General features: G+C 37.2%; 7 protein-coding genes and 5 pseudogenes across 7 annotated transcripts; 8 read left to right on the top strand and 4 right to left on the bottom strand.

Moving 5' to 3' along the window:
- The first annotated feature begins 14746 nt into the window (after nucleotides 1-14746).
- Nucleotides 14747-15674, top strand: LOC122104661 (annotated as a pseudogene).
- A 14320-nt stretch (nucleotides 15675-29994) lies between these two features.
- LOC122105054 (olfactory receptor 5B2-like) lies at nucleotides 29995-30917 on the bottom strand. Its single transcript, XM_042676152.1, is given in 2 exon segments — nucleotides 29995-30497; nucleotides 30500-30917. Coding segments are annotated over 2 exon segments (918 nt in total). The 5' UTR covers nucleotides 30915-30917.
- An 11217-nt stretch (nucleotides 30918-42134) lies between these two features.
- Nucleotides 42135-43100, bottom strand: LOC122104815 (olfactory receptor 5B3-like). Its single transcript, XM_042675739.1, has one exon. It carries the CDS (start codon nucleotides 43098-43100, stop codon nucleotides 42135-42137), a length of 966 nt encoding a protein of 321 aa, XP_042531673.1.
- Nucleotides 43101-49740: 6640 nt separating this feature from the next.
- LOC122104814 (olfactory receptor 5B12-like) lies at nucleotides 49741-50685 on the bottom strand. The gene has a single exon (XM_042675737.1). The coding sequence runs from the start codon at nucleotides 50683-50685 to the stop codon at nucleotides 49741-49743; it is 945 nt and encodes a 314-aa protein (XP_042531671.1).
- A 9633-nt stretch (nucleotides 50686-60318) lies between these two features.
- Nucleotides 60319-61264, top strand: LOC122104813 (annotated as a pseudogene).
- Nucleotides 61265-61774: 510 nt separating this feature from the next.
- Nucleotides 61775-73370, bottom strand: LOC122104960 (olfactory receptor 5B12-like). The gene is made up of 3 exons (XM_042676014.1): nucleotides 73359-73370; nucleotides 70853-71773; nucleotides 61775-61804 (listed from the first exon to the last, which is right to left on the bottom strand). Exons 1-3 carry the CDS (start codon nucleotides 73368-73370, stop codon nucleotides 61775-61777), a joined length of 963 nt encoding a protein of 320 aa, XP_042531948.1.
- A 10366-nt stretch (nucleotides 73371-83736) lies between these two features.
- Nucleotides 83737-84698, top strand: LOC122104812 (annotated as a pseudogene).
- A 7454-nt stretch (nucleotides 84699-92152) lies between these two features.
- LOC122105017 (olfactory receptor 5B3-like) lies at nucleotides 92153-93190 on the top strand. Its single transcript, XM_042676106.1, has one exon. It carries the CDS (start codon nucleotides 92198-92200, stop codon nucleotides 93119-93121), a length of 924 nt encoding a protein of 307 aa, XP_042532040.1. The 5' UTR covers nucleotides 92153-92197; the 3' UTR covers nucleotides 93122-93190.
- A 4670-nt stretch (nucleotides 93191-97860) lies between these two features.
- On the top strand, nucleotides 97861-98788 carry LOC122104811 (annotated as a pseudogene).
- Nucleotides 98789-99039: 251 nt separating this feature from the next.
- On the top strand, nucleotides 99040-114909 carry LOC122104810 (olfactory receptor 5B2-like). The gene is made up of 2 exons (XM_042675736.1): nucleotides 99040-99174; nucleotides 113908-114909. The coding sequence occupies exons 1-2, from the start codon at nucleotides 99040-99042 to the stop codon at nucleotides 114907-114909; spliced, it is 1137 nt and encodes a 378-aa protein (XP_042531670.1).
- A 9571-nt stretch (nucleotides 114910-124480) lies between these two features.
- Nucleotides 124481-125407, top strand: LOC122105040 (olfactory receptor 5B3-like). The gene has a single exon (XM_042676135.1). The coding sequence runs from the start codon at nucleotides 124484-124486 to the stop codon at nucleotides 125405-125407; it is 924 nt and encodes a 307-aa protein (XP_042532069.1). The 5' UTR covers nucleotides 124481-124483.
- An 8022-nt stretch (nucleotides 125408-133429) lies between these two features.
- LOC122105108 lies at nucleotides 133430-134358 on the top strand (annotated as a pseudogene).
- Nucleotides 134359-141063: the final 6705 nt, after the last annotated feature.

The following is a 141063-nucleotide window of genomic DNA, read 5'->3' as shown; positions in this document are numbered from 1 at the left end:
AGCTAGGACAAGGAAAGCTACATCTCAACAAAGATCTCTGCTTTTTTTCCTTTTAGAACATTGTAAGTAAATTTCTAGAAGAATGTTACAAACTATCCTTGAATTTGACTCCCTTATATCCTAGCTATTCATAAAAGTAAACTTCACATGGAGTCAGCCTTCTACAAGATAAGTATTGATAAGGTCTAAAACAAATTCTGATAAGGTATGAACTCTGTCTTTCTTACTGTGGCCTTAAAATAATTATAGGATGGTTTGCTTTACCAATAAAAACAAACAGAAACTGAAACACTTTTAGAACGCTACATTCTGAAATGTTACTGACAAAAATCTCTTTCACTGGGATTTTTTTCAAAAATAGGACTAAATTAGTCACCTTTATGTGGGAGAATTGAAATGGATTAAGTTGGAATAAGGGAGTTTTAAGAGTTAAAAGGAAGTAGTGACAATTGATTCTATAAAACAGGAACTCCAAATGTGTGTAAAATGTGTGGGAGGCTACAGGATTGGGGCCATCTGGCCTTCTGCCCTGTTTAGCTGACACAGATTCAGACTAAGCAGAACACACTTGCAGCTTCTAAACATCCTCTTGCCCATGCCCTGACTGTATGATGCCACATGCAGGTGGTAATATGGCAGTGCTCATGATTGCCTTGCATATGACAAAGCAAATAGGAGTTTAGCTTTGGAGAAGGAATGCTCAGGTACTCAGTATTGTTTTTTTTGTAAAGAATTAGCTGGGTTTTTTATTGTGAAAATACTGTACAGAGGGGTTGCAATTACATGGGCAAGATAATGAGTACATTGCTTATCAAGCATTGTAGCCTCCTCCTTTGTTTTCCATTCCCATCCTTCCCCTGCCCCCTCAGAATTAGCTGTTTTGAGTTTCCTTTAGGATCTAAATATTTAAGACTGTTAGAGGAAAGTCAGAGTTCACTAACACCCAATTAAGATGTGAAAACATTTTTCTCTTATGATAAAGTGTAACTGGTTTTACTTGACCAAAAGGAGATGCTATTTTAAGGACCCGTCTTTTAACAGCAAGGAAATCATTCACAAGTAAAATATTTTAAAATAGTTAAATAAAAATAGTTAAAACCCCAATAACTCAGAAGTACTAGTATTCAGACTGGCCTATTTACTCTCAAACCTGAGTAACTTCTGGATGACTGAAAAATAAAACCCACTTCTCAGATTGGGACTTTCCTACCAGTACCTATATTTGTATAGAAAAAGCACACACCCAGACACAACTCACTTCTCCAAGAGGAGTTTGGCAGGTTATTCTTTGGAATAAACATAGTACCCTTTAAGGTGATATGTTGATAATACAATAATTACATTTCATACACATTCTAGCACACATTCCTATGGCTTGAGCTAGCCTATTATGTGCTCCTGTTTATATGGACAGGCACAGGAGAAAAAGCAGTTTTCTCTAGCATTTGTAAGCACAAGACCCAAGATTCATGCTAAATGGACTAGTGTAAGTCATGTGACCACCAGTAATTCTGTTCTCCCCCCCTCCTCCCCACCCCCACATACTTCCCCTGGTACAACTAGACCATTCCTAGATTTAGAGGCAGGATTAACTGTTCTCAAAACAATGGCTTTGTGTGAGAGATGTGAATACTTAAAAGTATGTGTATTGGTAAGAAGGAGGACATAGGTAGTGAATTTTGAATTCATACATTCCCAAAGTGAAAATGCTAAAGACTCTTGAGTTTCAAGGAGGGAGAGAGGGCTGGATTCTGTTGGCCAAGCACTGCATTAACTTTACAACTACACACAGGTAGCTGGGAGGCAGGGGTTTTGTAGTAAGTAAGCAAGTAGGTATTACTAAGGTGCCTTGAAGGAATATGTTGAGAATGTTTACAGAAAAGCAGAGGAAAGCCAGGGATGATGGTGGCATGAGGAAAACATGAGATATCCTGGTCACCTCTAGGAATACAACATTAAGAAGCATCTAAAGAGCTGGTGCCAGTGGCTCATGTCTGAAATCCTAGCTACTCTGGAAGCTGAGATCTGAGGATCATGGTTTGAAGTCCTGCCTGGCAGGAAAGTCCATGAGACTCTCATCTCCAATTAACCACCAAGAAACTGGAAGTGGCACTGTGGCTTAAAGCAGTAGAGCGTTAGTCTTGAACATAAAAACTCAGGGACAGTGCCCAGGCCCTGAGTTCAAGCCCCACAAATGACAAAAACACCCCCCCCCCCAAAGAAAAAGCATCAAAAGTAGTTTCAAAACAAGAGGTCTTCCAGCTGAAATGAAGGCAAGAAAGGGTGACATATTCCTTTAGTGTTCAACGTCTTAGGCAAAGCAGGTAGTGATTGCATGCCCTAAAATATGTTCTGAAAAAGTATCTATTATCCCTGAAGACACTTGAGAGGTTGTTATTTGCTAGAAGTTATTTGCTAAAAGGAGAAATGGGATCCACAGGAGGTAAAAAAGATGAAACCTCATTTGCGACTATGTGTTTGGGCTGTGCTTGTCAAAAATGTATAATGTTTCCAGAAGGCAGCAGTGTCTCAAATCTATTCTGTATGAAATGGGAGATTATGTAGGAGGTTTCTTACCCCAAATAGATATGATAAATACACTCCGTCTAAATTGAAGTCCTATGGGACGATGTCTCTTGAGTCATTCACAGACTGTGGGTTCTAGATGATTTCTGCATACACTTACTGTCATCCTGTGGGGTAAATCCATCTTTCCTTCCTATTTTAAATATCAGTATTAACAAATGTTATATTCTAGGAATAACAATTTTGAGTGGGATAATTACCCCAGTTTCATCAGGTGACAGCTGCTGAGGGATCAACTCATATAGCTGAGAATTAACAGACCAAGAAATCAAAGATTTGACTTTCTTTAATTGTAATGCTTTTGGCTTTCGAAATACTGGGATAGGTTACATGAGCGGATAAAATCAGGGATGGGAAATAAATCGAGAGTAAATTTTTTCATCTTTCCTTGCCCTGAACTCCCATTTTGGGTGCGTGTGTTTAGAGAAGGCTGACTTTACCCTTTGTTCTTGAGATGAAAATAGTTCTGTGTCTGGCCAGTAAGATTATCTTGGTCTCCAAGGCTAGAGTGTTTGTATCAGGGGCAGACATGTAACCTTAGCAAAGCCAATTATATTGCTCCCTAGGCCCTTTGCTGGATTTATTGGTAAATATGAATACTCATTTGTTGGAATGCTAGCCAGGAGGGTAATAAAAGTTAGTGTTGCTGAGAAGCAACTTTATTATTATTTAGAGGGAACTTGCCTGACAAGGCAGCACAAAGGAAAGTAGAATGGAGTAATGGAGAGGCTGGCTTTTCTTTTATAAAGCTACCAAATTCTACACTATCAGCATCTTAACCCTAGACTAGGACATTATGTGAGCAAATAAATGTTCTCATTTAAACTGTCTTGAGTTGGGATTCTTGAACTGATTGAATAAACAGAGCAGACATCCTCTCCCTCCCCCCAGTCTCCAGTTTAGAGCATAGTGAAAGAAGGTATAATAAAAGTAAATAAATTGAATGTGGAGATTGAATACACTGCATCCCATTATGAAAGCTAGAACATTAATATAATAATCATTTCTCTATGCTCTTTACACTAGATAAGTGAAGCCGTTTCTATTTTAAGGTTAAACTAAGCTGAGGATCATATATTTAGGACACAAACTTGTCCAGTTTGCTAATAAAAATGAGTAATGTGGGTGAAAAGAAAGGGAGGAAGAGGATGCTATCATCCTCTGAGATTAAAAAAAAGTGTTGGAAATCGCATGATCAAGCTGCTTTGTCGAGTTGTTGTTCATAAAAAAACCAAATATCTAAGAGGTAGTGAATGTGACCAAAGTACATTCTATGTATATACAGAAATAGCACAATGAAATATGCTAGTAAGTAGAGAACAAATACTGACTGCTATGTCAGTGTTTTATGTTTGCAGTGAAAAAAAACAATTAAAATCTTGATATATTACTTTCAAACAAAACGGATAAGTAGTAAAACAAGAGAAATAGATTTACATGTATACTACATTTTAATCTGCTTTACCACCATAAAGAGAAATGATACAGATTGAATTAAACAACAGAAATTAATTTTCTTACCCAACTGGAGACTTAGAAGTTCCGGCTGATGGGCTGCCAAGTTTGTTTCCTGATAAGAGGTCTCTTCTTGGCTTGCAGATAGCTACCTATTAGCTATCTCCCTCACATGGTGAAGAGTGGGAAGGAGAAAAAGAATAAGAAGAGGACAGAGGGAAGAAGGAGAAATAGAGGAGGGAGAGAGAGAAAGGAGGGAAGATGAGAGAGAGATTGAGAGAGAGCGAGAGAGAGAGCAATCTGATATCTTCTGACAAATATAGCTAGATTGAAGAAGTCATGGCTTCAGTACATTTTGGGGGACATCGTACCTGTAGCCATGCCATACAGAAAGACTGATACTTAAAGAAACTTGGATTGGGGAAAAAATGACCTTTCTAGTGATTCTGAGAGGAGACCTCAGAGGCGCTCTTCAATGATTTAGATGGTGAGGGTGAAAATTTTCATTATGTTCAGCCACACTTGGTAAGTATGGCTTTCCCTCTCCAAGTGCTCTTGCATGTTTCAGATATGAGTTAAATAATCAGAGGCTCGAAAATAAAATATGGGGCATAGAGGCAGAGTTTCCTAAAATAATCTGAAAAGTTTGAGAGGAGCGTATTTTCTGAGAGGAAGAGAAATGTGGCATGGTGGGGTCTGTCCTTCGGCTCCCACCACAAGCTGCTTGGTGGGGCTGTCACGGAGGTTTCAACCCTTGGATTGACCTACAAGTGGCCTTGGGATCTAGGAGTTGTATGCAATAATCTTTTTAGAAGGTAATTTCTGGGTGGAGATTAGAAAATGAGATAGCCAAAGTGAAGCCAATTTTGTGCACATAATGGCCAGGTTATTGATATAGACGTTATGCTTTTGAAGACCTGTGGGATTTATTTTAGAATTTCAGGGCTTACAACCCACCTTTCTACTCCACTTTTTTGCCTTTTCTGATCTTCCTTGCATGCAAGTTGGATGTGCATCTACAGTCAAAGCAAGCCTTTCCTTCTCAGGTCTGGGCACTTTCAGTGAAAGGCTTGCTTGTAGTTAGAAGTGAGTGCCAGCAGACATGACATTAGCTCTGCTGACATCATCCATTGGGGTGTGTGTTATTTTAAAGAAAAAAATATTACTACATCCTTCAACTTAGTGTCCATCACAATGTACTTTATGTGGTAAGTTTTTCATTTGCAAAGCTTTATAATATTCCCAACTCTAGGAAACTTAATGCCTTTAAATCAAGAGCAGTGGATTGAGGAAGAGAGAGTGGCCAAGGAAGGATTATTTACATTTGCTTGTGAGAAAAGTGATCACACACATGAATGAATCAAGCTAAGACAAGAAGCATTGATGGCTAATTCCTTGCTTTGGAGGCTTTCTCTTAGGCTCAGTATCAACAATGCAAAGTGCCTCTGAGGAACGTGGCACCTGAGATGAATTTTCAAGGGAGAAGAAGCACTAGGGCATCAAGGCAATCCAACATTCTAGGCTATGCTGTTTTGGCATCAAACTCAGGTCCAAATGTTGGTTCTATTCTATGATTTACAAACAATGTAAACCTTGGTTAATGCCATTGATCTCTCCAAACTTCAGTTTTATAATATGCTAAACATGGGCAATAATACTTTCCATGTGGGTTTGCTATGAGGATTAGCCAAGAAAGTACATGAAGAAGGGCTTTGTAAAGTGCGAAGTACCATATGCAGAAGATATTAGCAGAATAGCTCTAGAGATATGTGAAGATGTCAATGCTGCGGCATTTCCATGGAGACTATATCGGGATTTTAGTATGGTTTTTTTTTTTTTGGTATGATTTTAGAAAATCTTTTTTAAAGACTCAAGATAAAAGCTGATGGAATTGAAAATGCTGGGAGATTAAGAGGAGAGCTTGAATTTGAGCTCATAATCTTCCCTGGCAGAAGTATATTGACAAAGTAATGCTCAAGGGTGAATGATTTACATGGTGCCGGAAATTCATCCATTTAGTTGCTTCCCCTCTATAGAAAACAGCTAATCCAGGTCAAGGAAGCAAAGTCACACAATAAAAGGTCAATGCCAAGATTTTCACTGCCTGCCGTTGGTCTCACAATAATTCGAGTTATTTCCGGGGGAAACCTTAGTAACCATGATTACTTCAAAATATTCTGCTAAAAAGATATAATCATCTCATTGGCCTTCTGACCACCAGGTAGATTGTATTATTCTGCCAAATCTCAGACTCGTCCACAAGCAAAGTGTGGTCTTGGTGTGTGGCTCATTGGAGACCACATTTGAGTTGCAGTTGAAAAGTGGGAGGGACTTTATTCTGTAGGTCTTGACTTCAGGTGTGTGGTTCTGTCTCAGGCCCACCATTACTTAGTTCTGTTACAACTACTTAGGTTTAAACCATTCGTTCGGAAGTGGCACTGTGGCTCAAGTGGTAGAGCCTTCGCTTTGAGCTGATAGCACCCAGGCCCAGAGTTCAAGCCCCACGACCAACCAAAAAAAAAAAAAAAAGTATACCATTTGTTCATTCACTCAGGAAATATGAAGATATTTCTGGCGATCTTTTATGAAATAAAGGAGTTGGATTGTAACTCACAGGGCCGAGAAGTGGTTTATTGGAGGTGATGGGAAAGAGATTTCCAAGATGGAGATACTGGAGACTTTAGAATTCTGAAAGCATGCATGCCAATGGTAGGTGGAGAAAAATGATATAAGCAGGATCTTCTGTGTACCGAGTACTATAGTGTGGACCCTTTGAGGAGGGCTATGGGTAGAAAGTAGAACATTTAGTGGTTATAAAGAGAAATGAAACAGCTGGAAAGATTATTTGGGGTTAGATTGCTCTGTGTAGTAGGTTAGAGTAACTATATAGTGTTTTGTCGGCATCGTCAATGATTTGAACACTGTGGACTGAACTGACAACGGTGAGCTGAGGTTCCAAGCATCTTGTTTACTTACAAAATACAATTCAAAGACAACATGTTTAAGATGTTGAAGATGGCAACTACCATGCATTAGGTCCAAGCTGGGACCTTCCTGACTATAGGCTCCCAAGTGAGGGCATTGATTTGTCCGTCTGTGCAGCTGGGCCTGGTGTGTCCTTTCATATTGCTTCAATGCTGTGAAGTGGAAGTAGTTGAGACTAGGACACAATAGACAGAGGAGACAGACCACTCTTGGTCATTTTTTGTGGTAGAAGAAAGGATACTGATATAGCATAAAGGTAAATTAGGGTGGGAGAAAGTTTTGAGAGCTCAAAGGAGAAACTATGAGTTACCTAAGCATGTTTTTGGACAAAGACAATAAGAATGAGTAAGGGAGGGTGGGACTGTTCCAATAACATACTGAAAAGTAAGTAGAGGCGAAATTAGAGATAGAGATGGATCAATCTGCAGAAGGAGCCAGGGGGAATTCTGAGGAAAATGGAAGAAGATAGAGGGTTTAGGTGGTGATGGAATTAACAGTGGAAGTGGAATTAGCAGATGAAGTGGGTAACAGTGAACAGCTCCTGCCTTACTAAAGGAGATGCAAATATTTTCCAAAAGTGCAGATACTTCAGTGGGGCTAATTCTTCAATGGACACGCAGGAAATTCTGGGGAAATTGATAAACAGAAATAAAGCAGCAGTCTTAATGCTACACATTTCAGTTATAACCTTCAACCAGCTGTGTGGCTTTAAGCAGATACTTCACCTCTTTACATCTTACTTTAGTATTTGGGAAAATTAGTTATAATAATTATATAGTGCTTCATAGTCTAAGCTCTTGGCATCTATTAGTTTTTCAAATTCTCAGCACCTCAATGGGGAGGCTTAGTGACTTGCACAAACACTCGCTTCACTAGAAGTGAGCTGGGATTTGAACTCTTGTATTGGTCTCTAAGACGATCTTATCAATGGTCTCATGGACTATTGGTGCCAGGTGTGTATTAGGATCTAGGTGATCCATAAAGGCCATGAAGTTAACCACTAAGACAAACTATAGCTTCTCCATTTGTCTCTTAATTTCAAGATGACTGTACTTTATACTCCCAATTTACTGGCCAGTGCTACAAGGAAGAGAAATTCTTCTATCAGTTCCCCCCACCCTGCCACCCCTTCACCCTGGCTCTTCATGTGAAAAACTTTAAAAGACCTCAAGGTGGCAGCATTAACTCAAAGATGGATGAAGAGAAACTGGTGATGTGCTGCTACTAATAAAAAGTCAGAACAAATGATCCTTACCATTTTTAGTTTGTTTGTTTTTAATACCTCAAAGTGTGACTGTGTGGAGATGAGGAGCTGAATTGAGTTTGTGAGGTACCTCAACAATGTAGGAGCCAGAGAAGTCTAACCAGGAGCATTCACACAGGAATCAAAAGCCTTTGGGAAAGAATTAAAGGATATATTCGGTGCCACGGAGAATGGATGACTTTCAAATAGATTTAATAATTTATCTAAGTGATGCATTTAGTAAATGGAAGATTCTATGCTCTCCCTGACCAAAGTCCAGGACTATGATTCTACTTTATAGTACTAATAATCTTTAGTTGAGGCTGCTGAATATTTTACAGTATTAAACACTGAGAAAGAAATGCATTGGTTTTATAGAGCCAGGTGTCTACCCTATACTGTCTTAGTTGTTAGGTGTCAAACCTACAGATGAAGATCTTCTGTTTCTCATTTTCTTCCTACTCTTCCATCCCCTTTTCTTCTTTTTGTTTTAGCTTTCCTCTGCCTTCTTATATCTCCCTCTGTCTCACCATCTTCTTTAAATTTTCTCTTTTTCCTATTAATCAAATTAAATAATAAGAAATCTAATTCTTCAGGTTTGGACATACAAGTCAGGAGATCAGATGCTGGGAGGGGTGAAAGTACCTTTGGATTTGATTACTAGCTAATCACCAATGTGGTCACATTTTATTCATTTATAAAGAAATGTAATTCATTATTACAGAACTTTCCCATGAAAATATTTTCAAGAGAGAAAAGAAAAATGTTAGCAGATAACCTTCACTTGTGTATTAGAACATACACTTATGAGGACTTTGGAGAAACAGGACCCTTAATGAAGTTTGAGAGCATCCTTGTCTTTCTATGTTCATTACCAAAAAGTGTGGGGGAGTACAGTGTAAAAGTAGATGGACTTTGGGGATAGACAGGCTGTGTATTATAGAGCAGCCAGACATGTTGGATCTACCTCCAGTGGCTGTCCTAGAATAAGCCAAGGAAGAAGGTCTGTATGTTACATCTACACTAGCATGCTTTTCTTTTGAATTTATTTATTTTTATTATCTTTAACTAGTTGGACAAAGAGATTTCAATTCAACAGGTCAGTTTATGAATACAGTGCATCTTGATCATTCTCAGCCCCATCCATCTCTTTTCACATCTGTAGAAATGGAAAAAAGAATTTCTCATTGAGTTGAATGAAGAGTGAAATAAGTAGTCATCCTATACTTGGCAAAAGAAAGAGAAAGAGATAAACACATGGATATGACAAAGGCTAGAGGCCATCCATGTATGTGAACTCAGTAAAGTAACCTTAATGAAGTAGAATCCTTTGCCTTTCATAGCTCCAAAGGAACAATTTCTTAAACTCACTTAAAATTGAGTTGATTAGAAAACAACTTTCTCAGTGTTGTGATTCACAAAGCTCATTGGACTTTGCTGTAATCAGAGCTGGAATTAGGCAAAATGGAGATGTTGATAAAGTTCAGTGTCTACACTGTGTCATTTTTGCATTAACATTTTTATTATCTCTAAGCAGTTGTTCATTTGACAAAGCAGTTTATGAATACAATGTATCTTGCTCAATGCCAATATTCTCACCTCCCCTTTTCCTCCTTACCCATTCCCTTGCTCTTCTTAATTTTGTAGGATACACATTGGATTCTTGTCTGCATTTTCTCCCTCTTCTCCTCTTCATCTGCCCCTTTCCCCTTGACCTCACTCACCCCTTTCCTGTGCCTGCATCCTGGTGTTTTACTTTGCTGAAGTTTGCTATTGGATTTCTAAGGAATTCTGTTCTTGAGAGCTTGAATCTACCTTGGATTTACCATATTTCAGTTGATGCATTTGTATACACTTGCATACTATCAACTTATTTACTAAGTTTATAAGCTAAATCTAGTTTCCACACATACAAGGGAAAACATGGATTGTTTGTCTCTGGGCTTGATTCCCCTTAACATAATTTTTTCCAAGTCTTTCCATTTCTTTACATATGATACAATATCATTCTTTCTAGTGGGTTTTATAGAAAACCCTGTTTCCAGTATAGAACTTCCATGAGGAGTGGCTACAGCATACGTATATCCTCATCATATTCTTTTGAGAATATTTTCAGTGGAACTTTCTCACCACTAATCAGCCTTTGATTAGAAGAGCCTAGAGTCCCCTTTGCTCTAAGCGGAATCTTGAAGGCTCCTTCACAACATAGTGATTCTTTAGCTCTCTCAGGAAGTGTTGTTTTGTTTGTACCTTTTCATGTCACTGAGCACTGGATTGGGGTTGAGACTTCAGGGAACTTGACTCCCTAGGATCCTAAATCCACATGGATAACAGCCTCTCACTGATTTCACACCTCTCACCCAGTTTGGTATGACTCATTTTGGGTCTCATGTAAGCTGCAAAAGCCACTGAACTGCCTTTCTACTTTTATTACATAGCCTCAGGAAATCTTTTACTATCTGAAATCCAAGGTCCTCAGAGATCAAACAGCTCTTTCTTTTCTTCTTTAGACTTTAAAAAGTCCAGAACTTGAAGGCAGTGCTGAATTAAGATCTCATAAATCCCAAGGATATAGCTATGTTTTCCCTGACCTCTTTTCTAAAGAAACATTCTGTATACTGTGGGTAGAAATAGTGGATTTTTTCTAGGAGGAAGAGACTCAGAAGTTGGTATAAAAGACTGAATTTATTTTTGTTTTCTCCACGCATCTCTGCCACATTTCACAAGAACAGGGACAGGAAGGAGTTTCCATAGGTGATTTCTGAATGGTCTTTGTTTTGACCACACCTCCCATTGTCTGGGAAACGAATTCACATGCTTGACCTAGACTTTAATAAGGAGATAGGCAAATTAGCTTGATTTGAACATCCATGTCTAACCACACAATGGACGGATTCCTCCTTTTTGGTGTGGCGCTTCACTGCTATAATGTCTCAGTGGAAGTCCTATGTACCTTTTCTTGACAGTGGGAAATGTTCTCTTATGTCAAGAAGATGGTGTGTGATATAGTAGGAGTAATACCTCCTTTGTCAAAGAAGTTAGTCAACCAATGAACAGCCATATTTGGTTGGAGCTTTAGAGCTTGATTTAGTCATTTTACTGCATCATGTCTCAGTTTCTTTGTGTATGTGTATATGTATATATATGCATGTGTCTTTATATTATCTTTACCTGTCACCACCTATGTATATTTCTATATCTATCTATATATCTGTATTTCTCTCTCTATCATATATCTATTCAATATAACAAATATGCAAATATGATTGAAAATCTGAACCAAAAAGTTCTATAAATTCTATTCCTTATATAAATTCTAAAGCATGATTCTCAACCAGGGGACTATTACGCTTCAGGAAATATTTGGGATAATTTTTAAAGTTTGGAGATATCTATGTTTGTTACAAATTGGGGAGGACACAGGTGTTTTAGAATCTAGTAAGTAGAAGCCAGGACAACTGCTGATATTTTACAGTCCATAGTTATAATGGTTGTAGTGCCGATGTTGGAATTTTTGGCTCTGAAAAAGTAGATAGGCTTATAATTATGAAGTCATGTGACCTTGAGAGTTACGACCATAAGCTTTAATTTCCAAGTATGTAAGACCAGGACACTGCTCTTTATAGATTACAGAAGATGGTGACTGCTAAATTATAGAGTATGTGAATGTGTCAAAAGCCAAAAAAGAAAAGGAGTCAAAGAGCTGGATTAATATAATGGAAAGTACTGCTGGTGAAAGGTTAATTGAACCATTACTGGATGAAAATCTATGAACAAACAAATGAAGAATGGAAATATGAAATTCTAAGAATTCGTTCCAAGAACAAAAAGAGTCTTAGGACACATAGTAAAGAGTTAAAGCAATGTATTGTTTATAAAGATAGAAAATTGGAAATGACAGGGAGTAGGATCTGTCAGTGTCTCTGTCTCATGGAGTTTTTTGAACCTTGCTGAACCAGTTCTTGAATATCCGGCTTTGTCACATGCCATCCAGAAAGGACTAGCTGCTCTATCTCCTTCCTTCCTTTGTCCCTTTGTTCCTTCATTCCTTCCCTCCCTTTCTTCCTTTCTTTCATCCTTCCTTCCCTCCCTTCTTTCCTTCTTTCATTCCTTCCTCTTTCTTTTCTTCCTTCCTTCCTCTCTCTTTCTTCTTTCTCTCTCCGACTCTCGCTTCCTGCCTTCCTCCCTCCTTTCCTTTCTTCCTCCCTTTCTTTATTCCTTCCTCCCTTCTTTCTTCCTTTTTCCATCCATTCCCTCTTTCTTCCCAGTGATGATTTCATTTATTATAATAAGGATTTTTTTGGCCCTTTCTGTTCATGGCATTAAAACCAAACCAAACCAAAACACTAGCCCCTCATCTGATTGATGGATGTAGCGAATCTCCAAGGCTAAGGAGGCCAAGCAGAACTGAAGCACGTCTTCTCTTTCAAATAAACTCCCGTATCTCCCATTCCCTCCTCTCTTTGCACATTTCTCTCTTCCCCCTTCTGAGCCTATTTCTGTCCATTTTGGTACTAGAGCGGGGAGAAGCCACCTTAGGCTGGGTAAAAGTATTAGGAAGAGGGAATGCTGTAAAAGTAGGCCAGGAGCCTTTTTCCAGTCTTGATCGTCACAGCCAAATAAATGATTACTTCTGAACATTTTTTATCACCATAGATTTAAGTTAATATTTTGTCAGGAAATGTGAATACAGTTAGACAAAAAACTCCAATAGCTTGATTGTTGTGAACTGAAATAGCATGCAATAGTATTTTAATACTTTGCCATTCATGTTCTATTCGACTTAACAAATGTTTTGCTTATGTGTACAGGAACCATGGCAGGCTTTGCAAGCCAAGCAGGGATGAATGCAGTCACTGTCCAAAGAGAAAGCTAAGGAGCTGTGGTGTTGCCTCACTATGTGATAATTAACACTCCAGTGCTTTGAGAGTGCAAAGAAAGGGAGGGATGACTTGTAACCAGCATCAACATCAAAGGCTTATGATAGGAGGTAGAGATATCTATATGTATGAATGTATACATACATAGATATGCCTATACACACATATAATTACATTCATACTTATGTTTGTAATTATTAAATGATATTTACATATACATTTCTATTGATCACCTCTCTATCATTTATACACATGCACATTAAATACTATATTCCCTAAGCTACTGTTAGGGAGGAAACTTTCAAAGACATTGGAAATTGTCATTAAGATCTCTATCTATTCCTATCAACTAGAACAGGGTTTTAATTTTGCTTGCAACATTTACATGTTATGTGGCTTTGATCAATAGTCATTTTACGATTCTTTTTACTTTGTGATGTATCTATAGTCTCTATGAAAAGGTACCCAATATTAGATTGCAGTCAGTAAAAAAAAGTCAAGATATAAAATATACTGCCAGCTGGAAATGACATGAAAAGCAAAGGTTCTTTAAAACATTTGTATATTTTGAATAATGTGCCATTATTTATAGTGGTAAAATAGAAATTGTAAGTGACAGACTGAAATTTATCACATGTACAATTTTTCTTTGTGTAAAAGGAGGAAAATAAAAGAGTCAGCCCCTAAGTATTTAATATTAAGGGAAAATGATTTAAATGCAAGTAGAGCCTTTGGAGCCATTCCTATCATATAGTAAGCCAGTATGATTTCTAGAAATAATAACTATTTAATTATATGTGCCTAGAATGTTTTAGGAAATCTCTAGCAAGGCTACATTATTGAAGTTGAATGAAGAAGACCACAAATGAAGACTTTCTACTTTTTAATTTATATTCTTCATTTGCTTCATAAAAATTGAGTAAAGCCTTCTAAACTATGTTACACAGTATAATTTATATTATATAATGTAAATATGCATAAAAGAATTCAATCTGGGTGCTGGTGACTTATGCCTGTAATCCTAGTTACCTAGGAGGCTGAGATCTGAGGACTGCAGTTCAAAGACAGCCTGGGCAGGAAAGTCTGTGAGACTCTTATCTACAATAACCTACTCAGAAAAGGCTGGATGTGGCGCTGTGGTTCAAGTGCTAGAGTGCTATCCTTGAGTGGAAGAAGCTCAGGGACAGCACCCAGGCCCTGAGTTCAAGACCCAGGACTGGCAATAAAAAATAAGAACATTCAAACTGCATTTATGGACTTTGGATTCAGATACATTAGGGATGCATTTTGATGTTGACCTTACCAATGAGTCATCTCATTGGTATCATCTCATTGGTAATGAGATGACTCATTGGTAAGGTCCTCATTTATAAAACAGACATAGTATTATCTATCTGACAGGACCAAACGCTATAATAAGATAGGAGAGATTAGCATGTATTGTACTTGTGCATTCTCAATTTAGTGGTGCTTGTGTGTGTGTGTGTATGTGTATGTGTGTGTTTTTATCATCCAACCATCCCCTTTTGTAGTTTTATTTTGGTTTTCATTGGCTCATTTTCTTTAACCGCCAGGTGAAATTCAAGTTTTTTCTTCAATGGAGAATAGCACAGAAGTGACAGAATTCATTCTTTTGGGATTAACAGGTGACCCCAATCTCCAGTTTCCTCTTTTCCTGGCATTTTTATTTATCACTCTAGTTTGGAATGCAGGGGTGACGGTGCTCACCTATTTGGACTCCTGTCTCCACATTTCCATGTTCTTCTTCCTCAATAACCTCTCCTATGTAGATCTGGGTTACTCTTCAGCCATAGTTTCCAACATGGTGTCTGCTTTGGACTCAGGGGACAGGGTCATCTCCTATAATACATATGCAGTTCAGTCCTTCTCCTTTGAGGGTTTTGCCACTGGTGAGGCCTACCTCCTGGCCTCCATGGCCCATTACCATCATGCAGTGGTTTGTAAGCCTCTTCATTAAACCACAACCATGACAGCCGGTGTATGTACCCTTCTAACTACCGGCTTCCTCAGCGCCTCCATCCATACAGTAGTAGATACCTTCGGACTCTCCTTCTGTGGTTCAAATGAAATCAACCATTTTTTTTTTTCTGTGACACACCTCCATTCTTGGCAATTGTGTGCTCCAGTGCATGCATCAGCAAGTTGGTCATCTTCTTTGTGGTGGGATTCAATGTCTTCTTTACCCTCTTGGTTGTCCTTGTCTCTTCATATACATTGCCATTCGAAACATGGAGTCTACTGAAGGCAGGAAGAGGGCCTCCTTCACCTGAGCATCCCACTTCACCTCAGTGTCCATCTTCTATAGGACAATCATCTTCCTATTCTTATAGCCCCACTCTGACAAGTCTATGAACACAGGCGAAATAGCATCTGTGTTCTATGCTGTTGTGATGACCATGTTGAACCCCTTGATCTACAGCCTGAGGAACAAAGAAGAGGCAAGCGCTCTCTGGAAAATACTCCACAAACTGTGCCCTCCATCTTCCAGTGTAGTTAGGAAGTAGGCAGGCAAATGAAGGAGACACCTTCTCTCACATCTATTTTGTTGTCACAACTTTTGAGATCTAACAGATTTTGTTGCTTTCTTCTCAAACAAAGTAGTTATTTCTACTGTTAGGAATTGTGTGAAGCAGCACTTTGAAAGATCTAAGCCAGGAAGATGATCTTACACTTGAAGAACAGCAATCTGGGACGTTCAGACCCTCTTGCATTCATTTAGTGATGTAATTTAAGGGAGAAGGCCAAAGCCTATAACTGAATTTCCCCATTCCATTGACTATGAATTTGATGTAGAGATTATACAATATCTTCCTCTTCAATATTTGTCAACTTGAAAGCAGTGTCAGGTGTTTGCATTTCTTTGGACCATAATTTTGAAAGTTCAAGTTACTTTTTAAAATTAATGATTATTTTAATTGTACATCTTTATGGACTGTGATATGATCATTTGATTTATATATATTAAGGGAATTATGATCAGCTCAGGATAGTTAACATTTCCATTTATTGAAATACTTACATTGACATGCAACTTTCAAATACTGAGAACTAATGTTTTAATATTTTAATAAGATTGAAGAAAAGGTGTAATTTTTTTTTTTTGGTCAGTGGTGGGGCCTGAATTCTGGGCCTGGGCACTGTCCCTCAGCTATTCAGCTCAAGGCTCGCGCTCTACCACTTGAGCCACAGCACCACTTCCAGCTTTCTCTGCTTATGTGGTGCTGAGGAATCGATCCCAGGGCCTCATGCATGCAAGGCAAGCACTCTACCACTGAGCTACCTTCCCAGCCCCAGAAAAGTTGTAATTTAAAAGTTAGAACATTGCCTTTAGAGTCGGGTGCTCTAGAATTAAATATTGCCATTCTCGTCACATTCCTGTCTCACTTACTGGTTGTGGTCCTTTATATTCACTATCTCCTTCTGCTAAAGTACTGAAATGACTGTGGTAGAAAATAATAAGCTGCAGTATGTACAGAACTATGCAATGGTTCAGTGGATGAATTGCTTAAACTTTAACCTGAGCAAGTATACCCTTTCTTTAGAAAACCTGCACTCTCTTCTAAGCTTTTGGTTTCTTTTTTTATGCTTTTGGTTTCTGTCTTATATATTTGTCAAAGCTTGCAGAAACTGTGGAGAAAAAAACAAACCAATTTTCCAAGGGCCACAAAAGGAGGTACTTGTCTTCTGAATTAAAATATTGCATTTCTTAGCACCCTTAATTTTGGCAAATCTCTTATGGATACACATAAAACTCCCCAGGTCCTTTTTCACATTTATTTTTTTCAATAATTCAATTCACCTCTTGGTTCCTGTTGCATTGTGCTGTTCTGTAAAATTAAATGCTACCTGAACTAAAAAAATCTGCCTGGAGATCTACTGCTTAAGATAGCAATGGCACCATGACGCATAGTCCACCTTTGAGTCTTGTGTCAGGTACAAATGTTGTCAGCAAAATGTGTATGTGTGGGAAGGAGTGTTAATTAATTTTGATTCTCACACATTAACTGCTTGATGATATTTATAGCTATAAATAATCTAGGACACTCTATAGTTCACGATTTCAAAATCTCAAATATTTTAAGTTTTGGCTATTTGTGCGTGTCTAAATCAGGTGGTGTAGACAATCAACTTAGTTTTGAGATGATCAAACAGCATTATGCTCAAGAAAGGCTCTATCTGAGAAAAGGTAAATCACAGGATATGTTTTGGAACAAGAGATCAAAATGATGGAGATGGCATGTAGCTGTCATCACCTGGAAAAGACTTTTCAATACGAAGCTTAGACATCTCCATGCCCAGGCCAAGCCAGCAACACACACAGAACAGCCTTTAAAGGCTCAAGTTCACTGTATAATTCCTTCTCAGTGACTTATGGAAGTTACAGAGATGTTGAGTGGTTAGATTTGGAGATGAATCAAGGAAAGCAGATCTCCAGGCATGGCTTGCATTCTAGTTTTAGCCAATTAGCTTACCTTGTATAATTGATTTTTATCTGTCCTCCTGCTTCTCCCTATTTTCCCTTTGACTTCATTGCCTCTTTTTCTTCTTGTCTTCTAAACTTTGTTCTATGTTCAGTGCATGCAACAACTTTTTTTTTCCTTTTTTTTTTTTGCCAGCCCTGGGGCTTGAACTCAGATCCTGGATACTGTCCCTGAGCTTCTTTTGCTCAAGGCCATTCTACCATTTGATCCACAGCGCCACTTTTGGAATTTTCTGAGTAGTTTATTGGAGATGAGAGTCATAAGAGTCTCATGGACTTTTCTGCCCAGGCTGGCTTTGACCCATCATCCTCAAGTTTCAGTTTCCTGAGTACCTAGAGGCCCTACTAAGCTAGAACTATTATCCCAAAGCTACTAGTTATTTATGAAAAACTTTCACATCTAGAATTTAAATGTTCTAAGAGTTGTCGTATTTCCTGTACCTAAATTGAGGCAGAAACCAAGAGTTAATGGTCTAATGACTTCATAGTTCTATTTTCTGTTGAGATCACCTCAAATACGTGCCACATTTGGCTGCAAAATGGGCATACAATAATACGAGTTGGATGAGAATACTTAGTCTTCTCATTAGTTGTGACTCAGGAAGTCACTTTGGTCTCTCTATATCCAGTGTGTAGGTAAACTGAAGACAACATGAAATGAAGCATGTGAACTTGTCCATTGTAAAGTCCGTGTTTAATATGGCTGCTGAGATTCCTACTTTTCCCCTTCATTTGCACTGGCAACTCAGCTCCCTCACATTCTCCATCCCATCAAAGTCTAAACCTTCTCTTCCAGCTTGTGCCTAATTTCCTGCCCTGGAACCTCTCAGTTCTGCGGCAAGCCCATTGCAAGCTGACATTATGCAAGCAGTTGTTTATAGAAGCTACTCAGGAGGAGGCATCTTATCACCAGGAAAATGTCAGTGCTCAGAGTACACATTACTGCGGGGAGCTTTTCTCGTGCATGTGGGAAGTCTGTCATACAGTGACTGAATGCCTGTTTGGTTATTAACAATACCCGCCCCCCCCTTGTGAGAATAGTCTGGGGAATGAGACTCATGGTGAGGAAGGCCTTGTGCTCAATGCAGAGCCAAAGAGACACGGGGACATTTCCTATCTGAAAGGCCCTAAACAGAATGTGGAAACACACACTTTAGGTAACTTCATATAGCAGACTAGACCGTTCTTTGGAAAAGGATCATAATCAAATTATTTTAAGTACGAGCCACCCTCTGTGTATTAGATGATCTGATGAACTCTTATGTACAAGAAATCAAGTATTAGAATATTAGAATTAGACGATTAACGCTGGAATTGAAGAGTCATGGACTCTAGCCCCCTCCCCCCCCCCCACACACAAAAGAAAACCTTTAAAAGCTAATCTGAACGGTACCATTACTATGTCTTAGAAAGAAACAAAATTAAAAATAAGTAAAAATTATCTATACCAACCATCTCATTTCATAATGGAAAACTCCTATGCCCACATTTCAACTTGTTTAAAGCCACAGAGAAGCAAATTCTGCTTGACTGTTTTTCAGACTTTACAATCTACAAGGGGTCTTGATTTGTGAATAGACATTATTATGTTTTTACTTTCATATTTTTCTGAAGAAGATAAGGTTTTTGGATTTCAGTTTTGCAGTTGAGGAAAGCAGAGCTTTGAGAAATTAACTTCCTTCTTTCTTGGTAAAAGAGTGAAGATTTGTATCTGCATCTTTGCTCAGCCTGCCCTTTGTATCTATTTTAGCAAATTGAGTAAATTTTTATGGAGGTCTTATTTGACGCATAAATCACGTATAGACAATTCTTAGGATGAGTCTTAGCAATGTAGAAGGTGCTCCTGGGAAAAGAAAGAAGTGCAAGACTATAGGATTCAATTTCTACTTCAGTGAAGGAAATCCTCCTGCATTGATGTCAACTGGTGTACTTGGAGCTTAATGACTCACCGTTCAATAATCTTGTCAGCAGGAATTTTTCCTGTACTCCACAGAGCACAGATAGATCAGGGCACAATCAGTTCCAAAAGTTGGAGTTGGTTCTTTGAATGTGGCAGCCCACAGGAGTAGCCAAGTCCCAGTCAATGTTCACGGGCACAAACAGCAGGACCCACCGTGGTGTGGAGTCCGTGGAGACACCACTGGGAGAGACAATATTGTTTTTGCTTCTGGAGCAGCTCATAAATAGTGCAACGGAACAAGGCATATGCCAATAAGTAGCTCAAGACATTTGTGTCCATTGTCAAATAAATAGGACAGAAAATGCTAATTAGAACTTTTAAAAAATTTAATATATACTTATTATTGTAAAGATATTGTACAGAGGGGTTACAGTTTCCTGAGTAAGGTACTGAGTATATTTCCTAGCAAGCATTGTTTTTCCCTTTGTTTTTCCCCTACCATTCCTTCCCTCCCAGCTCCCCAACTCCTCCCTTCCCCCTGCCCCCTGAAGTCATAAAGTTCATTTACAACATAGTGTCTTGTACATCTCATTGATAACTGCTTTTGTTTTTGAAATTTCCTTATGATTTTGCAAACCTCTTATTATCCATTCACTAACCTCTGTTCATTTCTCCTTGAGTGATGCCAGTAGTTTCTGTTGTAAAAGATAGCTAATATCTCTAAAATGAGAGAGAGGGAGAGAGAGAGACAGAGACAGAGACAGACAGACAGATTTTTTCCAGGCATTGTATAGTGAACATGATGTCATGAAACTGGAAAAATTGTGTAAAAATGTCACATGTTCTAAGAATCGGAAAGAAACTCCTCAACAAACGAGAGGTCTATAAGCATCCCAAGTAGAAAAAAACCAGCAGAGAAGTGAATCTTGCAGAGAAAGTATTACTGCCAAATTTAACGTATTAGCAAATGAAGTAATTAAACAGGGTCTCCATTTTGTACTTTTTTTGGGGGGGGGGGCAGCGCAAACAACGGAGATAAAGATCTGGACTTACTGGTAACTATGGATGAGAGCGATGTTTGGGTTCTTTTTGTTTTACCATTGCATGTCACTGTCAAGGAAGTTGAGGCCTGGGGAACAGAAGTGTGCTCTCAAAGTGTCTCCTGTGCAGGAAGTAGCAAAGGCAGACGAACTATATTTCCCCCACCGCACACCGCTTCCTACATCACATCTGCTCTGGCTCATGGCCACAACTCATTTTGTGCTTGTGAGAACAAATGCTTCTGGGTTTTTCTGATACAGTTACCCTTCCGCCTTATAAACACCTTCCTGTTTCTTTGTTCCAATGATGGTTACTTTCTATCTGAGTGATATATGGGGCCTGGCTAATATTAGAGAGCAATTGGGCCTAACCACCAAAATGTTACTTTTCCAGTTAACGTCAGCAGTGTCTTCTCCTTAGGTGTAGCTGCCCATCACATTTTTCTTGTTTAAGTTCTAGATATTTGTTGCTGATCATGGAACTTCCTATAGCAGATGTTGGAGTGAATCACTTGGATCTTATAGCCAAGTAAACTTTGTCAGCTAAAAGAAACCATCTTCCCAGGTGACTGGTACCTCAAATTGGTCAGCCAGGGGTACACAGGCTTGCCTGCTTTTCTGAGAGCTTCTGAGGGCCATCTCAGCCCTCGATTCTCCTGTGCAGGATTGGCTGAGGTCTTTTGTGACTACATGGCAGCCGTGCATCTCTCTGTCTTGCTTGTTTTCTCTCACAGGTGCTGCTCATAAAACCCTTCCTGCTAGTGTCTCCTCAGGATCTGTTTGCCAGTGAATCTGATCTGTGAGATCTCCTATTTCACTCACTCACTCTCAATTCTATGACAATGCTTGACATCCAGTCTCAATTCTATGACAATGCTTGACATCCAGATAGGACTGTCTAGAGCTCTTGTGCTGCCAGCAATCTCCTAAATAAAACTTTTGAATCCTCAACCCTTGGTTTTCTTGAAGTAAGCAGAAAACAGTCACAGCATGGTTGTTGTGCACGACGTTTTCATTTCCTATCCCCAGCTATTTCCTAAGGCTTTCCTATGTGTGGTGAGACCCGCTACAAATGGCCATGTTTGTTCTTTCTCCCCGTTACCCTGTTGTCATTTAAGTTATGAGTCTACTTTGATGGTTGATGAAACCAAGATGCACAGATGTGAAATGACTTACTGAAGACCGAAGAGCTGGAGAAATATCACCAACTGGTAGTGAAGGAACAAATGTCGTGATTCATGGACCACTTTATAGATGGTGAGACTGATATTGAGATACACAGGCACATGTGGGAGGGCCAGCATTCCAAACCACTCTGGTTGACTTTGCAAGATTTTTTACTATCGGCTGACCTCACCACCTTGTCCTGGTTTTCAGGTGAACAAAGGCCATCCCCCGCAAAACTCTCAAATAACTTGCATTGATCTCCCCGTATCATGTGACTATAGAGAGAAGACTAAGTCTAGACCCCAGATTTTCTGAAATCTTCCATTCTACAAGATTAGCTAGCTCTCCTTTCAGCACGCCCAGAATCTGTAGGATTCCGGCTGTGTTTTCCAAACACGGTTGGTGGAACGGTATTCTCACTTAGACCACAAAACTCCTCACCACATAAAGACTGAAAATGTAGGCCACATGCCCATGTGATTGTATTTCATAACTTAGAGCTAAAAATAGCTCTCAGCTTGCTTGGCCTGTATATAACACATTAAAAGCTCGTATTGAGATGTACTGGCTTCTCAGATTATGGCTTTTTAAGCTTCTTTCTCTCACTTCTATCTCACCCAGCAGGGAGTCAGTTATGCTTGTCCACATTATTTTATTCATCACCAGAAGTGCTTTTATGTTCAAAGTTCGATTTCATGGCTTCCCACTCTTTGCGGTAGCTACAAATTTCATTTTGGAAGGCAGGAAAGGGAAGTGGTTAGGGTAGAGTCTCTAGGGCCTGGCAGTGGGTTGAGACTGTGGATATGGGTAAAGCATGAAACTTTTGTCTTAAGTACTCATTTGGGAAATGGAGACAAAAGTTGGACTTATTTTCTGGGATTGTTGTCAAGATTAAACAAAAATAATACATGACCAATAGGGGAAACAGAAAAATATGCAAGGAGTATAACTAAAGCAAAAAGCAACTACAAAAGACTCACCACCATCAAGCATAATCAGTGTGACTTGATTTACCTAGGACTTTCTGGTTTTAGCATTGGAAAGTCTCAAGTTCCAGAAAAAACCTTCAAACCATGTCCAAATTTTATTGCTTTATCTTCTCATGGAAGTTAAGTTTTGGTTCACCTCAACTATGAAAAAATTAGAATAGCTAATTATTTTATTCACAAACTATTTTCATCAATGAAGCAAACAATGTTCTGAGTTGCTCATTTGTTTGAGAAATTTCAGTTTATAATGAATATATGCTAGACAGGTTGATTGTGTTTTTTAAAGATACACACGACAAAAACATATCCAGTGAAACATTCTGGATCACCAAGAAAGACTTAAAATGGTATATATATATACACATACATGCATATATGGAGTTTCCTGACAGAACAAAATGTTTAAAATAGCTTTGAGATGTATTGCTCCCATGGATTACACATGTCTAAATTTTTTTTTTTTGGTCCAAGCCTAAACACTACAGGGAATTAAAGGAGTTGTTTAAAAAGGAGTATTTTTATAAGCAGGTAAGTTCAAAAGCTTGCTGTTAATTTCCAGTAGTACATCACTGAGTCTTTAATAGGTTAGTGGACATTTGACTCTCCAAGGGTGAGTTTTCACTACTGTTTTCATATTTCTAATTTTTAAACAGCATTGAGTCATATTTAGAACTCATGCAAAGTACTAGGGTTTTAATAGAAAGAAACAGCTAAGTGGTACTTGGCATTGAACATAGAAAGCTTTGACTTCAGGTGAAACTATGAAAACAAAATTCCTCAAAACCAGATGGAGCAACCCTGGTACTGGTGGATCACACCTGTAATTCTAGTTATTCAAGAGGCTGAGAGCTGAGCTGGGTTAAGAAGTCTAGAAAATGCTTATTTTTAAGTATCTACCAAAAAGCTGGAAGTAGAGCTGTGGCTCCTGTGGTAGAGTGGCAGCCTTGACTGAAAAAGCAAAGAGACAGTGCCTAGGCCCTGAATTCACGCTCTAGCTCCCTCCCACCCCTCCCCTCACGTATACATCCACACATCCACACATGGGTGCACGTGTGTGTGTGTGTGTGTGTGTGTGTGTGTGTGTGTGTGCTGTGTGTGTGTGTGTGTGTGTGTGTGTGTACATGGGGCAGCCAAGCTTCAGTCATAACAGTCAGATTTGTGATTCATAACCTTTTCTATGGTTCATAAACCTCCTTTCAGAATTTGACAAACAGGTGAAAGAATGGAGAATAAAATGTTTCAATTCAGTTTTGAACTGAGAAAACTGGAGAGATAACTAGTCTTAGGAATTGGATATTTTCATCTCTAAGTGAATTTTGAGCTTCTAGTAGAGATGGAAAAACATCTTTCAAGACTGAAATAATTTCTGCCACAAGAAAGAAATAGTTGTGGGCTAGCATGGGATAAGAATAGCATAGAATGCACGAAAGCCATACTTAGGCAAAGAATAGCAACCACTTTCATGTGTTTAATGCTTGTATTACATGTGTTCTGTGGCTTCCTTTTTTTATTATTCACTGGTGATGCAATCTTGGGGAAGTGACTAAAATCTCTCTTAAGTTTTTTGTTGCTTGTTTTTGTTTTTGCCAGTTGTGAGGTATGAAATCTGGGTCTGGGCTTTGTCTCTGAGCTTTTGTGCTCAAGGCTAGTGCTGTACTACTTAGAGCCCCAGCTCTGTGTCTGGCTTTTTGTGGTTATTTGGAGCTAAGAGTATCATGGATTTTTCTGCCTAGTGTGGCTTTGAACCTCAATCCTCAGATCTCAGCCTCCTAAGTAGATAGGCCTGTTATCTCTCTAAATTTTATCATTCTAATCCATAAAGCGCCAATCATAGTAGTATCTTGTTCACATGGCTTACGAAACTTATGCATGCACATTTACAGATATTCATAATATTATCAGCAGGTGAGTGATTCCATTGTCATTTTCATTTTGCTAAAGAGGTAGCTGAGGACACCATTGATCTTTAATAGATTCGTCCTATCAGCCACGTTAACCTCAGAGACACCCACAATATGTTACTGAGAAGGAAGAGCTATAATTAATCTTCAGATTTTTTTTCTTCAGAAGATATATTAAATAAAAATCATTTGTCTTCTTTGGAGTTACTTTTGTCTGTGTGACACACGTGAGTCACACATTCATCCATGTGAATCACACTCGTGTACGTGTGAGCTCTTTCATAAGTTCCATGTACATTAAACATGCCTCTATTCTGGGGAACTGAGATGATCTTAACAAGAGATTCATAATATGAATACATGCCTTTCTGATTTAGGAGGCACTCTCTCTCCAGGACCTGCTGCTGAAGTAATTCTTTACAGATTGAATGTCCCACTGATCTCTCCTTTGTCTGACTTACAAAGCAAGAGGACAGAGAGGGAGAAAGAGGAGAAGGAGAAGAGCAGACAGGGGAGAAGGGGAGAGTGGAAGGGAGAGAAGAGAGCAAGAGAGAGAGAGAGGAGAAGGATAAGAGGGTGGAGGGAAAGGAGAGGAAAAAGAAGGAGAGAGGAGAGCAAGGGAAATGGAGCAAGGGGCGGGGGAGATCATCTCTGTTCCTCCAATAGAGGCAATGTTTAATGCACATGGAACTCATGAAAGAACTCACACAGAGGTGGGTGTGATCTGATTCGCATGGATAAATGAGTGACTCACCAAGACGTAAAATATTACTCACACAGAGAAGGTATGACTTAGACAAAAGTAACTCCAAAGAAGACAAAGGATATGTATTTAATATATCTTCTGAGGAAAACTCTGAAGCTAAGTTATAGCTTTTCCTCTCACTAACGTAGTATGGGATCCTGTGAAGTCAACGTGGCTGGTAGGATGAATCTACTACAGATCAATGGTGTCCTCAGCTGCCTCTTCAGCAAAATGAAAATGACAATGGAATTACTCACCTGCTGATAATACTATGAGTATCTGCAAATGCATATGAGCTTAACTGTGAACGCAACCACTCTTATACCATTATGTCATGTGAGCTTCATAAGCCATGTGAAGAAGATATTCTTATGATTGTCACTTTATGGATTAGAATGATAGCAGGCCCAGCTACGACTGACCAAAAAACCAGACTATGATCCATATAGATCCATATGGATTTACCATTTTTGTAGAAGGTTAAATTATATTTCTCTTTTAGTATTTTTTTTTTTTTTTTGTCGCTTGTGGAGCTTGAACTCCAGGCCTGGGTGCTGTCCCTGAGCTCTTCAGCTCAAGGTTAGTGGTCTACCATTTGAACCACAGGGCCACTTCTGTTTTTTTTTTTTTCTGGTGGTGTAGTGAAGGTAAGAGTCTCATGGACTTTCTTGCCCAGGATGGCTTTGAACCACAATCCTCAGTTCTCAGCCTCCTGAGTAGCTAGGATTCTACGTGTGAGCCACCACGCCCAGCATCTTTTAGTATTTTTAATCAATCAGTCCAAGTATAAAATAGATACCTCAGTTTAAGTGGAATGGGGCAGTATTTGTCCTTCTATGACTGACATTATTTTACTTATTTTTAGGGTTCTCCAGGCTCGCTCATTCATGTTGCTGCCTATGGCAGGATGTCCTGTACTCTTTTGTAAAGGTTAAAACAATCTTTCTCACAGGTTTTAGCTTTCTCTAATCTCTTCTCTACCCAGTTTAGAAGGCAGATGCAAGACAGAGAGAAGGGGGAAGGGTAGAAAGAGAGGAACTCCTAAAAGAACGGACTCTTGAAGCCTAGGGAAGACATTGAGCATGCCTGTAATCCTAGGTTCTCATGGTTTGGTGGTCACCTGCTCTGACTCCTTATCTGTTTTTTTTCTAATCAGTGCTGCAATAAATATGAGAATGCATGTGTCTATAGTATCTGCTGATTTGCATTCTATTGGATTTATGTTCAGGAGTAGTATAGCAGGATCAAATTGAACTTCTAGTTTTAGTTTCTTGAGGAACCTCCATATGCCTTCCATAGTGATTGCACACAACTCATTTATGTTTCCATTAGTAGTGAACTGTAAATGTCTTTTTTCCCTCTGCCTCCTCACCGACATTTATTGCTTGTTTCCTTGATGATAGCCATTCTGAGTAGGGCAAATTGAAAGCTTACTGTTGTTTTCATTTGTATTTTCTTTATGGCTAAGGACACTGAATATTTCTTTAAATAGTTGCTAGACAGTTTACTGATCATTTTGGGAACTATTCAATTTATTTGCCCATTTAGCAACTTTATTTACTTATTTTTGGTATTTATTGTTGTGTGTCCTAGATAATTAATTCCTTGTCAGATGAAGGGCGTCAGATGTTGCTAAATCTGTAGATCAATTAGGGGAATTTACAAGGCTGCCTTAGCCTTTACTTCCTGATTGTGTAGAGCATTCATGCCAGCTACAGATAAAAGGTTAGGAATTCTCAGGGTATTTCCAGGGAATGAAAGAATCCTGTATGTGCACATGTGCAGGACTCAATTCCTATTATTTCTATTTATATATTAACTTCCCTATTAATTTTGATGTTTTATATTTGTTTTATTATGTATAAGACATATGCATTACAAAGTATTGGCTCATGTGATGATGGAGGTTAAGAAGTCTTATGATCTCTATCTACAAACTGTGTATTAAGAAAATCTAGTGATGTAGTTCAAAGGCCTGAGAATCAGAGAGTGGATGAAAGAGATTTTAGCATAAGTCTAAAGACAGGAGAGCCAGGAAGGCCAAGGACAGAAAGATCAATTTCCCAGCTCAAGGGTATATCAATGCTAACTCTAATAAAATTAGAGAGCTAATTCTAGAAACTTCAAAAACCAATTCAGAAAACTCATCCTTACAACATCATTGCTTTAGAAAGTTGATCAGAGGGAAAGGAGAATAGAACAAAAGAGGGAAATGGGTGAATAATTATGATCCAAGTATATTATCTGCATGTATGGAAATGCCACAATGAAACCCACTATTTTACAAAGTTAATATATGCTAAGAAAACTCTTACTTTAGAACAAGTTTTTGACTCCAAAATGTATTCCTAAGGTTGAATGTATAGACTGCTGGCCCCATAGGTCTATAATGGGTATATATATATATAACTATTTATATATATAAGACTATATATATATATATATATATGTCTATATATAAAACGTTCCCTTTTGAAGTTGTGAATATGTCTTGCAACGTATTTCTCAGCTGTCTGTGGTGATTTTGGTGTAAACAAATCTACTGTGTTTCAGCCATATGTGTAGTACTACAATTACATATAGCACACAACACTTGGCTGTGGTATTAAGTGGCTGATGCTAGCTTAGACACTGTACTATATTTTAGTGATTACGTCATAGGGCACTCCTTTGAAATATTTAAAAAGTGAACTTTAAAATAGTGCTCTAACATCATACTCCTGGGAGATCCATCTCATGTTGCTGTTTATCTTGATACTATTAAATTCCAAGTTAAGGGATTGGTTTAAACATGTAGAGTTTTATAACTATGATAACACATACACTTTTTTCCTCTGGGAAGCAACCTTATCATTTAAGCAAAATAAGAGCATCATACAGTCATACATTTCTATTCATTTGTTAATGAATATGTATTTTGACTCCAGAGAAAACATTTACCTAGCACATTATTGTATATTATTATACGCATAATATATAATATATATTATCTAGGACATGTAAAGAAACCAAACCCAGCAAAAATTTAAAAATTAAAAAAATGATAAAAATGTGGGAAAGACCTGAATACACAATTCTTAGAAGATAAAAATCCTCAGGGAAATTATAATAGTAAAATCTGCAATGAGGTATCACCTTATCACATTGTGAATGGCCATGGTCGAACAGAGATGATGGGGATGTGGAGAAACGGGAAGTTTTTGCAGAGTATTGGTGGGAATGAAGTCATTATGACCATTGTGAAGAATAATGAGGGGATTCCTCAATTACAAATAGGACTACAATGTGGTCCAATACTACCAGCCTTGGAGGTATACCCAAATTGATGAAATCAGCATGTTGAAGAAATATAGTGTATTGTAGTTCTTTTTCTAGTTCATAAATGAGACTCAATTATAGGAAAAACCTGTTGAATGACAACTGCATTATACAAACAGGTTGTACAACTACTTAATAATAAAATATAATAATATTAACAACAAAAAACACATAAAGACTGGCATAAAACACACACACACACACACACATATATAATCAAACATACATATGAAACTTCCCTCCAGAAACTGTAGGTCACTTTCATTAACTTTCCTATCATCCATTTCCATCATTGATACAATTGCCATAATACTTTTATCCATTGGAGTAGGTGACTGTAATACGTCAGACCATGTTGAATGCTTGGGATAATTGTGCATTTAATAGTAAGTACTCATTAGTATCAACTTCTACAAAACACTTGTTGTAAGTATTTTGACTCCTTCCAGTACTGGGTATTGAACCAGGGCCTTGACCTCTTGCTCAGCTTTTTCACTCCAGGCTGGTGCTCAACCACTTGAACCACACCTTCATTTCTACACTTGCTATAATGGTGTCAAATTCATAAAGCATAATAAAATAATATAAATAGGGAAATTACATTCATAAAATGATAAAATATAAGGATGTATATTAGATTCTTGACCACATTTTCATTCTCTTCATTTTCATCTACCTCTTTCCCTTTGATTTCACCCCACCCATTTCGAGTACCCACTTCCTTCATTTTACTGAAGTTTGATTTTGACTTTCTAAAGAATTACACCTTTAAGATCTCCCTCGAACCTACCATATTTCAGTGAATATATTTATATACACCTGCATGCTACCCAATGTAGTTAATTACAAGTTTATAAGCTAAAGGTAGCTTCCACATATAAGGGAAAACATGCTTCCTTCGTCTCTCTGGTCCTGACTTCATTCTTTTTAGGTCCTTCCATATCTTTACAAATAGTATCATTCTTTCTGTTGGATAAGTAAAATTCCATTGTGTGTGTGTGTGTGTGTGTGTGTGTGTGTGTGTGTGTGTGTGTGTGTGTGTGTCATATTCTTGATCCAGTAGTCCATTGAGGGCCATCTAGGCTGATTCCATACCTTGGCTGTGGTGAAGAGTGCTGCAATAATCATGGTTGTGCAAGTGGCTTTATTGTATCATGACTTTTAATCTTTTGGATTAATGACCCACAGTGGTATTGCTGGATCATAAGGTAGTTCTATGTTTAGTTTTCTGAGTCATTTCCAAGCTGCTTTTGAGAATAGTGAATAAATAAAATTTAAAAAATCCTATTTTACCTCCAACAAAATCTTTGTGAATGCATTCTTGACCTCCTTGTTCCTCAGGCTGTAGACCACAGGGTTGAGCATGGGGATGACCATAGTATAAAACACAGATGAAATTTTGTCAGTGTCCATGGAATGACTGGAGCTGGGCTGTAAGTACATGAAGATAATCGTGCCATAGAAGATGGAGACCGCAGTGAAGTGGGAGGCACAGGTGGACACAGCCTTCCGATGTCCAGCACCTGTGTGCATCTTGAAGATGGTGATAAAAATGAATATATAGGATATCCAGATAACCAGGAGAGCAAAAAAGACATTAAAGCTCACTACATAAACAAGAACTAGCTCACTAACATGTCTATCAGAGCATGAGAGAACCATGACTGCTGGGATATCACAGAAAAAGTGATGGACCACATTAGATTGACAGAAGGAGAGACTGAATGTGTCCCCAATGTGGATGGAGGCATTCAGGAAGCCACATACATAGGATCCTATGGCCAGACACACACACTAGCTCTCATGGTGGTGGTATAGTGGAGGGGCTTACACACTGCTGCGTAGCGATCGTAGGCCATGGAGGCCAACAGGTAATTTTCCACAGTAGCAAAGGCTACAAAAAAGAACATCTGAGCAGCACAGTCATTGCAGGAAATGGCTTTGTTTCCCATGAGGAGCCCAGCCATGACTGTGGGAGTGACAGCTGAAGAGTAACCGAAGTCCACCAGAGAGAGATTACTGAGGAAGAAGTACATGGGGGTGTGGAGACGCGAGTCCAAGAGGATCAGGAGGACCATCCCCAGGTTCCCAACCAGCGTGAGGCTGTAGATGATCAGGAAGGTGATAAAGAGGGGGACTTGTAGATCTGGGTCCTTCGTCAGTCCCAGCAGGATGAACTCTGTCACCTCTGTTCTGTTCTCCATCACCGTTAAGTGAAAGTCACTGGGTGCTCTGTAGCCATTAACAAAAAGAAGGAATTCCATGATAGAGAAAATGAATTGAAATGATAAAGCATAACTACAATGCACAGTCTTGCATTGAACAACAAGTTGTATTTTGATTCTGTAGTTAAAGCCTGAAAACCAGATTTGGCACTTCAATTTGGTACTTCAAAAAATACATAGAGGGCTGCGTACTTCAAAGAATATTAATGGAGCATCTTCCCAATTTCCTATAAATTTTATGATTTATAAACGGAATGTAGCAATAATAGCAAAAATAACTTGATATACTGGAGATGACTTGTGCGCATGAATCTCGCTACCTTTTCACTTTTCCTGAGCTCAGTAAAAGACCACTTTTCTTTGTCAGTCATCTGCCATAAGTGGCTGTTTACAGGCTAGGTGAGATTGGTTGGTTGTTAGGTTCATATAAGTGAAGTTGTACAACTGAGTAACGTATTTATATTGCTCAAGTTTTCTCTGGAAATCTGTTCTTCAGATCCGTAGCAACATGTAGCTCATAGCCAGTGGTTCTCAAGTTTAAGTCTAAACTAAATTTAAACAAAATGAAAATAACTAAATTTCTTTGTGGATTCAAGTGGTTTCCTAGGAATGGTGTAAATGTTTAAATAGTGTAACTTCACTAATATCTTTTTCACTATACAGTTCCATCTCATTGGAGGTAAAACAGACAAAATCAGAAAAATGAATGATCCTTTCAACTGCAAAAGCATCCTAAAGCAGTGGAAACTTTCTGAATGACATTTTAATACCCCTCAACCCCAATTGATGCTCATTACTACCAGCCAATCTGCACATATTTATTGTGATACAGAGAAAAACAAGGTTTTTAAAAAATTAGGCTGAATCAGACATATACTAGTTATTGCAAATAAGGTTAAGTTGATGTTAGGGAAATGAACCCTAAGATAAGTATTCAAATGTTTTTTTTTCTTTCATGCGATTGTTTCTAACACACTTATAAGATTATTTCTTTGTTGCTTTGTATGTCCCTTCCCCATGGTATAACCCCTGCTTTCACTGTATTTGATGTCGGTATAATTTGTGGAGGGGAAGGGCAAAAACAAATCGTTTAAACAGGGATACAGGTGGACCCATTGCAACAATGAGATGTACAAGTCGTTATGTCGAAAACGAACTTTACAGCTTTGGTGGGGGGGTGAGGGGGATTGGGTGTGGGGGAGGGGGAAGAATGGGAAGGGATGGGAAGGGGAAACAAAGGAGGAGGCTACAATGCTTGATAAGGAATGTACTCATCATTTATAAGATTATCTCTTTGTTGCTTTGTATGTCCCTCCCCCACAGTATAACCCCTGCTTTCACTATATTTGATGTCAGTATAACTTGTGGAGGAGATGGGGAAAAACCAGTTGTTTAAGGATACAGGTGGACCTGTTGCAACAATGAGAAGTACAAGTTGTCATGTCCAAAACGAGCTTTACAACGTTGGTGCGGGGAGGGGGGGGGTGCAGGGGGGGGGGAAGGAGAAGGATTGGGATTAGGGGGGGAGGGGGAGGCTGGGAAGGGATGTGAAGGGTAAACAAAGGAGGAGGCTGCAATGCTTGGTAAGAAATGTACGCATTATCCTGCCCATGTAACTGTAACTCCTCTGTACAGTATGTTCACAAATAAAATTAAATTAAATTAAAAAAAAAAAAGAAATGTACTCATTATCTTGCCCATGTAATTGTAACCCCTCTGTACAGTATTTTCACAATAAAAAAATTAGGCTGAGAAAGAGTTTTACTGTTGAATCAATGTACCACAGCTCTACTCATCATGGAGGTGGTGGGAAAACTGACACAGGAGCAATTTCAACCTGTAGATGTGATTCTGCAAACAGCACATCATGAGATGCAGGAGACACAGAGCTTGGATTCATGGGAGGGATGCTGGGAGGAATGCTTGCCATACCTACAACTACCCTCTAGGACTCCCTGATCCTACCCCGACTTCCCTGAACACCATTTCCATCTGCAATACCTTCAAAGATAGTAGTGAGGCCTGCATTGAAGAATGAGAATTAATGGCAGGGCATAGCTGAAATAGTAGAGCATATGTCCAGCAGGTGCATAGCTCTGAGACCAACCCCTCACTGCTGCCCAAATAATAAGATAATGTAAACTAGTAAATCCCAGGTCTTGAACACTGATAATGAGGTCTAGTAATTGTGTTAGTATTAGGGTGGGATAATGACTTTTATGTGAGTTTTGACGAAGTAGATGCTGACATGCAGGTCTTCAGTTACAGACGACTTTGACTTCTAAAATCTTCCCAAGTTTCCTTTCCTCTCTTCCATTTTTCTGTACTCTTTAATCTTTCTTGTTTCCTGACTCTGAGCATTGATTGCTGCTCTGAAAAATCTATGTTCCTCTTTCTCAGGATTTCTTTCTTGACTTTTCTTGTTCTTTGGACATAAATGTTATTTTTTATTAAGCAAAGTCTTCTTTGTTACTGTCATTTCATAGCCAAATCATAGAAATCAAGGCTGGAAAGCCTCTCCACCCCGTGCTTTATAGGCTATCCTTAGATTGCAGGGTTTTTAAAATTTAAATATGTTGTCACATAGTAACAGCATTTTAAATTTCTTTCTTTAGGTCTTTTGTTTGTGGGAGGGGGAGGGTTAGCTCTCACTATGTTATTCAGGCTGGTCTTGAATTCCAAGCCTGAGTGATTCCTGTGACTCTCAGCCTTTTAAGTAATTGTAGGTACATGTGTGAACCAAAACACTCTTTTACATTTCTTGGTTTGTAATGAAACCATTAGAAGAAGATGGTTAGAAAAGTAACAGCTATTACCTACTATTTTTCTATTGAACCTTTGTCTATTTAAGTTTATGAGTCTGCCATATTCAGACATTGTGTTGGCTAACTCTTAATCACTTTTAGAAAATACTACATTCTACAATCAACTATGAGGTCTTTATGAATGTGAGAGGTTATGCATATCTACTTGTGTATTTGTATGTGTATGTGTTTGTGTGAGATTGGAATGATTGTTTTTATTACTACCTGGCCATTAATACAATTGAGCATTTAGAAGTTATCTTCTAAATTTATAAAGGTTGTATGAGACAAGCTTTAACTTAAAGCCATCTTCAACCTAACTAAAAATGTATGCTTTAGCTCCATTATTGTCAACAATAAGTGCAATTATAACAATAATAATTGTAATAAGTATGAGATTGTAAGGCTAAGATGAATTTCATAGCACATTAATCCTCATCCTAGCTATTTGTAGTTTAATAAATCATCCTTTTCACTCTTCTGGGTTTTTGTGTGCTTGTTTTTCTGTGTTGGCTTGTTTGTTTACATCTAATGATAGGTAAAATCATCAATCACATAGTGTCTTGTTATTTTTTTGCTCATGTTTTTAGAGACATGGACATGATGTTTCACGATACTATCTCACCTCTCTACAGAGGAAAAGTTAACATTTGCATAAGAGACACTGAGTTTTACAGTATTGATCGAGGCCATCTCTCTCTCCTGTAAAATAACTCACAGCTAGGCACATGGACCCCACTGCTTTTGACTGCATTGTACTTCTCATTAACAACGTTTTAGGACATAGAAACTTACCAGTTTCCTGGAGGAGAAATAATAGTCAGTCCAGAGCAGTGAGTCTGAAGTCATAAAAAATTCCATATAGAATATTGCATATATACCTTTAAAGAAACTGCTCTCTCTCATGTAGTGGTCAAAAATATCCAAGTCATCTAAGGCAGCGGAAATGGAGAAACATACATTATTATAGATCAACTTTCAAACCTAGCACTATTTTTTTGTTATTTCATGGAAGAGTCCTTTGCCTCCTCCTTTTTCGCATAATAATTTTGATAAGATTATGGCTGTCATGTATTGTACAAATTGTGACTACAAATAACACATAAGAGATGTCTATAAGGCATCTTATGAACAGTTTATGAAGTCTATGAATATGCTTTTTAAAAATAAAAGTTTTGGAATTTGAACTCAGATGCTCAGGTAATTTTTTTCTTACCACACAGCCATGTCTCCAGCTGTAAATTTTTTGCTCATTATTGTAGAGGTAAACTCTCCCTTTCTGTCTGACTGCCTGGATATCATCCATCTATGTCAGGCTTCTGAGGAGCTAAGCTAACAGGCATACCCCATCCCGATCAGTCCTTTGTTGAGAAAATGGTCTCACAAACTTTCTTTTTTCCTGCCTGAGATAGCTTTGAATTGTGGTCCCAACTATCCTATCTCAGTTGCCCATGTAGTTAGAATTGCAGGCACTAGCCAGTAGTGCCTGCCTTATCAATGTAGAATTTGTTTTTCCATGTTTCCCCAGACCATAGCTGAAATCTCAAAGAAAATCCTCAGTTCAGAAGCTGGCCTGTATGTACTAAACAGCTATTGTCATTCAAATGAATAAATGATGTCCAGCAGAGTGTAAAATCCGATGAAGCCCTTCTAATGCTAGCTGGCACTGATCATGTTGGGATTTAGAAGGCAAATTTATGGATCTGGAGAGAATCAGATAGGCTTGGAGATCTCTGGAGATTTCTCCCATGAGAATATCTGCAGCCTTCATCTTGCTTTCCTAGGGAGAAGCAATTAAATAGTGTCTGGGATGGAGTTATTTATTGTTAGTGGGAACACACATCTTGCATTACTTCTTATTTCTTGTTTCCAAAATTCTCTAATTAATGCATAATTTACATACACTAGTACCTAGATTTTAATATGTATAGTTCTAATAATTTAACCAATGTGTTCTCTTGTTTTGCTACCACTATTGCCTCAAGAAATTGATCTTAACTTCTCTTAGATAAAGTTCTCTCTCCTATTGCTCATGGTATCAATACATTGATCTGCTGTTATTTTGAAATAATATTACTTTTGGTAGAGTATTCTTAATTATGTTCTAAAATATATAGTCTTTGAATCTGGCACCTATTTATGCAGTGGTTTTCCATTATGTAGACATAAGAATCATTGCATCTGAAGTTGAGAAAATTGTATTGATTTTGGTATTTTGTGGTTGTAAATAAGGCTGATTTAGTCATTTGCTCAAGGCTTTTCATATGGACCTACGTTTCCATCTCATACAAGTAAATACTTGACCAAGATATGGATCTGTCAAGTTTCCTGTGTCTTAAAAAACCTGAATAAGAAGTTGCTAGAAGTTTTCTAAATGGCAATTTCTAGTGTGAACTCCTCTTTGCAATCCACTGAAATACGGTTATATATTTATCAAAATTTACCATTTCAACTCTATGATTTCACTTTCACTTTTGTTCACTCTGTAGCAGAAGTAAATTAAGCCTTTATAATTTTTTTAAAACCAATTAATGTTACCATCCCAACTCTGGCCAGAAAATGAATTTTTCTGAGAAAAGGGAGGGATTTACTTTGGTCCTTTGCACAGTTGCCTCTTAGTCCACACTCCCAAGCAAACTTATCACACATTTTCAAAGGCACATGTAGTTGAACATTTGTCTTGTGTAGGTAGGCTCTTTAGTTCACATATAAGGAAGGGTTCATCCTTTTCAGATTTTAGTCTTTCAAGGGATACAAGTAGACCCATTACAACAATGAGATGTACAAGATGCTATGTTGAAAAATGAACTTTACACTTGGTGGGGGGTGTAGTCATGGAGATGGGAGGGCAGGGATGGTAGGGGAAAAACAAAGGAGGAGACAACAATGCTTGATAAGAAATGTACTCATTACCTTGCTCATGTAACTGTAACTCTCCTCCGTGCAGTATTCTCACAATAAAAACCATTAAAATTGCTATCTTGTTATTCTCATAGGATTTTCAAAATGATTATGGCCCTGAATATACCATTGGTCTACATAGCAAGAGCCCATAGGTCAAATATTAATATTCATTATTCATACAATTTGGTGGACTATAGCACAGGATTTAATGTCACTGGATTACGCTATTTGCTTACTGTTATGCTCAAGTCCCATTTCTACAAAAGGGACATGTGATAGTTCCTCATAATAAATGGCTTGAATTGCTATGTTGGCTGAAATGTTGTAAGGAAACTCAGTTGGGAGAAACAGAGAAGCCACCGCTTAAGAGGCCAAATTGTGAGTCTTCATTGGAGAGCCGGAGCACTGCAGGTGGACTCATGTCTCAAAGAGCAGCAGCCCCGAGTGCAGCTAGCACAATGCTTAAATAGGCCAAACCACATAAGGTGTGAGGAAGTAGACCTCACAAAAGTGTTAAATAAAAGCACACCATCTAGGCAAACAAATAAGGGGAAATCAAGGGCCAATTATCTAGGGGAAACATAGACCAAGTCTTCTTGCTTTATTCCCCACTGGTTTTATGTATGTGGAGTCAAATCATTGATGTTGGAGGCCTAGGCTGCATTTGGAGGCCTTACAAGAGGGTGACGGATCAAGGGCAATGCAGAAGTCTGACTTTCAGTGGATTTGAAGTGGCTTGTGTCTTTCATTCTGAATCAGCAGGCTTCAGCTGCAGGCGACGGAGCCAGCCAAGGATCCCCTCTTCCTTCACCCCTGAAGATAGGACCCTTGGCCCATCTTAAGTTTCCATCCCTCTTGCTATGTTTACCATTAGGATGAATGTTCTAGAAAGTGGGTCTATAAATGGGGAGGTCTTCATCAGTAGGCATCTTAGAGTGACACACGAGATCAAGCCTTTCACTCATCTCTACCTCACCTGTGTAGAGAATGTTTAGACGCATAAGTGAGAAACAAATCTACTAGAGGCTAAATAATGACTGAATCAGAACTTGAGACTTGATATCTGTAAATATTAGCTTACGTGACAATGGGATCACAGTTGTGATTAAATTCAAAATTTCAAACTTTCAGCAAAATGTTAGAGATATGTAAACAACAAGAAAGCATATGTCATTGCTAGAAAAAATGAAAAACCTAAACCTTTGCCTAATAGTTAACTATTCAAAGTCTATGGATATAAATATAACCAAAGAGAGTGAGGAACTGTTGTTAGAAATATAACTAAAAAAACCAAGGAAATTAGTACTTCCAAGGAGATAAAAACGAGCTATATAGGAAAGCTCTGTGAAATCAGAAATTTACAAGAGGGTTTTAACAACTGACAAGTAGGGAAAAGAAACAATCCATGAACTTGAAGGTAATTGCAGTAGTAATATTGCAGTAATTTTGAATGAGGAGCTCAAAAGAAAAAAAAGAACAATTATTTTTAAAACAGAGCCTCTGGGATGGGAATGTGGCTTAGTGGTAGAGTGCTTGCCTAGCATGTATGAAGTCCTGGGTTCAAGTCCTTAGTACCACATAATCAGAAAAGTCCACAAGTATTGCTGTGGCTCAAGTAGTAGAGTGCTATCTTTGAGCAAAAGCTCAGGGTCAGTGCCTAGGGCCTGAGTTCAAGGCCCAGGACTGGCAAAAACAAACCCCCCAAAACCAGAAAACAGAGCCTGTGAGACATATTGCTTGCCACCATGTATAATTACACAGGCATAATAGGAATATCTGAAGGAGCAATGAAATACTAGTAAGGGTAAGGATAATTTTTGAATGATCATGTCCAAAATGCAAATAAATTTTGAATGAGCATGTCCAATACTGCAAATTTTGTGAAAGTAACCTTATTTCCAGTAAGTTTAACAAAGTCAAGAAGGATAAAGATAAATACCTCCAAACAAGTTTTAATCAAGTTGCATACAAGGGAAGCAAAGCTTATAAAAAATAACTTATTGCAAGAAACAACCAACTTGAGACATGGTTTTATCTATCAGCCTAGGTAAATGAGAATTTGAGGTACCAGTACAGAGACTGTGGCAGACACAGCAGAAGAGCAATAGGAACAATGAAAATAGGACAAGTACAGAGACACTGAAATGTAACAGAGTAAAGTGGGAAGTCTGCACTTCTGTCTTCTGCTTTCCCAGGAGGAGGGAAAACCAAAACCTCCACCATGAGGTAAACTCGGTAGTTTTCATATCTGACTTGCAGACAGGCTAATATGGTCATGAAAGACTTTTTTTTCACTCCTCATACCTCAGAGAGCCATAGCAAGGTGCCATTTTGGAATTGAGCTACTTGTTGACCTTGAAAACAAGGAGCCTTCATGAGTTAGGGAGTCATGGGAAATCCACTCATTAGAAAGCCACAGGAAGTGGCCATGGGAAGGAAGACTGTCTGACAGGGAGCAGCTGAGAAGCTTTAGCAACTGTTAGCTTGGAAAAAGAACCGTGAGTGTACAGTGGTCTCACCCTTCAGACAAGATAGAGAAAGCAGAGAAATGACGCTATGATTGACAAGTATCTCAATACTAAAATCTCACTACTGAATACATTTTTTTTCTGAAGGTCTGGATTTAGGACTGAGCTATTTGGGGAACATTAAAAACCAGGGAAGAGCGATTACCTACGGAGTCTCTGCACACTCTGTCGCAATGGATTAAATTGGTGACAAAATCAGAGGTTGTAAATAGAATACACAGATAAAGAAAAAAATGAAGTATGGATGAAAATACAACTTTGGTAAAATTAAGCGAAAGAAGGAGGAAGACCCAGATTAATACAATTGGAGGTAAATAGGGGATAACACAATAAATGCCAATAAAATTTAGGAGATCATGGTGCAATACTTCAAAAACACCTATTCTAATAAACTGAAAAATCTAGGAGAAATGCACAAATTTCTGGACAGATATAATCTATCCAAATTGACTGGAGAAGATAGATATCAGTCACTTAACAGATCTATACTGATCAATGAAACAGAAGCAGTAATAATGGATCTCACAACAAAGAAGACCTGTGGAGTTAATGGATTCTCAGCCAAATTATATCATACATTTAAGCAAGAACTAACACCAGTTCTCCTCAAACTATGGGCTGAATATTGAATCACACACTATTATTGTGTTGTGTCTATCTGTCCAGTAGTGTTTTATGAAATCCAGTGTGTCAAGCCATAGATGTATATTTTTACAGTTGCTTTCTACCTTTGAAGGATTATTGCCATTCTTGCCATTTTCTAAAGAAAATATTTGGTTTCAAATTGGCTTTGTGAAATATAAATATAAATGTGCACTTTGCTTTGGGGTGCCATTGAATGGGCTTATTTTTTTATTCTTTCACTTTTAGCCTGTGTTTTTGACAGTGAGGTACATTTCTTAGATGCAACAAATGGTGGAGTATTTTAAAAATATTTAAATAAAACTGCAGCTCCTAGGCATGGGCAAAACTTCCTAAGTAAAGATCCAGAATCACAAGAAATCAAAGTAAGACTGAATAAATGGTATTGTATCAAACTGAAGAGTTTCTGCATGGCAGAGGACATAGTTAGCAAGATAAATATAAAGCCCTAGAATGGGAGATCTTTATCACATGTGCATCATATCTAAAATATACTTAGAGCTCAAAAAATTAAACCTCAATAAAATAATCCCCCCAAAAAACATCAACCAAATTGATAAATGGCCTGAAGACTGAAAGAGAGACTTCTCCAAAGAAGAAATAAGAATGGCCAATAGACACATGAAGCAGTGTTCATCATCTCTGGTCATGAAAGAAATGCAAATCAAAACCACATTGAGATTCCACCTCACCCCCCGTTAGACAAGCCATTATCAAGAAAACTAACAATAACAGATGATGGTGGGGATGTGGCCAAAAGGGAAGGCTATTACACTTCTGGTGGGATGCAAACTTGTCCAACCACTTCAGAAAGCATTATTTCAGAGTTAACAAATTTCACATGGCATGTATTTCTTTAAGGAGAAATATTTTTGAATTCCTGAAATCCAAAAGTAAACCATGAATATTATGGTTCATATTATTAATGTAAGTGTATCTTGTGTTTCTTCTGACAAATAATGCCATGCTTACATTGTACAGGAAACTTGGCATTTCAGTTAATTTTATAATTTTATGTGTAAATTATAATTTCTGAAATATAACCAGACATGAATCCTCTCAATATTTTCATATTCATTGCTTTATTGTGAAGTATGAAATAATACCCATTGTGCTACTAGCCACTTGATGAGACATTACTTCCCTTTAAAAGTATGAGGAAGTTTGAAATGTTCCATGGTGATGGGATATTTAGGAAATTATTTTGTCCTCAAGTGAGAGTGAAATTTGAGTGGCAATGTAGACAAAAATACTCTAGCAAATCCAGTCTGTGTCTTGTGATAGATTGAATGCTGAATGTGAAATTGATTTTATTATGCATGAATACCTATCAGAATGATTGCTTTTCAACAATTAACATGTACTTATTTTATTCATTTATTTATCAAATATATATGCAGCGTCTATGATGAAACATTTATTCCGGAATTGATGTGAGAAAACATGTAGTGTCACTACTTTTGTGGTATTCACATTCTTGTTTGGGCAGAAACAGGTAAACAAAAAAGAGATACAAACACATTGTAAGTAAAGGTTGATCAAAAAATCTATAAGAAATAACAATCACATGCAGATGGAAAAGCATTAACAAAGACTCTGTGACAGGGTCAAAGAAAAAGAAAGACCTGAATGGAGTGACAGCATTTTCCCCAGAGAAATGCAGAGGCTCAATCTCACAAGTATGGTTGGTGCTCTGAAGAAATGTCAGGAAATTAGTGAGAAAGGGTAGAAGTCTGGTGGGTGGGGTGCAGAGTTGGGTGACAACAAAGACAACTCAACAAAACAAAAAATGAATGGCCAGCATTATAACTGGAAAGCATTTGCTGAAAGGAAAATTGAATGGAGGAGGATGGGGTAAGAGAGAACAAGAGAAGGGCATATTCTGAATAAAACACAATGGATGTCCATGCACAGTACCATGGTGAAATTGTTTAGTACAATTGATTTACACTTAAATAAACAAATGGCAGCAGAGTGGAGTAGCTAAGTTGAGGGGAGGGTATCAGGGTAGAGAAGGTGAATGGATGGAAATGATGGTGAATATAATTGAAGCACGTTATACACACATATGGAAACGGAACGATGTACGTTGTTAACTTGTCTTAGGAAGAGATGAAGACAGTATTAGAGGGGATGAGGTTGAGGAGCCATATAATATTCATATATGGAAATGCCACAGTCACCCCCACCCCCTGTACAACTAATGGATACCAACTAGTAAATAACTTAACAAAACCTCTTAACTTCAGTGCAGACATCAAATATAACTCTGTATGTGGAAAATATCAAGTTACACATGAAGTAATTAACATCCTAGAAAATTAAAGCCATAATCCTAAAGATTTCTGTTGCATCCACAAAATGAATGCATTCTTGAGATTTAAAAATGCACACTTAACTTCCTTGTTCCTCAGGCTGTAGACCACAGGGTTCAGCATAGGGATGACGGTGGCGTAAAATACAGACGCAATTTTGTCTGTGTCGGAGTGAGCCACGCTGGGCTGTAAGTACATGAAGATAACAGTCCCGTAGAAAATGGAGACCGCAGTGAGGTGGGAGGCACAGGTGGACACAGCTTTCCGGTGTCCCAAGGCTGAGTCCATCTTTAGAAGGGTAATAAAAATGAACATGTAGGATATACAGATAACAAGGAGAGCAAGAAATATATTGAAGGTCACTACATAGACAAGAATGAGCTCACTAATGTATCTGTCAGAGCAAGAGAGAACCATGACGGCGGGAATTTCACAGAAAAAGTGATGGACCACATTGGACTTACAGAAAGAGAGGCTGAATGTGTCCCCAGTGTGGATGGAGGCATTCAGGAAACTAATGAGGTAAGAGCTTATGATCAGCCAAGTACACACATTCGTTGTCATGGTGGTGGTATAATGGAGGGGTTTACACACTGCTGCATAACGATCGTAGGCCATGGAGGCCAACAGGTAATTTTCCACAGTAGCAAAGCCTGAAAAGAAGAACACCTGAGCAGCACAAGCATTGTAGGAGATGACCTTGTCTCCCATGAGGAGCCCAGCCATGACCTTAGGGGTGACAGCTGAAGAGTAGCAAAAGTCCACCAGAGACAGATTACCAAGGAAGAAATACATGGGGGTGTGGAGACGAGAGTCCAAGAGAATCAGGAGGACCATCCCCAGGTTCCCAACCAACGTGATGATGTAGATCAAGAAGAAAGTTACAAAGAGTGGGATCTGCAGGTCTGGGTCACTGGTCAGCCCCAGCAGGATGAAATGTGTCACATCTGTCCTGTTCTCCATCAATATCATTGATCCAAGACTCTCCAGATGATCTGCAACCATAACACAAAAGGAATAGAACAATTACAAGATTGAACTGAAATTGTAAAATATGAGATGTATTCTCTCACAGAAGTCATAACTTGCATTTCAAGGTTTCATGGAATCAGAATAGGCTGCTTCAGAATATACTGTTGAATCTAGTCATTGAAAAGATCATCTACACAATATACATTTTTATATGTCTGTTAACTGAGATGTGGACAATTATGTAACTGGGTGACAATGATTTGCCTACCCATATCTAGCTTCTAGTTCACTTGTCCAGATGATATTTGCTGTTGCTCACCTCTTAAAAATGGTTATAGTTTCATTGCGTAATTGCCACTCTACTCAATATTCTAAGTTTGCTTGGCTGTTACCATCAGGAAAAGTGTAAGACAGAAAAACTTGAATAATTGAGTCATACTTGCATATTTATTAAATAGCAATGTCTGCCCCAAACACATGCCAATTTTCCACCCATGTTGTTCCTAAATCTCCGGGTTTAAGTTGTATTCAAGTTGAATTTAACAGAATTTATAATTACTCCTTTGATTCAAACTTGATGTTTGGAATTTCACAGTGAACTAAAGGAGTAGTTGATTCTGGGTGATGCCCTGTTGTTTAATATATATTTTCTTGTCTTTGAGGTAAAAGAAGAAGAAATGCAGAAGAGTAAAGACATTCCTCTTTCAATGACAAAACTGTCCCAAGTGAATTAATAAGCTCTGAATTGTATTTCAACTTTTCCTTACTACCACATGTTTATCATTACCACACATATACATATTTACTGAAATGGTCAAAATACTTCTTCCTTGCCATCTATATTTAAGTTTGGAAGGAATGATCCTATGGTCTTTAAATCTGATTCTTTCTCGTATTACTTAATCAGGCATCATCAGATCACAGAGACCACACTTTGAATGTTGGTTGAACTTGATGGACTGTCTTTAGTTTACAGATTTGTTTTGATGGAAATTCCCACTTTTATAATAAATTTTATTGGAACCTGTTCTCATGTAGCAACACTATTTAAATTCTTTTATTTTAACTGAAAACTTTGGAAAGATATCCCTATAAACCCAACTCACATTTCCCACCATTTTTCTCATAAGCTTTTGCAACTTCAATTCATGAGCCATTCCTATAAAGACATTTTGCTTTCTAATCTTAACACACATACACACATACACTGTTAGTATATACAGTCCTTTATAAACAATGATATTGGACTTATATGTAAATAAACTGTGTGTTGTTAGTATGTGTATGAAGTGAATATAAAGTAGACAGAATTATTATTATTTTATTATTAAGAAAACTCAGTATTTGAGAAGCTAATGTTCTAGAATTAGGTGAGTTGTGAGCAAAATTTACATTCAAGAATTAAAGACAGGGCTGGGAAGGTGGCTCAGTGGTAGAGTGCTTGCCTTGCATGCCTGAGGCCCTGGGTTCGATTCCTCAGCACCACATAAGCAAAAAAAAAAGCCGGAAGTGGCGCTGTGGCTCAAGTGGTAGAGCTCTAGCCTTGAGCTGAAGAGCTGAGGGACAGCGCTCAAGCCCAGAGTTCAGGTCCCACGACTGAACCTCCCCCCCCCAAAAAAAGAATTAAAGACACTTTCCAGTGTGAAATAATGGCTAATGTGATGAAATGGAGTTTAGGAGTTTCATTTTAGCTCTTTCAGGAACCTTTTGAAATTGAAAAGGTTAAATTCACTCAAGTGATTTTTTTGGGGGGAGATGAATCTCTTTATCCATAGCTTTAAATGTTCTTTATCAGAAATTTATGAATTTATGAAGTAAATCTCCACTCAACCATTTCTTCTCCCAAATATTAGTAGATTTAAACAAGCAAACAGTTGTTAGTTGTGTTAGTTTTACTGGAATTTATTTGTGTGCAATTGTTTTCTATCTTGAATGAGATGCAGAGATTATGAACAAGATAATCACCTAGTTAAAACATCATTGATCTTAGTTTTTTTTTTTCTTGGGGGGTGGAAACAATATTTATGAATCACTAAAATTCTTACCATAGGTATTTTGACACTTACGAATACCTGGACTCACATTTGTTGGCTCATGGCTTTAGCATGGCTTTGAAAGCATTCTCTTTTCCACGGCACACTTCTGTGGCATGAGCTAGGCTTCTCATATAAGTGTTCATGGAATATAGCATTCTCCCTGTTTACTTCAAGAGAAAGAATGATCAATCCAGAATGACGCATCTGAAGTTGTAAAGTTAGGCACAGAATGCCTCGTACGTTCTACTGGCGGAGCTCCCCCTTCGTGACAGGGCAAATGATCTCACAACATCTGTGTGGCAGAATTAAATGGAAAGGGAAAAACATCAACATGGGTCAACTTCCAAATCTCACATCAATTCTTTCTGTACACTTGGCAGAAGCACTTGGATTATCCTAATTTTTAAGATAAATGTGACGAGATTACCCTATCTCACATAATTTGAAGATTGCCTCTGTAAGTAATGGAGCATAGAGGCTTATAAAATAACTCACAATCAACCATAGTGTCTGGTGAGTACCACTGCTGTATTTGTTTACCCTTTGTTCCATACAATTTATGGGTGGGGACGGGTGGGAGGCTGGGAGGGAGGGTCTGGGAGAGAGCAAGGGAACAGAAGACACTGTTTGAAAGGGAATAGAATCATTACTTGACTTTTGTACTTGGAATCCCTCTATACACTACCTCTATAATAACAATAAAGTAAATTTATTTTTAAAAAAGAACAAATGAATGTGTTCTGACCCCAGGAACAGACTCATCTCTAAAGAGTCCTCTGTCTTATTACTGCAACTGATCTACTTAGTAGAAATATAACTAAACCTACTAAAAAAATGTACTCTTTATCTGACTTATGTAGCTGTAACCCCTCTGTACATCACCTTTATAACAACAATAAAAATGCATGGAAAGAAAAAAATCCTGGAGATAGCTAGAGTAATTTTTCCTATGTATTTGAGAATTTAATTATCTGAATACTTTAATAATAAAATGCATTATACAAAAAGTGTACACAGGGAATAATTTAACTACTATTAATAATATGAGTCCAATAATATCTGCTTCTTCCTTCTCAGGGGTAACCACGAACGTTACTTCTCTTTTTATGCCCTTCATTTTCATTATAGTTTTCCCATGTGTTAAAGTTCTGCTTCTGAAATAAAATAATGAAATATATATTGTCTCTTCTTAAAAAAGTAAAATAACTCCTGAAGGCTTTATTATTTACAAGTTGTGATTTTTTTTTTGTCTCTGAAACTTTCCCTGACCATAGATGAAGGCTCACTGCAAATCCTCAGGTCAGAGGCCTGAGTGTACTTACAATGACTATCATCCAGATGAATAAATGACTTCCAAAGAGTATGGCATGCACAGTATCCCTTCTAAAATGATATGGTGTTGAGATTTTAGAGGCTACTAATATTTGGATTTCTGGAGAGAATTTCACAATTGAAAGCTTTGGAGACCTCCCCACGTGAGAATATTTACTATTTTCCACTTTGCTATCCTAAGGAAGAACCAATTAAGCTGCCTAGAGGGATTAAACTGGTTATTACTGAAATTAAAATGTATTTTAAATTAGTAAATATAAATATACATATAGTGATATACTAATATTATATTGTGTCACATTTAAAGCAGTAAATAAAATACCTTTTAGTGACACAATAATAATAATATATTGGGTTATATTTAAATCATATTACACATGTCTACTTCTCAAATATTTATTCTTTTTGGCCTATGGGTATTGATATGATCACCTTTTATTCTTATCTATCCAATAAGACTTCATATATTCCTACATTTCCAGAATTTTAAACTTATTTTTCCTGAGCCTGTAGCACTCACTCCTCTCTCTCTCTGTGTATATCTTTCTCTATCTCTCTCTGTTTCCCTGGTATCAACCAGTAGTCTTCTATTGGTATTGGTATGTTGTCACTGTTTCAATACTAGATGACATGGTCCAGGGGAATGGCTATACAAAGAAGTCCATCATCATACGACTCTCTGACGGCAGTGTTGGCCCATATTCCTTAGCACTTTTGACTTGTCTGTGCAAGGCACTTTAGGAGTGTGTTTGGTTCTGCAAAGAATCACCCTGGATGGACCAGCCACTGATTCCTGTGCCATAGTTTTGGACACTAATGATGCAGTGTACAGTCTGATAATACTAGCAGTGTACAGTGTGATAATACTAGCAGTGTACAGTGTGATAATACTAGCAGTGCACAGTGTGATAATACTAGCAGTGCACAGTGTGATAATACTAGCAGTGCACAGTCTGATAATACTAGCAGTGTACAGTCTGATAATGCTAGCAGTGTACAGTCTGATAATACTAGCAGTGTACAGTCTGATAATACTAGCAGTGCACAGTGTGATAGTGTGATAATACTAGCAGTGCACAGTGTGATAATACTAGCAGTGCAAGTCTGATAATACTAGCAGTGTACAGTCTGATAATACTAGCAGTGCACAGTCTGATAATACTAGCAGTGTACAGTCTGATAATACTAGCAGTGCACAGTGTGATAATACTAGCAGTGCACAGTGTGATAATACTAGCAGTGTACAGTGTGATAATACTAGCAGTGCACAGTGTGATAATACTAGCAGTGTACAGTCTGATAATACTAGCAATGTACAGTGCGATAATACTAGCAGTGCACAGTCTGATAATACTAGCAATGTACAGTGTGATAATACTAGCAGTGTACAGTCTGATAATACTAGCAGTGCACAGTGTGATAATACTAGCAGTGTACAGTGTGATAATACTAGCAGTACACAGTGCGATAATACTAGCAGTGTACAGTGTGATAATACTAGCAATGCACAGTGTGATAATACTAGCAGTGCACAGTCTGATAATACTAGCAATGTACAGTGTGATAATACTAGCAGTGTACAGTCTGATAATACTAGCAGTGCACAGTGTGATAATACTAGCAGTGCACAGTGTGATAATACTAGCAGTGCACAGTGTGATAATACTAGCAGTGTACAGTGTGATAATACTAGCAGTGTACAGTGTGATAATACTAGCAGTGTACAGTCTGATAATACTAGCAGTGTACAGTGTGATAATACTAGCAGTGCACAGTCTGATAATACTAGCAATGTACAGTGCGATAATACTAGCAGTGTACAGTCTGATAATACTAGCAGTGCACAGTGTGATAATACTAGCAGTGCACAGTGCGATAATACTAGCAGTGCACAGTGCGATAATATTAGCAGTGCACAGTGTGATAATACTAGCAGTGTACAGTCTGATAATACTAGCAGTGCACAGTGCGATAATACTAGCAGTGCACAGTGTGATAATACTAGCAGTACACAGTGCGATAATACTAGCAGTGTACAGTGTGATAATACTAGCAGTGCACAGTGTGATAATACTAGCAGTGCACAGTCTGATAATACTAGCAGTGTACAGTCTGATAATACTAGCAGTGCACAGTCTAATAATACTAGCAGTGCAAGTTTGATAATACTAGCAGTGTACAGTGTGATAATACTAGCAGTGTACAGTGTGATAATACTAGCAGTGCAAGTCTGATAATACTAGCAGTGCAAGTCTGATAATACTAGCAGTGTACAATGTGATAATACTAACAGTGCATGAGGCAAAGATCAGACTCACACAACAGTGGCTAATATTTAAAATGATCCTAACTTTCTGGGATAAAACTGGCACATTTACATGGAATTTCTAAGGTGATGCTTCACTAATGTGGAAGGCCATCCTAACAAAACAATTGCCAATGTAACACAGAGTCTGGGATTATGAACATTAGCACACATACAAGGTTTTATGCATTCCTAGAAAAAGGCGTCAGAATGATTATATTCTCATCTCTAATTCATTTTGAGGGAAGGTACAATAGGAAAGAAAAATAAAAAATTTAATGAAAATATGTTTCAACATATGCATACAGCCAAGGAGGTAATTAATGTTTTAAAGAAGTTAGGTAATGGGAGTTGGGGAGGTGGGGCGGGAAGGGATGTTAGGGGAAAAACAAAGGAAGAATAACAATGCTGGATAGGAAATGTACTCATTACCTTACTCATGTAACTGTAACCCCTCTGCACAGTATTTTTACAATAAAAACATATAAAAAGAAGTTAGATAAATATGAGAATTGTTAATTGATCATTAAGCTGAGTAGAAACTTCCATGGTCGTCCAGGGCATGGAATACAGGATTAATCCATATATTCCAGAAAAGTCACAAAGCTCACAAATGACAGCACTGATATTAACAGAACCTTCTTGGAAGGGAAGACAGAATTTTCATACTGTGAACTGTTTTATTAATATGAGACTTATGGCTTTCGATAGAACCCAGTGGCAGAGCACTTGATTAACATGCATATGGAACTGGGGAAAATCTCCAATCCCTCAAAAATGAAATAAAATGAAAATCACCTAACTATATTTTAACAGAAACCATGAATCACACAGAGAAAGATGAGAACACAAGAATTACACATTTAAAAGTTGTCATGGTACACTTGTTTGTGTGGGTCTACATATTTGTCTTCATAAAGATTATTTGGAGGTAGACCAAAAGTGCTTTGATTTAGATTTGATATACTTAACATAAAAACCTTTTGTCAGAGTTTACTTTCTCTACAGCCTTGGTAAAGGCTTTCTTAACCTCTTTGTTCCTCAGGCTGTAGACCAGTGGATTCAACATGGGGATCACCATCGTGTAGAACACAGATGCCATTTTGTCTGTGCCCATGGCATGACTGGAGCTGGGCTGTAAGTACATGAAGATACCTGATCCATAAAAGATGGAGACTGCGGTGAGGTGGGAGGCACAGGTGGAGAAGGCCTTCTGGCGTCCTTCAGCTGAGCGCATCCTTAGGATAGTGATGAATATGAACAGGTAGGAGACCAAGATGACGAGGATCGAAAAGATGTCATTGAAACCCACTACAAAAAAAATAACCATCTCACTAATGGAGGTGTCTGAGCATGAGAGGGCTAAGAGGGGAGGGGCATCACAGAAAAAGTGATCCACCACGTTATCCTTGCAGAAGGAGAGCCTGAAAATGTTCCCAGTATGGATGGAGGCATTCAGGAAGCCACAGACATAGGAGCCTGTGGTCAGACAGACACACTTATTTGTGGTCATGGTGGTGGTGTAGTGCAGAGGCTTACACACGGCTGCATAGCGATCAAAAGCCATGGAGGCCAAGAGAAAACTCTCCGTCGTGATGAAACCGACAAAGAAGAAGAACTGGGCAGCACAGGAATTGTAGGACATGATTTTCTCCCTCGTGAGGAGTCCTGACATCACCTTGGGAGTGACGGCTGATGAATATGCGAAGTCCACCAGGGATAAGTTACTGAGGAAAAAGTACATGGGGGTGTGGAGACGAGAGTCCAGAAGGATCAATCCCATCATCCCCAGGTTCCCAATCAGCGTGCTAAGGAAGATGAGAAGGAAGATGATGAAGAAGGGGATTTGGAGTTCTGGATTATGTGTTAGTCCCACAAGAATGAACTGGGTCACTTCTGTGCTGTTCTCCATTGGAAATTATATGGCTAGCCTGTAGTGATGAGCGTGGAGAGTCAGAATGACAAATGGCAAACAGATGTTGACCTCAATTGGCTTGCTTGCCCTATGATTTATTTTAGTTTTGCAACGTCTTGGTTTCAAGATCCCATATCTATGGAAGGCCTTCTAAGCAGGGCACAATGGTATCTTAGAAGCATTTTTTCCTTTTAACTCAGTGGATATTTGGGTAACAAGTTACTGACTATATTCTGAAGTTGAAATGAAGAGGAACACTTGTAGACATCACAAAAGGCATAGAAGGATGGCTGAAAAGTGGAAAGAAAAGGTAGAGGAAATGTGAACATCAGAAAACAGTCCTATACTCCATCTCCAACTCTAATCCATCAGGAAGTGGAGTCCAGAAACTGAAGTTACAATTGCAAAGTAAGAACCATCCATGGTAAATTTATCTTCTAGTTACAACGTAAGCACATACTTCCTACTTGCCTTCATCTGAGTCTGGGGTTTAGTGAGACAGTCATCATTCTGATGTGGAGGCCAGCTCTAGTAAAAAAGAACAAAAAGGCATTTGGTCCCTCTCTTTATCTCAGACATACAACAAGTGCTATCTGATAGAGAACCTATTGAAAGGGAACTACTCTGGAGGCTTAAAAACAGGAGCAATCAAGGCCTAGCCTCCTGGGGGGCACCATGTGGTTTGGCTGGCTGATGCCACTGAGATCACTACACATAGGCCCTCATGAATCAGGTGATTTCCATAGCCTCTTCCTCCTCTGGGCAGGTGGAACTGCTGGGCTGGGTCTCAAAACACAGACACACCTGCAGGAAGGGTCTTCTGTGGCCCCTTTGCTTCTAGGTGAGACTGAGAGTCTAGGAGCAGGCTCTCTTTTCTTTTTCATTTACATCATGTGATATACCTAAGTTTACTCCTGGGATTTCCACCACGGTGTTGAGATATAGGGTCTCTGATTGAATGATACCTAAGAAATAGGAAAATGTTTAAGCCTAAACTCTTTGAAGGGAGAATGGCTGTCTGGATGCATTTTCTGCTTACCTGGGCCGCTGCAATGTCATGCCCAAGTGGATTTCACCTAGGCCTGCCTTCTTGTTTGAGTCATGAGCACGAAGCGTCCAGCAGCTTCATTCATGGTCAGGCTTCAGGTCAGAAATTCAGTTCTTGAAAGAGTCCTCTTTATGTGAGGACTCTCCAGGGCATTGTCAGTAGTTTTATAATTCCTTAGAAGCAGGTCAAGGTGGAAAATATTGCTAGTGGCATTGTCATCAATGAATACAAGTCCTAGCCCTGGATCTGCCATTCTGTCTTTCTAGATAAACCATTTAACCTCTATGAAATTCAATTAATCTATGAAAAGGGAATATTAGACAGGTAGTGCCTGTAGGATTCTTCCTGAAGCACTGATGATTCGCGGAGGAAGTAAGTTCTCATGAAGCCTTCTATTTGTCAAGGGATGACCATCATAATTATCACCCGATTTTTCTTTAATCAGAAGGGAGGATTGTATAGTCATAAAGCTCTTGTGACACAATTCCCCAAAGTGGGCTCCCACAGGGTTATTTCCATCCTCTACAGACAGATAGATGATTTACAAGTTCTGGGAGGGAGATCTTGGGATTATTTCCATCCTATTAAGCAATTCTTTTTTATAGTAATGCCCAAATCAAGCCACAGCCTGACATTCATGACTGCAATTTCACTTAAATATTGGGAGATCGAAACATAGATTCTGTCGATTTAACAAATGTATTCATTAGTGCTTTTCTCAATTGACCCCCCCATCCCTGATATTTGAGCTGTGGAGAGGAAATATCAATGCAGTCAGCTGCTTACTGATTCTGAATGACCATCTCTTCCAATAATGATCTTTGGAAACACACATGCATGGAAAACTCATGACCATCACACTCATGGTGCTGAAATAAATGAGGAACATAGTAAATAAGTAAATATTTTAAGAAACACATGGTGTGTATGCACTGTATCTTATTAAATATAATATAAAATATACATGGTATATATAATATAATTCTATGTTGTATATTTAATACAATATAATATATAGAATATTATATATTTAAGATCATCTAAATGGAGGAAAAAGGACAATTTGTATATTACCAACTTTTATTCTTATGGTAATAAGGCAAGAGAAATGAATAAAGTAATACAAATAGGAAGATGTCAAGCTATCTGTGTTAGCATCATTAGCATAAGGTATGATCCTCTGCTTTAAAGCCCCTTCAGAACCCAGAAGGGATACATACCTGTCATCTTATGTACTAAGAAGACACAGTCAATAGGGTCACAAGCTGAGGATGTATCCAGGCAGAAGTATGATATCTTATATGAAAACTAAACTAAAGCAAAAAGCATTTGGAGCTTGACCCAGGTAGTAGAGAAATTGGTTAGAAATTGGAGGCCCTGGGTTGAAAGTCTAGTACCACCAAAAGGAAAGATCCTAAAGCCTTCCAAGAAAAGTCTTGATTCTGGCAAACACTTTTATTAAAGTATCTACACACAAGATCAACATATTAAAAAATATCAGTATCTTTTCTTTATGATAATGCTGAACATGCTGATGAAGACATCAAGAAAACAATCCCAACCACATTTGCCTTCGGGGAAAAAAATATCTGGGAATAAACCTCATCAGGGAAGTGTGAACCTTTATAATGCAGTCTGAACTACACAGAAAAGATACATCGAAGATGGAAAGGCCTCCCATGTTCCTAGATCTGCAAAATGCATACTGTGAAAATGACTGATTTCTGAAAACAATCTTCAGATTCACTGTAATGGCCATGAGGAGCAATAACATTTTTTGGCTAGATGGAAAAAATTTAAAACTTAAATTTAATATAGAAGCACAAAATACTGAGCATAAAGAACAACTCTGGTGGTATCACTATAGTTAATTTCAAATTGTGCTCTAGAGCACCACTAGAAAAGAAATGGGAACTGGCACAGAAACACATAGACCAAAGAAATAGAGTGCAGGTATAGTCATCTTGATTTTTGATAAAGATGCCAAAAACACGTTAGAGGAAAGACAGCCCCTTTGATAAGTGGCACTAACACTGGATGTTAACACTGATAAGACTGGTAGTTGCTTATTTTCATTGATTTGGTTATTTGGGCGCTAATGCTTTCGTAGGCATTTCAGGACTCCTTTATTTTGTTTCTGTGAATAATGCCAATGAAACTGTAGATCATCTTCAGTAGTGTCCACATGTGCCAGTGGAATTCGTATACTAATGTCATTGAACCTAATAAGTATCAGAATGCAAGTATTTCTATATAGTAAGTTGATTGTGATGCTTTGGGGGTATCAACCCTATATAACTCTATCATATGTGGTTCTATTTTTAGTATTTTGAGGAATCTCCATATTAATGTCCATAAGGGAGACACTGATTTACATTCCCACCAACAGTTGATAAAGGTTTCTGTATAATAATGGATACATTTTTTTGGAGAACAATAACAAACACATTAAAGAAAGACATCATGAAAACTAAAAACGTTTGAATGGAATAAAATTTAATCTAAAGCATATACACAAAGCAATAACTCCAAAGGTAAATACACTACTTTTCTTCTTCAAACAACCGAGCTAGGTCTCTGGGGAAGGTTCATTTACAATTTCTCTAATAATCACTTTTGCTTCTACTTCTTTGTCTCCAGAGAACTTTAGTCTTTGTGACTGGAAAACGAACTTTACAACTTTGGTGCGGGGGAGGGGGGTGAGGGGGGAGGTAAGATGGGAAGGGATAGGAAGGGGAAACAAAGGAGGAGGCTACAATGCTTGATAAGAAATGTACTCATTATCTTGCCCATGTAATTGTAACCCCTCTGTACAGTATTTTCACAATAAAAAAAAGAAATAATTTGTTTAACAGAAGCTTTGTCAGCCTTCTTTGGGTGGGACTTGCAACTGGAAAAACCCCAAGCGAAGTTGTGTTATCTTCCTGAAGTGCACAATAAGTTCCTAGCTTATTTCTTTCTTTGATCTGTTCAGGCTGTGCCAATTCAAGAAGTTCTATGTAAAGGGTAATGGCAATTATTTATACAGTATACAGCAGTATACAGAGTTTAGTGCTCCAAATTTTAATATTGTTTTGAGTTTGTGACATTTATTTATGGAGCAAATTCCAGGAACAAAGAATATGGTGATTCATTCAAATGATGAAAGAATAGGATTATTCTCATCCTTTAAAAGCCTTGTGTTTTGGGTAGTGCTTCCAATAGTTGAAGTAAATATTTGCTGAGACACAGGGAAAACAAAAATGAATAACTGAATAGATGAAGAATATCAGTGAATGGACAATGTCTGGTTTCTTCAGCGCATCCTGAAATATGCAGTCCTGTGTTTCTGAAGCCAACACACTGTTCCCTAGTACTTAGAACGTCTTGATCAACTCTTTAGATTACTTTCAATAAGGAGTCCATAGGAATAAATATGATTTATATTGTGATCCTGTAGGTATGTGTGGACATGCCCGCACACACACTTATAGAAAAAGTTAAACCTTCTCATCTCACTTTAAAATTCACCTCTATCTGTTCTCTTCCATATTAATTGAGCTAATATATACAAACGCATAGAAGAGCAGTTCAAAAGTAGACTGCTTTATGTTAGAATTTATTATTATAATAGGAGTTAAATTGAATTTTTAAGTAAAATGCTTGTTTTGACTTGCTCTTTGGTTTCATATTTCATGAAGGTGTAGTTATCTGTCATTTTTAAAATGTGTTGTTGGAACAATCTGTGGTGAATTAATTCTGGAAGATTCACTGAAAAAGTCATGGATGGTTTGTTTTCTGCAGATTTGGTGAATATAATCAGTATATGTATAATAATAAATATACCCTATGTATATTTATAAAGGCATTCCTTGGAATAGTTTTCTTGTTTCAAGACATATTTATCTATATATCTATATCTGTATCTATATTTGCTTCTTTGATTTCAATGATTTTGTTCAGAGAGTTTCTTCTTAGGAAAAACCTACTGTTTGGAACATAATGTGCAACAGAAAATTATATTAAAGAATACACATATGAAAATATCAATGGAATGTTTTTGAATTTCATTCTCTTTAGATTCTTCATTTAGGGTCTCAGAGAAGTTGTCATTGAAGACAGTTTAATTTCTCAGTGCAAATTCCTCTCTAAAGAGTAGCTTTTGCAGAACAGTAACAATTTCTTCTCTAATTCATCCAACCAAAAAAATATTAATGACTAATGTTATATGTTCTAGACACCATAGTAGACACTTAAACCCAGGAAAAATAAATTCAGGGTACTTCAAGTTTTGATTTTGTAGGCAAATATACTTTGCTATTTATATAGCAAAGTATAGTAGGGTTTCCAAATAATTATGAAGTAGTTAATATAGATAACCTTCAGAGAATTTAAAAATTGTAAATATTTAGAAAATAATTAGGAGAGAAACCTAAATCACAAACCAGGCCTGGCTTCAAACAGTAATCTTCAGATCTCAGACTCCTGAGTAGCTAGGATTACAGGCGTGAGCCATTGGTGCTGTGGCTTGAATAAATATTTCTAATTATAAGTATGAAAGTTACATGAGCCAGGCACCAATGGCTCACTCCTTCTTAGGAAAAACCTACTGACATTAACTGTTTGAAACATAATGTATAATATTGAAAATTATATTATCTCTGAAATTATGTTGATGTCATTATTTATTTCTATTTCTTCTGAATTATATAATATACCATGGATAAATGGGACTCTAAGTTAACTAGAATATTTTAGTGTATTTGAAAGTTGAAGATTATAAAACTTTCTGATTATTGGGTACAAGTGTGAGAAAATAGTGACTTAGTTGGTGTAAGTAACCAGAAAAATAAATCATCATTATATGAAATATGGTGAATTAGAGCAGTAGAAGGTTCATAGTGGAAGGTGTCCTGGGGTTTCATTCCAATACATGTGGTGTCTTTTGATTACCACATACAAGTTTAGCATTAAAATGAAAGAAATATATTTGGGAAATAATAGCATTAGGTGGCATTTAATACCATGAGAATGGTTGATATCTATAAGGAAAATACAAACATGGAGATGGGGAATTTGTTGCAAGGCTGAGGTCTGGAGATCTTTATTAGTAAGAGGGCAGACAGATTGGTAGCCCGTAAAGGTGAGCAATGTCCTGAAAACCAAGCATGCGGTGTTTTTTCAGGGAGGATTACAAATACCAAAGTTGCCTGTAGATCGCATAATGTCAAGACTAACATTTAACTTCAAGTTAGATGCATATGAAGTTGATTTCTTTTTATTTTTTTATTATTATCTTTATGTAATTGTACAAAGGCATTGCCATTTAAGAGAGAAGTTTAAGAATGCAATATATCTTAATCAGTGTCACCCCTTTCAATCTTCTCTCTCATCCTTTCCCTCCCTACCTCTTCCCCCACTCTTCTTCATTTTGTAGGCTATACATTGGATTCTTGACTGCATTCTACCTCTCTTCTCCTCTTCATTCGTCTGTCTACCCCTTTTTCCTCAACCCCACTCCATCCCTTTTGAGTACTGTTTCCTGGTATTTTATTATGCTGAACTTGAAAAAAATTATCAGTAAAAATATAACAAATGATGCCTATGTAAACAAATAAGTGAATCTCATATATGTATTGTGATAGGTGACATAAGGCAGGTTCATGAGGCTAGTTGTGTGCTATCATTCCATTTACATCGATCTCTCTCTATATATGCAAAATGTAACTCATAAAGACAAAAATCAATTTATTCTATGAAGTAGTAAGGCAGAAATTTTGAATACCACCCAATATGATAATATTTTAGATAGATGAGATTCTTCTCTATTGGTTCCATGAGCACATATATTTATTCAGACTCAAAAATGTATCCTAAAATGATTGAACTTTACTATACATGACTTAACAACCTCAACTAAAATAGTAAATGACAAAACAATACGGATACAGCAGTGTATCCACTCAACAAATGAAGTTAGTTCCTTAAAGCAGTTTAATTGCTTTTTTTAAGGCAAATGGAACAGGAGCCTGGGGGTCCCTCCACAGGGAGCTCACTCCCTTGAGACTATCGTGTCTCTAAAGTTTTCTCTTGGATCCAGGTTATTACCTCTAAATCCCAGCATGATTTTTGTGTCTGACGTCAGTTTATCAGAGACAGACTGTGCTCATGGACACTTTGCTAACATGCTTAGCCTTCTGAAATAGAATAGTTGTTGGTACAATATGGCCTTCTCCAAATGGAAGAACGTCTCAATCTGAAACTATCAACAGGAAAAATACACCAAGGTAAAGGTTTTATATATATATACCTATATAATATTGTATAGTTAAAATTATAATGTAATTATAATTCATGACTGAGGTGATTAACAGACTTTGTTTTATACAGACATAGTTCTGTAAATGACACAGACATGCTTATGATATGAATAGAGAAACTGAGGTTGGAATAAGGGAAGTGATAATTATAAAAACATTTTTTTGATCAATTCCTAAAAAGGAGAGCATCTCCAAAGGAATCTATACATTCTTCCCTGGCAGGATTTCAGATAACTGAAAAGTTAGGATTTCCAGCATGTTTTTTTTTTCCAGGAGTGAGGTAAACTTTTATATACCTTACTTTTAAATGAGAACTATAATATATGTGAGTATAATAGGTAGGTTAATACTATTAATTAGATGAGCTCATGAGCTTTTGCTTGGAAACAGGATGGACTCCCACTAGCAAAAACTATGAATAGTAAGTAGAGTGATATTTAAGAAACACTTGGCTACAGTTTAAATGTAGACAGGGAAGGTCAGGTGATGCCTTGATTTAGAAAATAGTAAACTCATCTCATAACAATTTGAATATATGTCCTGAGACTTAAGAAGGGTCTTCATGTAATTATTTACTGCCATCTTAATTTCAATTTTCTTGTTGCACAATTGCATCATTTTATTACACTTATATAAAAGCTATAGAGCAGTAGTTCAGAGCACATATTACTTCATATTCAACAGATAATTTGGGGAAATAATCTAATTTCTAACATTAATTTTCATCTACAAATTATGATAACATGATTCATTTTATGTTAAGGAAGAGGTATATGTTCAAATTGATAATTAAAAAATTATTTTTATGGGACATAGCACACTCTATGTTGTTTTCAGTTGTATCATTGCATTTGTTAGAAGGGTGTAAACACAAATGCAAATGCTTATAGAGATATAATGCAATACAAATCTGTAAAATGGCCAAAAGGAGGACTGGAGAGGAAATAGGTATCAGAGAATAGTTTCTTAAGTTCCAACTTAAAAAATATAAATATAGAAACCTCCCTGCTGTGAATTTTCAACCTTCAACTCTATGAGTCAGCAAATGAAATGAAAATTATGTAAGAGTGACTTAAGGTTTGTAGATTATTTTGTGCCTCAACTGCTAGCTATTTAATCAAAAGATAGACTAAATAATCCTGAATTCTCACACCAGTGGCTGGTGTGGAGTAAGATGTGCTGGAAGCCTAGGAGCGCTAGGTATACTGGCTGATCAGGAGAAGCAGTTCCAGAGGGCTGCCTGCCAGAGTCCACACTCAACCTCCTGTGGCAGCCCTGCAAGCCACCCCTTGGGCTTTCCAAGCTGAGGTGGAAACCATCATCACACCTTGTGGTCACTTCTTAGAAGTCACTCACTAAGTTTGTGATGAACTCCTTAGCTTTGCTGTCTTTTTAATCTTCTTTAACTATTACAATAGTCTGCTTTGAGATGTCTTGTTACTGTCTTTATTTCACAAATAAAGAAAATGAACTCAGGACCCATCTCTCCTAGGCAGTAATGGATGAGGCTACTAGTTGATTGATCTTTCACCTCTTTCTAGAGTCTAAACACTGACATTGAATGCCAACTCTTCTCTTCAGCACTGTTGTAATAACGATGACATTAGAACACTTCATTTACATTACATCTGTCTCTCATTTATTCCCCTAGGCATGCAAAGCATTGATTTTTTTTAATCACAGATGCCATCAATAAATATGAACTAATTTAAATTAAATTCTATTAAACCTCTTAAGGGCATAGGTATTGGGGCACTGTTCTTTGTGAGATGAAACCCAGATCATTTCCATAAACCAATACAATGTACTTAAACTTCTGTAGGTTTCTTAAAGAAGACAACACATGAATATCTTAAGTCCGTATTGATAAAAATCATTATGTAATTGTCAGCTTGCAACAGTGTCAGATGATGTGATTTTGGAAGTATTTATTACCCATATGGGATCAGAGACAAATACAACAATGTTTTCTCAGTTTCTTTATTCATACAATAGTGCATTTGGTTATTGATCTCTAATTTTGTAATTTCAACCATCTGAATCTATCTAGGTGACTTTTTCTCCTTTACTGTTTTGACCAAATTTTTGCTTTAGATCATAGGAATAATAATGTAATAATAAAGTAATATACAATATATATGTATGTAATATACATAGATAATATACACACATAATATATATGTATGTATGTATGTAATATACAATAATACAGCCTTCAGTTAAAATTCTTTTTTCATGCTCCAAATGCTCCTTTCTTATTACTGCAGAGAGTCTATACTTCCTATGATGAACCACACAGAAGTGGGGAATTTCCTCCTGGAGGGTGTTAACCAAAGCCCAGAACTTCAGATTCCACTTTTCATCGTGTTCACCATCATTTACTTCACCACGGCTTTGGGAAACCTGGGCATGGTCTTGCTAATTGTCTTGGATTCCCATCTCCACACTCCTATGTACTTTTTCCTCAGTAACCTCTCTATGGTGGACTTTGGGTACTCTTCAACGACCACACCCAAAGTGATAGCTGGGTTCCTTATAAAAGAAAATGTAATATCCTACAACGCATGTGCTTCTCAAATGTTCTTTTTTCTAGTCTTTGCTTCCATGGAGAATATCATTTTAGCCTTAATGGCTTATGACCGCTATGCCGCAGTCTGTAAGCCTTTACATTATACCACCACCATGACAACAAGCGTGTGTGTGTATCTGGTCCTAGGCTCCTACATCTATGCTTTTGTGAATTCCTCTGTCCTCATTGTGAACACATTCACCCTGTCCTTCTGTGAGTCCAATGTGGTCCATCACTTTTTCTGTGATATCCCCGCCGTCATGATTCTCTCTTGTTCTGACAAACACGTGAATGAGATGATTCTGGTTTTCATTTCCAGTTTCAATGTCTTTTGTGCTCTTTTACCTGTTCATATTTATTACCATCTTCAAAATGCACTCATCTAAGGGCTATCAAAAGGCTTTGTCCACCTGTACTTCTCACCTTACTGCAGTTTCCATATTTTATGGGACTGTCATCTTCATGTACCTCCAACCTAGCTCCAGTCACTCCATGGATACAGACAAAATTGCATCTGTTTTCTATGCAATGATCATCCCCATGCTGAACCCCATGGTCTATAGCCTGAGGAACAAAGAGGTCAAGAGTGCCTTCAGAAAGGTACTTGACAAAGTCAAATCATCGCGGGGTTTTAATGTGTCTGGATGCACAATGAACTAATTTTTGGTTTCAGTTCTTCTAAACTGGCATTTTTAAATGCAATAGCCATAGTAACTTCTGAAATTATATCCTGTCCCTTGCAAAATCTAGAGTTCAGTAGAAAACACACTTATTTAGAAATGTAATACCACAATGAGAATTATTCTGAAGAATAGACTATGATTTCTTATTCTCTTTGTAAAATGTGTTTACCTTTTAAAGTTTAGTGTATTTATTTTCATTTTGAAATTACCATACAGTTGTAATATGAATATTGTGATACTTCCATAAAGGATGTAGAGTACTTTGAACAAATCTACTCCCTCCTTCAGATGACTATTCCTCGACTTCATCTCCATATTCTTTCTCAAGTAACGTCCGTTGTGTTTGTTTATACTGCATTTATATATGTATTTAGAAGTAAATTCTAATATACTACAGTTATCATATCCTTTGTGAAGGAAGCCAAAAGCATACACTGGAGAAAATGGCAGACTCTTCAACAATCATACCATTAATGAGACTAAAATATTAATTTTTAACTAATATGTGTTGATGCATGTATTAGTAGAATTGTGGCTGATACTAATACTTGTTCCTCATACTTAGTTGTGGGTGATACTAATTATGAGTGATCTTAATAAATATATTCAGACCTTGATTAAAACTAGACTTTCTTTTTTATTGTGAAAATACTGTATAGAGGGGTTACAATTACATGGGCAAGATAATGAGTACATTTCTTATCAAGCATTGTAGCTTCCTCCTTTGTTTCCCCTTCCCATGCCTTCCCATCCTCCCCCTGCCCCCTACCAAATCCTCCCCCCCCCCACCAAAGTTGTAAAGTTCGTTTTTCCACATAACGACTTACATCTCATTGTTGCAATGGATTTTTTAAATCTACTCCATCTTTTTCCAAATATGAAATAATCACTATTTTACTTTCGGGACAACTTTTCTTTCAACATCTACACATGAGAGGTAGATATGTCATGCTGTGTCTTATTTAACTTGAGATTAGGTGCGATTAATAAATGAGGTTGGGAGAATTTGGAGAACAGCGCTGCTTAGGAAGTAATGCTGTCAGTGCAGACCTGTTCCCAGAGCCTAATCTCTATGGCGGAACTAACTCCTTCTGATGGCTGTGCATGTCCCTTCTGCTCCTGTTTCCTAAGCCATCCACTGTGCATCTGTCTCTGTCTCTCAGTTACTTCATTTGAAACCAAAGCACTGAATTTACCTAGCCCTATGGTGACAGTGACCTATTGTAATTAATTTACTGTCTACGCCAAATGGTTGGTAGTAGAGTGTGAATAGTCCATACTGGAGGACAAAAAGGAAATACTCATAGCAGAGTGGTGCTAAAACAAAGACATAAATGGAGTGAAAAATGTTCTTCACAGGGAAAGAAAATTAAAAAAAAAACTCATCATAAAAGCATGGTTGATGTTCAGAAGGGACAAAGAAAGCAATAAGGAAAACATAGGGTAAAAGACAGTGAAAGCAACATAAAAATATAACATAACTAAAGCAAAACTGAGTGTCCAGCATCCTCAATTTCAAAGGATTTGGTGACGGGAAAGGGATATATTATTGACTTCTCAGTTTAGTTTTGAAATGGTCTGAAACTTTGGGGTAATCTGTGAATAAACTGAAAATTGCTTCTAGTCTCCTTCATTTTATTATAATCTGATTATTTTACCCATTGAAAATTACAGTGACTGGCAACTATGTTTATTGCAGCATTATTTACCATAGCTAAGATATGGAACCAACCCAGATGCCCCTCAGTAGATGAATGGATCAAGAAAATGTGGTATATATACACAATGGAATTCTATGCCTCCATCAGAAAGAATGACATTGCCCCATTTGTTAGGAAATGGAAAGGCTTGGAAAAAATTATATTAAGTGAAGTAAGCCAGGCCCAAAGAAACATAGGTCCCATGGTTTCCCTTATTTGCAATATCTAGTATAGGTATGAGTCAAGCGGAAAAAGTCAGAGAATGTGATGTTAGGAAAACGAACCCTCAAATATGTATTTTAATGTTTTTGTTTCTTTCATGCATGTGTTTCTAACGCATTTATAAGATTATTTCTTTGTTGCCTTGTATGTCCCTCCCCCACAGTGTAACCCCCGCTTTCACTATATTTGATGTCAGTATAACATGTGGAGGAGATGGGGACAAACAAGTCGTTTAAGGATTCAGGTGGACCTGTTGCAACAATGAGCAGTACAAAATGTCATGTCAAAACCAGCTTTACAATGTCGGTGTGGGGGGGGAGGGGGGGTATGATTGGGTGGGGGGGAGGGGGGAGGCTGGGAAGGGAGGTGAAGGGTAAACAAAGGAGGAGGCTGCAATGCTTGGTAAGAAATAATGTATGCATTATCCTGCCCATGTAATTGTAACCCCTCTGTACAGTATGTTCTCAAATAAAATAAAATAAAATTTAAAAAAAAAAAAAGAAAATTACAGTGACTGGGAAAGAAGGAGGGAAAGAATGATATAGTCCAAAAAGGAAAAGTACTCTTTACCTGACTTCACCTGTAACTGTAACCCTTCTGTACCCGACCTTTTATTATAAATAATAATAATAACTTAAAAAAGAGACAATCACGGTGAGAACAAGTGGGTTGTATAAAACAAGTGTTTCTTTTGGTTAGTTTACTTAAAGGTTTGCTAATCTTGTTTAGCTATTTAGAGAACTTACTGTTTCAATGGCCGTTCATTTATTTTTAGCTTATTATTATTATTATTTGTGAGCTTATTCTCTTATCTTTATTATTTATTTCTGCCTACACATTTTTTGCATTTGACTTGCTTTTTGTGTAACAATTTGATGTGCATCATTATTTAATTGAACCTGTTCTGATGTTTTATTGTAGAAACTTGTAGTTATAAGCTTTCTTCTCAGCACTACTTTGCCATGGTGTGATTTCATTTACCTTTGGTTCTAGATTTTTATTGCACCTTATTCTACTTATTTTTCTACAATGCATTGGTCAGTCCCCACATATCTGGATATTTTACATAGTTGCTTTCGCTGTTGATTTCCACTTGCTCCACTGGGATCTGATAACATGCAGATTATTTCAGTCTTCTTATATTTATTGAAATTTGCTATGCGTCTTTTTATTGTTATTGTAAAGGTGATGTGCAGAGGGGTTACGGTTACATAGGTCAGGTAATGAGTATTTTTCATTTTAGACAGTGTCCCCTGCTATATGTCTTTATATATTTTATGTCCTTAATTTTTTGGGATCAGTTTGGTAGGAAGCAGCCAGTTGGTGAAATATTCCATTTCTGTCAGTTATGCCCATTTGAACTTAGCTGTTATTTATTTACTTTATTTTAAAATTAGTTTATTGTTATTATAAAGGGGATGTACAAAGAGATTACAATTGCATGCGTCAGATGAGTACATTTCTTTCTGTACAATGTCTTTTGTTCCCTCACCCTCTCCCAGTCCTTCCTTCCCATCTCCATCCACAAGTTGTATAGTTTACTGTGATGTAATTTAACTCTAAGATGTTTTTCATGGTGATGTATTTATTGGTGAGAATGGGGAATCTTCTTCCGTGCTCATGATTTATATGTTTAGACTTTGAATGGCATTGCAGAAACCTTGCCTGTTCCATGAACACCTTTACATTATTTTTTTTTTTTATCTTCTTCTCAGTGTTATAATTGTTTGTTTATAAGCCATGATACTTAGGCTTCATTTTTGACCCTCTATAGTAGAGGATTTAAGTTGTGTTTTTTATGTGAGTTAATAAGTTTTCATTTTCTCAATTTTTTGGTAGTTTTGCACCATTTCAACATTTTTAATTCCACATTCATATCTTGCATTGCCTTCTTTTATCCTTGCTGCATTTCCATTTCTCTTCTTTGAATTTACTCAACTATTTCCTTATTATCTCTTTAAATTCATTTATTTTTTGCAATTTCTCTTTAATCTTGTTGATTATTCTTTTCGTTATCCTTTGAGATTTCATTTGCTTAATTATCATTCCCTTTATTTGAGAATTATTGACTTTTACATGAGTCCTGTTGCCTTGCATTTTCATAGTTTTTGTGCTGCTGCACTGCGATTTGTATGTCTAAGGACAAATATAAATTATCATGGAGAAAGTGGTGATATATTATATCTTGGAATGACAACAGGTAAAAATAATAACAAAAAGAGCATTCAATTAATGAATAGGACCAATCCAAATAAATAATAAAAACATGTCAGTGTTCCTTCTTTATTGAGGAGATGGGTACATTCCATCTGCACGCTATAATGCAATATGCTTTTTCCTCTAAGATCTTGTCCCCCATATTCTGTTGTTTTCCTGAAGCTGTTGAAGGCATGTATGGTAACAGCTTTTGGCCAGTGAGGTGAGCTCTGAGCATAAGTTGTTGGTTAGAATGGGCTCTGCTAGATATACTCTAGTGCCCAGTACCTGGCCCAACACAGGGTATCCAGTGGCAACTTCCAGCTCATCTACAGCTCAGTTTACCATTTCCTACATAGCCCTCTTGATTTATATTTTATTTTCATAGTGAAAAGTGGTTACTGTTTCCTACCAGCAGAATCTGAGGTGATTATGATTCTTGTTGGCAGTTTATTTTTCTTGCTACTCTCTCCTGGCCTATACAATTTCAATTGAAAAAAGCACAAGTGTTATTTGGGTTTGTTTGGAACATTTTTATTATGTTTAAGTAGTTGTATAAAGGAGTTACCATTGAACAAAACACTTTATCATGATAATGTGGTTTGTATACTAAGTGGAAGAATGATATTGTACCGTTCATAAAGAAATGGAAAACCTTGGAAAATTTTGTATTAAAATGGAAAACCTTGGAAAATTTTGTATTAAATCAAGTAAGGCAGACCCAGAGAAACAAAGGCTTCAAAGCTTCTCTCATTTGTGGTAGTTAGAATGTGCCTATAAATCTACACATAAATACACTGAGTGTGTGTGTGGGGGTATACAAATGAATGAACTGAAGTGTAATAGACTCTATGGACAGCTCAAATAGTATAATTCCTTAGAAAGACTAAGTCAAAGCTCAACAAAATAAGTACCAGGAAAAGGGTACTTGTAAGAGGGGGGTGGGGCCAAGGGGAAAAGGGTAGACAAATTAAGGGAGGAAGGGGGCAGAATGTAGTCATTCATTCATTGCATATACCACAAAATTAAGAAAAATAAGGGAAGGGGTAGGTGAAAGGGAAGAGTGAAAATCTTGAAGGGACCAACAGATTAAGATGCATTGTATGCATAACATAACAAGTCAATCCATATCCTAAAAACTTAAGAAAAGGCAAGGAAGAGGTAGATGGGGGGTGGGGTGAGAATGTTGAAAGGGCTGAGTTAATCAAGACCCACTGCATGGGATGGGAAGGTGGCTCAGTGGTAGAGTGCTTGCCTTGCATGCATGAGGCCCTGGGTTCGATTCCTCAGCACCACATAAGCAAAAAGAAAAAAAAAAGCCGGAAGTGGCGCTGTGGCTCAAGTAGTAGAGCGCTAGCCTTGAGCTGAACAGCTGAGGGACAGCACCCAGGCCCAGAGTTCAAGCCCCATGACTGGACGCCCCCCACCCCCCAAAAAGACCCACTGCATTCATCAACTCCTTTGTGGAAATGTTCTCAATGTTGAGACTTCAGACATTCTTCAGATGCTAAGTGTTTCTTCTCTTATTGCCTAGAAACCTTTTTTTTGGTATTTTACTTTTGAGTTTGGCTATTTGAGATGCACTGGGAGGCATGCGAAGTAATTGAGTGAAACATGACTGAAGCATTTGACATTTGTGTATCTGGGTATTTTTGTCCTTTTCTAAGATAAGGTCACTCACCATTTTATTTCTTTGAATAAGCTCTCCACTCCTTACATATTCTCAAAACTTTCTTAAGTCCTGTAATCTGAACATTTGGTCATTTAATATTGTCTCAAGGTTTCCATATCTTTCCTCTTACATATTGCTTTATTTTGTCACTTCCTCCATTTTATGTATATATATATATATACATATATATATATATATATATATACATATAGATAGATAGATATAGATGTGTGTGTGTAGTTTTTATTTTTTATTTTTATTTATTTATTTGTGTGTGGGGGGGGCTGAACTCTGGGCCTGGGGGCTGTCCCTCAGCTGTTCAGCTCAAGGCTAGTGACCTACCACTTGAGCCACAGCACCACTTCTGGCTTTTTTCTGTTTATGTGGTACTGAGGAATTGAACCCAGGGCCTCATGCATGCGAGGCAAGTGCTCTACCATTGAGACAACTTCCCAGCCCCCTTCTTTATATTTTAAAATACACCCATGCTTAAGCTCACCAAAGCTTTCTTTTACTAACTTTTCTTGCTTTGATGCTTTCTATTATGTTTTTAATTCCACACGCACTTTTTTCTTTTTTTTTTTACAAAGTTTTCTGTTTGACTTGGTAGGCTGCTATTTTTCCTCTCAAGTTTCATTTTTAGCTCATTACATCATTGATCTATTTTTCTACTTTACTGAGGTTTTTAATTTAATTTTATTTTTTTGGTTGTGGGGCTTGAACTCTGGGCATGGACATTGTCTCTGTGCTCTTCAGCTCAAGGCAAGTGCTCTATCACTTGAGTCACAGCACCACTTCTGCCTTTCTAGTGGTTTATTGGAGATAAGAGTCTCATGGACTTTCCTGCCTGGGCTGGCTTTGAACCGTGATCCTCAGATCTCAGCTGCCTGAGTACCTAGGATTACAGGCGTGAGCCATCGGGGTTTGGCATTATTACTTCACTGAGTTTTACTTGAGTGATTGTTTTAAACTAACTCTGATCTTACACCCATACTCTTACTACATCTTCAGTTACGGAAAGTTTATTTCAGCTTTTTATCTGAGTCCATGGCTTCCTTAAAACTCTTGACATTTCTGGCATGCAGAGTTTTGTGTGCACTGGTAGAATAGCTATTTATTTAACGATATCCAATCAGACTTCATTTGTGCCCCTCATCTCTGTAATTTTATACAGACTGCTTATTTTCTCTAGCCAAGAGCTACCTCTGCTATTTTAGTGCTGGATGACACCCAGGCTCTGCTCTGCCAGGATCTTTTGGTCTGCTGTTACTATTCCAGCAATACATGGCAATTTTACCCCAAATTTACCCGAGCCCACAGTTGGTGGGTTGCTCAGTATGATCAAAAAGAATGCTGAGAAAGTATAATCCATCCCCACAAACTCTTCCCTGAAGAAAAAACAAATACAAAGATCACAGGATTGCAAAGCAACTATTAAGAAGGTAGGAAGGGAAAGAAGGGCAAACGAAGCAAGGGGATCCAAAGATTAACCACAGAGAGGCCAGACGCTGGTGGCTCAGACCTGTAACCTAACTACTTATGAGGTAGAGACTGGAAGGATCATGGGTCCAGGCCATGAAACTCATGGCTGAGAGCAGTGGTGCATGCCTGTCATTCTAAGCTGTGTGGGAAGTGGAAATTTGGAGGATCATGGTTCCAGGAAAACCCAGCACTAAAGTCAGCAAGACTCCACACCCACTGCAAGCAGTTCCACACATCTATATTTTCAACAAGTACATGAAGGTTCATGTATTCTGATATGGCTCAGGGGCACATACCCAAGTGGGAAGTAAGACCCTATTCTAGAAGAATCCAGTGAAAATGAGAATGAGATTCATAGATCTGTGTTAAAGTGACAGTCTAGCCAGTATGAGGTCCTGAGATCAAACGCCACTCCTACCATAAAACAAAAGGGAGAAGAAGAAAAGGGAGCAACAGGTATGGTAAAAGTATCAAAGTAAAATTCTAAACATGTTGGAAGTGTTATACTGAAATATTTGACTGTGTGCATTATATGTGGAATAATGAAAAAGTGACTTATTAAAAGCATTGAATTTGACATATAATTTTATAAAAATGTATAATAGTCAAAACATATTGTACATCTATGTGGAATAGAAGAAATATTTGGTTAGAAGGTACAAGTTTTGTTTTTCTACAACAAAGTATGTTACTATTGTTACCATAAACTATTACACAGTTTTTTAAACCTGAAAGATAAGACACAAAGGTTAGAGATGTAAGGAACAATAAAGAAAGGAGAATACTATTTACCTCTATTTGATCAGGATATGCTTTACTCAAGTGTTGAAATACACACCCAAACTCATCAATAGATCTCATTCATACACATTAATCAAATCAGTTAATTAACTTAAAATGATATAAAGATTAAACTAGATATATTTGAAAGTGTTTAAAAATTTATAATTATATAGTGTTTTAATGACTTTATTTATAAATTTCATAAAAACAAGTCAAATTATTCTTTTTACTAAGAATGTGTTCTCTGACACCAGATTAATTGCTTTATTTTGTATTCTAAATATGAAACCTTCTCTGAATGTCTGAACAAATATTTCTTTTTCTTTTTCTTTTTTTTTCCTGTTGTGGGGCCTGAACTCAGGGCCTGGGTAATGTCCTTGAGCTTTTTCACTCAAGGCTAGTGCTCTACCACTTTGTGTCACAGCTCCACTTTAGGTTGTCTGGTAGTTAATTGGAAATAAGAGTCTCACAGAATTTCCTGCCTAAGCTGGCTTTGAACCACAATCCTCAGATCTCAGCCTCTTGAGTAGCTCAGATAAGGGACATGAAAACTCAGCTCTCTGGCTTAAATAAATATTTCTAATTGTCATTATAAAATTACATGAGCTGGCACCGGTGGCTCACACCTGTAATCCAGGCCAATCAGGAGGCTAAAAATACGAGGCTCACAGTTCAAAGCTAGGCCCGGCAGCAAAAAGTCCATGAGACTCATTTCCAATTAATCACCAGAAAACCTAAAGTGGAGCTGTGGCTCAAAGTGGTAGAGTGCTAGCCTTGAGTAAATAAGCTCAGGGATAACATATAGGCCCTGAGTTCAGGCCCCACCACAGACAAAAAAAAAAGTTACATGAGATTTTCATTTTCATATTCAGTGTGTTTGTGGATGGTGTTCATATGTACATATGATTGTATATACACATATTTGAGTTTGGATGAGATGCCATTACAAAGGGGTTTTTTCTTCTATTTTTTTTTTGTAAAAATGCTGTACAGAGGGGTTACAGTTACATGAGTAAGGTAATGAGTACATTTCCTATTCCAGCATTGTTACCTCCTCCTTTGTTTTTCCCCTACCATCCCTTCCCTCCCACCTCGCCGCCACTCCAACTCCCTCCCCCGGCCAAGTTGTAAAGTTTGTTTTCAACATAGTGTTTTGTACATCTCCTTGTTACAATGGAATTGTTACCATGGAATTCTATGCCTCCATCAGAATGAATGATATTACCCCATTTGTTAGGAAATGGAAAGACTTGGAAAAAATTATATTAAGTGAAGTAAGCCAGGCACAAAAAGAGTTTTAAAAATCATTATTCTATGTTTTTGAAAAATTCTAGATTATTATTTCTAGTTTGCTCATCTTTTACTTTTTAGACTTAAATCAACTGGGAAAACTATTGCAATACATAAATAAAAGCAGGTGGGTGGGGTAGGGAAATGACATCAAGATGTACATAGGAGAGGTGAGTGAAACTACCTTATAGGTTCTTTTGAACTAAAATGTGATTGATATAGAAGATTTTGCTTTCCCCACAGCCTTGGTAAACGCATTCTTAACCTCTTTGTTCCTCAGGCTGTAGACCAGTGGATTCAACATGGGGATCACCATCGTGTAGAACACAGATGCCATTTTGTCCGTGCCCATGGCGTGACTGGAGCTGGGCTGTAAGTACATGAAGATACCTGATCCATAAAAGATGGAGACTGCGGTGAGGTGGGAGGCACAGGTGGAGAAGGCCTTCTGGCGTCCTTCAGCTGAGCGCATCCTTAGGATAGTGATGAATATGAACAGGTAGGAGACCAAGATGACGAGGATCGAAAAGAGAGCATTAAAACCCACTACAAAAAAAATAACCATCTCACTAATGGAGGTGTCTGAGCATGAGAGGGCTAAGAGGGGAGGGGCATCACAGAAAAAGTGATCCACCACGTTATCCTTGCAGAAGGAGAGCCTGAAAATGTTCCCAGTATGGATGGAGGCATTCAGGAAGCCACAGACATAGGAGCCTGTGGTCAGACAGACACACTTATTTGTGGTCATGGTGGTGGTGTAGTGCAGAGGCTTACACACGGCTGCATAGCGATCAAAAGCCATGGAGGCCAAGAGAAAACTCTCCGTCGTGATGAAACCGACAAAGAAGAAGAACTGGGCAGCACAGGAATTGTAGGACATGATTTTCTCCCTCGTGAGGAGTCCTGACATCACCTTGGGAGTGACGGCTGATGAATATGCGAAGTCCACCAGGGATAAGTTACTGAGGAAAAAGTACATGGGGGTGTGGAGACGAGAGTCCAGAAGGATCAATCCCATCATCCCCAGGTTCCCAATCAGCGTGCTAAGGAAGATGAGAAGGAAGATGATGAAGAAGGGGATTTGGAGTTCTGGATTATGTGTTAGTCCCACAAGAATGAACTGGGTCACTTCTGTGCTGTTCTCCATTGGAAATTATATGGCTAACCTGTAGTGATGAGAACGGAGAGTCAGAATGATGAATGGAAAGAACACTTCTGAGCTCAAGTAGCTACACCACTCTATGCCAGTTTCAGAATTGCAAAACCTTGTTTCCATGACTCCTGTTCTAAAGCATGGAATGATAACAAAATGAATCTTAGTTACACAGTGTATCAGAGAAATCTTTTTTTGGAGATGGTGCATCTTATTCCTCTAACAAGGCCAATGACCACACCAAGGTTCAAAAAGAGACACGTAGAAGCCCAGAATAATTACTAGAAAACATCTGAAAATGATCAAAATTCATACTCTGACTTTTTAAACATAATTCAAAAAGTATCAAACTAATCTATTGCCTTAGTCCATTTATGGTGCTCTAACACAAATACAGTGCATTAGATTACTCCTGTATGCCTTTAGCTTTTTATTTTAGTTTAGTTTTTGTTTTTGAGGTACTAATGATGATCAATCTCATAGCATAGAATAAAATCCAAAAGTAATATAGAACTATGCCTTATCTTGAGCCCTATAAATGCCTCCTAAATAAGAGACATTTATTTATTTCCTCTCAGGGCTGAGATGTATAAGATCAATATTCCAGCAGATACTTTGCCTGAAGGTTCCCCACTTCCTGGTTCATAATGGCACATTTACATTATCTCTTCATAAAGTAAAAAGGTCTAACTAGCTCTCTGACTTCTCTTTTTATAAGAGCACTACTCCTAATAGTCCTTCTTTTCTTAACCTTAGAGGTTAGGATCTCAGGATATCAATTTTGGTAGGACACAACATTGATTCCATGGCAATCAGTAAAATTGAGGTGAAATTAAATTAGTTTTACTTTGAAAGGTTTTGTCTTTTATATTGCATCACTGTTTTTATCATAATGAATGATAGTTAAGTGCAACATCTTTGACTTCCCTTTGTCTGGAAGCTATATTAGCCACCTTTGTGATCAATACATGTCACACCACTAAATTCATCTTAGTGTCCAAAAAGTCACATCTTTCTGGTTAGCATTATGTCTTTTCAGTTTCAAATATTTGTAGATCATAGTAGAGTAAAAATTTTAATGATGATACATCCCAATCCCTTAAGTATACAGATGATTGAACTGAGGTCTAGAAAAAGCTTAGGTTATGATTATAGTACAGCTATTACACAGGATGTATCATTTACTAGGATGAGAGAACAGTGAAAACCAAGATAGTCTGAATAATGATATATCTAACATGATAGTTTTTTATTTTATTACTTTGGCAAGTTGTTAACTTACAGATTCAATGTCCTTGGTGTCAGACATTTAGTATGACATTTCAAAAGTTTATTTGACTGAATTTTCTGCTTTATTAAGGGCATGAGGGAGAAAGAATCAATAATGATTGCATGCTTTTGATTTTTGTATAATGCCATAGAAGGAGAAATCTGAGAATAAGATCTTTTCACTGGCATTCTTTCTGATGGAAGCATAGAATGCCATTGTGTATATATATCGCATTTTCTTGATCCATTCATCTACTGAGGGGCAACTGGGCAGATTCCATATCTTAGCTATGGTAAATAATACTGCAATGAACATGGTTGTGCTGGTAGCTTTGGTGTAGCCTTGTTTGTTGTCATTTGGGTAAATACCTAGGAGTGAGATTGCCGAATCATAGGGAGGCTCTATGTTCAGTCTTTTGAGGAACCTCCACACTGCTCCCAATGTGGTTGAACAAGTTTACTCCTACCAACAGAAAATTTATATTAAGTGAAGTAAGCCAGACCCAAAGAAACATAGGCTGCATATTTTCCCTCATTTGTAATAACTACAGTATATCTAGGATATTCTTAGCAGAGGATGACAATGGCTCAATAGTGATATGGATATGGCCATATAAAATGATGCTTCTCAAAATGAACTCCAAGAAATGGAAGGAGGTTTTTTAATTGTACTATTTGCATTTATTTCTTGTTTCTTTCTTTCTCTTTTTCCCTTTGGTTTGTTCCCTGTTGTCACTGTTTTTGATTTCTTTTTTTAATATGTATTTTTTAGTGTAAAGATACTGTACAAAGGGATTACAGTTACATGAGTAAGGTAACAAGTACATTTCCTATCACACATTGTTACCCCCCTCCTTTGTTTCTCCCCTACCATCCCTTCCCTCCCCACCTCTCCAACTTCTCCCTCCTACTACTTTGCCCCCCCCCCCCGCCCGAAGCTATAAAGTTCATTTTCAACATAGTGTCTTGTACATCTCATTGTTACAGTAGGTCAACCTGTTTTTGATATCTGTACCCTTTGTTTTATATATGTTTAACTGATTTGGGGAAGGAAAGGGAAATCAAAGAAATGGTGGAAAACAGGGTGAACCAGTTCAACAGTGATACTCATTAGATACTATATTGGAAATGAACTTTATAACTTGAGGGAGAAGAGCGTTGTGGCGGGTGGGGGGTAGAATTGAGAGAAAACAAGGGAGGGGATAATACTGTTCAAAGAGAAATGTACTCAGTACCTTACTTATATAACTGTAACCCCTCTATACACCTTTACAATAAAATTTTTTAAAAACCCAAGCCACATTTGAAACTAAAAAAAAAAGATCATTTCAGTGAATTTGAACATTTTTAGCCATTCATGAACATAAACATTTGGATGTACAAGTTACAAGTACCAGGGAGAGGGCTCAACATACTTAGGTAAATTTGAACTATGCAACTTCATCAAGCTTATATATCTATCATGCATGTATAATATACATATATACACACATTTCTTACATATGTCAAATCAACTTCACAAGATTAAATAAGATTGATAAAGGAAAGATTGTGCACTAACAAAAATGGAAGCTTCTGTGTTGTGGATTAAATAACAGGGGTGAAATATGAAAATATTAAGTTGAACCAAATGCTTAGCTCTATATCATGATGAAATATTAACTTTAAACCTATTTTCACTCTAAACTTGGCACTTAGTAATTCATTTAATTGATTGATAGTCAGTGATAACTCATTGAGTGACTTCATCTACCATAATGGTTAATTTGAAAATCATCAACTTGGTAATAAAATATAGGAACTTATTTATGTAACTTTGTATTAATAACATGTCTTTCTGGATCTATGTTGAATAAAAAGACCCCAAATCTTTACAATACCATCACTACACACGCAAAAAATCTTTTAATGGTTAAAATGGGACATTTCATTTGTAACACCAATAAAGCCACATAAAGTGTTGGATGTTGGCCACTCCTTCCTTTTCTCCATTAAAAACAAGGTCTCTATGGTGTACAGGAGATTTGCTAGTATCTTGATCTTCAGTAATGCATAGGGCACAGTTCTTAACCTTGTGATGCTTTACAGAATGAAATAAACATTCAAATCAGTAAATATTACCTCTGTTCTTAATCTCCTCATGGAAAAAAATGTCTTTTCTATTTGTTTATAACTTGCAGATTGGTGGCTAAAATATTTGCAACTGTTGAACAACAGATAATTCCTGCAGTGGTTACTAAACTGATTTTAAAAACAAAGTCTTTAGTGGCAGAATTAGGAAATACAATGCGTCCTCTTATTGTCATTAATTTTGTCTTGTGTAATTTTATACCTCACCATGTCAGTGCATTTGTGAATGTCTATAAGCTTGATTTATTCCTTCTTCTTAATATACATTCATTTAAAATATATTAGTATTATCTTTCACATTATAATATTACTTTACATTGATGAGCTGTTTGATTCTTTCACCAAGATTGGAATTATTTTTATTATTATTTTATTGTGAGAATACCATACAGAGGAGTTATAATTACAAGGGCAAGATAATGAGTACATTTCTTATCAAGCATTGTTGCCTCCTCTTTGTTTCCCCTTCCCATCCCTTCCCATATTCTGCCCACCTCCCCCCACTCGATCCTCCCCCCCACATCAAAGTTGTGAAGTTCATTTTTCGACATAATGACTTGTACATCTCATTGTTGCAATGGGTCCACCTGTATCCCTAGTTAAATGATTTGTTTTTGACCTTTCCCTCCACAAATTACACCAACATGAAAGCAGAGGTTATACCGTGGGGGAGGGACATACAAAACAACATAGAAATCATCTTATAAATATGTTAGAAACAATTGCATGAAAGAAAAACAAACACTTGAATACTTATCTTGGGGTTCATTCCCCTAACATCAAATTATCTGACCTTTTCTGCTTGACTCAAACATATACTAGTTATTGCAAATAAGGGAAACGATGGGACCTATCTTTCTTTGGGCCTGGCTTACTTCACTTAATATAATTTTTTCTAAGTCTTTCCATTTCCTAACAAATAGGGCAATGTCATTCTTTCTGATGGAGGCATAGAATTCCATTCCCATGGATTGGGAGAAGACTTTCACTAGCCATACAATGGACAAGGGTCTCATATCTAAAATATACCTGGAACTCAAAAAATTAAATCCCTCAAAAACAAATCTTCAAAGAAACAACTGCCCAATAAATAAGTGGGCTAAAGACTTAAAGAGAAACTTCTCTGAAGAGGAAAGAAGGATGGCCAATAGACACATCAAGAAATGTTCAACCTCCCTAGCCATAAAAGAAATGCAAATCAAGACAACATTGAGATACCATCTTACCCCAGTTAGAATGGCTATAATCAAGAACTCTAATAACAACAGATGCTGGAGGGGATGTGGACAGAAGGGAACCTTACTGCATTGTTGGTGGGAGTGTAAACTTGTTCAACCACTTTGGAAAGTAGTATGGAGGTTCCTCAAAAGACTCCACACAGAGCTCCCCTATTATCCAGCAATCCCACTTTTGGTCATTTACCCAAATGTTCACAAACAAGACCATACAAAAGCTACCAGAACAACTGTGTTTATTGCAGCATTATTTACCATAGCTAAGAAGTGGAACCAACCCAGATGCCCTTCAGTAGATGAATGGATCAAGAAAATATGGTATAAGATTGGAATTATTAAGGTAATTAATTTTTTATCTTTCTTTGGAAAATAAGATTGGTATTGCAATGGTTCAAAAACATGAAGTGATTTTAAAAACATACATGTTTTTGTTTATCAAAGGAGGATTCATAATCCTATTATACTTTCTTTATTCATGTCACATGATCTCTATCTCTGTCTATCATTTTTTCATTTTTTTATCTTTTTTTTTTTTTGTCGGTCATGGGGCTTGAACTCTGGGCCTGGGCGCTGTCCCTCAGCTCTTCAGCTCAAGGCGAGCACTCTACCACTTGAGCTACAGCGCCACTTCCTATCTCTGTCTATATATGGGTTTATATCTATTTCACAGGACTTCCTTGGTGTTCAAATGTACAGCCTCTGATTTTATTGCATAAAATATGGAAACTTGTGAAACATTCAAGTCTAAACTCTCAATAAAATTCAAACTTACCCTCCTCCCTGCGTTACAATATTGAAGTCCATCACTTTCATACACAATCAGGTCTCAGGTCAGAAATTCAATTCTTGAAAGAAGGAAATTATCTTTATTTAGGGACTCTTCTTTGGTGCTCCGCAAGAAAGTTTAGAAATCTCTAGAAGCAGAGAAAATGCTAATGGCCTTGCAATCAGGTTATACATATTCTCGTTCTTGATCTGTTCTGTGTTTTTAAGCAAGTTATTTAATTCCTTCTAACTTAGTTTTCTTCTAAACTTTCTGTGTTGCATTAAGAATTGCCAAGTATTTAAACTACTTCAAGTATGGAAGTCAATCTATCTGAGGATCTTGCTTACCACAAACAATAATTTAGAGTAGTGTTTCAGTTGCCTTGAGGTTAAAGATAAGTAAACATTGTGTAGAAACAAATATCAAAACAAAAGGTAAATTTCTCATCCAGACTGATCTTGAATCTCATTTACAAAAAGAAGTACGAGACAGTCCCACATGTATCTTCTCTGAGGATGATGTTACTGTGATAAGAAAGTAAATCTCTGTAAACCCCATTATTAATTCCCCCTGGTAATGGTCACATCCTTAGAAATGTGGTATCTGGGGAAGAAGTTATTTGTGAGTACTAAACAACTATTACCTAGCAGATGAATAATGAAGGGTGGAAGAGGAACTTGTTCGAGGGGGTAGTCCCTTTGATATAAGGCCAAATGGAGTCACATGGGGATTTAAAATGTCAAGAGTTACACAATCCTGGAGTTGTCATGGGACAGTGTCTCATGAGAGAATGGTGAGTGTTTACCTCACATGCTTAAGGTACAGATGAGTAAAAGTTTATGGGGATCCAGTTGTGCTTGTTGGGGGAAATCATGGATTTTTTAAAAATTATTTTACACAATTCTCTGGTAGTACACAAATCAAGCCATGTTATGACCTCTAGTATTGCAGTTTGACTTCAACACTGGGAGATTCAGATTCTGTTATTAAAAAAACTGTCCCCCATAAATATTATATTGAAAATAGAATAAATTCTAATTTATTGATCTCCAGTGGATTTTTAGCGACAGTGAGAAGTCTTGGAACACACACACACACACACACACACACACACACACACACACACACACACACACAGGCACAAACACACAGACACATAAAAAAATAAGCATTGTTCTCATAGTTATGGTGTTTAAATCTAATCCAGGAAGCAAGTAAACATGCTAAGTAGCACACAATTTTACACAGAGTAAACACTTGCATTATGAAATAATTGCATAAAAAAGAAATAATTGCATATAATTATTACATAAGTAAAATTTACATGTAGATAAAGGGGAAAAGAAATATTTTGTCACATAGTGGTTGATCACAGTGTTTCTATTTCTCTTTTTCTTTTTTTGTTCAAAGGATCTTATCTTGACCTGTCCATAAATTCATACAAAGTAACTTAATCAGACTCCACCTCTACTTCCCCTCCCCCATCAACCCCTTCCTCCTCTCACAAAACCAATCTTAACAGGTTTTCATGGTTCCATTTTTACACATGTACATAAAGTATTTCAATATTCACTCTGTTATGACTCCATGTCTCATACATCCTCCTAGAGGATGGAGAATGTTTTCCATTCTGTCATCTTAAAAGTATGTGCTATTTTTCAAAGAGATTTTACCTTGTTATTTCACACACACACACACACACACACACACACACACACACACACACACACACACACACACACACACTGTCCTTTAACAGATTAGCTTTCAGTGAATTTTATTATGCTTCCTTCACACACAGGTATGATCATATTTTTGTATTGCTCACCTCTTTCAAACATTCTCCTTTTCTTTCCTCCTCCAATTCTTGTAAATGTTTCCCAAAGTGCATATGTGCACACACACACTGTTCATATACAATAGATAGATATTCATATATAGATAATTACTATCATATATCTGTCTCTATGTGTGTATCTACATAAAGGCTATAAAGATTATAAAAGACAGATCATTTATATGGGGACACTTAGCAGAATAACTGTAGACTTCTCAACAGAAACCGTAAAACTCAAGGAAGGCTTGGAATCACATATTTAAAGCACTAACAGTAAATGTCTGCCAATATGAACTCTACCCAGTGAAGTTTTCATTCATGAGTGATTGTGGCTGCAGCTTCTGTCATGGCTGAGGCTTTTCATTTTATGAGATGATTGAGATGTCAATTTGCATGTAAGTCTATTCAAAACATCCCTTGCAAAACAAAACATCCTAAAAATACAATAAAATACATGAAAATGTCAAGAATGTAATGTTTCTGTCTTTAAAAGCTTTGAAATATTTAATGGTGCTCATATTCTCTAGCTTTTAAGTTGTTTTGTCTCCTGTCTCTACCAAACTAGATCCATTTATCCTGATTGAATATTACTATACATAAGGACGCATCCACTATTGATGAAAGGCAATAATATGAATGGATCTCAAGCAAGCAAGACTCAGAGACTATATAAGCTAGGTTTCTTTCAAAGATTAATTCAAAAAATGGGTTGAGTCGTTTTTATAGGGAATGGATAGAAGAAAGGGTTGACCACAAAAAAGTGTGGTACTTGATTTAAGTAACGTGAGCCATTCTACAATATCTTGTTTTGGAGATTGGAGACATGGCTCATGTGGTAGAGCAACAGGCACACAAGCTTGACACTCTCAGTTCAGACCTCAGCGTTGCCAGAAACAAAATAAATAAAAAACAATCTTACCAGTGGTAGTGATAATGTCACATACATTTTAAAAAGATTCTTAGAAAGGCACACACTAAAAACATGGATCATACTCTTTACAAACTATGCATCAATAAGGAAACACCAAAAACCACACACAATTTCGAATGCAACTCATACTCTGGGTATACCACCAAGTCCCTGTCCCCAGTGTACTTGCTTCTTTCACGAAAGCATACGATGCGTTGCTGAGTATACCCTTGTGTGTGGGGTTCTCTGGAGAGTTTCACTTGCTATAATTCCCTCTTGGTTGTCTTGCATTAGTCCCCGAAATCCTAACAAAATGCTATATAACATCATTTTAAAGAAGAATACTGTATCTGGGTCACACTATATCTTCATCTGATTGTGGATCTATGTCAGTATCTGCAGGCTTTCTCCAGACCTAGGGATTTCCACTATAACTGCAACCATGGCCTCAAGATAAAAAATATATGTATTGAATGAGTGTTAATGATTCCTTAGTAAGTCTTTTTATGGATTTAATCCCATGGATTAGGTAACAAGGAATGTTATTACGATGATTTTTTTCTGGCATAAATTTTTTACTTATTTTAGAATCAGAATTTTTATTTCATTTTATTTTGTTGTTATTGTAGAGTTGCTATACAGAAGGGTTACAGTTACACGAATCAGGTAATGAGTAATGAGTGCAATTGTTTGAACCATGTCTCCCCCTTTGGTCACTCTCTCCCAGTTTTTCCCTCCCATCCCCACCCTCAATATACACAGTTCATTTCCCACATAGTATCTAGTAAGTAGCACTGCTGTATTTGGTGACTATTTTGTTTTGCAAGTAAGGAGAAAGTAATTGACTTGTCTGAAAGCATAGAAGATGGAATGATGGATTCAAGACTTGCTCTCAGGACCTATCCTTGTTCGTGGTTGTCCCTCTTCTATTTCTTGTCATAGAGCACTTGGAACAGCAATGAGGGAAATTTCTAACACCGTTCATTCATTATTCCACAGATGAATTTCTTTTTTTTTAATTTTAATTTTTATTTTTTGTGAACATACTGTACAGAGGGGTTACAATTACATGGGCAAGATAATGTGTACATTTCTTATCAAACATTGCAGCCTCCTCCTTTGTTAACCCTTCACATCCCCCCCCCCCCCCCCCCCCGCACCAACGTTGTAAAGTTCGTTTTGGACATGACAACTTGTACTTCTCATTGTTGCAACAGGTCCACCTGTATCCTTAAACGACTTGCTTTTCCCCATCTCCTCTACAAATTATACCGACATCAAATATAGTGAAAGCAGGGGTTATACTGTGGGGGAGGGACATACAAAGCAACAAAGAGATAATCTTATAAATGTGTTAGAAACAATCGCATGAAAGAAAAAACATTTAAATACATCTCTAAGGGTTCATTTTCCTAACATCACATTATCTGACCTTTTCTGCTTGACTCATACATATACTAGATATTGCAAATAAGAGAAACCATGGGACCTATGTTTCTTTGGGCTTAGCTTACTTCAGTTAATATAATTTTTTCCAAGTCTTTCCATTTCCTAACGAATGGAGCAATGTCATTCTTTCTGATGGAGGCATAGAATTCCATTGTGTATATATACCACATTTTCTTGATCCATTCAACCACAGATGAATTTCTTATTTCTGGCTCTACTCAGGATTAATAATCCCTTCTTTTCCAGCAGAAAGATAAGCTGTCCATATTTCATAAACTTTTTAAATGAAAACTTTTTTGTTTTTCTAAATTATTGTCTTTAAGCACTTGTACAAAAGAGTCACCATTTAATAAAGCAGTTTATGAATATAATGCATCCTGATCAACATCACCCCTTTAATGAAAATTTTTCTAGAAAAGAGAACAAAAATTCCTTTTTTGTTGTTTAGATTGCCATATAGGCAGCTGTTTTTACTTGATAGAGAAATTTTAATTGTATATGCAAGCAGAAGCACAGATGTACCTAATATATTTAGGCACAGAAGTATCTGTTTTGAATATAATTTCTAAGGCTGGGATCTCGATGTTAAAACTTTAATTTATAGGGAGAGCATTAAAAGTTGCGAAATATCCTACTACTTGTAAGAAGACAAGCAAAAGTAAATTATGTTCTGATCAAGTTTTAATTGCATCTTGTTCACCATCAGTTATACTTCCACTGGAGATGAGATAGAAAAATAATAGAAGTATAACCCAACAGTTCTTTAAAGTTCAAGAGGAAATATAATGATTTAGTGAAACTTGAATTTTAACCTTTCCCCCACAGTAGCAAACTGAAGCAGGATGATATCAAGTTGGCAAAACGTAGATTTTTTTTTTACAAAGCTGAAACTGAGTTTCCATTTTGAGACATGAAAGGTTTTCACAGTAATGTGTAATTGGAGAATATCATACAATCCTTCTTTAAGTTACATTTTTATTATCTTTAAGTAGTAAAAAGGGTTATCATTCAACATGTCAGTGTATATGTACAACGCACTGTGATGGATATCACCTCTTTCGTCCTTCTCCCCCATCCTTTCCAACTTAACCCCTCCCTTCAAGTTCCCCATTTTCATAGGACATGCATTGAATACATAACTACACCCCCCCTTTCTCTCTTCATTCATCTGCTCTCCTGTCATACAGGAGATTTAGATTTTTTTTCAAATCTCTAATTCCCACAATTAATAATAATACCAGACACATGCACATATTTCTGTGAAAAGCTCTTAACATGAGTTGCAGAATATATTTCAAAGGTATTAGGCATTTTAAGGTTGACAAATACAAATTATTCATGGGCTTAGCTTCTCAACTCCATGGCAGAAAGAGAGTGGAGAATAGTTAACAAAAGAAAGATAGGTTTTCTATTTCTACAAATGAATTGATTGAAATAACTTTACAAATAGTGTGTTTGTGTGTGTGTGTGTGAGAGAGAGAGAGAGAGAGAGAGAGATTAAAACAACTCCATAGACTAAAATTTTTATTTTTTGATTACTCTATTTTTGTTGTATTCATTGGTACATCATGATATTTCAACACGGCAATACTGATCAACTAAGGGCAGTGAGTATTTCCATCTTCTTATCGTTTAACTTTGAAGCTCTCAACCTCCTCTCAGGATTTTATGAAATTAATTAATACAGTTAAATGCTAACTCAATATCCAGTGGCTCTTCCTTGCTTCTTTCCCTTCCCTTCCCAGACTCTGGTAAATACTACCCCATATATCCCAGATTGACTGTTTAAGCTTCCACATATGAGTTACAATTGGTAGTGTTTCTCTTTCTGTATAGCTTATTTGTCTAGCTTATTTCATTTATTATAATGCCCTACAGCCATCTACTTTGCTTCAGATGACAGGATTTTCTGGTTTTGTGGCTGTATGATATTCTTTGTGTGTACATATCATTATGTACACATTCATATACACAGTATACACAATCTCATATCTCTTCTCTGGTGATGAGCTCCTATATTAATTTGATACCTTAGTTATACAGCTGTATCTGCTGGACTGATTTTATTTCCTTTGAATATCCACACAGAAGTGAGGTTTCTGGTTCACATGGAAGACTGCATTTGTTTTTTTAAGTAAGCTCCCTACCATTCTCTACTAATTTATATTTCTACCATGGTATGAGTTACATATTTTTTTTGTATTTCCACATTTGTAATATTTTCATAATAGCCTTTCTGACTAGAATAACATAATATCTCATTGTGGTTTTGATCTGAAACGGAATCTCATTTTTCTTTATCACTCTATTGATTCATTTCTCATTGCTCTGGAACATCTGCTCCCTAGATCACGGATGGAGAACGGTACGGAACTTACCTAGGAAGTCATCTTCCTAGGATTAACCCCTGACCCGCAACTGCAAGTTCCCTTCTTCATCGTGTTCACGCTCACTTATCTCATCAATGTGGTTGGGAACCTGGGGATGATCGTGTTGATTCTCTTGAACCCTCGTCTCCACACCCCCATGTACTTTTTCCTGGGAATCCTGTCTCTTGTGGGCTTTGCTACCCCTCAGCTGTCACTCCCACGGTCATGACTGAGTTCCTTACAGGATATGAGATCATGTCCTACAGTGCTAGTGCTGCTCAGATGTTCTTTTTTGTAGCGTTTACTACCGTGGAAAATTACCTCTAGGCCTGCATGGCCTACGATCACTGTGCAGCACCACCACCATGACTAGTGTGTGAGTTCAGCTGACCATAGGGTGCTACGTCTGTGGTTTCTTGAAGTCCATGTTTCATGTGGCAGACATATTTAGTATCTCTTGTCCACCACTTCTGCGATGTTCCAGCCATCATGGCTCTTTCTTGTTCTGATACGCACGTTAGCGAAGTGTTTCTGGTTTTTATGTCAAGCTTTAATGTCTTTTTGCTCTTCTGGTTATCTCACGCTCTTATCTATTCATATTTGTCACCATCTTGAAGATGCATTCGTCTCAGGGACACCAAAAGGCCTTGTCTACTTGTGCATCTCCCCTGATTGGAGTCTCCCTATTTTATGGGACGGTCATCTTTATGTACTTACAGCCCAGCTCCAGTCACTCCATGGACACAGATAAAATGGCATGTGTGTTTTACACAATGGTTATCCCCCACTCTGAATCCTGTGGTCTACAGCCTGAAGAACAAGAAGGTCAGCAGTGCGTTTAAGAAGACATTTCAGGCTGGGATTTTAACATTGGAATGTAAAGTGCAATTAGAGCTATTGCTCTCAGACTTCATACATTGTGGTAGACTTAGGGTTCAAAGTACATAAAAATTCATGAGCTAATGCCTTATCTCTTCAAAGATCTGTTGTCTCATTAAAAAAATCCTATATTGTGAAATGTTATGCCTGAATAAGAAAACCTAGGGATAATTGTTAGAAGTTTGGGGTTTATCAAACCTTATTAATGGCATTTAACTTAGTCACTCATTATACATATATTTCTCCTTACCCAGTACAAGCATACATGTTAAGCAGAGGAACAAATGTACATCTATGTGTTTGCTTGTGGTTACATGTGCATTGAAAATGGAAAAGTTTTCAGAAGTAAATAGAATATGGGTTCTTCTAATAAAATTATTATAACAATTAATTATAATTTATAATACAAAGCTATTTTATTTCCTAAATAAAAGATATTTTTAGGTTCTTCTGAGAAGGTACAAATATTTCATATACACTTTCTTCTCTAACATTTATATGACCTTATCAATAGAGGTTATTAATAAGCCATTCAAGAATGATAAATTCATTACAATTGATGAGACATATACTCCAAGATAGCAATTTACATTCTCATTCACAATGGAAAATGTATATTCTTTTCTTGTTTTTTGGAAAATGTATATTCTATTAGTTTTAGAGAGTTGTGTAATGACAGATAGTCATCAATATAAAATCATTCAATATAATTTGATTGCCCTAAAATTCTAGCTATTCTTCGTTATTCCAATTTCAAGTCTAGTGCAGCCTTTGCCAGAATTTAATATAGTTGGAACTATACAACAGTAGTCTTTTCAATTTATAATATTCAACTTTCACAGCGTGCCTTTCTGTGATTCTCTAATTCATGTATTTTTAAAACAACAATAGTGCATTGTATGGATGTACTTCATATTATTTACTATTGAAAGATATTTGAACTCATTCACAGACTGGCAATTATGAATACAGTTTCCATAAACATCTATGCTTACCCCTTTTTCTTAATTTCAACTTCACTAGATAGTCTGCCAGTTTTTCCTCATTGTTTGGCATCCTATATTCGAATCCGTGATGTTCTCCCATGTTCAGTCTATTCACATTTTATGGAACTTTTCATTGACTTTCCAAAGGTAAAACACACGAAACTCAATTCTTGGTGCTCTTCTCCGAATCCACATTCTGATTGCACTTAGTGTGTACCAAAATTCTGTATTCAGAGTAAATCCCTTAGGCATAGCCTCCAAGGGCTTTACGATCTCTCTGTTGCTCGGCTCATTGCTTTGTACACTTTAATGACAGCAGGCTTTGTTGAGTTCTTGAATACAGGAAATAACATTCACAGTGAAAGAAGCTACCCATTTTAGCTTCTTTACCTCTCCTGTTCTTCCTTTGTCTCACTTTATGACATGCTTACTAAATCCATTTTTACTACTAATCTAAAAATTCTACTCTTACATCTGTTATTCTCCATGTCAGCATCAGTGTGTGTTTGTTTTCTTTTTACTGTGGCAAGAATGCGTATTATGACATCAACTTTATAAAATTTTTTATTAAAAATGTGATTGTAGATATTATTAATTACAGTCATTTAGTTGTATAGTAAATCTTTTTTTTTTGGTCCAGTCATGGGGCCTGAACTCTGGGCCTGGGCACTGTCCCCCAGCTCTTCAGCTCAGGGATAGCACTCTACCACTTGAGCCACAGCGCCACTTCTGGCTTTTTTGTTTTTGCTTATGTGGTGCTGAGGAATCGAACCCAGGGCCTCAGGCATGCAAGGCAAGCGCTTTAACCACTGAGCCACCTTCCCAGCCCTAGTAAATCTTTTTTTAAAATTTATTTTATTGTAAAGATGCTGTACGAAGGGGTTACAGTTACATGAGTAAGACAATCTTTAAAATTTATTTCTTCTTGAATATTCTTCTTACATATACTCAAATACAGGAGCATCAGATCTTATGTATTTTTAACTGTGTGTATGTGTGTGTGTGTGTGTGTGTGTGCGCGCGCGTGCTTGCGGGCACGTGTGCGCATGTATGCACGCCAGGCCGGAGGCTTTAACTCAGGTCATGAGTGCTGTCCTTGAGCTTCAGTAGTTAAACGTTCTTGTCCAGACTGGCTTAGAACCACAATTCTCAGGTCTTACCCTACTGAGTAGTTAAGATTACAGGTGTGAGTCATCACTGCCTGGCTATCTTTAAGTCTTTGAGGAGTTAGCTTGCCATGTTCTAGTGGTGATAACATCTCCAAAAACAATGCACAAGGTTCCAATTTCTTCCCATTTTTTGTTTTATTAAAAATAGGCATCCTAATAAGTATGAAGTGATATCTATTTGTGGATAAGTTTACATTTTCCTGATGGTAACTAAATGCTGAATATCTTTCTCTAAACGTATTGCCCATTTGTCAGTCTTTGGAGATACATTCTTTCAAGTTCTTTGCCTATTTTTAGGGTCATTTGCTGTTCATTCCTTATATATTTTCAGTTATAGTTTTGTTGTGAATACTCAATGTGGCATCAAGTCTCATATGTTCAGGGTTGAGCCCTCAGCTGCCGGCCCTGTTGAGAGTGAAACTTTTTTAGAGGCATGTACTAGTGAGAGGAAGTGAGGTTATTGGATGCGAACTCTTGAAAGAGATGGTGGAATTCACCTCTCTCCTTACTTCTTGCCCAGATAGATAGGCCTCAACACATTATCCTCCCAGTCTTCACCTTGTAAACTGCTGAGATTACAGATGTATGCAGAGTCCCTAATTATTATTTTATTTTGTTTTTGGGTCTGGTCATGGGGCCTGAACTCTGGGCCTGGGCGCTGTCCCTCAGCTCTTCAGCTCAAGGCTAGCACTCTACCACTTGAGCCATAGCACCACTTCCGGCTTTTTTCTTTTTGCTTATGTGGTGCTGAGGAATCGAACCTAGGGCCTCAGGCATGTGAGGCAAGCGCTCTACCACTGAGCCACCTTCCCAGCCCCTAATTATTATTTTAAATAGTTACTTAAGTTTTTTAGAATTGCTTTGAATTTATGGAAATATTTCAGAAGGTAGCACAGATTTCCAGGTCAAAAAGGGCCTATGGAAAGATCCACGTGCTAAGTTCTAAAATCTTTCGACTTTCTTCTAGGTGGTTAAAAAGAAAACCTATACACTTGTGATTATAGATTTAAAAAAAAATTGAAGAATAAGTTGTCAAGATTATCCAGTGGATAATCCCATTTTTAAACTTACAGGGTGGCCTATTTATTACTATCGTGTTAGGAAGATGAAACCATGGAACAAAGGGAGTCAGCAGCCTATCTGCCAAAACAACAGGGAATGATGGGACCACAGCACCTACTAGTGGGAAAGAGATGTAAGGAATGAGGTGGTGTTCATGGGAGCCTGGGAAGAATCCAGACCTCTCATAGCTCTTGATTTTGACCTAGTGGACCTTTTGGGAATTAATAACTTTTATCCTGTGAAAGAATAAAAATGCTTTAAGCCTTCACATTTGCAACAATTTGATAGGATTTTCCTAAGAAACAGAGAAAAGCCTTTCATGGTTTTTTTTCAATGTATTACTATTGCATGTGAGTTTGGGAGAATTCACCAATGAAATGGCCTGGTCCTGGACTATTCATTTTGAGGAAGGTCTTTGTTATTGATTCAATGTTTGTACTGTACAGGCAAGATTAATTTCTTTCTCTCTCTGTAGTCAGTTTTGTTAGTGTAGATATTTCCATGTTACCCAATATGGTAGTATGCATGAATTCATAGTAGTCTCTTACAATCATCATTATAAGGCTATTCTAACAAAAGAAAAATGATTTGCTGCTAAGGGAAGAGTTTTAGAGAAGTTTTCGAAGACAAACTCAGGTGAACTAGGTTTGGGTGTTGTGGTAGTATTTACATGACCATACTGGAGGCAGAATTCTTTAAATCATCTGCCACAAAGCAAAGACATCAGTGTATGGAAATTATGCGTTAATTATAAAATAAGGAAGGAAATAAAAGTAGTATAAAAGCTTTTTTTCCAACATAAAAATAGCCTTCTTGATCCCCATAGACAGTTTAAGTGCTTCTTCTTCAAACAATTAAACACTGTGTAGGTCAGGATGGGTGGATACTCCCAAAGGAAAAGTCTGCAGAGGTCTAGATGTCTTTGTAATTCTCTAAAGACTTCCATGTGTTAGCTTCTCTAGTCCCAATATCACTTAAAATAATGCCATTTTAGAAGAAGTACAATACGTGTCATGCTCCATTGGTTCTTAGTTTTTAGTCCAAGTGATAATCATTTTGGTTCTTCTGACATGAAGATTTCTATGAGACTTCTTTTATGACCAAGAAAACTAAAACCATACATTGATTAACTTCAAAATGACCACCTCTTCATAAGATGGTTTGCAAACCTCCACTATTTGTTAGCTTACACACATGAGTCTATTATGTGAGAAATGTAATTTCATAACGTTAATGTGCAAATGAAAAGCAAGCAAATGATTCTTCCAAGAAAACAGACAGAAGGAATTGCAGACTAAGAATCTGAGCCATGTTAATATTTTCCCCTCTATTACAAAACTTGGGTCTTTTGGACCAGTACATGATCAGGAGCACAGATAATTAATAATGATAATAATGTTAGCAGTGCTTATGTAACACTCCATGGCTGATTCTGTGATTTTGGATTTCTTGTTCCACACATTTCTTTTTCTTTCAGGAAACTGGTAAGCTTTCTATATTTCATGAGTCTTTTAGTGAGAAGTGTCATCCTGCAAAAGCAGTGTGGTACTTGTATTTATTAAGCTAATTTTGACATCTAAGGCATTCTAAAAAATCTGAGGTGAATGTGGAGTTTAAATGTGAAAACTCTCATCAGAAGGTATTTAGAGTCTCATAAAACATCATGCTTATTTCTCTAAAATGCGAACACAAAATAAGATATATGATGTTGCTGTTGATTTGGTGATAATTTTATCTGATTAACAATGTATTTGCTTCTCATTGGTAAATAAGCAAACATAACTAATAGAAAATCCAAAGGGTAAAAATGATTCTTCTTAAAATGGTAAGTCCTTATATGAATTAAAAACCACTGAACTGCAGTTTAACTTTTTAAAAATAACTTTTAAAATAATAATGCTTATTATTACTACCACATCTATACATGTTGGCAGTTAGACATTGATTAGGTTAAAGGTGGTTTTAACTTTTGGATCTTGAATTTCTCTCCTACAAGCTAAATGGTTTTGTAATATAACATAACTTTTCAAATCCTCATCTTCTTTTTTTTTTGTCAGTCATGGGGACTGAACTCTGGGCCAGGGCTCTGTCCCTCAGCTCTTCAGCTCAAGGCTAGTGCTCTAGCACTTAAGCCACAGAACCACTTCTGGCTTTTTATGCTTATGTGGTGCTGAGGAATCGAACCCAGGGCCTCATGCATGCAAGCAAGCACTCTATCACTGAGCTACCTTCCTAGCCCCTTACACACACACACACACACACACACACACACACACACACACACACTTCTCTATAATGTCATTATCACTGTTGTAGAACAGAGTAAATAGTGAAATTGTCATGCATTTCTTAGCTAGGCACTGGTGACTTAAGCCTAATCATAGCTATGCAGGAGGACAAGACCCAGAGGATCATGGTTCAAAGCCAGCCTAGGCAGACAAGTCCATGACACTCTGTCTTCAAAATAACCAGCAAAAGCCAGTCTGGGGGCATGGTTTGTGCAGTAAAGCACCAGGGAGAGGGAATGAGCACAAGGCTGTGAGTTCAAACCATTTACCAAAAAACAGTCATCATTCATTTATTAAAATATGAGAAAAGTGCTCATTAGCAAGCTTTTAAAGTGACAGAGGCTTAGTAGAAAAATGGTATGGAGTAGTCATTATTGTTAGGAAGATATTCAAGATATTCTTCCTCAATTCCAGTGAAGAAATTTAATATACTCTTACTAAGAACAGATTCAAACTATTCTTTAGGTCTTTAAGGAGATATGTGAGTTAAAGACAGCCCATTAAGGAGGGAGTCTCAAGTCTAGCTCTCAGTAAATTTGATTGTAGCAGGAGGATAAATAAGATAAAGAAATTGATAGTGATTTTTAAAATTAAAGTTCCAATATGGACTTCAAGGAAGAAAGTTACAATGAAACAGCTCAGCTTGAGTATAATCTAGGAGCAGCAATCACTGCTTGGAGTAAAGATAGATGAGGAGACACTGGAGAGAACAAATAAACTCAGTTGCCCTAGGGTGGAGCAGAGAGTTTGGGGAGAAAAACTTTCAAGACTACAGACTACCCATAAATGAAGCCCTGCATGGCAGAATCCACTTTAATCAAGTTAACATATATACCATTAAACTATTCCATCCTCAAAATACATGGCAGTTGGTATGATGTTTTGTACCTAGAATTTTTTTAAATAAAGTATCCTATTTAATTTTCACAATGATACCTGAGTATTGGCATCATTACCATCCTTACATTGTAGATAGAAATATGTTCAGGGAATGTAGGTTAGGATTAATGCTTCCTAAGTGGTAAGTGGTAGGTCTAACATGCACATCTTCCAGGAGTAGGAGTTCCTGTTTGCTATATCTCACAATGTGTCCATTCAGAGTTGACTGCACACGTCTCCCTAGCCTGGTTACCCACCACAACTACTACACATAGACATGCTATGATGACTCAAATGTCAAACTCACCATCAGCAGAATAGTGGGTGTGTTTTACCAGATCATTGGCAAAAGATGTCTTGTTAATAAGTATAAAACTGGGGAATGGAGGAAAAATGCAGCTCAATTTGTTAATTAAATGTGGACATTTTATACTTGAAAAAGGATAATTTCATTCTCCTAGACTTATTTCTTCATTCTTGAATCTTTAATGAAAAGCAAATATATAGTGAAGGAGATAAAATTATTACCTGTACACTGATTTCATGATGAACCCCAAATGCTCAAATTGGTATAGATAGTTATTAAAAGTAAATTGTCCGAGGTTCTATTTTACTTAAATTTAATTTGCCCTATTGGAATTAGGAGCTACTTATCACAAAAAAAGGTTGGCATGGGTACAGAGTAGATATTGTGAAATCATATGTGTGTAACTATGATCAAATCAGTGAGCCTTTGTTTAATAATTTGTATAATTAGAACAAGCGATCAAATTCATAAAATTGATTAAAACAGGCAGTGAATATGCATCTAAAGTTCTATAATAGCTCTTGGCAAGTGGGAAACATAGAAGTACCCACTTCACTGGCCACAGAAGTAATTTGACAGACACATACATAAAAACAAATAATTTCTATCAAGTCATTGAGTTGTTTACCTCAGCATACATATACACAATTTTTTTTTAATTTGGGAAGATTAATTTTAATTCTTTAGATTCAATAAAACATTGATTCAGAAGGCCACTTTTTTTTCCTGGAAAATCTTAAACCAGAAGATGTTGTTAAGATGAAAGCAAACATATTGTCCTCATATTTTCCAATTTAGGGTCAGTAACTGTATCATTCTGCTCTATTTTAACTTATTGCTACAGAGAGTGTAGAGTTTGTCAGATCGCCATTGCCAAATGGAGAACAGGACAGAGGTGACTCAGTTCATCCTGCTGGGACTGACCAGTGACCCAGACCTGCAGGTCCCCCTCTTCATCATCTTCCTCATCATCTACATCATCACGCTGGTTGGGAACCTGGGGATGGTCCTCCTGATTCTCTTGGACTCGCGTCTCCACACCCCCATGTACTTCTTCCTAGGTAACCTGTCTCTGGTGGATTTTTGTTACTCTTCAACTGTCACTCCTATGGTCATGGCTGGCCTCCTTCTAAGAGATGAAGTCATTTCCTACAATGTTTGCGCTGTTCAGATGTTCTTTGTGACAGGTTTTGCTACTGTGGAAAATTACCTGTTGGCCTCCATGTCTTACGATCGCTATGCAGCCGTGTGTAAGCCCCTGCATTACACCACCACCATGACGGCAAACGTGTGTGCATGCCTGCTCACAGGCTGCTACGTCTGCGGCTTCCTGAATGCCTCCATTTACACTGGGGACACATTCAGTCTGTTCTTCTGTAAGTCCAATGTGATCCACCACTTTTTCTGTGATATGCCAGCAGTCATGTTTTTATCTTGCTCTGATAGACAGGTGAATGAGCTGGTTCTTGTATGTGTAGCCAGCTTTAATATCTTTTTTGCTTTGCTGGTAATCTTAATATCCTACATATTAATTTTTATCACCATCCTAAAGATGCATTCAGGGGCAGGGCATCAGAAGGCGGTGTCTACTTGCGCTTCTCACCTCACCGCTGTCTCCATTTTCTATGGCACTCTTATGTACATGTACTTACAGCCCAGCTCCAGTCATTCCATGGACACTGACAAAATTTCATCCGTGTTTTATACTATGATCATCCCCATGCTCAACCCTGTGGTCTACAGCCTGAGGAACAAGGAGGTCAAGAATGCATTCACAAAAATTGTTTTCAGGACAAACTAATGTTTATGGTTTTAGTGTACTGTTTAGTTAGCTTCACGTGGACCTAGTGTACATTTGTAATATAGGGGGGTGTTAGTGTGGTTTTCTATACATGAGCACATTGCACTTTGAGTGCATTCACTTCATCCACCATGCATCCATTTTTACTTCCTTCCTCTACCCTATTTCAAACAACATTTGATGAATTTCATTATGATGGCAACACTATATCTATCTGTCCATCCACCCATCCATCATCATCTATCATATATCTATTGACTCAAGAAACTAAGCTTTGAATTCAGTTGCATAAGTAAAAAAATATTTTTATTTATTTTTATTTTTTTGGGTCTGGTCGTGGGCCTGAACTCTGGGCCTGGGTGCTGTCCCTCAGCTCTTCACCTCAAGGCTAACATTCTACCACTTGAGCCACAGCGCCATTTCTGGCTTTTTTTCTGCATATGTGGTGCTGAGGAATTGAACCCAGGGCCTCATGCATGCAAGGCAAGCCCTCTACAACTGAGCCACCTTCCCAGCCTGTAAAGAAATCTTTGAAACATTAATGATGGTCTTGCGTGAGATACACATGAATTCTAGAGAGAAATACACATGAGAAGTTATTTTATTTTCTCTATCTACACATTTTCCCTTTATACATGTTCAGTTTTTTTCCACTTTGTTTTCATTTGGTGCCAGTCCTAGGGCTTGAACTCAGGGCTGGGTGCTGTTCCTGGACATTTTACCTTAGGCTTTTTGCTCAAAGTTATCACTGTACCACTTTGAGCCATAGCTCCACTTCCAGTTTCTTTGGTGGCTAATTGTAGGTAAGAGTCTCATGGTCTGTTCAGGGTGGCTTCGTACTACAATCCTTATATCTCAGGCTCCTGAGTAGCTGGGATTATAAATGTGAGTCACCTGTACCCAGGTCAGGAATAGGATCTGAAGCATGAGTTTTCTGGATTGGTTCAGAAGTTTCTGCATTTTAAAAATTTTAAATAGATTTCAAAGCACTACTAACTTCATTTCAAATAATAAAGACAGCATTGTATTCACAATATTATTTGTTCATACAGACCCACAAATACTACTATTGTATACAACAAATGATATACTTTTAATTAAAGAACCTGAGTGGTTGTAAGTGAAGCTTCACGTATGTTTGTTAAACAATTCAAGTGAAATATGATTACATTAAGAAATAGAGCTGGGCTGGGAAGTTGGCTCAGTGGTAAAACGCTTGCCTTGCATGCCTGAGGTCCTGGGTTCGATTCCTCAGCACCACATATGCAGAAAAAAAGCCAGAAATGGCGCTGTGGCTCAAGTGGTAGAGCACTAGCCTTGAGCTGAAGAGCTGAGGGACAGCGCCCAGGCCCAGAGTTCAGGCCCCACAACCGGACCCAAAAAAAAAAAAAGAAATAGAGCTACTAGAAGGTGAGTTTTGTGCCTTCAATCATGGTCAGGGAAAGTATCTGGAGAGAAGATGATATTTAATGACATTTAAACAATGAACTCCTCATGAGGCTTGTTGTAGTTGGCATTTCCAGATACCATCAGCAATGTGGATTGTGTGAGAGAATACTCTCTCCGTGTTTCTTTCTTATTCATGAAAAGGTAAGTCATTCTTATAAGGACAGAAGGAAACCATGGTTCAGAACATGGCCCACGTTAATGTCTTCCCCAGCTTTGGAGATGGTGGGATCTTCTGACCATAGTATAAGAGAATGCTCCTCTAATAGAAATTATGAAGTATGCCATTGCTAATTTCAGATTGATTGTTCTGAATGATTGCATGATTTTTCTCATACAAAAATGATAAGACTTTGAATTGCAAAAGTAATACCTTATTGAGTATCAATCATAACAGAGAAAAGGACTATAATTTTTTTAAATAGATTAAAAATTCTGTAGTAAGTCTGTATTATAAATGAAAAAAGTCTATCAGAGTGGCTTTAGAGATTCACATGATAAATCATATTCTTTTCCCCCAAATACAAATGAAAGTAGGGTAGATTGTGTTTGTTTGATTAGTGACTTTTATCTTGTTTACTTTGTTTTGATTCAGTTGGATTTAAAAAAATATCCCAAATCACAAAATCCCAGATAGTGAAATGATCCTTCTTCACTCTTAAAAACTTTGCAAGAGGAAGGGGGGGAATATTCTTCAAATTGAATTTCAACATTTTTCCTTGCTTGTTCTTGGATGGTAGCTTTCTGATACTACCTGTGTAAATTTACAGGTTTGAATACCTTCTCTGATCCTCAGTGTGCTTACTGGTAAAGCAATAATAATACTATACAGTACACACACACACACACACACACACACACACACACACACACACACACTCTCGATTCCATAACCTCTCATTGGTTACAGAATACAATGCACGTTGACAGTGATCATGCAACTTAATATTCATTCCTTCTGAGAGTCAGTGTGTGTGTCATGGACTTTCAGGTTGACATGGCATTGCAAAATTTCCATGTGCAGTGATTTCCTGAGCATGCTGGAGAGTGCTGGGAAAGCTAGTGCTGCCCTCTGCTTTTATGCCTGTCCATCCAGGAACAGAGCGGCCATTATAGTTCTGCTCTTCCTCTAAATCTCCCTCCTTGGAGAGAGAGTAGACACATTACTCTCTCTATGGGCTGAGAAGAGCCCTTCCTCCTCTCACCCCTGAATCTTGCCTTGTGATATTCTTTCCTCTAATTTTCTCCTAGACCAGGGGAAGCTAGGCATGTATATATGAATCATGTATATATGAATCTGAGTAGGCAGGTACAGGTGAGGACATATATGTCTCAACTTGAGTATCTGAAGGTGCATCTGTGTAAGTCCCTTGAAACGCCCTAGGCTCCAGGTGGTCCGGTCTACATGTATTGTGGCTCATCAGAGATGGTGGCCTGACTGACTGACAAGAACTCACAAGACAAACATATGTCTTAAAGAGAAGGCTCATCAATTGAAATGACCAAGAATGTAGGAAAATAGGGATAGGGAAAACTTGTTAGATGAGAGAATATTATTCCAAATGTTTCAAGTCAAAGAGGAAATGATAAGTATTGTGATTACACAAGAAGATTCAAACAAAATATTTTATCATCTGAACTTGTGGTCTTAAAAATACACAGAAAGCTCATAAACTGGCAACTTTGGGTGACTCCTGGTGACTGTGATCTGGCTGTGTCATGAGATTCATGAAAAAAACATAAAATTTAAAAAACTTTATTCTATACTAAATGATGAATTTCAAGAAATACATTTTTTTTTTGCTAAGAATGACCCACATGAAATTTGCGAAGCAGTGGTCATGATTGGGCAAAGAACAGATTGAGGAATACAGGAAAGGACAGACAACTTCAGTACTTCTAGTGCCGGAGAAAGAAAATTCACACAGAACCTTACCCAGAACTAAACCTCTCCATATCAGCATCTAGTCTGAATCAATAAATATCAAGGTTATCTTGTCCTAATTATAACATGGATGTGTGACACTGATCAGGGTTCTGTATCTTTCTTTGTGCTTGTATTTTCTTGTTTATTTCTCACAGAGACTCAAAGTTGGCCTTATTACTGTCTTTATTGATCACTTTGGAGTGTAATATTCAAGCACAGAATGTTAGCGCCAGTGTTAGGTGATAAATGGGAATGTTGATACGCATCTTTTCAGGAACTTATATTTTATGTCTGACATATCTGATCGTGTTCCAGTAATCAGATTTTTCTCTGCAGGTTGAATATACTTGAAAGTATATTTTATGTCTGACATATCTGATGGTGTTCCAGTAATCAGATTTTTCTCTGCAGGTTGAATACTTACCTATTACCTGACAACATACATAGAGAAGAGTTGTGCTGTCTGATTCAATGGGCAAATCCTTTACCTTCATTAAAACTTTAGGAGTTTAGTCATGTCATCGTCAACACGGAGAGATATGCTGGTATTGAAAACATAAGATTCTTTGTACAGCTACTTAAAGATAACTTTATAAAGGTATACGAGTGTGAGGGCAAAAGTTCAAATGTAATTTAGAGTTGGATATTTCATTTAGTATTCCTTCATTATTGGTGGAGGGATCAATTCCTGCTTAGGGGTTTTATTTGCTTGATTGTATTTAACCTCTAACCAGAGGAAAATATATGATGAATGAAATTAAATTGCTACCTTAGCCTATGATGATATTCCCAAAGATTGAGATTGAACTAAAAATGAGAATTCTGATATAGAGTGCAATTCAATGAAATTTAAGTTGGTTTAAATTCATTTGGATCATCACATACATTTGATGTGGGACCCACTCAATGTATGCCGAGTGTTAAAATATGTCCATGACAGAAGTGGCATCTCATTTCTGTAAATATGACTTAATCTACCTCGAATGTTCTATACTTTGTATTAATCAAAAATCAAGTCAAATTCTTAACACTGTTCAGCAGGAACAATGAAAACATTCCAAAAATTCTACCACCTGTGTTGTCTAAATTGGCAGATGGCTTGAGCCACACGAGTCTTGTTCACAATGTTACTAAGCACTGTATCTCGCTTCAATGAAGAAACATTTACGATGTTCGCATGATTCATTGAAATCTCTCAAGCTCCACAGTCCATAACTGCATCCCATGGATGCACTCAGTCTGATTCTGAAGCCAATGCTTATTCTATAGAACCTACATCATGTGTTTTCTAATTTCAATCCCAGTCATCACTATGCTCTTTTTCTTTCATAGCTATAAATAGTCTAGAGTTTCTCAGGTAGCACTGATGGAGTACAGGACAGAAGGGACACAGCAGTTCATCCTGGTTGGACTGACCAATGACCCACACCTGCAGGTCCCTCTCTTTACAACGTTCTTCTTCATCTACCTTATCACTGTGGTTGGGAACCTGGGGATGGTCCTACTGATCCTTACAGACTCTTCTCTCCACACCTCCATGTACTTTTTCCTTGGTAACCTCCTTCTGGTGGATTTTTGTTACTCTACTACTGTTACTCCCAAGGTCATGTCTGGGCTCCTTATGGGAGACAAGGTCATTTCCCACAATGCTTGTGTCACCAGTTGTTCTTTTTTTGCAACCTGTGCAACTGCAGAGAATTACCTCTTGGCCTCCATGGCCTATGATCGCTATGCAGCAGTGTGCAGGCCCCTCCATTATACCACCACCATGACGACAAATGTGTGCGCATGTCTGATCATAGGATGCTATGGCTGTGCCTTACTGAATGCCTGCATCTACACTGGTAATGCATTCAGTCTCTCTTTCTGTAAGACCAATGTGGTCCATCATTTTTTCTGTGATATTCCAGCTGTCACATTTATATCTTGCTCAGATAGTCATGTTCATGAACTGCTTGTTATTTATTTGGCTGGCTTCAACATCTTTTTTTTGCTCTCCTTGTAATCTGGGTATCCTACATGACCATTTTTATCACCATCCTGAAGTTGCGCTCAGCTTCTGGACTCGGGAAGGCTGTGTCTACCTGTGCTCCCACTTCACTGCGGTCTTCATATTCTATGGCACTGTTATGTTCATGTACTTACAGCCCAGTTCCAGTCACTCCATGGACACTGACCAAATTTCATCTGTGTCTTATACTATGGTCATCCCCATGCTCAACCCTGTGGTCTACAGCCTGAAGAACAAAGAGGTCAAGACCACTTTCACAAAGATAGTTTTCAAAGGAACATGATCTTGATTGTTTTTTTAATTTCTTAAAAGACAAAATACCTGTAGTAATTTCTCTCTGCTCTTCATTGTAATGAGTCATAGTTTAACAACTGTACTAAATTCAGCGTTCTGAAGTGCTGTTTATTTCTGCAATTGCTTGTGTTTGCATGAAACTTAACATTATGTTTAGGTATATTCAATGCCTAATAGCTTTGTTTCTGCAAATCCTTACTGACTATATTGATGTCTTAAATAATTTCTTCTTTCATGTCAATGACAATTTGCATAAGCAAATACACAAAGAAGCCTCCGAATAGAAGAACTGCACATAAAGGCCATCAGAGCATAAATGGATGTAAATATTTGCCAGAAAGTAATGTGCCTGTTCATGGTGGCTACATGAATGGGGTAATTTGACTGAGAGCCAGGCCAGATCCTGGTGGCTCGCTCTATAAACCTAGCTACTCTAGAGGCTAAGATCTGAGAATCTTGTGGTTTGAGGCCAGCCTGGGGAAGGAAAGTCTGTGAGATTCTTATCTCCAGCTAAACACCGGAAAACCAGAATTGGAGCTATGGTTCGAAGTAATAAGATGTTAGCTAGCCTTGAGCAGAAAAGCTCAGCGACAGCACCCAGGCCTTGAGTGCAATTCCCACAACTAACAAAAATAAGTTACCCAGATCATCAGTAAACTATTTTTACATGTGTCGCTGTGTGAATGGCTCTAAAAGGAACTTCAGTTTTAAGGAGTAGACTTTCTGAATAAGACCTTTTAGTAATGCAAGTGGCTATTCTGTAACCACATGGAGAACTCACCTTATGAAAAATAAAGTCTGGAAAGGGTGAAACATACCTTTTCAATCTCTCATATGTCAAAACTGCTGACTTTCAAGTTCCTGCTTCTCAAGATGGATTCTGGGCCCATCTCACTGCCTCGATTCTCAGGTCTTTGATTTCAAAATGAATCACACCAGTTGCCTTCCTGATAGCACAGGACAAGGCTTCATGACTTTGACCATCACCTGAGCCCACGCTCATAATAAATCCAACTTTATGTGTCTATGCACATTCTATTAGACTTTTATTTGTTGTTGTTGGTTGTGGGGCTTGAACTCTGGGGCTGGGCTGACCCTCAGTTCTTCAGCTCAAGGTTAGCACTCTACCACTTGAGCCACAGCACCACTTCAGGCTTTTTCTGCTTATGTGGTGCTGAGGAATCGAACCCAGGGCCTCATGCAGGCAAGGCAAGCACTCTACCACTGAGCCACCTTCCCAGCCCCCGTATTGGACTTAAAAAATTTTTTTATTTACAAATTGTTATACAAGAGGGTTACAGTATACCATGTCCATTTATGATTATAGTGCAGCTTGATTAAGGTGCCCTCTTCTTTTCTCCCTGCCTCTCCCACCTGTCCACTCTCCCTCCAGTCATATCAAGTTTCCCACTTTTTTCTACATAAGTGAGATGAAGTTTATGACCATATCATCCATTTTTTATTCCATTTGCTATTCATCTTCACCCTCTCACTGACTACCTCCTACCCCTTCAAAACATACTTCAGCCTCTTTAACATAATGATAAAAATGATCATGTAAGGAAGCAACCCAGATGCCTCTCAGTAGATGAATGCATTAAGAATATATGGTGGAAAAATCATATTAAGTGAAGTAAGCCAGGCCCAAAGAAAAGTAAGGTACATGGTTTCCCTCATTTGTAATAATGAGAATATGTCCAGGATATTCTTAGCAGGGGATCTCAATAGCCCAATTGCTAAGTGCATAGGACCATATGTAGACGTGTATCAACATGAACCTCAAGAATTGGAAACAAGAGGTTCTTGTTGTGTTCAGTTATTTCTTGTTTTCTCTCTTGTTCTAGTTTTCTGTACCCTTTGTCTTGTATATAAATCCATTCCATTTGTGGAAGGGAAAGGGAATCACAGAGACAGCAGGACAAAGGATGAACTAATGCAACAATGACACTCACCAGCCACTATGTTGGAAATGAACTATACAATTTCTGGGGGAGGGCAGTAGGGAGGGGTAAGTGGGAGTAAATGAGGGAGAGGGTAACAGTGTTTAAAAAGAAATGTACATATTATCTTACTTATGTAACTGTAACCCCCTGCTCATCAACTTGACAATAAAGATATTTTAAAAAATGAACATGTAGGATATTAAGATTACTGTGAGGGCAATAAAAGTATTGAAGCTGACTAAATGAGTAAGAACTAGATCATTAATATGTCTATCAGAGAAAGAAAGAATCATGAGTCCTGGAAGATCACAGAAAAACAGACGAATCACATTAGACTTACAGAAGGACAGGCTGAATGTGCTCCCAATAAAAGCAGAAGCATTCAAGAAACCACAGACATAGGAACCTACCACAGACACAAACACACATTAGTTGTCATGATGGTGGTAATGGAGGAGTTTATATATTGCTGCATAGTGATCATAAGGCCAGTGAGACCAAAAGCTAATTTTCTGAAGCAACAAAGGCTAAAAACAAAATGTCTGAACAGCAGCAGCATTGTAGTTTATTACTCTGTCTCCCATAATGGGTCCAGCCAAGGCCTTTGAAGTGAGAGCTGAAGAGTAACCAAAAAGATCCATGAAAGACAAGCTACCAAGGGCAAAAATACATAAGAGTGTGGAGCCCAGAATCCAAGACAGTTAATAGAATCATTCCCGCCTTCCGAACCAGAGTAACAGCATAGATAAAGAGGAAGGTTACTGGGAGGGGAGCCCACAGGCTGGGTCACTGGTTAGTTCTAGCAGAATAAACTTGCCCCTTTGCTCTTGTTCTCCATTGATTGCATCTGGTGATCAGTAAAGATTCTGTGGCATGACAAGAAGAGAACTGATGAAGAACATTCAAATTAATAAGCACAATGAATCACTCTATGAATCATGGCATTGAAGAAACAATTTGTACCAAGATGCCAAGGAATTAATATGTGATAATAGAAGGTTACCTGACATGAATTTGAGAAATTTCAATGGATGATCTGTGCAATTCTAAACTTTATGTATTTATTTACATGTTTACTTTTTGTTTGTTTGTTTGTTTTTGGTTGGTTGTGGGGCTTGAACTCTGGGCCTGGGTGCTGTCCCTCAGCTCTTCAGCTCAAGGCTAGCACTCTACCACTGAACCACAGAGCTACTTCTGGTGAACCCACGGCCTCATGCTTGCAAAGCAACCACTCTACCACTGAACCACCTTCCCAGCCCCTTACATGTTTATTTTTAAGAAATGTAATAATACAATAACAATAATAGTAATAATAGAACATAAAGAAATTTAATAACATTGGCTTGTTTGGGGGAAATCTACTTTTCTATTCACTCTTCAGAGCTCTGCAGAAGCTGAACTTTCTAAGTTGTTTACCTCACAAGAATTACTTTAGCACAGTAGTAGGCATGCATTCTCTGTTTTCTCTCAGTAGTAGTATGAGTTGAGGGTAAAAGTTAAAATGCATTTCAAGAATGTTAATTTGCACTAAGCAAAAGGAAAGAAATCTACATAGTACCCGATGTGGAAGAAATAGTTGTATTGTCAAAGCTCATAGAATTCACGAACATTATAGACCATGATAATAGCAATTTGCCTTGTGAAGGTTCAAATGTGTTTGTGATTTCAAATAAGTATCACTATCCCACAATACTGTGAAATTTGTAAAATTTATGTAATCACTTAATCTCATAAAAAGTTATTTAAAATTATAAAAATAATGATTATTTAGGACCAAAACTGTGTCTTTTGATTTACTTTGGTGGCTAGTTTGATCTGATGTCTCCCATTTAGGCAAATAAATAGTAAAAAGAACAATAACAGTAGTTAGAACGTTATTTTTCTGAACTTTTATTTATACTTTGCAGAAACTGTCATGTTGTCTACTGACAACTGCTAACTCTTTATAATGGGAGCATGGGCATTTATTTCACATTTTGTTAAGTTTTTAAGAAAATTCAAGAATGTATCATTCATTGTTAAGAAACTTACAGTATGTATAGCTGTTTTGTATGAGTTACACTTCATACATGGAACACAGAAGCTTACCAGTTTGTTGGAAGAGAAAAAATTAATCACTCCTGGAGAGTCAGTCTGAAATCTTAAAATCAGCTTTAGAATCTCATTTTAAATACGCTTGCATTCTCCATCGGGTAGGATTAAGCTATTCTAAGCTTTCCAAAGCTTACCTTAAATTATTTCTGCTTCATCCTAGCTACTTGGAAGGCAAGAATAAGGAGGATCACAGTCCAAGGTCAGTTCAGGCAAAAATATTAGTATGATTCCATCTCAACCAATAAGTCAGTTGTAGTCTAACTTCATGGGAAGAATGACTGGGAGAACTGTATAAAGTTAGACCTGGAAAAATAATATGAAACTCTTTCAAAAAGCCACTGAAACAATAAAGTGTTATGGCTCAAGTGGTAAAGAGTCAGTGTAGATAATGTGAGGCCCTGAGTTCAAACACCAGGTCTACTAAAAATGATTTCTATTTCATGAAGGAAATGGAAACCGTAGTAAATAACTTCCCAATAAGAAGAAATCTGGGACCTGATAGTTCTATGAAGCCTTGATGAAGACCTAACAGCAGTACTCTCCAAACTTTTCCATTAAATAGAAAAGAGAGAAACAATGACAAATCCATTCTATTGATTCCGTTTTGGTGGAGAAACCAGAATAACAGACTTATGTTTATTTGGATAATGAAATATATATTTATATGTGATGTGTTTTCATTCTTTTCTTACTATTCTGAGTCTTAATTTGAATGAAAATATGATATATATGTATATATATATATATGTATATATATATATATATATATAAGAGGACATAAGTGCTTCTTTTTTAACAAGAGATACCTAACTCTGGTACCTTATATAAATTAATATTTCTATCTTCCTGGAACATTTAAACAGGTGGCATGTTCATATTTTAATTTTCAAACAGATAAAATAGCTAAGTTGTCATATCTGGAAGATGAGTATGTTATATGTACTGTAAATATCATACCATAAATTGAAGAAGGAAAGCATGATTACCACATTTATATATCACTATCCTCTGGCAGATTAAATAGTAGAGAAACTACTGCTGCTGTAAATTTTAATTCGATACTTTGATTGTGAACATTAACTTTTCCATGTTTACTTTACTGCATTTACACTCTGTTGGCACTTCCACAATCGTTTCCTTCTATTCTCAAACTTTACTGATGCTCTCATAACTCTATGCTTGTATCTCAGGGTTTTTGTACTTTCTGCTGCCTATAAGGAATGATCACATTCTATTCATAGGTTTAATGAAGTGTAATCCTGTCTTAGATTCCTTCCCTAATCGCCTTTATACATTTTCCATTTTCCACTCACCATGAACACTCTTCCTTCATTTTATGTCATTTGTACTTCATAGACTGTATGAATCCTTATCTAGTGTATATTTGCTTACTTGTTTCTTGTTTATCTTTCCAATGAAGAATGTGAATCCTTGAAAGCTATGTCTAGATATCTTTTTATTGCTGTAATGGTATATGATGAAGGAAAACTAATTTGATTCTGATTTATATACACATTCATAACAAAGTAACTATGTACTCTTTATAATTATCTTACTCCATGTATTTAACTTGTCATGTCATTTCAAATGGTATTCATATCTACTGACTGCCACTGTTAGTATATTTCACTCTTTGCCTTCAGTAAACATCTCAGTTTGTTATAGTGTTTTCCTGACAGATTATTTAAATCTTCTTTCCTGAAGGCTCTTAATGCTAATAGTCCTGCTTGAAACAAGATGCAATTTTTCTATCAACTGAATCAGTAAGCAAGTTCTGTAACATCTTCTCTATTCCCAAAGAACATTTCTATATCTGCACTATGATTTTGTACTTTAATTTCTTCTCAGTAGTAAGGTCAAATACTGTTTAGACAAGATGAACAAAAGAGGACAGACAGCAAACTAACTAGTAATTCAATAGATTTGTTGTTATAATTCCTAGTAGAGACAGTCCAGCCTTAGTAAAAAATATTATAATAGCTGCTGATTTGTGTTAGTTAAGTTCAATCAACATAAGGTAATCAGTGTAAGTTCTGAAATAGTATCAATGGGAGGACGGTATTCAATAGCTCAGAACTATATTCCTGCTTATGTCTGGGAAAATGACCTTTTTGCTATGGTAAGATAGTTAACATCTATTGCTAGCTTTTCTTATTAAAAATTGAAGTTGCACAGCTTTATTAATAAGGATAACTGCTTTGTTGTGGTTGTTGTTACTTGTTTTGAACTCAGGGTCTCCTGATTGCCTGGCTGGCATTCTGGAGTCATACTTCTAACTTGTCTTTTGGCTGCTTTTATGGCGGGTGGGAAAGGGAGATAGAGTTACAGACTTTTATTCACCAGACTGACTTCAAGCCAAGATCTATGGATCTCAGATCTTGAACAGCTGGGGTTAAAGGTATGAGCCACTGGTGCTGGGCTAAGATAAAGTTTTGATAGATCAAAAGAACTGTGCCTTAAATAGCAGGGGATGTGTAAATTGTTCACTAAAACCATACCTAGAGTATTAGCTACAATTCAAATCAGTATTCAATTTAGTTTAACCAATTCACTGTGTGTGTGTGTGTGTGTCCCAACAATAGGGCTTACACTCAGAGCCTTTAGCTCTTGCTCAGCTTTTTTTTTTTTTTTCTCACAGATGGTGCTGTACCATGGAGCCATGCCTCCTGCCTAGCATTTTTCTGTTTAATAAGAAGCAAAGTCTTATGCACTTTTCTGCCCGGGATGCTTTGAACCTGTACCTTCCAGATCTCTATCTCTTGAGAACTAGCATTTTGAACATGAGCCCCTGGCATCTAGCTCCAGTCTTTTTTAAAAAAAGTTACTTTATTGTAAAGATGCTGTACAAAGTGGGCTACAGTTACATGAGTAAAGTAATGAGTACATTTCTTATTAGACATTGTTACCCACTCCTTTGCTGTTCTCCCACTGTCCCTTCCCTCCCCCATTCTTCCCCACACCTCCCAAAGTTATAAAGTTCATCTCTGACATAATGTCTTGTGAGTATCATTGTTGCAATGGGTCATCCTTTGTTCTTGTTTGTTATTTACCTTCCCTTTCCCAGATCAGATAAATGTATATATAAGACTCAGGGTACCAGAATCAAAGACAGTGATTGCCAGGGATAAACCAAGGAAAAAAGAAAATTAAAATAAAATAAGAAATAACTAGATATGGAACGTTGGTGACAAAAAGTCAACAACCAAAAAAAAAAAAAAAAAAGACCTGTTGCTTCCATGTCTTGGAGTTCATTTCAATTAGCATCATTTTGTATGGTCATATGAGCAAGCTATTGAGCTATTATGATTCTCTGCCAGGACTATCCTAGGCATATACTAGTTGTGACAAATGAGGGAAACTATAGAGCCTATGTTTGTGGGGGTCTGGCTTACTTCATTTAATATGATTTTTTCCCCAAGTCTTTCCATTTCCTAACAAATGGGGCAATGTCATTCTTTCTGATGGAAGCACAGAATTCCATTGTGTATATATATCACATTTTCTTGATCCATTCATCTATTGTGGGATATCTGGGTTGATTCCATATCTTAGCTGTGGTAAATAATGCTGCAATGAACATCACTTTTATTCTATAAAACTCATGTGTTTTCTAAATAGGGTAAATAGGTAAACTAATGGCTGTGTAGAGGAACTCACAATCCACCCATCTAATATACCTCTTATGCCTTCAATTCCTCAAGGAAAACTTTGGAAAGTGTACAAATACCTACAAATTAACCTACATTAGGACAAACAACACACTAAAATAAACCAATAAGTTAAAAATGTGTTCAATGAAATGGAATTACTATTCATACACAAGGAAAACTTTGGAAAATGTACAAATACCTACAAATTAAACTAAAATAGGACAAAAAACACAAAAACAAATCAATAAGTTAAAAATGTGCTCAATGAAATGGAATTACTATTCATACACAATGTATGAGAACTTGTGGAGTACAGAAAAAGCAATACTAATAGGAAAGTTTATCACAGTTAATTCATCCATAAAAAAGGCAGAAAAGTCTCACATATAAATGTCAAGAAATAAGTAAATAAGAACAAAAAGATTTAGAAGGCAAGAAATAAAGTGAAGTAAGCAATGAAGTAGATAAGTGAAAATGCAAAAGATCAGCTAAAAGTTGATTTTTCAATATGGTAAACAAAATAGATGAGTCATTAACTACAGTACCACGGAAAAATAGAGATGATTCAAAGAATAAAACCAGAATGAAGAAAATGGCATTACAAATGGTACTTTAAAACCCACAAATATATTAGTCATTATCATGTTAATTTATGATAAGCCAGCAGGGAGCATTATTCTGATTGAAGAAGATCTGAAACATTCAGATCTCTAATGTTTGGAGCAAGATGAGGATTTCCAGCATCGCCAAATTTAGTGTTAAGAGAATTATAGATACCATAATTATAGAAAATACCAAGGAATGCATTTTCTCCACATGGAAAGACATCAATGTTGAAAAATCGTAAGACATTGATTACATTATTGAAAAGAAACACAAGAATGGATTCCATGACTCAGTTAAAATACTCGAGTACAGTCAAATGTGTAACAAACTCTTGTGACCACAGTTTTCTAGCCTAGGTCTTATTTCTCAAACAAGATGCACACCAGAAAAAAGAACCAGGCTATTCTCAAGTGTTTGAATGCTTGTCTAGAATGATCCATGCACTAGGTTCAATACCACCTCCTCCCCCCCGAAAAAATGTTGATGCTACCAAAAGTAATTCACTGTTACATTGTGAAGTCTAACAAATTTAAAAAGGATAACATATAGAACCTGGTAGGAGAATCCTATCTGTGTGTGGGGGAACAACAAAGAAACCCAAATAGCTAAAGATAGTGTGTGGAAATATGAAGGCAAGAAGTCTTAGGAAACCTGAGTGGAAGTTATGTAAAGCATAAGTACAATAGTACATTATTTTCATAAATGTAGACACATTTTGGAGGGTAACAAAACAGCCTAAAAGTAAATCCACAGCCAATTTGCTTTTGACATAATTGTTTAGAATATGAATTAGAGACAAAAACTCTTTCCAATAAATACTATTAGGAAAATGAAATATCTGCATACTGTCACTACATCTCACTAGTTTCAAACATCAACCTCAAATTAAATAAAGACAAGCGTACGATTAAAAACTATGAAAATACTAGAAGAAAACAAACTACTTCAGGATATTGCAATAGTGTGTGTGTGTATGTGTGTATAAGTATGTGTGTGCATTTTATTTAAGAAGATTCCTCAAAGGCCAGTAAATAAACACAAAAGTTGAAACAGTGAATTGGACAACAAACAAGAAAAATTCTACATGGCAATCAATGTAGGAAACTAAACATCTGTAAAGCAAGAGGAAATACAGAAAAAGACATACCTCCAAAAAAGCGGATGATAATCCAAAACAGAAAACCGCCTCTAAAACTAAGTAACAAAAATTGAACAAATTAAAAAAATTGACATAGACCTAAGTAGACATCAAAAAATGTACAGAAGGCCAAATAACATATGAAAAGGTATGCTGGGGGCTCATTCCTGTAATCCTAGCTACTCACGAGGCTGAGATCCGAGGTTCTTGGTTCAAAGCCATGCTGAGCAGAAAACTCTGTGAGACTTTTATCTACTATTGCCTACCAAAAAAGCCAGAAGTGGAGTTATGGCTCAAGTGGAATAGCCCTGAGCAGAAAAGCTCAGGGTCAGTGCCCAAGCCTTGAGTTCAAGCCCCTGGACTAGCAAGTTTGTGTGTGTGTGTGTGTGTGTGTGTGTGTGTGCATGCATGCACATGCATATGTAAGCATGCATATGTGCATAAATACACACAGTGTGCAATATCACAAATGATCAAGGAAATGCAAATCAAAACCACAATGAAGTATCACCTCATGTTACATCACAACTTTAAAATCAAAATGATAAGAGATAATTATTACTGGAACAGATATATATATATATATATATATATATACTAAAATGGATATATATATATATATATATATATATATATAAAACGGATATATATGACATGCCAAAACTAAACCAAGATGAGTTAAACCAGCTTAACAGGCCCATATCAAGCATTGAAATAGAAACAGCAATAAGAGACCTCCCAGCTAAGAAAAGTCCAGGACCAGATGGTTTTACAGCGGAATTTTACAAGGCCTTCAAAGCAGAGCTCACACCAATTCTCCTCCAACTCTTCAATGAAATTGAAAGAGAAAGCTCACTACCAAACACATTCTATGAAGCCATCATAACCCTCATCCCAAAACCAGGCAGGGACTCATCAAAGAAAGAGAACTATAGACCCATTTCTTTGATGAACATTGATGCAAAACTTCTCAACAAAATTTTGGCCAATCGACTTCAACAATTCATCCAAAAAATCATACACCACGATCAAACAGGATTCATTTCAGGGATGCAAAGCTGGTTCAATATACGCAAATCAATTAATATTATTCATCACATCAACAGGAGCAAGAATAAGAACCACATGGTTATCTCAATAGATGCAGAAAAAGCATTCGACAAGATCCAACACCCCTTTATGATGAAGGTTTTGGAAAAATTAGGAATCCATGGAACATTCCTCAATACGATAAAGGCTGTATATGACAAACCTACAGCCAGCATTATACTCAATGGTGAAAAACTAAAGCCATTTCCTCTTAACTCAGGAACAAGACAAGGATGCCCACTCTCTCCACTTCTCTTCAATCTAGTATTAGAATGCCTAGCTACAGCAATAAGACAAGATGCAGACATAAAGGGGATCCAAATAGGGAAAGAAGAAATAAAACTCTCCCTCTTTGCAGATGACATGATCTTGTATTTAAAGAATCCCATAGACTCCACTCCCAAATTACTCAAGCTGATTCAAAACTTCGGCAAAGTAGCAGGTTATAAAATTAACCCCCAAAAATCAATGGCTTTTCTGTATGCCAACAATGAGAAAAGTGTGGCTGAAATTAGGAAAGCAACTCCATTTGTAATAGCCCCACAAAAAATAAAATACCTAGGAATTAACTTAACTAAAGAAGTGAAGGACCTCTATGATGAAAACTTTAAAATCTTGAAAAAGGAAATCAACACAGAACTTAAAAAATGGCAAAACCTCACATGCTCCTGGATTGGAAAGATTAACATCGTGAAAATGGCAATACTTCCCAAGGCTATCTACAAATTCAACGCAATACCTATCAAAATTCCACCCTCATTCTTCAAGGAAATAGAAGAGGCAATCCAAAAATTCATATGGAACAATAAAAGACCCCGAATAGCAAAAACGCTCCTGAATGGAAAGAACACTGCTGGAGGAATATCAATACCAAACTTCAAACTCTACTATAAAGCCATAGTAATCAAAACAGCTTGGTATAGGCATAAGAACAGACCTCAGGACCAATGGAATAGAATTGAAAACCCAGAAATGAACCCACAGACCTATAGCCATCTAATCTTCGATAAGGGAGCTAAAACAATAGAATGGAAGAAAGACAACCTCTTCAGTAAATGGTGCTGGCAAAATTGGTTAACTACATGTAGAAAACTTAAGCTAGATCCTTATATATCACCCTGCACCAGAATCAACTCCAAATGGATCAAAGACCTTGAACTCAAAGCAGACACTCTGAAAACATTACAGGATGGAATAGGAGAAACCCTAGGTCTCCTTGGCTCAGGCCGAAATTTTCTGAATAGAGACCTGGAAACACAACAAATCAAAGAAAGGTTGGACAAATGGGATTGCATAAAGTTGCAGAGCTTCTGCAGGGCAAATGACATAGCTAGCAAGATCAATAGAAAGCCCACGGATTGGGAGAAGATCTTTACTAGCCATACAACGGACAAGGGTCTCATATCTAAAATATACTTGGAACTCAAAAAATTAAACCCCCCAACAACAAATCCTCAAAGAAACAACTGCCCAATAAATAAGTGGGCGAAAGACTTAAAGAGAAACTTCTCTGAAGAAGAAAGAAGGATGGCCAATAGACACATGAAGAAATGTTCAACATCCCTAGCCATAAAAGAAATGCAAATCAAAACAACATTGAGATATCACCTCACTCCAGTGAGAACGGCAAAAATCAAGAACTCTAACAACAACAGATGCTGGAGGGGATGTGGACAGAAAGGAACCTTAATTCATTGTTGGTGGGAATGTAAACTTGTTCAACCACTTTGGAAAGCAGTATGGAGGTTCCTCAAAAGACTCCACATAGAGCTCCCCAATGACCCAGCAATCCCACTTTTGGGCATTTACCCAAATGTTTACAAACAAGACCACACTAAAGCTACCAGCACAACTATGTTTATTGCAGCATTATTTACCATAGCTAAGATATGGAACCAACCCAGATGCCCCTCAGTAGATGAATGGATCAAGAAAATGTGGTATATATACACAATGGAATTCTATGCCTCCATCAGAAAGAATGACATTGCCCCATTTGTTAGGAAATGGAAAAACTTGGAAAAAATTATATTAAGTGAAGTAAGCCAGGCCCAAAGAAACGTAGGTCCCATGGTTTCCCTTATTTGTAATATCTAGTATATGTATGAGTCAAGCGGAAAAGGTCAGATAATGTGATGTCAGGAAAATGAACCCTTAGATGTGTATTTTAATGTTTTTTTCTTTCATGCATGTGTTTCTAACACATTTATAAGATTATCTCTTTGTTGCTTTGTATGTCCCTCCCCCATAGTATAACCCTTGCTTTCACTATATTTGATGTCAGTATAACTTGTGGAGGAGATGGGGAAAAACCAGTTGTTTAAGGATACAGGTGGACCTGTTGCAACAATGAGAAGTACAAGTTGTCATGTCCAAAACGAACTTTACAATGTTGGTGGGGGGGGGGGGCTGGGGGGAGGGAGGAAGGAGAAGGATTGGGATTAGGGGGGGAGGGGGGAGGCTGGGAAGGGATGTGAAGGATAAACAAAGGAGGAGGCTGCAATGCTTGGTAAGAAATGTACACATTATCCTGCCCATGTAACTGTAACTCCTCTGTACAGTATGTTCACAAATAAAATAAAATTAAATTAAAAAAAAAAAAAACAAAAAAACGGATATATATACTAAAACGGATATATATATATATATATATATATATATATTAAAAAAGAGAAAGCATCATAGACGGTTTGGGGGGATTTTTTTTTTTTTGGGTCCGGTCGTGGGGCCTGAACTCTGGGCCTGGGCGCTGTCTCTCAGCTCTTCAGCTCAAGGCTAGTGCTCTACCACTTGAGCCATAGCACCACTTCCGGCTTTTTTCTTTTTGCTTATGTGGTGCTAAGGAATTGAACCCAGGGCCTCGAGCATGCAAGGTAAGTGCTCTACCACTGAGCCACCTTCCCAGCCCGGTTTGGGGGGAATTTAAACTAGTAGATAGTTCAGAAAAGTTTTTTGAAAATTCTTATAATTTAAGTGCCAGTATTCTTAGTCCTACACACTGAAAATACAGGTCTCCCTAAATAGAAGTAAAGCATCTATTAGAATATTTTGAGAAAACAGAAATGTCACATAATAAAAAATATGCCTGCACATTAAAATAATGAAATGGATCCCCACAGGTGATTTAATTGCTCCTTTCACACAAAGCAGGGTTGGAAGTTCCAGATGGTCTCATAGGAGAAATCTCCAGAGCTCTCCCCAAGTCTCTAAAATTCTCTGCAGATCTTTATGTATTAGCCTCTGAAAACCTAGCTACAACTACACACCCGATCTTTTTAGGTAGCTACACCAATGGCCATCCTTCATCAGAATGTATTATTTTTCACTTGAATGATAATTGTGGTTAGTAAATCCAGGCCTTGTTCTGATCTGAGGACTTGCTTTGTTTGAGCCTGCAGCCAAGGTCAAGGGAAACAAGGGGAAAAAAATCACCACTGTACTGACAGGCTTTTACTGAGTAGTGTTTTCTCCAGATTCACACAGAAATCTCTTACCTGTTGTTTACAGATGCAATCTCAATGATGTGACAGATGTTGTCTTATTGTGTTTGCTTTGAAAGTAAGGGAGGGAAGGCAGGTAAGAGACTAATCCATGAAGCAGAAAGAATTTCATGATACACTTAGAATCTGATCTATGATCATGAGTCTTCCTCCATTTTTTTCCTGCCTCAGAGAATTGTGGAACATTTTGACTAGTTGAAAAAGAGGGTACCTCAAATCATGCTTCTGTAGTATTCCATGACTGAGTTTTTACAATTTCAAACTGACTCCTCTGGACTGAAGGATTTTTCTCCTTTAATACACTGGTAAGCTTCTGCATTTGATATCCATTGTTAGTTTCAAGCATAATTCATTCAAAGGCAAAGGAGAAGTGAGTGTGGGTTAAGAAGTGGAAGAGATGGTCTCAATACTTTTCTTGAAACACATCGGTGTAGGTTTAGGAAAAATGTAGACAGTTCCATCATTAATAATCGTGATTGTTTCTGCAAAACTATGAATAAGAATTAAACTGTTGTGGAACATCTCTTCTTTTTTGTCACCTAGTTTTGCTGTATGTTTGCTGTATGTTTACCTATCATAAGGATTAGGACACCAACGAAAGCAAAAAAAAAAAAAAAAGGAAACTAAGTATGGACTATTAAAATGGTCCTTTCTAAACTATAAAGGCGTCCTAAATATTAACATGTTTGAATAAAATTTTAATCTATTCCCCAAACGTTGCTTAGAGGATACAGTGACATCTATAACATCTACCTTTAGCCATTTTTGGCAGGTGAGCATCACTGTGACGTCAGTTTTGCTGAGCTTAGGAGAAGATTCAGCTATACATGAGATTTTTTTTTCCAGGCTATTAAATCATTCATCATTCAGTTAATTTACATATCTATGCTTTAGCTCATCCATTAAAATTGTCCAGAAATATGATAATAATAAATAGAGAATAAGAGAGAATAATAATAATAAATAGACAACATTATACATGAAGAGTCCACAAAACTGGGTTTCATTTCCATGCTCCTCCTGCAAAGTCTTGAAGTACTAGTTTCTACAATGAAGGAGGAAAACACTGCACTGATGGTAACTTTCAGCTTCAATTCCATTTCTTCATAATATTGTCCCCATTATGTCATGGCTACAGAACATCTGGAGATTGTCAGGAAAATGCAGTGGAGAACAGGACAGAAGTGACAGAGTTCATCCTACAGGGACTGACCAGTGACCCCAATCTTCAGGTCCCCTTCTTTGTCATCTTCCTACTCATCTACGTAGTCACTCTGGTTGGGAACCTGGGGATGGTCTTGCTGATTCTCCTGGACTCTCATCTCCACACCCCCATGTACTTCTTCCTTGGTAACCTGTCTCTAGTGGATTTTTGTTACTCTTCAGTCATCACTCCTAAAGTGATGGCTGGGCTCCTTATGGGAGACAAGGTCATGACCTACAATGCATGCGTTGCTCAGATGTTCTTCTTTGGAGCCTTTGCGAACGTGGAAAATTACCTCCTGGCTTCAATGTCCTATGACCGTTATGCAGCAGTGTGTAAGCCCCTCCATTATACCACCACCATGACCACTAAGGTGTGTGTGTGTCTGATCGTAGGCTGCTATGCCTGCGGTTTATTGAACGCCTCCATTCATATTACAAACACGTTCAGTCTCTCCTTCTGTGGGCCCAATGTGGTCCATCACTTTTTCTGTGATGTCCCGGCTGTCATGGTTCTCTCGTGTTCTGACAGGCACGTCAACGATCTGGTTCTTATTTATGTGGCCAGCTTCAACATATTCGTTGCTCTCATGGTCATCATCATCTCCTACCTGATTATTTTTATCACCATCCTGAAGATGCACTCTGGTGCAGGCTACAGAAAGGCTGTGTCCACTTGTGCCTCTCACTTCACTGCAGTCTCCATTTTCTATGGAACAATTATCTTCATGTACTTACAGCCCAGCTCCAGTCATTCCTTGGACACAGAAAAAATCATATCTGTGTTTTATACGATGGTCATCCCCATGCTGAACCCTCTGGTCTACAGCCTGAGGAACAAGGAGGTCAAGAATGCATTCACCAAGATTATCCTGGGGGCAAGATAATTCTTATGGTTATAACTTCAACTTTCTGGTATATTCTTTACATAGACAGACACATTCCTCTGTAACTGTACAGTATTTTCACAATAAAAAAAAAAACCTTATTTTAAAAGAAAGTCCATGGGACTCATCTACAATTAACCACCAAAAAGCCAGAAGTAGAATTGAGACTCAAGTTGTAGAGAGATAACCTTGCGCAAAAGAGCTCATGGATAGTGCCAGACACCGAGTTCAAGCCCCAAGGCAGCTCAAAATAAAAGTAGCACAAAAGGTAAAAACATCCTGTGAACATGATAATGTTTTATCCAATTAAAAAATTATTCTTAAAATACTAGACTATTGCTGTTTCATAGGGGGACAAAAATCAATCTATGTATCATTATATCTTTATAAGAGGAGATTTGTTAAGGGTTGGATCTCAAATGACTCTGAAATCTGAGAAGAGCCATAATGTATTCCAGACAAGCTGTAGAACAAGGAAAGCTAAACACTATAATTCATCTGATTTCAAAGACCTGAGAAGTGGGGTGTAGTGAGGCGTCACAAGTGTAAATTTTAGTAACTTATACTAGATGAATGATAGAGCATCTCAGATTCCAAGAGAAAAAGATAGATACCCCAGTTAAAAAGGAAAGAGAAGGAATTTTCCCTTTCTCCAACCTTTTCTTTCCAACTGACCACAAGTCAATCAACAGGTTGAAGACTTCCATCACTGATGAGGAATAATCTGCTTTTGTAATTCTACTGACTCAAAAAGTTTTCTTTTAAGACTATTTTGACAGAAAAACACATAGGAACTATTCTTATTAGCTATCAAAATATCACTTTATCTAGTTGACATATATAAACCATCATAGCCATTAGCCACATCACATTTCATTCAGGAAAATTTGCCAGAAACATTTGCATATACCCTCAATAGACACATGCATGCTAGAAATCCTATTTGTGGGCTCCTTTATACATTTGATTTTCATGTGTTTGTCTGTAAATGTCATTTAAAATTGTACAAAAAATGATCAACTATAGAAATAGCGCTTGTAAGTTTTTCACCAATAGACTCAAAAATATAAAACATCATTCTGGTTCTATGCTTCTGGATATAATAGTTTTGTTTTCCCCAAGAAGAAAAGACTGCTGCAGAGGTAAGGAGATCATTCAGAGCAACATTTGAATTAGTGTAGATTTTTAAAATAACTCAGTGCATTGTATACATATAAGAATGTATTAGGAAATGGAAAGACTTGGAAAAAATTATATTAAGTGAAGTAAGCCAGGCCCAAAGAAACATAGGTCCCATGGTTTCCCTTATTTGCAATATCTAGTATATGTCTGAGTCAAGTAGAAAAGGTCAGATAAGTTGATGTTAGGGAAATGAACCCTAAGATATGTATTCAAATGTTTTTTTTTTCTTTCATGCGATTGTTTCCAACACATTTATAAGATTATTTTTTGTTGCTTTGTATGTCCCTCCCCCATGGTATAAACCCTGCTTTCATTGTATTTGATGTTGGTATAATTTGTGGAGGGGAAGGGAAAAAACAAATCGTTTAACTAGGGATACAGGTGGACCTATTGCAAACAATGAGATGTACAAGTCGTTATGTAGAAAACGAACTTTACAACTTTGGTGGGGAGGGAGGAGGATTGGGTGGGGGGTGGGGGGAGGATGGGAAAGGATGGGAATGGGAAACAAAGGAGGAGGCTACAATGCTTGATAAGAAATGTGCTCATTATCTTGCCCATGTAATTGTAACCCCTCTGTACATTATTTTCACAATAAAAAAGAATGTATCAAAATGAATTCCATTGAACGATTAATTGATGGAAATGAAGTGTTTTTTAATGTACAGAAACATTCTTACCTGATTTGAATTTAAAAGACAATATCAGTTGAATAATACTTATGTAAATATGTTCCCTCAGTGTTTATTTACAAGAGTGAAATTTATAACTACAGAATATAGAAATACCTACTTTAAGAATAATGGAAGGGTGAAACTGAGCAATACGCACTGTACTCATAAATTGACATATTGAATTGAAACCTTTTTGTATAACTATTTAAAGAAAGAGGAAAGAGAGAATGGAAGGGTGAAAAAGGGTAATGGAGTGAACATGTTCAAAGGATATTATATACATATATAGAAATAGTACATTAAAACCCTATCTGGTACACCTAATATAAACTTAAAACTGAAAAAATGCCACTGATAGATACAGTAATATATGTGTATATTACTTATATAACTTATATTTATAAACTTTGATTACATTAAAAATAACAGGTTACTACAATTTTCCATAGCCAAGATAGGGAATCAGCCCAGATGCCCCTGAATGGATGAATGGATCAAGAAAATGTGGTACGTATACACAATGGAATTCTACTCATCCATCAGAAAGAATGACATTGAGCCATTCATAAGGAAATAGAAAGACCTAGAGATGATTATGGTAAGTGAAGTAAGCCAGACCCAGAGAAACACAGGTGCATGGTTTTCCTCATTAGTGGAAACTACTTTGTGCCTGTAAGTCTTTAAGTAAGAACACTGGGTGCCACCCCAGTGGTTATAAATTAATTAAATGAAGTGTAATCAACTCTACGAAGAACACAAACTGTATAATTCTTTAGAAAGACTAAGTCAAAGCCCAACAAAATGAGTACTAAGAAATGTGTACCTGCAAGGGGGAAGAGGTAGAAGAATGAATGGAAAAAAATGAGTCGAATGCAGGCAAGAATACATTGTTTATGCCACAGAACTGAGAAAAATAAGGGAAAGGGTAGGTGGAAAGGGGGGAGTGAAGCTGGGGAGTGGACAGCACAGATCAAGGTGCATTGTATACGTAAATTGCTGTGCCACACGGAAAACATTCAATACATAACCTAGAAATGAGGAAAACCGAGGGCAGGGGTGGGGTGGGAGGGTGGGTGAGAACGTTAGGAAGAGTGACATGGATCCGGAGGCACTCGACTCATAACCTGCTCTGTTGAGTGGCAACTCTTTTGTACAACTACCTAAAGCAAATAAAAATACATCTTTTTGTTGTTTGAAGCAATTTATTTATTTATTTAATATATTTTATTGTAAAGATACTGTACAGAGGGGTTACAGTTATATGAGTAAGTCAAGTACATTTCCTATCGAGCATTATTACCCCTCCTTTGTTTTTCCCCTAAAAGAATCTATCTTAAAAACCCTTATGGTACACCTAATATGCACCAAAACTGAAAAAAAAATGTGCCACTGGTAAATACAGTAATGTATTACACCCATATTTATAAAATTTGACTATATTAGAAATAACTTTATTACAATTTTTCACTTTCTTATATTTTCACAATCACAGGATTAGGTGTCAGTGGATGTTCCTACATTTGTGCTGAGAACATTCGAACAACCCATTTAGTCCATTTTTCACCATGCTGTTTGCATATCTATAAACAATATATATGCAACCATATGTTTATATAAACACACATGTGTTTATATGAACACATATGAACTAAACCCAGACCTGGTCTTTCTACTGTTAGCCTCGCATTACTGTTAGCAAGGTCGTGTGACAGTGAGGCCTGTTCACTTTCTATGTTTAGCAGTATTACTCTTTGTTATGAGATTTTCTCATTAAAATAGGAAATGAAAGTGGCGCTGTGATTATTTACCATAGCTAAGATATGGAAGCAACTCAGATGCCCCTCAGTAGATGAATAAATCAAGAAAATGTGGTATATACACAATGGAATTCTATGCCTCCATCAGAAAGAATGACATTGCTCCATTTGTTAGGCAATGGAAAGACTTGGGAAAAATTATGTTAAGTGAAGTAAGCCAAGTGCAAAGAAACATAGGTCCCATGGTTTCCCTTATTTGCAATAACTAGTACATGTCTGAGACAAGCAGAGACGGTCAGATAAGTTGATGTTAGGTGAAATGAACCCCAAGATAAGGACTCAAGTGTTTTTTCTTTCTTGTGATTGTTTCTAACATATTTATAAGATGATTTCTTTGCTGCTTTGTATGTCCCTCCCCCATGGTATAACCCCTGATTTCACTGTATTTGATATTGGTATAATTTGTGGAGGGGAAGGGAAAAAACAAACTGTTTAAATAGGGATACAGGTGGACCCATTGCTTGCCCATGTAATTGTAACTCCTCTGTAACTCCTCTCACAATAATAAAAAAAGATAACAATAACAACAGAAAGAAAGAAAGAAAGAAAGAAAGAAAGAAAGAAAGAAAGAAAGAAAGAAAGAAAGAAGGAAAGAAAGAAAAAAGAAAGAAAGAAAGAAAAAGAAAGAAAGAAAGAAAGAACGCGGCACTGTGGCTCAAGTGGTAGAGTGTTAGCCTTGCGCTGAAGAGCTCAGGGACAGCACCCAGGCCCAAAGTTCAAGCCCCACCACAGACCAAAAAGAATAAAGAAAAAAAAATAGAGTCTAAAATAGGAAGTGAAATTATTGAAGTCTTTCCTACATTGATTATATACATAGAGCTCTCTCCTATATGAGTTTGTTCATGTTGGTGTAAGGAACATGGATGACTGAATACTGTCATATGTTGTTTACATAGCAATATTTCTCTCCACTGTGAATTTTTATTACATATTCGAAAGGAACTGGAACATGTAAAGACTTTCCCACATTGCTTATACACAGACTTTCTGTCTACTGTGCATCTCTATATGTCTTTGAAAATCTTTGACCAAGAAGCAGGTACTTGAAGAAGCAAGTACAAGCAGTACTTGAAATTGGTGGGATGGTGTCAAGGGGAAAGGGATAGACAAATGAAAAGCAGAAGAGGGGAAGAACGTAGCCAAGAATCCAATGTATATCCTACAAAGTAAAGTATAATGAGGGAAGGGGCGGGTAGGGGAGGGATGAGTGAGAATATGGAAAACGGTAGCACTGATCAAGGTGCATTATATTCATAAACTGCTTTGTTAAATCATAACTCCTTTGTGCAGTTATTTAAGATGATAAAAACTAAAATACGAAAGGTAATCTTTGAAAGAATTGGCACATCTGAAGGCTTTCCCACGTTGTATATATCTGTAATGTCCTCTCCACTTAATTATTTCATTTAATCAAATGTACCTGGAATATTCTCAGATGGTTTCACATAGGTTATGTAGGTAGGTTTGCTTTCTCTCCAGTGTGATTTTTCTAGATAATGGTGAGTCTGAAACATCATAGCAAGTAGTAGGTGGTGGGGAAAGTCACATCACCCCGTTGCAGACAGGATGTACATCAGGATATAAGAAGGAACCAGGGCAAGACAGACCAATGGCAAGTATCAATGGCCTGCTTCCTCCAACGAGGCCTCAGATCCTCAAGTTTTAAGTGCCTTTCAACAAAACACTGTATGGGCTGGGAAGGTGGCTCAGTGGTAGAGCGCTTGCCTTGCATGCTTGAGGCCCTGGGTTTGATTCCTCAGCACCACATAAGCAAAAAGAAAAAAGCTGGAAGTGTAGCTGTGGCTCAAGTGGTAGAGTGCTAGCCTTGAGCTGAAGAGCTGAGGGACAGCACCTAGGCCCAGAGTTCAGGTCCCCATGACCAGACCCCCCCAAAAAACACCATAGCTCACAATCGAGACTTTTTGTTGATCAGTTTTTCCTTCCTCTGTTTTCCTTTGAGATCACCTTTAGTTTGATGAATATTTTTCTAAATAGTATACTCTGTCACTTTCTCCTATATTCATTAAGTTCTTCAGATCTTTGGTGAATTTTCCAGGAAACTAACAGGTTTGCTTCTGGAAGAAATTTTTTGTTTGTGTGTTTCGCATTTCTCCGCAGTAAAAATCTCTTTGAACATTTAACCCACAACCTCAAGGGTCTGTGCTATAAAGGATTGGTAGTTGTATGTATAACTCTCGAAATTATCCAGATGAATCTCTCATTTTAGTATCATGAACACCATCACCACGACATACTATTGCTGTGCACGACACGTTGATTTGCTCTATTCAGAGCCCTATATCTGGGGCACATTCTTTAGCATCCTACAGATGTGTTTCTCACGCTACAGCCAGCACATTACATTGTTTGCCTAGAAGAGTATAGCTCTCTGTGTGTGGTGTCTCTTAACTTTATTGGCTGCTGAAGGAATTACAATCTTACCAACCCCTATCAGAAAACGGATCCCAGTGATTACCTCGGAAGGAACGAAGACAATTGTAGGGCCCTGTATGTTCTGCAAACAGTATATGAAGTCTTATAATAGTAATACTAGTACTAATAATATTGATAATGATGATGATAATGATAATACATGTTTTCTCCACAGTCCATAATTTATATCTGTTACTCTCCTACTTGGTGAAATTGGGGCTGGAAGATTATTGGAGTACTTATATTGTCACCTATGCTGCATCAAAAGTTATAAATATATATTATAGGGCTGGGAAGGTGGCTCAGTGGTAGAGCGCTTGCCTTGCATGCATGAGGGCCTGGGTTCGATTTCTCAGCACCACATAAGCAAAAAGAAAAAAGCCAGAAGTGGTGCTGTGGCTCAAGTGGTAGAGCGTTAGCCTTGAGCTGAAGTGCTGAGGGACAGCGGCCAGGCCCAGAGTTCAGGCCCCACGACCGGACCCAAAAAGAAAAAGAAATAAAATAAAATAAATATTATATAATGCATTGCACATGCATATTATATACATGATGCATATTTTCTGACATATACCATGTGATACATATTATATGATATATAAAATAGATAATCATATGTATCATGTCACAACCCTTCCCAACGGCCTAGATAACAAGACAATATTTTCTCCTTCCAAGCAAAGTTAAATTTAGTGAAGTAAACTAGATGCACAGAACAAATGTTTAATCCCAATACTCTTGAACTGAGATGATGAGATAAGCCTGCTGAGCAGCGAGAACTGGCACACACTATGCAAATGAATGAGTTAATCTGCAAGAAAAAAATCATTTCTACATTCAACTGGGATGATAACCTAGATACGTGATGAGGAATAGTTAGCAATCTTTTGCAAGTGGAAATGAAAGCAAAATTTAAAATAATGAAAAATGTTCAGTATGAAATATGGATAAAAATGTGCAAGTTTGAATTGATTTCTGGTGGAAGGTTAAACAGAAGCTACTTTCAGAAAGTAGCCATTTGGTGATTTCCTGTTTGAATAAACAAAACCTACCATTTGAAAAATCAACCTGATACCTATACATCACACTTCAACTGACGGAAAAGCAGAGCCCTGCACAAAACTCTTCAGCAAATATTTGAAGCACCCTTATTTACAAATAACACTCTTATCATGAGTACATACCTTTTTCCACTGTACAATCAAAATAATTTGTATTGTTCATGCAACGGCATCCTAATCTTTAGTCAATAAAAGCTTCCAACAATAAGGATGGATCTTAATTGCTAGGTAAGTATACTACAATCAAAGAACACATACTCCAGGATTTAGCACATTGTAAGAAAGTCACAACACTTGAATACAATTTTCTTTATTCTTTGGGCTGTAGGCTGAAGAAACAATAATGAACTAGTTTAGTTGAATCTTGCTGTGGTTTACCTGGCCATGAGTTTAATAATACTTTTAGAATTGCATACTAAAAAGTGTTTGTCTAACTGCATGGGCATTATGTATTAAATGGATTATTTAAAAAAATTAAGAGATAACAAGTAACACAAAAACGTGTGCCCATTACAATACCCACAATGATCCCCTCACGTGTTTTAATTGCTTCTTCCCCAGGAGGTAGTATTGTGGGGTGAAGATGGTCACGAGAGAAATCTCCAGAGTTCTCTAAGTTTGTCTAATTATTTCCAGATTACCCTATGAAATCCTCACACAATTCCACGTCACATCATGTAAGAGGACATGCAATAAAGCTATACTTCATGGGTCATTATTCTTCATTTGAGTCAAAATCAGTTAGAACACAGTCCTTCCTCTGACCTGTGGAATTGAAGTGAGCCTCCATGGTGGTCAAAAAAAAATGCACAATGATTCATAACTACACCACAAGACATCTATTTAGCAATCTATGTACAAGGTATTTATTTGGCTAGGTCCAGCGTTGGACACCAACCTTTCTATTTATTCCTCCTATGCGGTGGACCACCATGGCTGGCATCTTGGTTGAGACGGAGGCCCACTGAATTTGTGCCTGAACCGACTTGGCACTACAATCCTCCTGATTTCTAGCTCTCAAGTAGCTGTGATTACAGATGAAACAGAAATAACTTAAGGTAAGTTTAGAAACGGATTCATGTTTTCTTGAATGGTTGCTTTATTGTCAAGGTGATGTACGGAGGGGTTATATTTACACAAGTGCTATAATAAGTACATTTCTTGTCAAACTTGTTACCCCTTCCCTCATTTTTTTCTACTTTCTCTCCCCTAACCCCCTCTCAAGCTGTACAGATCATTTCTAACATGTTGTTTTGTGTTTTTCGCTGTTGCCTTTGATTCATGTTTCTTGCTCCTTTTTCTATTTATTCCTGCCTCAAAGAACTTGGAATATTTTAGCCATAACCTGATGGAGAATGCACCTCTAAGCATACCTGGTATCAGATTCCATGACTGATTCTATGGTTTCCAATTGACTCTTCTCAATTGATTATATTTTTCTCTTCCAGCATACTGATCATCTTCTGTATACATATACATTACTAGTGTAAAGTGTAATTGATATGAAAGCAAGAATAGATGCTGTGGCTTACTTAAAAGATGAATGAATTATTCAGTGGCTTTTTGATACCTTGGTAGAGTCTGTGAAATAAATGTCCATGCTTCTGTCAAAGAATTTTGGTGCGAAACACCATGACTACTTCTGCAAAGTAGGAATAAAAGTAAAACAAATAACACTCTAGTTACTCTTACTTTTTTCTTTTGCTATATATTTACCTATTATAGGAGGTTAGGAAACAAAAAAGAGCTACTAAAATGAAAAAAATCTAGATATTGTTATAAATGAATTAACGAGCTTATAATGCACTTTAATCTTTTGTCCAAACTCATCCTATTACTGACATTACTGTTCATCTAGGGTGTGTAGAGCAGTTCTTTTTAATATACATACAGATGTGTGTTGTTATTGTAAAGATGATGTACAGAAGGGTTATAGTTATATAAGATAAAGAGTACATTTCTTTTTGGACATCATTCTTTCCTTCACTCTCTCTCAGTCTTTCCCTCCCATTCCCACCTATAAATTGTATAGTTCATTTTACACATAGTGTATTGTGAGTAGCACAGCTGCATTTACTTACCCTTTGTCCCTCCATGTCTGGGCCCCCCCAACCCCTCAGCTCCTATTGATCTGTGAGAAGTGAAAGGGTGAATAGATTCACGGAAACAAGTCAGCATGTTAAAATAGTAAATTGCTTACCTCTCAGTCAACAGATTCATACATATTTAAATTACCCCAACTATCCATTGAAATCTATCAACTTCAATGCCAGGCAGCTTTCTATTATCACATAGGTATTAGAGTCTTGGTGCAAATTGTTTCTTCCCTGGAGTGATTCATATTGTACTTCTTCATTATCATATCTCTGACCCTCATGCTACAGAGTCTACTGATTGCCAGCTGCAACTAATGGAGAACAAGAGCAGAGTGACACAATTCATCCTGCTAGGACTAACCAGTGACCCAGCTCTGCGGACCCCTCTCATCGTAATCTTCCTCTTGGTCTATGTCATCACTGTGGTTGGGAACGTGGGAATGATTCTATTAATCCTCTTGGATTCTCGGCTCCATACTCCCATGTATTTTTTCCTTGGTAACTTGTCTTTCGTGGATTTTTGTTATTCTTCAGCTGTCACTCCAAAGGTCTTGTCTGGACTCACTCTAGGAGACATGGCCATCACCTACAACGCTTGTGCTGCTCAGATGTTCTTCTTTTCAGCCTTTGCTACTACAGAAAATTATCTCTTGGCTTCGATGGCCTATGATCGCTATGCAGCAGTGTGTAAACCCCTCCATTATACCACCACCATGACGACTGGTGTGTGTATGTGTCTGATGATAGGTTCCTATGTCTGCGGTTTCTTGAACGCCTCCATCCACACTGTGAACACATTCAGCCTCTCCTTCTGTATGCCCAACGTGGTCCATGACTTTTTCTGTGATCTTCCAGCAGTCATGGTTCTTTCTTGCTCCGAGAGGCGTTTTAATGACCTTGTCCTTATTTGTGTAGGTAGCCTCAATATATTTGTTGCCTTTGTGGTTATCTGGATTTCCTACACGATCATTTTTATCTCCATTGTAAAGAGGCATTCAGCCTCAGGCTCCCACAAGGCTATGTCTACCTGTGCCTCACACTTCTCTGCAGTTTCCATTTTCTATGGGACAATCATCTTCATGTACTTACAGCCCAGCTCCAGTCACTCCATGGACACTGACAAGATCGCATCTGTGTTTTACACAATGATCATCCCTATGCTCAACCCTGTGGTTTACAGCCTGAGGAACAAGGAGGTCAAGAGTGCATTCATGAAGATAATTTTCAAGGCAAAATAATCTTTATAGTTTTAGTATTTAGCATGCTCAAACCTAGATGAATTCTTCTTACATTCTCTCTCTGTTTCCTGTTTTAATACCCAAATCAGGCCCAAGGTCAAGAGGTGACATAATTACTGTCTGGAAGTGCTTAGAACATTGTATTCAGAAACATAACACTTGAGTGAGAATATGTATGATCTCTTTAGATTAGCTTTCTCCTAAATTTTATTAATGATAGTGGTATATTTGATCACTTCCATGCATTTTTCTACAGCAGGTCAATACAAATATGTGAGATCGGTACAGAAGGAGAGCTCAGAACGAGGTAGAAATTGGATGGATGTTGTCAAAATAGTTTAGATACAGTAGAAAAACAAGTCACTGAAACGTCTTGAATTATATTACAAAGGTGAAGTAAAGGGGGTCATAGAGGAGGGGATTGATTAGAATACACTGGATACAGACCTGTAAATGTCACAATGAAATCTCACCCCTTGTATAACTAATGTATGGTAATAAATAAGGACAGAAAACCCATGCGTCTGAAATGCATGCAGGTGTCCAGGGAAGGCAAATGCAAGTGAGTATGGAAAATTTGCTGGAAGAAATTGTGGCATTGTGGGGGTGGTTTTTTTCCATATTCATTTAGTGCAAAAATACTGAGAGACTACCATTTGTCAGTGGCCTTAGAAACAAACGGTTTTCCTAATCATTGGTTATCATTCAATGTTCCTAGGCTCACCCTTCACAACAAAACCTCTATTCTCACACTATGGAGCTCTGAATGAATTACAGCCCTAACTGTCTTCCTTCTTTATCTTCTATAAGTGCATGATGTCACCTCTCAGCTTCAGACACTTAACAAATAGCCTCATATTAGCTTATATGTATGTATTGTAAAGGTGATATACAGAGTGTTCACAGTTACATATGTAAGATAGTGTGTACATTTCTTGTTGAACATTGTTACCCCTTCGCTCGTTTTCTCCCACTTTCCCCACCCCTCCCATAACTTCCTCTCCCCCAAGTTGTAAAGTTCATTTCCAACATAGTGTTTTGTGAGTATTGCTGTAGCATTGGTTCAACCTTTGCCCTTTGTTTCATTGTTTTGTTATTCCCCTTCCCTTCTCCAAATCAGATAAATGTGTATGTGGTACACAGAACCAAAATAAAAAAAAAAAACAGTGACAACAAGGAATACACCAACAGGAAAAAAAGAAAGGAAAAAGAAATAACTTCACACAGTACATTAAAAACAACAACAAATACAAATACGAAACCCTCTTGCATCCATATCTTGGAGTTCATTTCATTAGCCTCATTTTATATGGTTGTATTTACATAGCCATATGTGTGTAGGTGTGTGTGTGTGTATATATATATATATATATATATACATATATATATATATATATATATATACACACACATATATACATATATATATATATATTTACTGGACAAAATTTAGTAACAAGTGTTCAAAAAAGATTATTTTATTGAGCTATTAATATATAAAATTCATTGGAGATGTTTACATTCCTTCCTTACTAGTGTTGGACTCTTAGTTAGCAAAATATTATATAATATCACATGAATTATGTATCCTCCTTGAATATTATATAGGTATAGATGTTATGTATATTATATGTGTCTATTGTCTATCTATCAATCTATCTATTTGTATATATAGACAGAGAGAGAGAGAAAGAGAAATTCTATTTTACTATGTGTTACTACCTTTGATGTCTAGAAAACTTAAAACTTCCCCACATAACAGTTTCTCTGCGGTAACCCCTGTTTTCACTGTATTTGATGTTGGTATAATTTTTGGAGTGGAAGGGAAACAAATTGTTTCATGTGAAATTGTTTAAATAGGGATACAGGTGGAATCATTGAAACAATGAGACGTACAAGACATTATGTTGAAAAACAAATTTTACAACTTTGGCTGGGGGTAGGGGTGGGGGGATGGTGGGGTAGGGGGAGAGATGGGAGGGCAGGGATGGGAAGGGGAAACAAAGGAGGAGGCAACAATGCTTGATAAGAAATGTACTCATTACCTTGCTCATGAAATTGTAACCCCTCTGTTTGGTATTTTCACAATAAAAAAACTTATTAATAATTAAAAGAACAGTTTCTCTGCAGTGTGAGTTCTTTCATTTGGAAGGAGTCAGGACAACTAAGTCTTTCCCACATCGCCTGCATGAGGAATGTGTCTCCTCCCTGTGAATGCTTTCCTGGCATCAACGAAGGCTTTTTTCTACATTGCTTACATACCTAAGATATCTTGCTCCAAATTTTACTCCAGTAGGAGATTAACTATCTGGAATACAATTGGAGAAACTTCAAAATTGGCTTCTGGGTTAGCAATTCTGTTCTCAAATGAAAACTACATGAAGCAAACAATTTAACAAATGGAAAAATTTGTTTCAGCTCTTGTGTTAAGAGCTTTTTGCCCATGGTTAGTAGGCTCTGAGCTGGGGCTAAAGATCATAGCTCACAGACTATGGAGTAGAGCAAAGCAGGTCACTAATGGCAGATGGGAAGAAGAGTAGGACTACATGAATTGCCAGGTATAGGCCCCAGTGATACAACTCAATTTTCCACCTTCTTCCAGATCAGCCCAGCTCCTGAAGTTTCTATCTCCTTTCAACATTCCATATCATTTGGCTCCAGGTATTAATACATGAGACTCTAAGGAGGGTATAATGCAAGTTAGACAGAGATATCTCAGACATATAAAGACATATATCTTAGACAGCAGAGACATCTCATATATAAAAACACTAATCGATTCATCTCAAGAATCTAGACAAATAAAAACAAACCAAAGGAAAAGAAGTAGAGGGAACTTGATATCAAAACAAAAATAAGTGAAAAATAGACTGAAAAATGAAAAAGATGAGACAAGGAAATAATTGGGCTGAATAACTAAAAGAAAGAGAGCTTCAAATAAAATACAAAATAGGTAAAATTAATGCAAAAAACACAAAATATCATTTAAGCAAAAATCAGAGATGAATTTGAGAATTGACTTACAGAAATACAAAATATCATGAAAACGCATTGTGAACATGCAAACATTTGAACACCTGTAAACAATGGGCACATCTATGCAAAAGTACTCTGAGCTTGATTGAATTGGGAAGAAAATAGAAAATATTAAACACTTAAAAACTAACAAATTTGAATCTGTGAAAATAGTCTGTCAAGGAAAACCCACAGGCCAGATGCCTTCACTCTAGAATTTAACAAAACTTTTCAGAAGGACTTAGACAATTTTCTCTTAAGACCTAGGGAATCTTTTTTCTACCATTTGGATATTTATAAAAAAACCTTTCATGTGCCTAGATTTGTTGAATTTTTGTTTGGAAAAATCTCTCAGATTTATTGACCAAATGAGTTGCAGGCCTTGTATTAAACCAGATATTCTCCAGCGTTAAGTAATGAAGAGATTTTTTTCAAGCACATTTTAGAAGTTTATCAAAGAACATTTTTTCTTAGAATAAGGGACAATATAAAATGAGGGACACATGTTAATATCTTTGATAAGTATCAGTCCAAATTTCCTCAAAAAATTATGGACAAAAACTCAGGGACATGTAAGATTTTGCACCACAACTAAGTGGGATTTATCTACCTGTGGCAGAATCACTCAACACAATAAAATGAGAGTACACAAAGAAGATAAAACAATCTGATCATATTCATAGTTGCAAAAATGCATTGAGGGAAATAGTAACATTCCCCCACAATAGACAATGCTGAAAAATTTAGGTACAAATTAATGCAATTCAACACACTAAGAACATTTATAACAAGGCAACAGCAACTAACATATCAAATGGTAGATATAAACTTTATTTAACATAGCGCTGGAAGCCTTTGCCAGAGAAAACAGGCAAGAGGTAGACTAAAAGACACTCATACTGGAAAACCATGGAAGCAGATGCAAATATCTCCTTGGTATTTCTATTCCTTGTTTCTTTCAGTGCTGCTCACACAAGCTAAGAAGTGGCACCACCCACCTGTCTATCCACTGATTGGGGATAAAGAAGATGTAGTACATACAGAACATGAAATACTGTTCATCAAGAAATAAGGATCAAAGCCTGTCATTTGTGAAAACAGGGGGAAAGTAGATCATTACTTTAATTGAAATATATAAACTAGAAAGGCAATTGTGAAATGATCACATTCATGTCAGGTGTATTGTTACAAAGTATGATGTGACAACAGTAGTAGAAGGCAAAGATATACTCTAGTTCCTCAAAATCTAGACCAGAATTGTAAAGCTTCAAAGAAATAGCACTGCACAGGAAGTTAAACTAACTTGAACATTCAATAATAAATATCCATATGACAATAACTAATGGTTTCTCACTAATATATACCTTTTATTATATATGTTAAAATAAATTTAACCGTTAAAAGTTTGTAAACAGCCCAATCCCCACAGACAGAATAATTGCTTCTTCCCTAGAAAAGCAGAGTGAGATTTATGTAGTCTCATGAGGGAAATCTCCAGAGCTCTCCAAGTCTCTATAATTCTCTCCAGATCTCCACATATTAACCTTGGAATCCCAATACAAAGCAAATGAAGTCATTTTAGAAGGGTCGCTCTTCTTCCCATTTAGCATTGGATGTAGTTTATAATCTGAATGATAATCACTTGAGTACAAACAGACCTGAGGTTTGCTATGTGCCTTTGACCAGGGTTACAGAAAACACGAAAAGACAACCACACTCCTTGATTTCTAAATGATAAACTCCTGACAAGATACTTTGTAGATTTTTTTTTCTTATTTGGCATTCATAGGCAGATTCTATGAATTTTTTGTGAGAGAAATACATTTATGTTTCTTATGAGAATAAGGTAATTCTCAAAAGAGCAGAGAAATCATTTATGTTAAATTCAAAAGATGATCTTAGATCATATTCTTTCCTCTCTTTTCCTTGTCTTACAGATTAGGGTTTTGTCACTACTGCTGAGAAGATGCAATTCTAGTTGAATTTACAGAAACTTCCATGACTGACTTCCCAATTTCAGACTGACGATTCTGGATTTGACCATTCCTCTTTTACCATACACCTGGTAAACTTCTATATTTAATAAACACCTTAGTAAGAAGTGCAACTCATGCAAAAGAAGTGGATACATATAACCATTATGAGTTATTTGTAAATTAAAGCTCTAATGGTGAGCTATATCAGAAGTATAAATATCAAAAGTTAGTCATAGGAACTTCAATGATTCACAGTTGCTGTGGCTTTGTTCCCCAAATATAAATAGGATTGGAGAGTGGTACTTTAATTGATTAGCAATTTTTTAAATAGTAACTATATATTTAGGTATATGGAATGTTCAAAAACACTGGCAAACAAAACTCATAAGAGAGACATAATATCTGCTCAAACTTAAAAAAAATGTACCAGGATGAACGAACATTCTCTAAATTGCATTCCAACCCTTCCAAAAATTTCTCAGGCTTATTGTTAGAGGGTGGCTTCAACTAAGTCTCTTTTTTGGCATTGCCTATTTTTCTTCATCTATTTATTCAGTTATTTTTAACATAACAATGCAACATGAGGTTTTATTGCAGTAATTTCATGCATGCATACAGTATTCTTCAAGTGAGTCTACTCCCTTCTTAATATATTTTTTATTGTGAAAATATTGTACAGAGGGGTTACAATTACATGGGCAAGATAATGAGTACATTTCTTATCAAGCATTGTAGCTTCCTCCTTTGTTTCTCCTTCCCATCCCTTCCCACCATCCAATCCTCCTCCCCTCCCACCAAAGTTGTAAAGTTCGTTTTCGACATAATGACTTGTACATCTCATTGCTGCAATGGATCCATCTGTATCCCATATATTTTTATTCCTCTTCCTGCTCCAGCCTTTATCAAACAGTTATGATGAGTTCTACTATGCTGTCTTCTTATAGGAGTGTGTGTGAGTATAGATACATATGTGCGTGGGTGTGTATGTGTATATTTATGTATGTGTATATATATATATATATATATTAAATTTTTCTCATGCCACCTGCATAACTTCAGAGTATTATACAACTTCTCAAATGCTTTGTTTTTCACTGGTAAAGTAATACTAATAGTATTATCTCTCTTACATATGACCACACCATTCACATAAATCCTTATCATTGGCTATTGAACATAGTATATGCTAAAAGTAACCACATGTGTTTAGATTGGCAGTCATAATATCTACAAGGCAGGTCATAAACTGAAGGTGCCAAAGGCTTAGGAGAAAATAATAGGGAATAGTAACTACTTTAGGATGAATATTCTTCAATGTTTCAAAGCCAAAAATAAATTTTATTTTATTTTATTTTATTTTTGCCAGTCCTGGGGCCTGAACTCTGGGCCTGGGCGCTGTCCCTCAGCTCTTCAGGTTAAGGCTAGTGCTCTACCACTTGAGCCACAGCACCACTTCTGGCTTTTTCTGCTTATGTGGTGCTGAGGAATCAAACTTAGGGCCTCATGCATGCAAAGCAAGCACTCTACCACTGAGCCACCTTCCCAGCCCCTCAAAATAAAATTTAAATACTTTAATTATCTATATAAGAACATTTTCTTGCTGTTGTTGTTGTGAAGCTTGAATTCAAGGCCTGGGCTATGTCACTGAGCTCTTTTGTTCAAGGATAGTGCTCTATCACAGCTCCACTTCTGGTTTTCTGGTGCTTAATTGGAGATAAGAGTCTCATAGACGTTCCTACCTGGGCTGGCTTTGAACTGCAATCCTCAGATCTCAGACTCCTGAGTAGCTAGGATTTCAGGTGTGAGCCACCATGTGCACATGAATTTAAATCAAACAAACATTAAGTCCACTATTCCTTCTTAATAATACCCTAATACCTGGCACTGAACTCAGAATTTTGCATCTTTTTTATGCACTATCTTATTTATATCCTCATCGTAGGTTTTATTGTTGCTTTCATGTTGTAGGTAGCTGTATGATGAGCATGGAAGGTATATTAGGAATAATGACCCGTGGTTGAGTTGAGTGAGAAATGGTTGATGTGAGACACATCATGACCAGAAAACTACCTATCCCCTAGATAGGCCCTCACTTAGAATTTGTAGCTGCAGATTGTGCATATCCATAACACAATGGTCATCTCTCCATCCCCATCACTTATAGATAGTTATCCTGCTTTAACATTAGACTAAACCTTCTTCGACCTCAAGTTTACATTCATAAGAAACACAATGTGAACAATACGCATGTGTCCATGTGCCTGGAGTTTTACAGAAGAGGCTAAAATGCAACCCAAACTTGTTTTTTTTTTTTTTATTTAGGATCAATCTTCTAATGTTTCAAAGAGAAGTTATTTAGCTGTCTGAATATTTTCTTTGCCTGATTTTTCTTTACCTCTAAGGAAAGGCAAAGAGATTGAAAATGAGGTGAAATTCTCAGTCATCCAGTCCATGGTGATATCTCAAAGAAAGAGACTGAACAGAAACAGACATCATTCTTGAAAATTGGGTTAAATTCAATTTTATTCTAATTTATTTTCGACCATTAGGCTTAGGAACCATTTATCATAAGTCCAAAACACAGAAGAATAATTTATATCACACAAATATGAGTAAATTACTCTATCTCCTCAGCTTTGTAATTTACATTAATGTGACCACCAATCATGCCCATAATACTGTTGAGAGAAAACAGTATACCTATAGGAGTTCTTGACAGCCAAGCAACATGGCATTGTCACCTTTTCCTGAGCTCAGGAGAAGGTAATTGGCAGAGAGAAACAACCACACAAATCATTTTTGCCAAGTTATGAAATTATAAATTAAGTCTATGATCCATGATGCAGATTTAACAGTATTTATCCCCAGTTATCATGGATGCACAGGATTGTATTATCAAGCCAACACTTCTGCCAGAAAAAAAATCTCCAATGACAAATTGTTCATATACTTTCAAAAGTCAATTCTACTTTTTCATTAACACCTTCCCCTCCCCCATACTTGTAGTGCACTGAGAAATCTTCAGATAACCTCAATGGAGAACAAGACAGACGTAACTCAGTTCATCCTGCTAGGACTGACCAGTGACCCACACCTACAGGTTCCCTTCTTCACCACCATCTTCCTCATCTACACAATAACGGTGGTTGGAAACCTGGGAATGGTCCTACTGATTCCCTTGGACTCTTGTCTTCACACCTCCATGTACTTCTTCCTTGGTAATCTCTCTCTGGTGGATTTTTGTTGCTCTTCATCTGTCACTCCAAAGGTCATGGCTGGGCTCATCAAAGGAGACAAAGTCATGTCTTACAATGCTTGTGCTGCTCAGATGATCTTTTTTGCAACCTTTGCTAATGTGGAAAATTACGTCTCGGCCTCCATGGCCTACGATCGCTAAGCAGCAGTGTATAAGCCCCTCCATTACACCACTACCGTGACAACAGGTGTGTGTGCATTTCTCATCATTGGTTCCTATGCCTGTGGTTTTTTTGAATGCTTCAGTCTATACAAGGAACACCTTCAGTCTCTCCTTTTGCAAATCAAACCTGGTCCCTCATTTTTCTTTGATGTTCTAGCAATGATGGTTCTCTCTTGCTCTGGTGGACATATTATTGAACTGGTTCTTATTTGTGTAGCCAGCTTCAATATCTTTTTTCTCCCTCCTAATAATTTTGATTTCATACCTAACCATTTTCATCACTATCTTAAAAGTGCACTCAGCCATGGGACTTCATAAGGCCTTAATCTACCTGTTCCTCCCACTTCACTGCGGTCTCCATTTTCTATGGCACTGTTATGTTCACGTATTTACAGCCCAGCTCCAGTCATTCCATGGATACTGACAAAATTGCTTCTGTCTTTTATACTATGATCATCCTCATGCTGAACCCTATAGTCTATAGCCTGAGGAACAAGGAGGTCAAGAATGCTTTTACAAAAATTGTTTTCAAGTCAAAATGATCTTTAAGGTACTACTGTAACATCCTAGGATGCACAAAATCCAGATATTCTCCTTTTAGTGAGATTGTTTTAAAACAAACATTGAATTCAAAATGCTCATGGGATACTTTTACTTCTGCAATAGTCTGAAAAAAACAGTAAGATTTTTTTCCAGAAACATAATACCTGAATAAGAATATAAAGTGAGGAAACTTGTAAAAATACAATAGAAAGCCCACGGATTGGAAGAAGATCTTCACTAGCCATACAACGGATAAGAGTTTCATATCTAAAATATACCTGGAACTCAAAAAATTAAATCCCCCAACAACAAATCTTCAAAGAAACAACTGCTCAATAAATAAGTGGGCTAAAGACTTAAAGAGAAACTTCTCTGAAGAGGAAAGAAGGATGGCCAGTAGACACATGAAGAAATGCTCAACCTCCCTAGCCATAAAAGAAATGCAAATCAAAACAACATTGAGATACCACCTCACCCCAGTTACAAAGGCTATAATCAATAACTCTAATAACAACAGATGCTGGACAGAAGGGTTGTTGGTGGGAGTGTAAACTTGTTCAACCACTTTGGAAAGTAGTATGGAGGTTCCTCAAAAGACTCCACATAGAGCTCCCCTATGACCCAGCAATCCCACTTTTGGGCATTTACCCAAATGTTCACAAACAAGACCACACTAAAACTATCAGCACAACTATATTTATTGCAGCATTATTTACCATAGCTAAGACATGGAACCAACCCAGATGCCCCTCAGTAGATGAATGGATCAAGAAAATGTGGTATATATGGAATTCTATGCCTCCATCAGGAAGAATGACATTGCCCCATTTGTTAGGAAATGGAAAGACTTGGGAAAAATTATATTAAGTGAAATAAGCCAGGCCCAAAGAAACATAGGTCCCATGGTTTCCCTTATTTGCAATATCTAGTATATGTATGAGTCAAGCAGAAAAGGTCAGATAAGTTGATGTTAGGGAAATGAACCCCAAGATAAGTATTCAAATTCTTTTTCTTTCATGCGATTGTTTCTAACGTATTTATAAGATGATTTCTTTGTTGCTTTGTATGTCCCTCCCCCACGGTATAACCCCTGATTTCACTGTATTTGATGTTGGTATAATTTGTGGAGGAGAAGGGAAAAAACAAATCGTTTAAATAGGAATACAGGTGGACTCATTGCAACAATGAGATGTACAAGTCGTTATGTTGAAAAATGAACTTTACAACTTTGGTGGGGAGGAGAAGGGGAAGAGAATCGGGTGGGGGCGTGGGGAGGTATGGGAAGGGATGGGAAGGGAAAACAAAGGAGGAGGCAACAATGCTTGATAAGAAATGTACTCATTATCTTGCCCATGTAATTGTAACCCCTCTGCACGTTATTTTCACAAGTAAAAAATATTAACTATATCAATGCATTCAATCATTTTCCATATGATCTTTCTATCACATGTAAGTGCAAAAATAAAAATGAATCATGAAAATAAAGGAGCATCTAAAAATTGGTATTTTGGGTGACCGAGTTATTACCTTTGTGTGTCAGAGTAGATTAAGGATCCCAGATAAATGGCAACATATTACATAAGTGTCTGTGAAGATGTGTCTAAGAAGAGTTTTATTTTATTTTATTTATTTTTAATTTTTTTGTTGTGAAAATACTGTACAAAGGGGTTACAGTTACATGATCGAGGTAATGAGTACATTTCTTATCAAGTATTGTTGCCTCCTCCTTCGATTTTTCCCTCCCATCCCTTCCCTCCCACCTCCTCGGCTACACCTCCCCACACACAACTAAATTGTAAAGTTTGTTTTTTGACATAGCATCGTATACATCTCATTGTTGTAAGGGTAAATATGTACCCTATTTAAACAATTTGTTTTTTCCCTTCCCCTCCCCAAATTATACCAACATCAAATACAGTGAAAACAGGGGCTATACTATGGGAGAGGAACATACAAAGTAACAAAAAAATCACGTGGTACCTTATAAATATGTTAGAAACAATAGCAAGGAAGAAAAATAACCAGTTGTGTCCCTATCTTGGGGTTCATTTTGCTTGGCAGAATTACAAAGAAGGTCCTCCCTCACTAATGTGGGTATCAATCAGCCAATCCACGGATGCTCACTTGAATGGGAGAAAGGATACATTTTGAATTCTCTTTTTAAGGTGATGAATCCACTTCTAATTGAACTCTGTCAGAAGTTATAACTGCTTCCTTTCCGGCCCTGGGTTACCAAGATAAGCATAGGTATATTTCACTCCTAATTGCCAAATCTTTGCTAATGAATTGAATTAAATCATCCACCTTCCCTTGGAAAAAATTATATTAAGTGAAGTAAGCCAGGCCCAAAGAAACATAGGTCCCATGGTTTCCCTTATTTGCAATATCTAGTATAGTCTGAGTCAAGCAGAAAAGGTCAGATAAGGTGATGTTAGGAAAATGAACCCTAAGATATGTATTCAAATGTTTTTTTTCTCTCATGCATTTGTTTCTAACACATTTATAAGATGATTTCTTTGTTGCTTTGTATGTCCCTCCCACACAGTATAACCCGTGCTTTCACTGTATTTGATGTCGGTATAATTTGTGGAGGGGAAGGGGAAAAACAAATCATTTAAATAGGGATACAGGTGGACCCATTGCAACAATGAGATGTACAAGTTGTTATGTCAAAAATGAACTTTACAACTTTGGTGGAGGGGGGGAGCGTGGAGGATTGGGTGGGAGGGCAGGGGGAGGTTGGGAAGGGGAAACAAAGGAGGAGGCTACAATGCTTGATAAGAAATGTACTCATTATCTTGCCCATGTAATTGTAACCCCTCTGTACAGTATTTTCACAATAAAAAAAATCATCCACTTTCCCAGGTGTCTCACATGCAGACAACACATTGTGCATCTTCTTGGCTTTCATAATCACAGCAGACCCAACCACAATAAGTCAGCTTTTGTATGTTTATGCACACCTTATTTGCACTATATTATCTGAAATAGAAATCAGAAAAGCAATTGTATGTAAATATATATAGTAAGATAGCATATAGTAGGTAACAAAATATAATAAAAATATATGGTAGCTAATTCATCAGGACATGAAAGATTTCCGTCTTGAAATTTATAAAAGTTTGCATTAAATATGTTTCAAAGTATTTCCTAATGATCCTCTGAATTTTATTGGTATTTTTGTGATATCCACTCTCACCTCTAAAGTTATTAGTCTGTCTCCTCTCTCTCTTTCTTCTGGTTAATTAGTATAAGTATTTGTCAATCTTATCTATCTTTTCAAGAACAAGCATTTGTTTTCATTGACTATTAGTATTCTTCAGATTCTACTTTGTTTATGTCTGCCCTGATAGAAATGAAATATATTTAATACTCTTGGAGTTGATGGTCTCTTGTTTTTAAGAGCTTACAATTCATCTTTATGTTTTTTATTTGAGATTTCTCTGACTTTTTTAGTGAAGGCATATAAATTGCTGTAAATGTCCTTTTTACCAGGAACTACCATTGTTGTGTCCTCCCCGGAAAGTTGTACTTCTCCAACCTTCCTATATACAGTAATCTGAGTTGGCTGCTATTCTATCTGAGCTATGAAAGCATTATTCCTTATCTCTCTCTCTTTTAAAGTTTCTGTCGAAAAATCTACTGTTATGGGTTTATCTGTACAATTTAACACTTCTTTCTTGAAGCTTCCAATATAGTCTCTTTTCTCTGTATGCCTAAAACTTTCCTATGTTATGGGAGATTCTTTTGAAATCTTTGTCTGGTTGAAGTCCTAAAAATCTTATATGCCTAGAATATGATGTCTTTCTCAAGATTTGGAAAGTTTTCTGCTAGTTTTTTTATAGAATGTTTTCTGATTTTTAGCTTGTTTCTCTTCTCCATCTATACCCATCATTAATGTGTTTTGTCTTTCAGTGATCCAAAACATCTTGCATTTTATTTTTATACTTTATACTTTCATACTTTAGTTTTTATTTCTTTATCTTCATCTGCATGTCAAGTACATATACTGTCTTCAGACCCTGATATTCTTTTTTTCAGTTTGATTCAGTTTACTGGAGAAACTTTTCACTGAAGTATTTTCTTTTTCAATTTGGTTCATTGAACTTTGCGTTTCTAGAATATATATATATATATTTATATATATCCATATCTATCTATCTATATATGTCCACACACATGTGTGTGTTTATATATTAGGAATTACATATCATTGGTTGGACATAGTTTTAAAAAACGGTAATCTTTCAATGAAATATCAAGTAAACGCATATCAACTAAAACTGCTGCAACCTCTTGTACAAGATTCTTGGATTCCTTTCCTATAGAAGCTTTCCTTCTTGTGTTCCAGTAACCACTGTTGAATACAGGAAATTTTGTAGTGTGTATTTCTATACCAAGGCTGGGCTGTATCACACAGATGCACTTAGTTGTCACAACAAATAACCACACTGGGTTAAGGCTTACTTGAAACATACTGTAATTGTGGAACAATAGTTGTCAGCCTGTCAACTGGGACATCTGGTCTACCTTGTGGTTTGAACATTGGCTCCTCTTTCCACCCTGGGAAGCCTGAGATGGGACATGGAGCTATTTGCAATTTTTCTCTGTTACCTTTATTTCTCCATGATTTTCACTGTTCTACTACCTCTTTCATGATTTCTGAGATCTTTCTCCTTTCACAATATAGTCTTTCCTGTGTCACCTAACTCTTCTCATTCACACACACACACACACACACACACACACACACACACACACACAAATAGTAGGCACTTATTTTTTTGTTGGTCATGGGGCTTGAACTCTGGGCCTGGGCACTATCCCTCAGGTCTTCAGCTCAAGGCTAATGCTCTACCACTTGAGCCATAGCACCACTTGTGGTTTTCTAGTAGTTTATTGGAGATAAGAGTCTCATGGACTTTCCTGCCTACACTGGCTTTGAACCGTGAGCCTTAGATCTCAACCTCCTAAGTAGCTAGGATTACAGGCGTGAGCCACCAGCACCCAGCTAGTAGGCACTTTCAATCTGCAATCTTGCCCATCTCTTAATTTCACTTCAGATGTTTAAAGTAACCTATCAGAATGGTTTACCTGTTAAAAGAGATTGAAAACAGGAATTTCCAAATAATATTTGTGCAAATATGAATAAATAGCTGAAATTTTTGTGCTTCATAGTTTATGAAATTCTTGTGCTTCGTGGTTTATAATAATGTACTCAGCAATCACATTCTTAATGCTATGGACAGCATATAAAAAATGTACTTTAAAACCATGTACACAGACTGGAAAGGTGGCTCAGTGGTGGAGTGCTTGCTTTGCATGCATGAGGCCCTGGGTTTGATTCCTCAGCACCACATAAGCAAAAAGAAAAAAAGCCAGAAGTAGCACTGTGGCTCAAGTGGTAGAGTGCTAGCCTTGGGCTGAAGAGCTGAGAGACAGTGCCCAGGCCCAGAGTTCAGGCCCCATGACTGGACCCAAAAACAACCCCAAAACAACTGTGTACAGTAGTAGCTGAATAGAAGCATCTAGCTGGCTTTTACTGAGGTTAGAGGAGATTACTTGGCATATTATTTCATCCACACAAGTGATTTGTATCAAGTTGTTAAACTGTCTACATCTCAGCATATAAGTGAGTGAAATTTTAAAACTGTTAATATGATGCACTTTACTCAGCTTAGATAATAGATAATGCTGCATATTCCTATTGTACTCAAATGATGCTGAATCCAGGGTTTTTTCTGAAGAACATCAAGTGCAGTAACTTGCATTTAATAGAATGCATATTACACTTATACCTCCCAATTTCCATTCAATTTGTTTGTCATTCTGTTTCTTGTTTTCATTGTTCATTTTCATTGCCACTGATTTTTACATGACAATTATGGAGAACAGGGCAGAAGTAGTATAGTTCATCCTCTTGGGTTTAACCAATGATCCTGATCTGTAGTCTACATTCCTTGTACCTCTGTTACATCACCATTCTGACTTGATTCATAGGGATGATTGTGTTGATTTATTGGACTCCTGGCCAGCCTATGGTGCATCACCATTACAATATACCCTATTTCTACCTGGGAGAGGCAATTCCCCTGGGTCATTGAACTACCAGTGATTTCATTTTGTGAGTTAGAAGCACAAAGGGAATGATCAGAGTGATGATACCTTAGCATCTTGATGATCTACTTACTTATGCTTTATGCAAAGAATCTAACTTGTCTCATTACTATTGGGGTTAGAAACAAGGGTAGAATGAGTTCTTTTTGTTTGAATTAAAAAAATTCTTTCCACTTAGTTATTTAAAAATTACAGAATCATTTTCAGGAGATTCTGCTCTCCTACATAAATATTAGACTGACTAAACTGCCATCTAGAAGGTAAAGAACAGATAAAATATAATTTTTCTTGAGCTTTTGTTCACTGAACTCTCTCTACTTCTTGGTTTGATTTTTAAGGCACAGATGGGATATAATTTTTCAGGAGTTCATCTTCACTGAACTTTCTTCACTTTTTTGTTTTATTTTTGAGGAACAGGTAGCATATAGTTTTTCATGAGTTCTTGTTCGCTGAACTCTGCCTACGTTTTTTTCAGGTGTTGTTTGTTTTATTTTGTTTTTGAGACGGGTTCTCACTGCACAGCCCAGGCTTGCCTCACACAGTCAATTCTTGGTCAGTCTCCTGAGTGCTGAGTCTTGGAATTACAG

Source organism: Dipodomys spectabilis, unplaced genomic scaffold, assembly GCF_019054845.1.
Source record: "Dipodomys spectabilis isolate Male_0828 unplaced genomic scaffold, ASM1905484v1 ptg000030l, whole genome shotgun sequence".
Taxonomy (NCBI): Eukaryota; Metazoa; Chordata; class Mammalia; order Rodentia; family Heteromyidae; genus Dipodomys; species Dipodomys spectabilis.
Note: the sequence above shows the minus strand (reverse complement) of the source record. Positions and strands in the feature narration are given on the sequence as shown.

Bases quoted from the DNA above. Each gene is read 5' to 3' on its own strand.
- LOC122105040 (XM_042676135.1), top strand. From the start codon at position 124,484: ATGGAGAACAAGAGCAGAGTGACACAATTCATCCTGCTAGGACTAACC.
- LOC122104814 (XM_042675737.1), bottom strand. From the start codon at position 50,685: ATGGAGAACAGCACAGAAGTGACCCAGTTCATTCTTGTGGGACTAACA.
- LOC122104815 (XM_042675739.1), bottom strand. From the start codon at position 43,100: ATGATATTGATGGAGAACAGGACAGATGTGACACATTTCATCCTGCTG.
- LOC122105017 (XM_042676106.1), top strand. From the start codon at position 92,198: ATGGAGAACAGGACAGAGGTGACTCAGTTCATCCTGCTGGGACTGACC.
- LOC122104960 (XM_042676014.1), bottom strand. The intron at 61,805-70,852 runs ATATCAATCACA...TTCTACTAATAC, and splicing joins TGGGGAAAGCAAAATCTTCT to ATGCATCAACACATATTAGT.
- LOC122104810 (XM_042675736.1), top strand. From the start codon at position 99,040: ATGACAATTTGCATAAGCAAATACACAAAGAAGCCTCCGAATAGAAGA. The intron at 99,175-113,907 runs GTAATTTGACTG...GGTAACTTTCAG, and splicing joins ATGGTGGCTACATGAATGGG to CTTCAATTCCATTTCTTCAT.